This window comes from Nycticebus coucang, chromosome 4 (assembly GCF_027406575.1).
Source record: "Nycticebus coucang isolate mNycCou1 chromosome 4, mNycCou1.pri, whole genome shotgun sequence".
Lineage (NCBI taxonomy): Eukaryota > Metazoa > Chordata > Mammalia > Primates > Lorisidae > Nycticebus > Nycticebus coucang.
In genome coordinates this window covers 15,480,163-15,624,341 of record NC_069783.1, presented here as the reverse complement: position 1 = coordinate 15,624,341, position 144,179 = coordinate 15,480,163, and the positions used below count along the sequence as shown (strand labels likewise).

At 37.3% G+C, this 144,179-nt stretch overlaps 1 pseudogene; it reads right to left on the bottom strand.

Moving 5' to 3' along the window:
• Nucleotides 1–39,927: 39,927 nt before the first annotated feature.
• On the bottom strand, nt 39,928–106,778 carry LOC128584264 (torsin-1B-like; annotated as a pseudogene).
• Nucleotides 106,779–144,179: the final 37,401 nt, after the last annotated feature.

Below are 144,179 nucleotides of genomic sequence, written 5' to 3'. Positions count from 1 at the left end.
GGAGTATAGCACAGAGTGATGGCACTTGATTCTGAAAGATGAGAGTGGTAAGAGAGGGTGAGTGCATGTGGGGCATCTGTGATTACACCGATCCACCGAAGCTGAAATGTGAAATGGAAAACAAAACAAAACAAAAATCAAATCAGTGAGAACAGGTGCTATGTCACTTCTGGGCATCCTTTTCTTATATTCTTCTCCCAATTTCTGAATCACTTTCCTGCTCTTTGTCACCTCTGTGGACTGTCTACTGAAATCTTTACCATGTTTTCTTTTATTTGCTAATATATCTCAGGAGGGAGGGCTTATCGAGAAAGAGAAATATCTTATATACGCATTCTGGAGGCAGGGTGACTACCTGCTGTATAGGAAGAAGGAAGCCAAGTAATAGTTGAGATACTCAATTAAATTGAATCAACAGATCTTTTGGTTTAAATTCATTCTTTTCCCAGGGTGTTATCTAGTTAAATGTAGTTAAATGCCTGACGAGGTTATTGTAAGGTCCCAATATAAACTTTAATATACATCTTTGGTATTAGTGTGAACTTTAACTGTAGACTTAAAGAATAAATAAATCAATTGTATTGAGTAAAAAAAATGTGATTAATAATGGGCTGTAATTTTACCAAGGACATAAGTGGGTAGCTGGAAACCATTTTAGAGCAGATAACCAGAGATATGGAATCTTCCCAAAGACTGAAAGTTACAGAATGATTCACCTAGAAACTATATAATTATGTCAGCTATTAAATTTTTTTTATCTAGAGAAATTTCTATTTAGAGAGCAACGTATAGCAGAGAGACATTTGTGTGCCCAGATGAAACGGATGCATAGTTCCTCTAATTTAAATCACTTTAGATCATATGATTTAAATCTATTCAGCTCAGAATGAAAAGGGGCATTGAAAAGAAAAAGTAGAGGTTATAAGAATTAATCACTTTTAAAACCCCGATTTTGTGTTCGATGACTCATAAAGCTTTTTAAAGCAATTTTTCAGATAAATTATTAAGAAATTGAACTTTACTGTGAGGCAAACCATTGTTCCCCTCCCTGCCTTGGCCCCTGCTGGCTGTTTGGCTCTTTACAAATTACTTAACCTCCCTGAAGGTCACTTACCATATTTGTAAAATAATTACAATATAAACCTTGCAGGACTGCTTTTAGAATAAATATGTTAATATATGTGAAACATCTTACCCTCTGGTTACCTGCTACATGTGCTTAGGAAATAGCAATCACTACCAATAGAAGCATAGACATAGATTCTCTCAGAAGAGAGAATCCCAGCAAGAAGTGATACATATCTTTACCTAGCTTACGGAGAAAAAACTGAGTATAACGTGAGAGGTATGTGGGATTGTTCTAGTAACCCCGAATGGTACCAATCCAATGTATGTCATTGTACCAAGGTTTCATTTATACCATGAAGGCATCTCTATTCTTAATCCCCAGGACTTTTGTAGGAGTTATTCAGTTTGGAACGTCACACCTAGAAGGAGATGCTCTGACAATTAAACACAACTTGTAAAGGCAACAACAGTTTCCTTTGGTTACAGACTTGCTGTAAACTGACACAAGAGTGAACAAATGGTTTTGTAAAGTTTCTGAACATTACAACTGTCCTGGTTTGCCCAGAACTGAGAACACAGGAATTTTCCTGGGACACAAGAGCTAAAACTGGGAAGGTCCTGGAAATGCTAATGGGTTGATAATCCACAGAGAGTTTTGTATTAGAATGTAAAGCACCCAGACCTGTGGGGGAGTCTGCAAGGGAATTTTGTATCTTTAAACATTCTGAAAGTTAGGATCCAGAGGATGCTGGCCTAGTTCCAGTCTTTGGTAATCAGAATTTTTAAGTGTGTGTGTGTGTTTTATTTACAATAACAATACATGTTATAGATATATTGCTATCTAATGTTATGTAAGTGTATTATACTTCTTCAATTATTTTTAATTTTTTTCTTTCCAATTAGAATATAAGCTCTAGGAGGTAAACTAATTTTTTTTAATCTGTTTTCTGTGCTTGGCAAACTATAGATATATATGAAAAGAAAAAAAAATCATTTACCCAAAGCCATTTCTCAAAACTCACCAACAAGCCAGAACAATTATCTGTACCATCATTTTATATTTCTTTCTAGACATTTTTCTAAGTGTTTATTTTTAGAAGTGTGTTATGTAGCTGTCTATTTTTATGTTGTTCAAATCATTCTGTATGTGCAATTTACTGGCGTTTCTACCTAAGTTCTTGGTATAAACACTGTCTTAGGTGATTCCGTAGTCCCTTGTAAACATAATGTGCCAACACTTGGAAAATGGCACAGCCATTGAGCCATTCCTTTGGTGTTAGTCATCAAAGTCTTTTCAATGCTTCACTCTTTCAAATATGGCTAAAAATATCTTTGTAATTTTTTTCTATCTTTTAGATTTATGCAAACTTGAAAGTACTCATTCAAAGGCAGGATTTGGGTACATAGTTTTCAAATTACTTCTCAGAAATTCTATACCTATTCACACTCATAAAAAGGGTATGAGAGAACCTATTACATATTATTACTAGAATAACATTTAATATTTAATAATATCTAAGTCAGTTGTGATACTTTGGCAGGTGTCAACATTTGTTTTTCTTTATATTGTCTTCTAGTAGTTTTATAATTTTGGATCTTTCATTTAAGTCTTTAATCCATTTTGAGTTGATTTTTGTATATAGTGAGAGATGGGGGCATAGTTTCATTCTTCTTGATATGGTTGTCTAGTTTTCGCAACACTATATATATAAAAATATATATATTGCATATATATGATATATATATACACACTAAGAAAAAAATATATATATTTTTTGAGACAGAGTCTCACCTTGTTGCCTTGTCGCCCTCGGTGGAATGCCCGGCGTTACAGCTCACAGCAACCTCAAACTCTTGGATTTAAGCAATTCTCTTGCCTCAGTCTCCCAAGTAGCTGGAACTACAGGCACCTGCTACAATGCCCAGCTATTTTTTTGAGATGGGGTCTCGCTCTGGCTCAGGCTGTTCTCGAATCTGTGAGCTCAGCAATCCTCCTGTCTTGGCCTCCCCAGGGCTGGGATTATAGGCGTAAGCCACTGCTCCCAGCCCTCCCAGCACCATATATTAAAGAAGGTCCAGGGCGGCCCATGTGGCTCAAACGAGTGGGGCTCCTGACCCATATACTGGAGGTAGTGGGTTCAAACCTGGTCTTAAAAAAAAAATAAAAAAGAAAAAAAAGGAAGGTCCATTTACCCAATATATAATCTTAGTATCTTTATTTAAACTCAAGTTGTCTGCAAATAAGTAGATTTATTTCTGGGTTCACTGTTCTCTTCCATTGCCCTATGTGTCTATTTTTATAGCAATATCATGCTGTTTTGGTTACTGTAGCCTGGTAGTATATTTTAAAGTCTGGTAATATAATGCTTCCAGCTTTGTTCTTTGTGCTCAGGGTTTCTTTGGCTATTCGGGGTCTTTTATGGTATCATGTGGATTTTAGGATTTTTTTTCTATTTTTGTGAAGAATGTCATTAACATTTTGATAGGGATTGCATCAAACCTGTATATTGGTTTTAGTAGTATGAGTCATTTTAGCAATAGAAATTCTTGTAATTCATAAGCATATGGGATATCATTCCATTTCTTTATGTCTTCTTCAACTTCTTTCCTCTCTGTTTTCTAGTTTTTATTATAGAGGTCTTATACCTATTGGTTAGATGCATTCCTCAGTATATATATATTTTTGTAGCTATTGTAAATGGATAGCTTTCTTAATTTCTTTCCTAGCTGGTTTGTATTGGTGTATTGGTTTTGTATTTTGAACTTTACTAAATTTATCATTTTTATGAGTTTTTTGTGGAGTGTTTAGGGATTTTTAGGTATATGATCATGTCTTCTACAAAGAAGGACAATTGGCTTCCTCTTTTCTAATTCAGGTGTCTTTTATTTCTTTAATGCTCTGGTTAAGACTTTCAGTAGTATGTGAAATAAGAGAATGGTATCACATTTTGGTTTTCTTTTGCATTTCATTTATTAATAAAAAATTTATATATCATCATTATGTCATACCTGTTTTTATGTTTTGACCTCTTTTCAATTAAGTCGTTTGTCTTGTTTGATTTGTTGAAATACTGTTAATATATAATATAAACATATAAAAATACGTTATAATAGCTAATTCTACTATTTATTTATCCTTGCCAAATATTCTATTGATATCTTTGAACATCATTGCTTCTTATATTTCTTTCCTCCCTTTTGCATTTTTGAAATATAGCTTCTATTAGTAGAAACTTTTAGTAGAAACTTTGAATAAACATTCTTTTAATCTTTGGATGACAGAATATGCTTTTATTGTGTTCTCAGTTTTATCAATTTTGCATGAGGAAGTGTATATATATATTTATTTTTCAGATATGTCTTCCCTATTTAGTATTACTCTCCTGAACTCATTAGTTCTCCTAATCATTTTTTATTTTATAGATTTTTGTAGGTTTATACTTGGCCTTTCTTGTTTTTCTTGCCCTTTTAATACTTACACCTGTTTATTACCTTAATTTTTTCATATATACTTAGATGATCTGTTATCTGTATTTCCATAGTGTGAATACTTTCATTTGTTAATTCCAAAGGCTATCTTCATGTTTTACTTTTTCATAACTAAAATTGGAGGTACATTTAAAATAATTTTTATATAAATTTTGGTTATTGGAAACCTCCCTGCACAACAACATCTCACAAGTTCCGTGGTATTCCTCAGTATTAACCAGCATTTTAGGCTGGCTTCCTGACTATGGGTTATTTGAAATATTGAGACATTATAAAATTGAAATAAGAACTAGGGATCTTGGAGGCAGAGCAAGATGGCAGACTAGAAACAGCTGTTTTAGAAATATTTGAATTGAGGCTGGAACAAAAATAAAAACCAAGACTCCCTGACTCTATAGACTGTTATATTAAATTTTGCTTTTTCCAAGTTTCTCAGATTGTCCCCATGGCATTGGCATTCCTTCGATCATGATTAGGCTCTTGCCTACTTTCTCCTGGTGAGATCCCATCTACTTATTCATTTACAGCATCAATCTCTTACCCAAGACACTACTGGGGTCATAAATGGTCTTTACTCATTGAATTTCCAGAACTCTTTGTACTGCTCAATTTATTTATCTCTTTTCACTCTCTATTTATATAGATCATTTCTCCTCATCAAGACTGCAAACATCTTGATGGCAGTAACTGATTCTTACATATTCATTATTCATAATGCCTCGCTCCAAGTCATACCTAAGATAGGTGTTTGCTGTTTAATAAATGAATAAAGTAATAAATCCAATGAGTATATAAGATGTCTTAATATATCCCATGGACAGGCATTTAGAATTAACAGGGAGATGGAGAGAACATTTTACCAGCAACAACAGAAATTTCAGATAGTTGCTTCCCTTAAATGGAAAGAAATTTAGTGTAATTAGCTGGAAAATCAGGTGATATTTATTGCTGATACATTTGTTGTTTCCATCTATGGACAATTGTCCCCCCACCCTCAATGTGCGGTTCTGGGCCTGGGATGACTATCTTTGCGATTTGAGGACAATGTGTTCTTTATGATCTTAGAAACAGAAACACGGGCTAAGCTATAAATCCTATCAGATTTTAAATCAATGCTTTCACCTTTTCCTTAAGATAAGCCAGAAGTTTCAGTCTTTCAAGAAGAATGAGAATGTGGCTTGTTTATTGTGAGAACATAGGTCATGTGAAAAGACAAACAGCTTCCAAATTAAAGATGATATCTTGTGCACTGCAGAAGACAGGAATGAGAAGGCTGTACAGAGCCACAGGGAGAGCAAAAAACAGTCTGGCTGGGGGCAGCTGCTGACTCTTCTTGGGAACCACCACCATCTTTCAGTTTCTGTGTGAGAAAGAGAATTTTCTCATATCATGGTAAGGATTAGATATGGATAATGTATACAGATGGGCTCTGTGAACTCCAGAGCATCAGGCAATTGTGAGGGAGCATTCATATTGGTGTGGTGGTTGAGATAACTGAGCTGGGAATTAGAAGGGCTGCAGCGGAGATCTGCTAACTTAAAGACTGGCTTTCTCTAGACAAAGCAGTGGAGGATGTGTAGGGGCATGGCTTCTCTTTGTTAACCTCTCTCCATCTCAGGGCCTCCATAAAATATAGTTTGAAAGCCACCAGCGGATCTCATTTGATCCCCACTATTCACTTATGTTTATTATTACTCCTATTTCAGACATTATAGACCTAATGCTTGTGTGCCTTGCCCCAGGTCACACGATCAATATGTAGTGAGCCAAAACTCTCTTACAGGTCACCTGACTCCAAATGGTGTGTTTCTAAGGGAGAATAATAACTCTCTTCCCTATGACAGCAGTGATGAGGGACCAGTAAATCTGTGTAAGCATAAAAATTGAATCTAGGCTTCAAAGTGGAGCATTAGTGCAGTCACAAAGGTGCACATCCTCTTGTGTTTGTAAATTTGTAAACTGAACAGGATGAATTATTTAGCAGACAGAAACAACTTGTCATCTATCGTTTCAGAGTGAGAGCAACAGCATTGGCTGGCAGAATTTATGACTTTGATGTCTCAATCTAGATTGTCCCTCTGGAAAACTAGATTTTCTAAATCTGTATGGTCTTCATCCACAGTTTCATACATGCAAACACAATGTTCCGAAGGAAGAATTCCGGTTCATAGATATCAGTCCTTTAAATATCAGAGTACTCTTAGATTTCTCATTAAAATGCCAGATTGAAAGAAATTTTAACTTTTTTTAGCTCAATACCTAGCTATCCCTTTAATCTCCTCTTTAAAATCATCAGACTGTGCTCACTCTTCCTCTGTTTATACACGCTCATGGTAAGAGGGTGGTAGTTCTCTGGCACAAGCAGACTGGAGTGAGGCCATTGGAACTGGAATCTGAGATGTGAGCTGGAATTCTAGTTCTGTTCCTTATAAGATACATGATCCTTGGCATGTTTCTTAATAGCTGTGTTCATTTATTCATTTTTCACCCACAGATGTTGACTGAGTGCTCACCATTTGTTAGACACTGTGCTAAGAACTCAGATGTGATGATGCACGTATATGAGTTGCAGCACCTGCCTTCCTAGAGACTGGAGGCAAAACACAGCAGTCCGAGACATGTGGACATGAAAGAGCTTTTGCAATCAAAAGTCTAACGGTAAGTTAGATGTAATCTCCTGAGGTTGGATGTTAGTTGTGATACCATTAAAGTATGAGTTCATAGAGTTCAATGCAATTTCTGTTTAAATATATGGTAATCTCCTGAGGTTGGATGTTAGTTTAATTTCTGTTTAAATATATGGTAATCTCCTGAGGTTGGATGTTAGTTGTGATAGCATTAAAGTATGAGTTCATAGAAAATGCAATTTCTGTTTAAATATATGGTAGGGTTAGTTCTGGGCAAAAAACAGGCTGCCTTGTTAGAACTGTTCCAAGGCCACCGGGCTTGGTGCTGACCTACCTCTCAGGAGGAGCATGTGTGGTGGGTGGAGAGGATGATGGCTTGCCATAAGGTTTTAGAAAATAGTGGAATATGGGAGCTGAGACAGTGTGTTTAACAGAAGACTGGGCGCTGTGAGTACGATATAATCTTTCAGCCATTCAAGTTATCCTGAATGTTACCAAACTCATAAGCTACTATGTGCAGTTAGATTTTTTATAGAGAACTATAAAAGGGATTTACTTTGAGTGTAGGTTTTTTTTTTTTTTATGATACAGAACTAAGGTAGAACCTTTCAAGTGAGGTAGAGAGATGTATATAAGAGGAAGTGGAATATGACACTTTGGGGAGGACGCTGAATTGCCACAGTCCTGGAATTGGCACTTGGGACTTATTTAACCAGATCTCTGCATCAGTTAGCTTCCGCTAAGTAATATGCAGAAGTAATTTAGCTCATTCTTCATGTTGGGTGTGAGTTCACTGTAGCACTGACCTCACAGACTCATTCTGTTATGTAAGCTGTGGAGGCAGCTGCTGGCTGGGACATGCTGTTCTCACAGCAGAAGAAAAAAGCATGGTAGAGGAGCTCATAAAGCTTCTACAAAGAAGTGTTACATCTGCTCATATTTTATTGGCCAGATGAGTCACACAGCCAAGCTTGATATCAGGTTGCAGAAAGGTATGAATGTCTGACAAAACTCAGCAGCTAATAACTGATAACTACAATCAACCTTGCACAACATCTAAGGACACAGAGACATAAGGCAACACTGGGATTATGTGACTGTATACGTGAAGTGGTCTACAGAGAGCTAGGAGTTATTCAGCCCTTCACTCTTGAAAACACAAGGGATTGGTAGGGATGAGGGACAACGGAGCAAGAAAGGACCAGGAAATACAGGAGATTAAAGTTAATTTTTTTTTTATCAGTTTTGAGTACCATGGGAAAAAAAGGTATATAATATATATTTTTTGTAGGGAGTGAGTAGCTATTATTTATTTTTGTGTGGATCATTAATAATGTCATCATGGTTTCTGGTGCTAGTGTGAAAGAGATGGAACAGATGAGGAAAGTTAGAAAGTTGGTGATGGGCAGAAAAACCCAAGAGGGTGATGCCAGTGGTAAAATCAATGCAAGGGAAAAATAAGGGCTAGTTAAAAGTTCCAGGAATCTACTTGGCAGAATTTGGATACAGGTTTGCTGTCATTGAGTTGAGAAGAATTTTACTCTTGTGTCATCTTATTAACGTAAAGTTTACAAAGGATTCTAATATAGTAAAGTCCATGGCAGCAGGTATGACTAGCTTCTCTAGAAGCAGAAGCCCTTTCAAAGTACTCTAGAAGCCTTATCCATAGTGCTGTTGAGCAATGATGACCTTGAGGAGCAAATCAACCACAGATAGGGTAGAAATTCTGGCAGTGGCCATAGCAGTTATTTATAGCTGATGTGTGTTCAGACTGGCTTCTTCTGATTGGCTGGGGTTCATGATTTACTGGCTGTGAAATGTTTGAATATAATTTTTGCCCAAAAGGTCACTTTTTTTATGTTTAATTTATTTTTATTTTATTATATTTAATTTTTTAATCAATCAATTTATTTTTATTGTTAAATCATAGCTGTGTACATTAGTGCAATCAATTTACTTTATTTTATTTTTTTAATTAATTTATTTTTAGTGTTAAATCTTAGCTGTGTACATTAGTGCAATCAAGGGGTACAATGTGCTGGTTTCATATACAATCTGAAATATTCTCATCAAACTGTTCAATGTAGCCTTCATGGCATTTTCTTAGTTACTGTATGTAGGCATTTGTATTCTGCATTTAGTAAGTTTCCCCTGTACCCATTCTAAGATGCACAGTAGGTGTGGCCCCACCCATTACCCTTCCTCCACCATAACCTCCCCCCTCCCTTCCCCTTCCTTGGCCCTTTCCCCATAGTCTTATGCTATAGTTGGGTTATAGCCTTCATGTGAAAGCTATAATTTAGTTTCATAGTAGAGCTGAGTGCATTGGATACATTTTCTTCCATTCCTGAGATACTTTGCTAAGAAGAATATGTTCCAGCTCCATCCATGTAAACATGAAAGAGGTAAAGTCTCCATCTTTCTTTAAAGCTGCATAATATTCCATGGTATACATGTACCACAGTTTACTAGTCCATTCGTGGGTCAATGGGCACTTGGGCTTCTTCCATGACTTAGCAATTATGAATTGGGCTGCAATAAACATTCTGGTACATATGTCTTTGTTATGATGTGATTTTTGGTCTTCTGGGTATAAACCTAGTAAAGGAATTATAGGATCAAATGGCAGGTCTATTTTTAGGTCTCTAAGTATCCTCCAAACATCCTTCCAGAAGGAACGTATTAGTGTGCATTCCCACCAGCAGTGTAGAAGTGTGCCCTTTTCTCCACATCCATGCCAACATCTCTGGTTTTGGGATTTTGTTATGTGGGCTACTCTTACTGGGGTTAGGCGATATCTCAAAGTAGTTTTGATTTGCATTTCTCTGATGATTAAAGATGATGAGCTTTTTTTCAAGTGTTTGTAGATCGCGTGTCTGTCTTCTTTAGAGAAGTTTCTCTTCAATCCCTTGCCCACCCTGAGATGGGATCACTTGTTCTTTTCTTGCTGATACATTTGAGTTCTCTGTGGATTCTGGTTATTAGACCTTTATCGGAGGTATAACCTGCAAATATTTTCTCCCATTCTGAGGGCTGTCTGTTTGCTTTACTTACTGTTCTTGGCTGTGCAGAAACTTTTTAGTTTGATCAGGTCCCAGTAGTGTATTTTTAATACTGTTTCAATTGCCTGGGGAGTTCTCCTCATTAAATATTCACCCAGGCCGATTCCTTCAAAAGTTTTCCTTGCACTTTCTTCAAGTATTTTTATAGTTTCATGTCTTAAGTTTAAATCTTTATCCAGTGAGAGTCTATCTTAGTTAATGGTGAAAGGTGTGGGTCCAGTTTCAATCTTCTACAGGTTGCCAGCCAGTTTACCCAGCACCATTTGTTAAATAGGGAATATTTTCCCCACTGAATGTTTTTAGTTGGCTTGTCAAAGATCAAATAATGGTAAGTAGCTGGATTCATCTCTTGGTTCTCTATTCTGACATGGTTCTCAATTCTGACACTTCTCTCCGGTACCATGCTGTTTTGATCACTATCAATTTATAGTACAGTCTCAGGTCTGGTAGTGTGATTCCTCCAGCTTTGTTTTTATTGCTGAGCAATGTTTTGGCTATTCGAGTTTTTTTCTGATTCCATATAAAACAAAGTATTATTTTTTCAAGATCTTTAAAATATGACAATGGACCTTTAATAGGAATTGCATTAAAATTATATATTGCTTTGGGTAGTATAGAAATTTTAACAATGTTGATTCTTCCCAGCCATGAGCATGGTATGTTTTTCCATTTGTTAACATCTTCAGCTATTTCTTTTCTTAAAGTTTCATTGTTCTCTTTGTAGAGATCTTTCACGTCCTTTGTTAGGTATACTCCCAAATATTTCATCTTCTTTGGCACTACTGTGAAAGGAGTATAGTCCCAAAAGGTCACTTTTATCTTTCCCTTTATCCTTCCAGTCCACATGATATTATGGAGTGGGAACCATCTTGAGTATAAAAGCTCAGAGATTCCATCCCCTTCCCCAGAATATAGGATTATGTTGCTTAATCCTCTTATAAAAACCTTATGAGAGAACACACTGACCCATATCTGAACATTGTGCCTTGACTGGTGGCCTTTGATTCTAACCGTTAGGAGAAGAGTCAAGTTCATCTTCTTTGGCACTACTGTGAAAGGAGTATAGTCCCAAAAGGTCACTTTTATCTTTCCCTTTATCCTTCCAGTCCACATGATATTATGGAGTGGGAACCATCTTGAGTATAAAAGCTCAGAGATTCCATCCCCTTCCCCAGAATATAGGATTATGTTGCTTAATCCTCTTGTAAAAACCTTATGAGAGAACACACTGACCCATATCTGAACATTGTGCCTTGACTGGTGGCCTTTGATTCTAACCGTTAGGAGAAGAGTCAAGTTCCATCCACACTCCCAACCCAGCTCAGAACATCCTCATGAGGATTGGTTGCAGTCAAGGGTTCTCTCCCAGTTATACCACTGCACCACCAATGTCTCCTATCTTCCTCAGCATCGACTATATTACAGATTTATTGGGCTAAGATCTTAACTTTACAGTTGTCAAGTTATCCACATTATCATATCGTTCTTGAAAAATTTCTTTATATCTAAACATCTAAGTCAAAAAACTTTCCTCTGACGCCCCCAGAGACAAAGGAACTCCTGTTTCTCCTCTTTCCTATAACCCTTTTCTGTTGAGATCAGGCAAATTCACCTTGTCCTTATTTGATCCTTCTCTGCACCCAAAATTCTCATCCTTTTCTCTGTTACACACAGAATCACAATCAGTGCATTAATTATCTACAAAAATAATTTAATCACACAGAGCTCTCATCCATCAATTAAATTCAGGTCCCCTCAGCCTTCTTATTTCCCATAGTGTATAGTTCCTAATTACAGTTAAGTTCTGTTATCTCCTTCTGGAATACCTTGGCAGGCATCTTACTCTCTGTTTCTTATATGTTGAAGTTTATCAGGATGCTCAGTTTCTTTCCTACTCTTTTTTCATGGTCTAGTATATCAACTGCTTACATTTGCTGGGAAAAACTGGAATTTCTAATTCATATCAGAATACATTTAGACTTGTCCTCTTATTTTGCTATTAAGCAAGAAAATTGGTTTCAGTTTGTAGCACAAAGGGAAATTAGGAAACTTTGTGTAAAATAAAGAAGTAATTAGTTTTGGTGCAAAGTACTCTCATGGTCTCATGTATCTTCAGCCTAATGTGTAATTTTATGTCCTTGTGTTCACTAAGCTTAGCTGGAACTTTCCACATTGATTAATGACATAGCCACTAAGGAATTAAATGCGTGTGTTTTGCCTCTTTGTTTTATTTAAATTATTTTATCCTTTCTTCTTAGTCAACAATATTATAGTTACCAAAACAAGTTTCCCTGCTTTCAGCAATGCCTGTGGCTCACTCAGCAAAAATATCCCTGCCACTGACCAGTGTTTGAATGAGGGACCCTGACTCCAGAGCATGATAGCTTCTAATTCAGCATGCAGAGTGAACTGAGTCTTGAGGAATATATATATATATTTTTTTACTTTATCAGGGGGAAAAATTCAAGTTTATCTGTTACCTGGCTAACAGGAACCTACTTTTGATTCTTTGGGGAACTGTATTCTAAAATTATTACCAGAAGTAACTAAAGATGAATCTGGGGATCTAGTGACAGCTGATCTGACAGTTAGATAGAAATTGGGGATGTCTTTACTAACACAATCACATATTTGAATTATTGCTATATTTATTTCATATGTGTTAAGTACAGCATGTCTTTCCTTAAAAGCAAGGCTAGAGTTTGGTGCAGTTACAAGAGATCATAAACTTGCAAAATCTGGAAGGAAAGCAAAGAGTTAAAACTTCGAGTTCTGGGTGTGTAGCACACATATCCCTACTGAGTTCTGTTCATGTTACTAGGCTGCTGCTGGACTTTTTTATATTTTAATGTCCTTATAGGACATACATGCCAACTCAGCAAATCTAAATTAACCCATCATATTTCCTCCTCATTCTCCGTGAATGTCACCACTATTCACTAACTCTTTGAAGTCACTACAGGGATGTAGTCATTAATACCTTCTTCTTCACATCTTTTTAATTTCCAAGTTCATTCCATTCTTCCAAAAGTTTAAATTCACATTTTTCTTTTTTTTATTATTAAATCATAGCTGTGTACAGTAATGCAATCATGGGGTACAATGTGCTGGTTTTATATACCATTTGAAATATTTTTATCAAACTGGTTAACATAGTCTTCACCACATTTTCTTAGTTATTGTGTTAAGACATTTATATTCTACACTTAGTAAATTTAACATGTATCCTTGTAAAATGTACTGTTGGTGTGGTCTCACCAATTACCCTCTCTCAACTCATCCTCCCCCATCCTCTCCCCTCCTTCTCCTCTTTCTCCTTCTTCTTGGGCTATAGTTGGGTTACAGCTTTCATAAGAAAGTTATAAATTGGTTTCATAGTAGGGCTGGGTACATTGGATACTTTTTATTCCATTCTTGAGATACTTTGCTAAGAAGAATATGTTCCAGCTCCATCCATGTAAACATGAAAGAGGTAAAGTCTCCATCTTTTTTAGAGATATGAAACTATTAAAATACTAGAAGAAAGTGCAGGGAAAACTCTTGAAGAAATCAGCCTGGGTGAGTATTTTATGAGGAAAACCCCCTGGGCAATTGAAGCAACACCAAAAATACATTACTGGGATCTGATCAAACTAAAAAGCTTCTGCACAGCCAAAAACACAGTAAATAAAGCAATAAGATAGCCCTCAGAATGGGAGAAGATATTTTCAGGTTATGTCTTTGACAAAGGTTTAATAACCAGAATCAGCAGAGAACTCAAACATATAAGCAAGAAAAGAACAAGTGATCCCATCTCAGGGTGGACAAGGGACTTGAATAGAAACTTGTCTGAAGAAGACAGGTACATAGCTTACAGACACATGAAAAAATGCTCATTATTCTTAATCATCAGAGTAATGCAAATCAAAACTACTTTGAAATATCATCTAACACCAGTAAGATTAGCCCATCTCACAAAATCCCAAAACCAGAGATGTTGGCGTGGATGTGGGGAAAAGGGAACACTTCTGCACTGCTGGTGGGAATGCAAACTACTACATTCCTTTTGGAAAGATGTTTGGAGATCACTTAGGGATCTAAAAATAGACTTGCTATTTGATCCTTCAATTTCTCTAATGGGTATACATCCAGTAGACGAAAAATCACTTTATAACAAATTCACATTTTTTCTAACCAACCTCCCTGCAGGGGAGTTCTTTGAACTTGGTCAAATTAATAGTTAACAGTATGTTTTTAACTTTCTATTATGTTCAGTTTTGTAATGTTCTACACTGCATGCACTGGTCTTTTCTCTCCAAGTAAGTAAAACACTTCTCAACGCTTAAATATATTACATCCCTTTTGGTATCCCTTCCATGTTAGCCATGTTGCTAGGGCTATACAGACATAGATTAGAAATTGAAGTTCCTTTTAAAGGGAACCTTTTTTCTCCTTTATACATTACCTTATGTTCCAAGTCCCACAGAGGCTGAAGTTGGCCCTGTTGGTTAATCAAAGTTGTGTGACTCTAGAGTGGCCTATTTGTAGCATGGTCATGCTTTGAGAGCTGGGAAAATTGAGAAAAGTGGTATCAGAAACAGTCAAGCCAAACTTTAACTGAGGCTTCCACCCCCCACCCCCCACTGTGCATATACTATTTCCATTCATCAAAAGATGTATTTTCCCTCCTTAATGTACCTATTATGTAGTTTATTAGAATGAATAGCTTTTTCCTTGTAAATGGATTTGGCTGGAAATTCAATTTCTTTCAGGGCCAGTGGGAGAGGTCGAAGGGCCATAAATATTCCTCTTCTGAACTTTTTATAGGTAAAATGGCATTGCTGAAAAGGCCTGAAAAATGTTGCACTATATCCTGAATTATGTACAAATCCCTGGCAATCTTCTATTTCTTTCTTTGAGGAGAACAGATTGCATTGTTTCTCAGTAAGGAATTGTGCTCACAGGTGTCTTAATGGATAGCAATGTCTGTGAAGAATGAGTGTTGTCACCAGGGCATCAACTCTAACTCCTGGATTTTCTCTAAAAGTTGGGAAATAGAACTTCTCTTCATGCTTTCTTCATTTTTTTTATTTTTTGTAGCTTTCTTCATTTTTTAATCCAGTACTAAAGTGAAGAGACCTGGATAAAACCACTCATCCCTCTGCATCTGATTTGTGTGGCTTTGGGGAAGGGCCATAACTACTGGGGACTTATTTTTCTTGTGTTAAATGAAATTGTTATTTTCTATGTATTCTTCCGAGGATTTATGTAGATATAAATTTAATCCTATGTTCAAAGTTAGCTCTTAATGCATTCCGTTGGGTAATTAGTTTTGTAGAGTGTTTCTGGGTGGCATAGATGCACAGACATGAAGAGATTATTTAATGCTTTTGCAAAAACCACATGTATTATCTCATGTGATTTTTCTCCTCAGAATTCCTGGTCTGAGGAGAAATGAGTACCTTTTTGGTATTGTTTTATTTAGTTCAAAAGTGAAGTTTAATAGGGAAGAGATGAAAACTACAATGTATTTGTTATCTACTATACTACATATGCCAACTACATGCTAGGGGCTAAGTATATAAACCGGATGGCCATAAACTGATGGGTGTGCATCCACTCTCAGTTGACTTTCTCCTTATGTTTCCATCATGCACAGAGTTATCTAAGCCATTATTGTGGAGGCTCAATTGGGTCCAGTATCACAGGGAGGTAGATTGGCCTTACATAAGAGTTGATTGGAGTGCAGATGGCATTAACTCTGAAAAGTATTTTTTTATCCTAAGTACTCCCATGTAATGGTCTGACTCTCCAATTTGCAGTGCAAGGGTCACCTAGGTATGACATCAATGTAAATAGGATGGCCAAAAGGGACTCTTTCTATTCTTTTTTGGCTGAGAGTCCCAAAGACCGAGAGTAATGCAAAGCAAAGGTGCCAACCCAGCTGACTGACTTGAATTTGAGTCTTTGATTTTGAGATCTTATTTTAGTATCTACTTAAAAATACTTATTTAGTATCCAGATATTCAAATCCACTTCTTAAGGGTGGAGAGGCGTAGAAGAGAGACTTGTTTGGGTTTAAAGGCTTTTTTGGGGGGTAGGGTTGTACTGCACGTTATCAATACCCTCTCCCTTATCCATACAGGAGGGGAGAGTGTTAAAGAACATTAGGAGAAGCACCCAGGACAATTGACCTATGCTTCTTTGAGATTTTGAGTTATAGGTACCAAACATTTGTTTCTAGGAGAGAGTCAGGAAGAAGGATTCTGCTTCAGAAGATGAAGTTTAGTGCAAGGAACATCTTGTTTCCTCAAGAAGGGGCTAGTCTGGGCCATTTTAGATCCTTCTCAGAGAATTTCCCAATGAAGAAAATAATTCCCTAAGAGGGAAAGGAGCACAGGCTCTCCGGGAACTGAGGGAGGAAGGAGAGGTAACTTGCCAGAGCAGAGACAGTGAATGCACGAAGAGAGTCCTCGCTGGAGGTCTCCAGCAGGTGCATCTGTGAGAAACTAACAAGAGCTCCGTATACGTCCTTGAAAGAGAGAACTAGCTTTAAACCCAACACGTCACTGTCATACGAGGGAGCTGTGCTCTTCTCCCTAGTGCCATTTCCTCCACCCTGGAGGGTCCAAAACTAAAGCCAGGGAGGCTGAGCAGGTACAGGGAGAGCTAGAAAGCAGGCACATGCAGGCTCCCCTCCCTCTGATGCAGCGGCAGAAAGAACTTTTAAATTGGAGAAGAAGAGAGAGGTTTTTTTTTTTTTAACTTTTTATTGTTGGGGATTCATTGAGGGTACAATAAGCCAGGTTACACTGATTGCATTTGGTAGATAAAGTCCCTCTTGCAATCATGTCTTGCCCCCAGAAGGTGTGACACACACCAAGGCCCCACCCCTCTCCCTCCTTCCCTCTCTCTGCTTTTCCTCCCCCCCATGACCTTAATTGTCATTAATTGTCCTCATATCAAAATTTAGTACATAGGGTTCATGCTTCTCCATTCTTGTGATGCTTTACTAAGAATAATGTCTTCCAATTCCATCCAGGTTAATACGAAGGATGTAAAGTCTCCATTTTTTTAAATAGCTAAATAGTATTCCATGGTATACATATACCACAGCTTGTTAATCCATTCCTGGGTTGGTGGGCATTTAGGCTGTTTCCACATTTTGGCCATTGTAAATTGAGCTGCAGTAAACAGTCTAGTACAAGTGTCCTTATGATAAAAGGATTTTTTTCCTTCTGGGTAGATGCTCAGTAATGGGATTGCAGGATCAAATGGGAGGTCTAGCTTGAGTGCTTTGAGGTTTCTCCATACTTCCTTCCAGAAAGGTTGTACTAGTTTGGAGTCCCACCAGCAGTGTAAAAGTGTTCCCTTCTCTCCACATCCATGTCAGCATCTGCAGTTTTGAGATTTTGTGATGTGGGCCATTCTCACGGGGTTAGATAATATCTCAGGGTTGTTTTGATTTGCATTTCTCTAATATATAGGGATGATGAACATTTTTTCATATGTTTGTTAGCCATTCGAGATTTAGAGGGTCTACCCTGTGGGGTTTGAGAAGAGAGAGTTATATAACTCTGACATTGGACTTGGTGTTTCAGCTTCCAAACCAAGATTCTTGTTGTGTAGAAAATGTTTGGGGGAAAGGTTAATGTTCTAAGGGTCACTAGAAAACAAAGGGGAATTTCCCCCAAGTATCAGTGGACATAGAAAGCACTAGTGCACCCATAGAGTGAGTTTAAATAAGCAACTTGGAGGGGGAGAAATCCAGTTATTTTCTGCAGGATTCCTTTTTCTCAAAGGATCTAGATAAAACCCTGCATCCCCATAAGTTTACATGGTTCTTTTCCTCCTTCTTCTCCTTTCCCCCCAGACTAAAATAGTTCATCAAACTCTGAAAATAAATATTTGCATAGCAAATACTGCATAGGACAAAATATAAGGTGATCCTTTACCCATTTTATTCTGCATTGTCTAAAAAGTTTTTTTGTGATTTTTCTCATTTCTATTTTCAAGGAGAGATATTATGTTTTGGAAACTGTTCCTAGATGAAAGCAATAATTAGCATCGTTTACCTGCTATGGAACTTTGCTAATCCAAGATCAAGGGCAACTTATCCCACTCTCAGGACCAATGCATCATTTTTCACAAGTAAATTGAAAGATGCTCTGTGCTGGAGAGGAGCTTAGAGATCTTTATTCAGTGGTATCATTTTATTAAAGAACCTTTTCACAGCATCTTTGAAACCAGTCAATTTATATGAGCCGGTCAATGTAATGCTCTTCCCTAGAGGTGTCTCCCCATAAAGACTCACTGTTTTTGCTTAAAAACAGAAGCACCAGATGTAATATCTTGGTCTATATATAGATTATTCAGCTGTAGACTGGAGCAGATGAGGTGAGTCATTTTTGTTATAATTATTACAACTTGGCAGAGATTTTCCACTCTCCTCATCTCCCCATTCATCCATTCATTTGCTTTCCACCTTTGAGCATCTACCTTGTGCTGTGCCCTGTGTAAGGCACTTGTGTGTGTCCAGGAACAGGAAGACACTCCCAAGGACTTTATCACTCAGTAAATTAGTCTGTATTTTACTGTTTACAAACAACTACATCCGTCCTTTCACTTGATTGTCACAATAAGGTAACATAATTTTCAGCACATTAAAGGACTTTGTCAACTTTTAAAAATATAGGGATAAACTCACTATGGTGCTTTCCTTTCTTTTCCACTTGTGTCTTCAAATCACATAGCTGTTCTGAATTCTATTTATCCCATCCATAACCAGGTGTGGACAACTGCAGTTGCTGCAGTGAGTAAATCCTGAAGCTGCCTCCAAGAATTCCCGGGCAACGATCTTGTTTTAATGCTGGCTTTCCCTCCCTCTTTCCATGTGCTTCACGTACTCTGTGTCCAGCTGCTTCAGGTGCAAGCTCGGTGCTCAAAGGATAGGTTGGCTGCTGTGTCTTTCCAAGAGAAGCAGTGCCAAGGTTCTGTCCCTGTGGTGGTGATCTTTTCAACGTTTCTGCTGCTGTGTGAGGCCTCAGGGAGAACAGACACATAGATGGTTATGTCCACTTAAATAAAAAATTCAGAGTTGTGGTTGGAGAATTCTTTACTGAGGATATTTAACTTGAATAGGTAAGAGAGGTGCAAGAGTTAATCATGAAGATGAGTGGAAAGGAGAAGAGATAGCATGTGGAAATGGATTGCAAGGATAGAAAAAACTTGGGCAGAGCAGGCTGATCTTTGGGGCTGTGGCTGGGGCTGAGGCTGAGCCTGAGGTCAGAGCAAAAAGATGACCATGGAGGAACTACGGCAAGAGAAGTCACCCTACGAAGGATAGCTCCATCATGGTCAAGGAGGAGCCTTGGAAAAGAATGGAAAATACTGTAGTCAGATTGATGTGTGGTCTGATCTTACCTCTGATACTTACTTCCTAGGTTATGCTGTTGAGCTACGTAGCTATACCAGCCTCGGTTCCTTACTTGTGCAATAGGGGTAATAATGTTTACTTCATGGATTGTTATGAAAATTAGAGATTACCTTTGCAGAGTGTTTCATGTAGGTACCTAAAGCCGCTGATAAAACTATTTTGTACATTATACTGTTTTTATTATAATCGTCATTATTATTGAAAGTCATTATCTTATTGAAGATACATCTCTTACTTCTGTGATAGCCTGGCTTTTTACTCCTGTCTTTGCATTCTATTGTGTGACCTTGTATAAATTACTAAACTTATCTGTGTCTTAGTGTTTTATTAGTAAAACAGGAATAATAGCAGTACCCTTACTTCACAGGGTTCTTATGAAAACTAAATGGATAATATACATAGAACCTAAAACACTGTCCAGAACATAGTAAGCACATAGAGAGTATGGGATGTTTTATTGCTTACTTCACCTATTTAAGATGCACACAACATCACAGTACTCGCAGCACAAACAACTGTATACTCCAAGGATATTAAGTCTAAATTGCAGGAGAAGTTAATTACAAACTCATCTGAACAAATGTAATTGTGTCACAGTGAACAAAAGGTAGATATGTAAACTTGAATAACACAATCTGTTTCTTATATTATCCAAATGCTGAATGGAATACTGTAGCAGCAGAACATTTTATTGAAATATTACTCTGAATTAAAACATTTTTATGTGTTCCCTGTTGCTCCTGGGTCTAAGGGATTATTATAAAGCAGAGACAGAAATATTTGAGATCAATGATTCTACCTTTCTTTTGCAAAACATACTATAGGACTTCTCAATTATACATGGAAAAGGAGACCCCTGTGGAGGGTAAAAAGAAACAGAAGTGGGATTCTTTAGATTAGAAAGAATTCTATGGGTTCCATGAGTAACGGAGACTTGAGGGAAGACAAGAAAGAAAAACGATGCCTGTGACGTGTGGTAGGTCTTAGGTACTGGAACGCTCACCCACAGCAGTGAGGCCAGTGACCCAGTCCTGGCACAGAGCCAGAGCTGCAGGACCAAAAACAAACCTGTGGCTTGGATAGCCAAGATTCTGACGTAGGTCAGGACAAATCAGAGAGAAAAGCCTTTCCCCTGGTTTTTAGGCATCCCATGGAAGTGATATTTAAAATCAGCATGGCACATTTTGCACGTTTGCGTCTTAGTGGTTACAGCAGGCCTTTCTCAGTTTCTAGGTTATTATTATTTAGTAAGTTTATTTTCATTGTACAGACTGGAAAAGGACTAAGTTTTGGACAGAGAGGATGCCCTTGCTACGCCCAAGGCATCTGCAGGAAGGTATTTCACTGAATGTATTTTTGATAAGTTTCTTTGTGTCATCATTGACCTCTTTGCTTTTAGATTAAAAACTAGAGAACTGGAGAAATTTAAATCAAAGAATTCAAAGCTGTGCACTGCAAGGAAGAAAAAGGATAATATCTAGACTTCTCATAGTTCTGTTACTTAGGGTCCTTTTTCCAGTATCTGCATTTATATCTCTAAAGTCTAGGTCTGGGTGACTGTGAAGCTATTGTGACAAGGAAAAAGTTCTGTGTCTTTCTGAGACTTTCTGATCAAGTTGCCATTAGACTGTTAAGTCTGTTTTTCTTTTATATATATATATATAAAATCATAGCTGTGTACATTAATGTGATCATGGGGAACCATACACTAGTTTCATAGACCGTTTGACACATTTTCATCACACTGGTTAACATAGCCTTCCTGGCATTTTCTTAGTTATTGTGCTAAGACATTGTGCATCCTACAAGGGTAAATGTCTTAGCACAATAACTAAGTCTGTTTTTCATTAGTCTTCCTTTTAGGTGTTGGTATATTTGGTTAAGTTGTAGATTGCAGAAAGGGTTTATAAATTTCCAGATGGAAAGAAGATGTGCTCTGTAAGAACAAAATATTTATCCAGGAAATATTTATTAAGTCCTTTTAATGTGCCATGAATGCTGTTGAGTGCTGAGGTTGTGAAGATAATTCACACATGGTACCCTCAACACGCTTACAGTCCCGACAGGACATGAATCAGGTACAATGGAGGGCTGTACATGGCCTGGAAGACTGTGCCTACCATACGGGCGTGGATTCATCTTGGGTAGACAGTATTTTCTGTGTATTGCTAACAGTTTATGTGCAAAGAATGACTCAGTAAATTTGCTACTCCATTAATTTATTTTCTCATAAAATTGTTCCCTTATAATAAGAAAACCTTGTAAAATAGTATAACCTATAACAATTTCAGGTCATAGTTTTGTTAGTTTGACAAAAGTCTATAGAAATAGAATGGGTAATTGCTAATGTAAAATCGATGTAGAACAAAGCTAAAGAGCATTTCTAGCACCAAAATAGAATGTCACTGGTTAATTATGGGAAAGAATCACAACATCAATAGGTTCTTCTGCCGCTTTACCTAGAGGCACTAAAATAACCATGATTCTGATTTTTTCCAGCACGCAGGAGATATAGACAGCCTAAAAGTTCTCAGAATATCCAGGTTGGACAGTAAGAATTTAATTTTATACTTTTCCAAGTAAAAGCAATACTATCGACATTTCACATAATTTAGCAAACTTTTATGAAGCTTTAAATTTAGAGTTTTAGTGAAACTGAATTAAATGTAGAATAAAAGCTTCCAAAGCAGACATTTGGAAGTTTAAATTTGTGATTTTTTTATAGGTATCACTTAGGACATAAATTATATATAATCATTGAAAAATCAAGGCAGAATTTTGTTCATATTTTTTTCTGTGAATAAAAAACCAAAAACATAAAAACTAAAATATTAATAATAAAAACCAAAAACATAAAAACTAAAATATTAATAATAAAATCTAAGTAGCAATCCCTAAGACATGATCTTAGGGATTGCTACTAAATAGAATTTATTTACATACACAGATCCACACCATGATTTGGAATTAATTGTTAAGATTAAGATATTTCCATGTAGGTCATATGTAGGCAGCCATTCTAAAGTGGAATCAGAAAAATAATCTATTCTGGGTTTGGTGGCTCAAGCCTGTAATCCCTGCCCTCTGGGAGGCTGGGGTTGGAGGTCCCTAGAGCTTAGGGGTTCTACACCAGCCTGAGCAAGAGCCAGACCCATCTCTACTAAAAATAAAAGAAAACTACCAGCATTGTGATGTAAGGCTGTAGTCCTGGCAACTTGGGAGGCTGAAGCATGACGATCATTTGAACCCAGAAGTTTGAGCTTGCCATGAGCCAGGCTGATGCCCTGGCACTCTACCCTGTGACAACAGAGTGAGAGCTGCCTCAAAAAAGAAAAACAAAAGCAAAACAAAGCAAGCAAACAAAAACCTAACCTGAGCACTATAACGTGTTACCAAGATGTGCTAAAAAGAATATGATTATTTTTATTATGAAATTAAATCTTTAAAGCTGTCCAAACTGGAGGATACAATGGCAGGTGTCAGAAGACAGAGCTGAGGGCAGCCTTTCTCTGTTGCTGTTTGTCTTGGGCCACTGTATTCCCCACACCCCAAATATACTTCTTTTTAAAAATGGCCTTATACACTCTACCGAGGGCCATAAAGTGAGACTCTGTCTCTACAAAAAAAAAAAAATAATAAAAAAATAAAAATAAATGGCCTTATACAAACAAATATAGATATCACAATCATACATCTTTATGGATTACTACAAAGTAAACACACAAGAATGATGACTACCGAGTTATGAAATGAATATTACTAGCACTCCAGAATAGGTAACTATACACCTCCTTCCCAAACATAACCAAGGTCTTGACTTCCAACACATAGCTTAGTTTTACTAAATTTTAAATTCAAAGAGTACACAAGCAGTCTTCAGGTTAAGGACGTCCCAACTTATAGTGTTTGGTACTTACAGGTAGGCCCCGGGCACCCCATAAAGATGATTTATAGCTAAGTAATTAATAATTTGCAACTAGTTTGCTCCCTGCAGGTAGGTTGTTGGCCCCAGGGCTTTTTGTAAGCAGCTAGTCCCATAAACAGAGAAGCCGCTGACAGAAAGACAAGAACATGAACAATCAGAAAATCCAGAGCCCAGAGCCGAGAAAGCTGACACAAAAAGTTTCAGGTAAAGTTTATGGTTTCGCTGAAGCAAGATTTGCTAAGCTTGAGGACCACGATCCAAACGTGAAGCCGCTTACACAGGTTTGCCATGAGGTCAGTAAGAAGTCAATTGCTCCAAGGCCATTTATGATGAAAAAAGAAAAACACTGTGCAAACAACCCTAGATCCTTTTTCAAAAAAAACAACTCTAGTGGTAAGCTCCCTTCCCCCAGCCACAGAATCAAATACTGATTCTGTAGCACCCACTTCCGGTGTTCAGCACCATCATCTTCTGGTTAATGTAGCCTCCTTTATTGCCTCAAAAATGCCCTTTCCAGACATGAAGACATTGGTGCCTCACTCAGTGAGTGTTAACTTTAATTCTTTCATGGAAATTTCTCATATCTCTTATCTAAACATTTTGTATGAGTTTGCTTAATTAACAGAAAGAGCCCAATATTTTCTGTAATTTATTTTTACAGCACGAAGGGATTATTATTATTATAGTATTATACTATATTATCATTACCATATATTAGTCACTATAATATTATTATTACTATATACACACTATTCATCAGGGATCTGAGTTGCAAACACATCTGACCTAAAGATGTTCTCAGGAGCATATCTTTTCCCTAAACCAGGGAACTTCTGGGTATATAGTTAAGTCTGGGTTTTGTTATTCAACTTTATAATTTTGTATTTTATCCATGTTGTTGCATGGATAAAAAATTGCATTTATTTTCACTGCTACATAGTATGAATATAACAAAAATGTATTATCCAACTATTTGTAATAATATTTGGTGGCTATTAATAATAGTGCTCTGTGCTCATTCTCATATAAGTCTTTATTCAACATACATAGGCATTTCTATTGTTTATATATGACATATCATTGGAGTATTATTGCTTAGTTTGTTATAGATGATCTGAAACAGTTTTTCAAAATGACTATATCAGTTTGAAGCCACGTGAATCTCAGGCATTCCTGTTTATGAGACTTCCTATGATATTTTTCAGTCCTCACCGATAGTTGGTATTAAGCGTATTTTTATTTTAGTTATTGTCACAGGTGCATAATGGTATGGCAATGTGGTTTTAAGTGTAATTTCAAAATACAAATGAAGTGAAATCATTTGAATATCTTCTTATGAGAATTCATATTCTTTTATCTATTTAAAAATTAACTTAGTTTTTTGAATTGTAGCAGTTTTTTTTTTTTTATTGTTGGGGATTCATTGAGGGTACAATAAGGCAGGTTACACTGATTGCAATTGTTAGGTAAAGTCCCTCTTGCAATCATGTCTTGCACCCAAGCAGTTTTTAAAAAATGTATAAAATTCATAAAATGACTCTAAGTTCATTTTTATACATGTCACCTCTGATTCTGTGGTTTATAGTTTGACTTGCCTAACATGTCCTTTAATAAAATGAAGTCCTTGATTTTAAAGTTAATTTATCAATTCCATTGAGGTACAATTAAAATTAATCTAGTAAAGTGTTTAATTCATTCTTACTTAGTGAGTTAATAAGACTGTATTACCCTCATAACCTAGTTTTAGGGCATTTTCATCACCCCAAAAAGTTCCCTTGTATTTGTTGTCAGTCAATCCCCTTTTCTACCTCAGTGCCAAATACTTTCTATTTCTATCATTTTGTATTTTCTGGAAATTCTATGTAAGTGGGATCATGAAATATTTAGTCTTTTGTGTCTGTTTTCGCCTGTTCCCTAATGGTTTGGGGTTTTGTTACATGTATTAGAATTTCATTCCTTATAATAGATAATCAGTATTCTGTTTTACGAATTAATATATTTTATTTACCATCCACCAGTGTATGAGCCTTTGGATATTTCCTACTTATTTCTGTTATGAATAAAATTTCTATTAACATAAATGTCTGCATCTTTGTATAGGCATATGTTTTTATCTCTTTGGGGGGCAATATCTAGGGTTACAATCCCTAAGTCACATGATAAGTCTATATTTAACTTTTTCAGAAAATGCCAATATCTTTTCAGGAGAAATGCTTATCAAGTTATTGGCCTACTTTTTAATTGGCTTATTTTTTTTTAAATATTACTGCATTGTAATAATGCTTTTTTATATTTTGGAAACAAGTGCCTTACATATACATGACTTTATGATTTGCAAATATTGTTTCTTACTCTATAAGTTGTATTTTCACCTTGTTGATGGCATTGTTTTCAGTAGATAGAATTGTTTTTAAATTTGAGAAAGTACAATTTATCTCTCTTTTCCATCACTTATGCTTTTGGTATCATATTCTAAAGGCTTTGCTTTTACCAGGGTCACAATTTACTATTAATACTGTATTTTCTTTTAAAAGTTTTTGTAGTTTTACTTGTTACATTTACATCTGTGATGCAGTTTGAGTTAATTTTGGGGTATGGAGTAAGGAAGGGTCTCAAGTCAATTATTTTGTAGCTAGATACTCAGTTTGTCAAGTTGCATTTGCTGAAAACATCATTTTTTCCCCATTGAGTTGACACCCTTATTTACCATCATGACCTCAGCAAGATAAAAGAATAGGAAATATTAGCCTCCTCCCAAAATCTATAATTAGATAGCTACCTATGAATAAAAGTAGCCTAGAGAAGGCTCAAGTGTCTAATTAAGAACCTGAAGCAACACAGTGGAACCAAAAAAAAAAAAAAAAAAGTAGAATAGATGCACTGGGGAAACTGGCAATTATGAAACATCTGAAGATGTCTAGAAATGGTCAAGGAAATTATTATTAATATCGGTCACACTGTGGGTGCCACCAATCACCTGCTCTCTGGAGGACACTGGCAGCATTTACCACTGAGGTACTCGATAGTCACGTTCACTGAGTCCCCATGGAGAAGAGGATTCTGCTGTAATTTTTCTTCTGATTCTAGAAAGAGCCATGGTTTTGTCATTTTGGAGTCCTAGAATCCTACATGCATCCTGGGCCCTAGACTTGTGAGTGCTCCATGTGTACCCATACTCCAGGCCTCTGATCTGTGTGCACCCATCTTTCTGATTCTTGAGCTACCACCGTGAGAGGATAGACCTGCAAGGGCCCGCACCAGGTTTTTTTCTGTGTACATCTGTGCCCCTGACCCTAGCTCCACTGGTGCTCTATGAGTGAGTGTGCTGCAGATATTGGTGTCACCTCTGCAGCAAGCTATTCTGCACATTGCACCATAAAGCCACTGTTGCTTCAAGTGCCCATGCATTAGACACTACAAGTGCTTGTACTATAATAACCAGTGTCACTGCTATAATAAGGCACATATATAAGGTTTGCGCCCTAGTCCTTGGAACAATGATACCCCTATGCACACATGTGCTCTGGACTATAACTCTGCATCCACTCAATGAGTTCTATGCCAAGAACATCAGCGCCATTACTGCAGTGGGAGCATCAGCATTCCACACCACAGAGTCTCTGTGCATGCTTAACTCCTGACTGGCACTCCATAAGCTCCTCTGCTTTGCATACAGTTACAAGTATAAGTTGTATTTTCACCTTTGCATCAGGGGTGATTGCACTATAAGGCACTGGTGCCATTTCTGCCCCAGCTCTCCAAGCCGTGCTTGTGATCCAAATATGCTTGTGATCCAGACCTCAGCTCTATGCCTGCTGCATGGGTGTCATGCATCAGACACTACTGCCATTGCCACTGGGAGTGCATCTGTAAACCTGAAACAATGCCAAGACTCCCTTGGGTATTCCTTCTGTGGAAGAAAAAGAGATCAAAGAAACCTCAGCACACTTTGCCACTAAAAATCCCAACACTCTTAGTGACCACTACAGACACACACAGCCTTGGCAGCTGAGGACTCCTGCAATCTTTTTCAGCACCGATCTCAGGTAACAAAGCTGTATAGAAACTATGCCCCTGTGTTCACATTAGAACTGGAACTGCTGTATACCAATCTTCCATTGCCTTTAACTCCTCCCATTTTGGGGGTTATTTCCCCATTGAAATAAGTCTGTGGAATCAGGAAAAGTTGAATGTTCCATCAGATATGGAGACATCAGTGCAAGGCAACATGGAATTTAAAAAAGAAAACAAACAAAAAAGAAAAATGACACCACGAAAGGAACACTATAATTTTTCTGTAGCTAACTTTTCAAAGATAAAGATCTATGAGTTGCCTGACAAAGAATTTGAAATAATTGTTTTATAAGAGCTCAGTGAACTATAAGAGAACACAGATAGAAAACTTAACAATATCAAAAGAACAATACATGAAATAAATGAAAGTCCATCGGAGAGATAGAAATCATAATAAAGAACCAAACATAACTAGTGGAGTGGCAGAATACAATGAGTGAAATAAAAAATGTAACAATACAGTGTGTCAACTACAGAACTGATCAAGCAGAAAAAAGAATCTGTACATTCAAAGACAGTTTCTTTGAAAATATCCAGAGAATAAAAAGAAAGAATGAAAAAAGTAGGTAAGATTTATGGAATACCCTAGAAAGTTAGAAAGAGAACTAACTTTCACCTTATAGGATTTAAAGAAGGAGAATAGAGAAAGAAAAAAGAACAGAAAATATATTTAAAGAAATAATAGGTGAAAACTCCCTAAATCTGGGAAATATATAAATATCTAGGTACATAAAGTGCAAATATTTCTAATGGGGTTCAATGGTAGAAGACATCACCAAAGTATAAGATAATCAAACTGTCAAAAATAAAAAACAAAGAGAGAATCCTAAAATTAGAAAAAAGAGGTTCCTGAAAAGCTTTTGTACAGCCAAGGAGACAACAACCAAAGCAAATAGACAACCTACCCAATGGGAAAGGATATTTGCATATTTTGAATCAGACAAATGTTTAATAACCAGGATCTATACAGAACTTCAATTAATCCACAAGAAAAAAACCAACAATCCCATACATCAATGGGGAAGAGAGATGAATAGAATCTTCTCTAAAGACGACAGATGAATGGCTAGCAAACATATGAAAAAATGCTCATCATCTCTAATTATTACAGAAATGCAAATTAAAACCAACCTGAAATATCACCTAACCCCAGCAAGAATGGCCTATATCACAAAATCTCAAAACTGCAGATACTGGTGTGGATGTGGAGAAAAAGGAACAGTTTTACACTGCTGGTGGGACTGCAAACTAATATAACCTTTCTGGAAGGAAGTATGGAGAAACCTCAAAGAACTCAACCTAGACTTCCCATTTGATCCTGCAATCCCATTATTGGGTATCTACCCAGAAGGAAAAAAGACTTTTATTATAAAGACACTTGTACTAGGCTGTTTATCGCAGCCCAATTTACAATTGCCAAAATGTGGAAACAACCTAAATGTCCTTCAACCCAGGAATGGATCAGTAAGCTGTGGTATATGTATACCATGGAATATTATTTAGCCATTAAAAAATTGGAGATTTTTCAGCATTTGTAAATGCTGGATGGAGGCAGAACACATTATTCTTAGTGAAGCATCACAGGAATGGAGAAATATGAATCCTGTGTATTCAATTTTGATATGAAGACAATTAATGATAATTAATGACATGGTGGGGCATGGGGGAAGGGGAGAGCAGACAGAGAAGGAGGGAAGGGATGAGGGAAAGGAAAAGAAGAAAAAGAAAAAAAAAAGAAAAGAAAATAGTGACTAATTCTCACATAAATTGGATTTAATTTTGACCAAAGTACATTACTTAAACATTAATTTTTAATTCAACTTGTTAATATGTTGTTTAGATATTGCATCCTCATTTATAAGTGACATCTGTTTGTAATTTCCCCTTTATAATAATATATTTTATGCAATTTTAATATCAGGTGTACCCAGATCAAGTAGAATGATTTAGAAGTATTTCTTCTTTTTCTATTGTCTATAAGATTTGGCATCTTCTGCTTTTCAAAATTATCTTTTACTTTTATTTATAAATATTAGTTGTCTATTTTTTGATACTTAAACAAATAAGAAGAAGTTAACTGATGACTCCATACTGAATCTCAGAGTCAAAGCATTCTATAATAGACATACTCTTATTTGGCAATGTTACTTTCTTAGCATTATTATTGTTATAATTATTGCTTAATATTTCGATGTCTGATTCCTTTTCTGAATGTATTTATTCCTTTTCTGAATGTTCATTCATTCTTTATGAGGTTTTTATTTCTAGTCCTTATCTTAAACATTGTTATTGTTATTAAATTTTAAGCCTTTTTAATTTTGTGAAGGCAAAAAAATGGAAACCTAATAAACACATGTATATGTAAAAATAAAAAAAGAGTTTCCTCATGTACAAACAACCCCCCATAAACTATCAGCTATTTTCTTAGCACAAACTTTGTAGGGCAGGAGGAAGTGAGATGATATATTCAGAATGCTGGAAGAAAAGAAAAACTGCAGAGAAGGAATATAGGCAAAGCTGTCCTTCAGAAATGAAAGAGATGTAAAGACTTTTCCAGACAACACCTGAGGGAATTCATCACCACTAGACCTGCCTTAGGAGAAATGATAAAGAGAATTCGTTATGCTGGCATGAAATAACACTACTAGTAACAAAAAGTTGTGTGAAAGTACAAAACTGGTAAAAGTAAATGTACAGTGAAATTCAGAATACTGAATGTGTCAATGACATATCTCTCATGTACAGGTTAAAAGACAAATTATTAAAAATAACTATAGCTACATATTTGTCAATGGCTGCACAGTATAAAAAGATTCAGATGGTGACACCAGAAACATAAAACATAGACGGAGAGTAAAAGCGTAGCATTTTTGTATGTGATCAAAGTTAAGTTTTTATCAATGTAACTATGTGATGCTACATGTAAACATCATGGTGACTGCCAACAAGTGGAACAGAAGACTCTATGGCTAACTAATCTTTGACAAAGATACCAAGATTAAACAATGGGCAAAGGATAATTTCTTCAATAAATGGTGTTGGGAAAACTAGATATCCACATGTAATAACTATAAGAACTACATACAATAACTGAATTTTTATCTTATACCGTACACTAAACGCATTGTGTCAAATATTTAAACATAAGACCCGAAACTACACAATTCCTAAAAGACAACTTAATGGAAAAACTCCATGACATTGGTCTTGGCAAAAAAAAACAAAAACGAAAAATTTAGATATGACACCAAAAATCACAGGCAACAAAAGCAAAAATAAACAAGTGGGATTACATAAAGCTAAAATGATTTTGCACAGAAAATTAAACAAAACAAAACCCAATGTTCGCAAACTTTATATTCAGTAAGGGTCAATATCCAAAACATATTAGGAACTTGTACAACTCAACAGAAATAAAACCTAATACCCTGATTAAAAGTGGGCCAAAAACTGAATAGACATCTTCTCTAGGAAGACACACAAATGGCTAAAAGGTAAATGAAAAGATGCTCATATCACTAATCATCAAGGAAATCAAGACCACAATGAGATATCCCCTCACACCTGTGAGGATGGCTATTATCAAAAAAAAAAAAAAAAAAGGATAACATGTCTTGCCAAGGGTGTGAAGGAAAGGAAATTCTTATGCAATATTGCTGAAATGTTGGTGGAATTAGTGGTACAGCCATTATGGAAAGCAGTATGGAATGTTTTTCAAAAAGTTAAACAATAGAATCACCGCATATATCTAACAGAAAGAAAATCAGCATCTCCAAGAAATGCATTCCCAAGTTCAAGCAACTTGAATATCTGTCAATGGGTGAAAGAACTTGTAATATGTACACGCACACATTAAAAACACACATACAGTGGAATATCAGCCTTAAAAGAGGGAAATCCTGACATTTCACCAACATGGATGAACTTGGAAGACATAAGACTGGGTGAAATAAGTCAGACACAGAAAGACAAATACCGCATGATCTTACCCACATATGGACTCTGAAGAAGTCAAACTCCTAGAAACAAAGTAGAAGGTGCCAGGGGTGGGATGAATGGGGAGATGCTGAATAAATGCTACAGATTTGTAGTTATGATATGAGTAAGTTATGAGGACCTAATGTACAGCGTGGTGACTACATATGTGACTCTATTTAATAATGATGTATATTTAAACTTGCTAAGACAGTAGCTCTTAGGTATTCAAATAAAAAGAGCAATTCTATTAGGTGGTAGGTATGTTAATTAGCTTGATTGTGATAATCATATCACAATGTAAACACACATCAAATCATCATGTTTTGCACCTTGAATATACACAATTTTGAATCTGTCAGTTATACCTCAATAAGTAGAAAAAATAAATTGACTATAAATGCAAGAACTTATTTTTGGATTCTGAATAATATTCAACTGTTATATGTGTCTATATATAACTTCCTAAGACAATAGCTCTTAGGTTTTCGAATAAAAAGAGCAATTCTATTAGGTGGTTAATAACACTATCTTAAGGACAGTAGTTTCCTAGCAAGTTTCAAGTTGGAAAGTATTCATACTCTAAATATGTTTTCTTTTTCCATTTTTTTCTTTTGCCTGTTTTGAGTTTTTTGCATTACCATATAAATTTTAAGATCATCAATTTGGAAAAAAATCCAACTTGGATTTTTATAGAGATGGCACTGAATCAGTAAATTACTTACGGGAGTATTATACATTGAGTAGCACATTTTGCCATATTGATAAACCATGAGTATAATATGTCTTTTCAATTATTTAAATCTTTTAAATTTTTTTTCAAAAATGTGTTTTATTTGTCATAATGTAAGTTTTGCACTGGCATTGTCGATTTTATTTTGAAGTATTTTATTATTTTTGATATTACCATAGATTTAATTGTATTCTTAATTATATTTTGGTTTTGACATTGCAGGTGTATAGAAATAAAACTGATTTTGTATGTGAATTTTGTGTTCTGCCACTTTGCCAAACTTACTGATTGGCCCTAATAGACGTTTAGTAGATTCTACAGGATTTTCTGTATTTAAGATCATGTCTTCTACGTAAATATTTTCACTTCTTTTTTTTTTTCAATCTAGCTGATTTTTCTTTTTCTTTTCTTTTCTTTCTTCTTCTTCTTTTTTTTTTGCCTAATTAAGCAGAACTTCCAGTACAATGTCGAATAGAAACAGCAAAAGAGGATACCTTTGCTTTATTTCTGGACTTGATGGAAAACATCTATCTTTCATATTAAGTATAATGTAAGCTATTGAGTTTCTTTCTTTCTGTCTGTCTTTTTTTTTTTTTTGGCTTCTCTTCATTCATTTGAAGAAGTTTCCTTTTACCCTTAGCTTGTTGAATATTTCGATCAAAAAAGAATGTTGGATTTTGTCAAGTTCTCATTCTGTGTCTATAGAGATAATCATGTGTCTTTTGGCCTTTGCTCTTTATTCTACTGATTCATTCTCTCTCTCTCCTCCTTTATCCTGAAATTCAAACTTTTTATAGTCTTCTGGATTGGGTTTGCTGTTATTTTGTGGAGCATTTTTCCATCTATATTCAAGAGTTTAGTCTGTAGTTTTCTTTCCTTGTCATATCATTGTATTTTCTTTTGTATTTGAACAATATGTTATACAGTTCTCATAAAATGAGTTGTGAGCTATTTCCTCTTGTAGTGAGTTAAATGATGTTCCCTCACTTCCCCTCAAAAGCTAGGTCTATGCCCTAATCCCTGGAACTTGTGAATATTACTCTATTTAGAAAAGGGGTCTTTGTACATGTAAACATGTTAAGGATCTTAAAATTAGATCATCCTGGTAATTGTTCTCAGATTGAAGGGGCCCTAATCCAATGACAAGTGTCTTTGTAATAGATACATAGAGAATAGACAGATGAGGAGAAGACAGAGAGAGGAGGACACTGCAAAGATGAAGGCAGAGCCACAACCCAGTCACTCAGTTTTACTGGAAAAAGCACTGATAAAACTGAGCTTTGGGTTATTAGAATCCTGTATTCTTTGGTCAAGTCCATTTCTACATTGATTGACTTGGTTCTATGTCATAGGCAGCTTTTCATCGCTTGGACCTTCACTTTGGTCTCCCAAAGATGGTCATTTATTAGTACAGCTCTAATATATTTTTAAAAAACTCTGACAGTGATACTTTTCTGTCTAAAATTACTTGAAGCTCAGAAAAAAGTTACAGGTTTTCAGATCTACTTCAGTGGAGTTCTCAGACTGCATCTCTGTTACTTCTTGAACTTGTCCTTTAATTAGTACTGTTGCAAGTTGTAAAGCATACAAGAAAGAATTCAGCACAGATGTCTCTTGCTCTCAAATGTGTCCTGCTTTATGGATTTCCTTTGATTGGTGAGAGGGCAGAGCAGATGCCTAGACTGATGTTTTCCTCTATTTGTTTATTTTTTTTTAAGATGAATTTTTTAAAATTTCAGATTAATATAAGGGTACTCATGATTATTTGCATTTGTTAGGTGAAGTTTGAGTTTGTAATTGGGGGTGTGCTTTATACCCTTAAATCATGCCCATTACATGAAAGCTTACCATCCCCCTATGTGTTCCCCTCTGCCATTCCCCCACCCCTTGAATTCTAATTGTTTTCTTATTTCTCACTATATATGTTTCATCATTCATTCATCACTTAACAATCCATTAAACACCACAATACTGTTTATGAGATTGTATTATGAGCTGTAAATGAATAACATTACCCCTGATTTCAAGCGAAAAAACATAAATTCATAAATACTAAATATTGTGAAAAATGCAATGAAACTCTTGAGTCAGGGTGCTATGGAAACACCGAAATGTGGCAATCTGTCCCCAGACTTGACTTTAGTCTTCCAACTGAGCTACAGCTTTGCTATTGTTGCCTCATCAGCTGGCTAAATGCTCTGTAATCATTTCTGTTAAGTGCAGTGACATAGTTAAGTATCTCCTGTGAGTTTGAACAAAATGATGATAACAGTAATGATAATGAAAATAGTCATACTGAATCAGTATGTGTAATGAATAAATGAATTTTATAGATGAAAATATGAGGTGTGAGGAGTTCAGGAACTTGCACAAGATAATGGGTGGTAATTGGCAGAGCTAAAACATAAAACTGAGGTTATCTATTTTCAGAGTAAGAGCTCCCAACTACTATGTGCTGTGCATAATTAGTTGAGCCAGAATATCATAAAATCAGGGAGTATTTCAACCCCAAGCTATTTCATAACACTCTTTTTTTAAATTTTTATCTCAGAATATTATGGGGGGTATAAACACTTTGATTACATAAATTGCTTTAATTCCATTTGAGTTAAAGTTCTGTGTCTATTACCCAGATAATGTGCATTGTACCCATTAGGTATAAATTTATCCATCCCCTCCTCTCCTCCACTACTACTTGATTTTTGGTGACATTACTTCCCAATGTGCATGTAAGTGTTGATCAATTAGTTCCAATTTAATAAGGAGTACATATGGTGTTTGTGTTTCCATTCTTGTGATAACTCACTTAGAACAGTCTCCAGTTCCATGTAGGCTGCTAGGAAAGGTATTAGTTCACCATTTTTCCTTTGTGGCTGAGTAGTACTCCATAGTATACCTATAACACATTTTATTAATCCACTCTTGTATTGCTGGACACTTGGGTTATTCCCACATCTTTGGAGTTGTTAATTGTGCTGCTATAAATATTCAAATGTAGGTATCCTTTTTATTAAATGTCTTTTTTCCTTTGGATAAATACCTAATAGTGGGGTTGCTAGATAGAACTCTTAATAGTAATCAGGGAATATTTTTGGTTTTATAGTACAATATGTGCCCAATTACCAAAGATTAAAAAGTTATCTTTTATTGTGATATTTAATTAATTACTTAAACAATAGAAGTAGTTGTAAAATATTTTAATAAAAAAGTATTTGTACTTTTGAAGAAAGTTTGAGATGGAAATGATCTAAAAACAGAATATAGTTTCTTAAAAAAAAGAAGTATGAGAATGGTGTCAAAGAATATATCTTGCTTTGATTCTCTTTAGTGAAAGCCAAACTTTTTCATCTGGTGTGTTTTTCTAGGGAGAGAGGTGTATGGAAATGATGTATAATGAGAAAGCAGTCTTTGTCTTGTAGTTCAAAATGACACCAATGGTTTCAATTTGTGTCCTGGTTGGTTGAATGAGTGTCTGGAATGAGAACTCCAAACTAATATTGTCCTAACAGTGGGGAGCCCACAGAGAGCTGAAGGAAAGAAAGGAGGGTAGAGATGGTAGGATAACCCGGAGCTACTACTCCACAGGGTCCTGAAGGAGGCACCAAGGGCATCACAGGCCCTGAGCCAACCCAGAGTTACAGCCAGGTAAACAGATCTCATCTACAGAGTAATTAGAAGTGGGAGAATGTGAAATCCTCAAGGGGATGACTGCTTCTAAAAGCCTTCAGAATAAGTGTCAGAACACACCTTTCTTTCTGGCAGGAACATGAGCCTAGGAACAGTGAGTCCAGCAGGGGACTTGATAAGGCGTTACTAACTTTCTCTGAGAAGACAGCTAACACACTTTTCTCAGATAAAGAGGATGGCCAAAAGGCAACTCACCTTACCTCAGCACAGGTGTTTCCTGTGCTGAGAATCAAAACAAACAAACGAAACACACATATACTCTAAAAACCAAAACGCAAAACCCTAACAATTGAAGACTGAAAACTGGGGGTTACAAAGAACTGGTATAAAGAAAACAATGATAATAGCAAAAAGGATCTTTGCAAAGATTTTTATTGTTCACCATGACTCTCTGTATCCATTATTTAGTTTTTATATTGGCCCTTTATTGTTTTCTAGTGTTGTCTAGTAAGTTAAACAAATGACCACAAACTTAGTGGCTTCAAACACCAACCATAATTTATCTCATGGTTCTATAGGTCACAAGCCTGACATGATGTGCTTGCACAACCTGGTAAGGGTCTTACCATGGTAAAATCAAGGTATCGCCTGGGGCACAGGGTCCTCTTCCATACTCACTGGTTGTTGGGAAAATTCATTTCTTTGTCTCTTTCCACTTTGCCTCTGCATCTGGAAGCTGGCAATGTCAGGTCCATTCCTTCTTCTGCACCAGTGGTCTTTGATGTCCTCTTCTGCTGTCCTACTCTGCTTTTAAGGGTTCATATGATTATGTTGAGACAACCTGAGTAACATAGGATAATATTCCTATTTTAAGGCCAACTCATTAGTAACCTTAATTACATCTACAAAATCTGCCATGTAATGTAAACCTGGGAGGAATACGAGGGACAGAAATTATGAAAACCAGCATTTTGCATACCACGGGGTTGGTACAGTAGGAATTTTTATGATACATATTTTATTTGTATATGGCATTGGAGAGTAAATAATGTACTTGAGGACCTGTTTCTAGGTAACAGAACCAGGTCTGAGCACCCAGAACTCTGCTCTTCTTGAAATTTGCAATCTCTTTGTGTGTGGAATGAACTAACATGTTTGATAAGGGCTGGGCTGCTGTAGTGATAAATCTAAGCAGGCATGTAACACCTTTAAGTGACTGAGAAAATACATTCTTTGTTCAAATTATTCTTTACAAAAGAAAATATGGTGGCTTTTTAAAATGGAAACTTGGTGCTTAAAAGAAGTAAGGTGTTTTGAATAGCATTCATTGAGGTATTTGGTAGAAAGCAGGTTTCCAGGTATATGGGAGAGTAATGGCTGAAGGCTACATTGGTAAACTAAGTGGGTGGCTGCTCCTTGGATAATTGACCCCAGGCTCTCTTCTCTAGGGAGTAAATCATAGAGAGCTCTATGTTGAGAGCCAAAAATCCAGAGTTTTCCAGATGAGCAATTCTTCAGAGGGATAGGATAGGGCAAGTGGCTATGGACTAAATGTGTCCCCTAAGGCTTATGTGCTATAAAGCTAATTCCAAATGCAATAGTTTTAAGTGGTCAAACCTTTAATAGGTGCTCAGATCAGGGCGGCTCTGCCCTCCTGAATGGATTTATCCCAGTATCAAGGGAGTGGGTTAGTTGTCATGGAAGTGGGTTTCTGTCTGGCCCTCCCTCCCCTTTTTCTCTTCTCTCTCTCACATGCTTGAGTGTGGTATCCAAGGTCTCCTGCCCTTCTACCTTCTGTCATGGGGATGAGGCAGTGCAGGTACTTGCCAGAAGTAGTCCCTGAAACCCTGGACTTCCAGGCCTTCAGAATGGTACAGAAATATATTTCTTTTCTTTATAAAATACCCAGTCTGAGTATGGAGTTTTAGCAATACAAAATGGACTATGAGACTGGTCTAACACATTAAGAAGAATGCTACTTGGGATTTTACCTGGATGTAGAATTTTCTTCCCAATTCAAATTTTCTCTTCTTCAAAAGTGACTTTCTGGCCTCGCACCTCATAGACACTCAATTAAATTGAATTGGATAAATGATTTCCAAAGTAAGATATTCAATAAAATTGTTGTATGATGAATTTACTAAGACCGCAATCTGCTGGGTTTTAAATATGGAAAAGTGAGTACAATGCAGTTCATGAACACTAGCACAACTCTTTGAAATAGGAATTGGAATTTTTTTTCACATCATAAAATCTAGGCCTTATTGTTTAATATCCAGGTCAATTCAAACACTTATCCACATTTTACAATGGTGGGGAGGGTGGGCTGTGGCCAAGCTACTCTCAGTAAAAGCAGGCCACAGGTGGCCAACACGTGTTGGGTTTATTGAGTTTGTCATTGTAAACAGAGAAAGTCTTATCTCCTTTTGACCAGATATCCAAAAGGTTATAAAAGAAATGTAACTTAGGTCCAATTTGAGAATATGTAATTTTAGGCCTTCCCTTGGCATTTTTAAAAGACTAAGTATGATACCATATAAGGCAGTTCCATGTCATAAACTCAAACTTCTATGTTTTACATGTAAAAATTCTGCAATGGTCCCAATGACACATATGCAGCTGCATTGTAACTATAGGCACAGAATGAGTCACTAGGTGGCTTCTAAGTCTTACTTTCCAGAGATTAGGGTGATCCATTCTCAATAAAGGGTGCTGCCAATAAAGGGTGTCCTTATCAGATGACACCCAAGAAACAATGACAGCTTTAGACTGACCTAGTATGATCCATGATTGTGACCATACATTGTCATACATTCAACAATAAAAATCCATACCATTTAAGAGTACCTGAGAAAGGATTAAACAATTATTTCATTTTGTGTCCTTCTCATATTGTAGAGTAAGCAATGTCCTATACTTCTATTATTTGAGATTCAGAGGTAAAAACATTATTAACAAAAACATATCTTTGAAAACTCTAGCATTTCTAGGGTACAACATTCCTGCTTCTTTGGCAATGCAGAAGTTGTGAGCTGACCCCTCAGTGCAGGTGGCAGAATGAGCATGTCCCACAGACTTCAAAAGTTTTCATGAAGTCAAGTGAGAGACTGACCTGCAGACAAAGTGTAACAAACACTTCACCATGGGCAAAAGAACCCAAATTCAAAGCCAATGGTCTCATTTCAATTGGCTCTATGATACCACTGGGGAACTTCAGGACAAGACATGGTGCAAAGAAGGCTGTGCCTGCTGGGCAAGGGATTCCATGGGCTGTAATTAGCAGTCAGAGAATGGACAAAAGGAAGGGACACATCTGTCCCATCTGCAGCAGATAGTGTTTATTATTGATGACCCAGACAGACCCCTCAGATGGAATACCCACCCTACGTGAGGACAATTCAGCCAGGTCAAGAATGCTTTGCATGCAGGACATTGTCCCCCAGGAGATGCCACCTGCATCTGTAGGCACCACCAATTCTAACTGAAAATTCTTCAAGTCAGCAAAGGCTCTCTGTGTAAAGAAAACCAAACAGCTGAAGAATATTTTCAGTGGGTGAATGCTCCTCAGCTTCCCCTTTAGTCCTGACAGGAGCTTCTGAGGTGTGGGTACTGTGGGTAACAAAGGATCCCTGGGCCTCCGTGGCACAGCTGTTTTCAGGAACTTCTGTCATGGTGAGTTATGGTAAGTGTGAAGGAGGTTTTAAAAGTTCATCTTCAACTGCAAAGAACTGGACTGCTGTCACATTGCAAAATGACAGGTAGATGGGACAGATGATGATATTTTCACATTTCAACTCCTGGAAACTTCTCTACCCCAAAATTCACATGTGAAAATGTGCAAAACCCTGAAGAGGTCTTCAAAGTGCTTTGGAAAGGCAAGGCCCTTGGGTGCTGAGCCTTCCAGGTGCTTCTTAGCCCATCTGGATCAGAGCTCAGTGAAAACCTAGGCATGATTACAAAGTCTTACAGCCTTTGAGGAGATTTTCTCATCTTTGGGGAAAGAAGTTATTTCATCTGCCACTCTTGTCACAATTTCTTCCTCTATGGGAGAGCTGCAGGCCTTCATTTCAGCCCTCATGCACGTCTTCACGTGTCTGCACTCCAGAGGCAGGGAAGGGGTGAAGTAATGCATGAGGTTTCTCTTGATCAGTCCACTGCCCCATAGTCCACTGTGTTTAATATTGAAAACCCCGACAGACAGTTCAGGTTCCAGGTCCTTCAGCTGAATGAAGTTGGCTTAGTGGTGAGACACTCCATCCACCTGCTCATAGTAGTCTAGAAATGGCTTGATTGCATCAATGATCCTGGGGTGCAATTTATCCATCTCATAAAATATGGAAACAGAGTTTATATAAGCATTCACATTACCACGAATCTAGCTCTGTAACTGGTCCTAGACCCACCGTAAAAAATGAAATAGTATTCAGAGGCCCAAAGGACATGCCGAGAGGGGCACAGGTGCCACACTGCTCCTATGCACTGGGGAGAGATCAGAGCTCTCAAGGGCTTAAGGAAGCACTCTTAGAAACTGAATCCTCACCATTTATTACCTAATAGCTTTTCCAAAACCTTATCTATAAAAACTAGAAATTGGCAGACAGATTGGTGCCAAAATGCAGAGAAGTTTTGTTTCCAATGACATGCTAACTGTGACCTCTCCAAAGTATAAGAAAGATCCATGGGGAGGTGCCTTTGGCTCAAGGAGTAGGGCACCAGCCCCATATACTGGAGGTGGAGGGTTCAAACCTGACCCCAGCCAAAAAAACAAAGACTACAAAAAAAAAAAAAAAAAAAACAAGAAGAAAAGAAAAAAAAAAGATCTGTGCTCATTTAATGTTAACCAACTCATAGTTTTCATCTCACTCTGGACTTCGATCTCAGATATTACAGACATACTGAGGACAAAAGAACTAAGGAACTGAAGTAAGACCAGCACGGTGCTCCAGACCAGTGCTTTGTGCTGATGCAATGAACAAAGGAGCTGACCTACATGATATTTCATGAAAAGCACTTGTTCCCAGTGCTTCCTTGAAACACAAAAACACATAAGCAACAAGCCCTGGACCCCGAAATGTGAAAGGCCATGACTTCATCAGACCTACCCTTGTCTATCTTACTAAATATCTAGAGATTTATGAAATAATGTAGAAAACAAGAAAATTATTCCTTCCTTTTGCAATCTTCCTACTCTTAGAGCTGGTGTGGAAAACACCCACTTCTATTTCCTCATTCAGTTAAGTTTCTGTTTCTTCTTTCAGTCCCCATCTAACAGTAGGAATTAACAAGGATGACCGCGACAAGGATAACATTCACTTAAATGAGAATTAACCTTCCTGGATGACTTTATATATATTAAATGTGGAAAGAATAGCTCAAAAGGAGAGACAGTCTCAACGTTTAAGTTCTTTGAGTCTTTCTTTGAAGAAAGTAAGACTAAGGACTTGAAAGATGGGAGAAAGAAGGGAATGAAACAGTTTAGGAGAAAAAAAAATTTCAAATCTATATTGTAAAATGCTGAGGCTGTGCTCTGCACATAGGTGGGAGTCATTAAATGCAGCCCTGCCCATGAAAATCATTGACGCTGCTCCACCTCACACCAAGGAATCCTGGGTACTTTCATTCATGGAGAAGGTAGCTGCCATGCAGTTGGGAGATTTGGGTTCAAGTTCCTGCTCTGCCACAAAGTCATGAAGATTATAATGAGTAAATCACCTTGCTTCTCTTGGCTCTATGTTTTAATAGAAATAATATTCCCTACCCCACTGGATTATTTTGGAACCACATAAGAAAAAAATGTAGGAGAGGACTAAATGGACCTTAATTCCATAGAGCCTGGTGCTATTGCAATGCAAGGAACAGAAGCAGAAGCCAGAGTTAGTGAGCAGGTGGCCCAGACCAGTCCCAGTGGCTTATGGACTGGATAAGAGTGGATTGTCTTGCTTGGAGGGAAGGGCAGAGTTGACACAAACAGGTGGACAACATTTACTCTTCAGGCGTTTTGGGTGAAGATTTTCAGCCACAATTTGGCTAAGAAAATTCTTGCCTGTACCAGCCCAGCCACGTAAGTAAAGTTAAGTGGTTTCTCAGGATTTCTGTTGTTCTGTTCTCAAGTCAGTGCCTTGAGAATCAATTGAGCATGGAGTGGCTGCTCCTCGTGGCAGCACTAGGTGGAGTGGCAGTAGATGTCCCAGAGGGGGACAGCATGGTGCCCACGTGGATGGGCTCAAATGCCACCGCCAATGGAGTCACCAGCAGCAGCGGTGGTATCCAGGCACCATGAACAGCTCAGCCAGTAGTATCCCAGCATCTTGCCCCCACGGCAAAAAAATCCAGAATTGGAATTTTGATGCTGCCAATTGTAGGACCAAATGTGTAGAATGAAATAATTTATGGAAGGAAAAGATGGCTTCAGTGTGCTGTAGTGCTCTTGTAGGACCAGTCACTTGGTTAAAATATTTTAAACCTAGAGGCGGAGCAAGATGGCGGCCGAGTAACAGCTTCCTTGCATCTGGGCACTGTGAGTCTGGGGAGATAGGACTCCAGGCATCTCCGGCTGGTGGGATCTGCCTATCATCACTCCTATGAGGATACAGGGAGTCAGCGAGAGACTTCTGGACCCCAAGAGGAGGACTAAAACAGTGGAACACCGGCAAGTGGTCGCGTGTGTTCAATCCGCCTAAACCCGCCCACAACTTCCACAGGCACAAGAACTTAAAGAGCAAGAGGAAGTGAAAGGAAAATTAAGGCAAGGAAACAGATAAAAGAAATCACTCATGAGGAAGAATCAGCAGAAAACTCCAGGCAACATGAAGAACCAGTCTAGAACAACCCCACCAAGGGACCACGAGGTAGCTACTGTAGATGATTCCACCTGTAAAGAAATGTTAGGAATGACAGAAAGGGAATTTAGAATACACATGTTGAAAACAATGAAAGAAATGATGGAAACAATGAAGGAAATTGCTAATAAAGTGGAAAATAACCAAAAGGAAATCCAAAAACAGAATCAAATAAGAGATGAACGATATGAAGAATATAAAAAGGATATAGCAGACCTGAAGGAACTGAAACAGTCAATCAGGGAACTTAAAGATGCAATGGAAAGTATCAGCAACAGGTTAGACCATGCAGAAGAAAGAATTTCAGAGGTAGAAGACAAAGTTCTTGAGATAACTCAGACAGTAAAAGAGGCAGAAAAGAAGAGAGAGAAAGCAGAATGTTCACTTTCAGAATTATGGGACTTTATGAAGCGTTCCAACATACGAGTTATAGGAATTCCAGAAGGGGAAGAATAATGCCCCAGAGGAATGGAAGCCATACTAGAGAATATTATAAAAGAAAATTTCCAAAACATCACCAAAGATTCTGACACACTGCTTTCAGAGGGATATCGGACCCCAGGTCGCCTCAACTCTAACCGAGCTTCTCCAAGACACATTGTGATGAACCTGTCCAAAGTCAAGACAAAAGAAAAGATTCTGCAAGCTGCCAGGAGTAAGCGCCAGTTGACCTACAGGGGCAAATCCATCAGAGTGACGGCAGACTTCTCTAATGAAACTTTCCAAGCAAGAAGACAATGGTCATCTACCTTTAATCTACTTAAACAGAACAATTTCCAGCCCAGAATTCTGTACCCTGCTAAGCTAAGCTTCAAAATTGATGGGGAAATCAAATCATTTACGGATATACAAACATTGAGGAAATTCGCCTCAACAAGACCAGCTCTACAGGAAATACTTCAACCTGTTCTGCACACTGACCACCACAATGGATCAGCAGCAAAGTAAGAACTCAGAAATCAAAGGACAGAACCTAACCTCCACACTGATGCAAAAGATAAAACTAAGCAATGGACTCTCACCAAATAAGACGAATAGAATACTACCACACTTATCAATTTTCTCAATAAATGTTAATGGCTTGAATTCCCCACTGAAGAGACATAGATTGGCTGACTGGATTAAAAAACACAAGCCATCCATTTGCTGTCTGCAAGAAACACACCTGGCTTCAAAAGACAAATTAAAGCTCCGAGTCAAGGGTTGGAAGACAATTTTTCAGGCAAATGGAATTCAGAAGAAAAGAGGAGTTGCAATCTTATTTTCAGATACATGTGGATTTAAAGCAACTAAAGTCAAAAAAGACAAAGATTGTCACTTTATATTGGTCAAGGGAAAACTACAACAAGAAGACATTTCAATTCTAAATATTTATGCACCCAATTTAAATGCTCCCAGATTCTCGAAGCAGACCTTACTCAGTCCGAGCAATATGATATCTGATAATACCATCATAACAGGGGACTTTAACACTCCTCTTACAGAGCTGGACAGATACTCTAAACAGAAATTAAACAAAGATATAAGAGATTTTAATGAGACCCTAGAACAACTATGCTTGATAGACGCATATAGAACACTCCACCCCAAAGATAAAGAATATACATTCTTCTCATCACCCCATGGAACATTCTCCAAAATTGATCATATCCTGGGACACAAAACAAATATCAACAGAATCAAAAGAATTGAAATTTTACCTTGTATCTTTTCAGACCATAAGGCACTAAAGGTGGAACTCAACTCTAACAAAAATACTTGACCCCACACAAAGGCATGGAAATTAAACAATCTTCTGTTGAATAACAGATGGGTGCAGGAAGAAATAAAACAGGAAATCATTAACTTCCTTGAGCATAACAACAATGAAGACACAAGCTACCAAAACCTGTGGGATACTGCAAAAGCAGTTTTGAGAGGAAAATTCATCGCTTTAGATGCCTACATTCGAAAAACAGAAAGAGAGCACATCAACAATCTCGCAAGAGATCTTATGGAATTGGAAAAAGAAGAACAATCTAAGCCTAAACTCAGTAGATGAAAAGAAATATCCAAAATCAAATCAGAGATCAATGAAATTGAAAACAAAAGAATCATTCAGAAAATTAATGAAACAAGGAGTTGGTTTTTTGAAAAAATAAATAAAATAGATAAACCATTTCTAGACTAACTAGAAATAGAAAAGTAAAATCTCTAGTAACCTCAATCAGAAACGATAAAGGGGAAATAACAACTGATCCCACAGAGATACAAGAGATCATCTCTGATACTACCAGAAACTCTACGCCCAGAAATTTGACAATGTGAAGGAAATGGATCAATATTTGGAATCACACCCTCTCCCTAGACTTAGCCAGGAAGAAATAGACCTCCTGAACAGACCAATTTCAAGCACTGAGATCAAAGAAACAATAAAAAAGCTTCCAACCAAAAAATGCCCTGGTCCAGATGGCTTCACTCCAGAATTCTATCAAACCTTCAAGGAAGAGCTTATTCCTGTACTGCAGAAATTATTCCAAAAAACTGAGTAAGAAGGAATCTTCCCCAACACATTCTATGAAGCAAACATCACCCTGATACCAAAACCAAGAAAAGACCCAAACAAAAAGGAGAATTTCAGACCAATCTCACTCATGAATATAGATGCAAAAATTCTCAACAAAATCCTAGCCAATAGATTACAGCTTATCATCAAAAAAGTCATTCATCATGATCAAGTAGGCTTCATCCCAGGGATGCAAGGCTGGTTTAACTTATGTAAGTCCATAAACGTTATCTACCATATTAACGAAGGCAAAAATAAAGATCAGATGATCCTCTCAATAGATGCACAAAAAGCATTTGATAAAATCCAGCATCCTTTTCTAATTAGAACACTGAAGAGTATAGGCATAGGTGGCACATTTCTAAAACTGATTGAAGCTATCTATGACAAACCCACAGCCAATATTTTACTGAATGGAGTAAAACTGAAAGCTTTTCCTCTTAGAACTGGAACCAGACAAGGTTGTCCTCTGTCACCTTTACTATTCAACGTAGTGCTGGAAGTTCTAGCCAATACAATTAGGCAAGACAAGGAAATAAAGGGAATCCAAATGGGAGCAGAGGAGGTCAAACACTCCCTCTTTGCTGACGACATGATCTTATACTTAGAGAACCCCAAAGACTCAACCACAAGACTCCTAGAAGTCATCAAAAAATACAGTAATGTTTCAGGATATAAAATCAATGTCCACAAGTCAGTAGCCTTTGTGTACACCAATAACAGTCAAGATGAGAAGCTAATTAAGGACACAACTCCCTTCACCATAGTCTCAAAGAAAATGAAATACCTAGGAATATACCTAACGAAGGAGGTGAAGGACCTCTATAAAGAAAACTATGAAATCCTCAGAAAGGAAATAGCAGAGGATATTAACAAATGGAAGAACATACCATGCTCATGGATGGGAAGAATCAACATTGTTAAAATGTCTATACTTCCCAAAGCAATCTACCTATTCAATTGCCATTCCTATCAAAGTACCTACATCGTACTTCCAAGATTTGGAAAAAATGATTCTGCGTTTTGTATGGAACCGGAAAAAACCCCGTATAGCTAAGGCAGTTCTTAGTAATAAAAATAAAGCTGGGGGCATCAGCATACCAGATTTTAGTCTGTACTACAAAGCCATAGTGGTCAAGAAAGCATGGTACTGGCACAAAAACAGAGACATAGACACTTGGAATCGAATTGAAAACCAAGAAATGAAACTAACATCTTACAACCACCTAATCTTTGATAAACCAAACAAGAAGTTACCTTGGAGGAAAGACTCCCTATTCAATAAATGGTGTTGGGAGAACTGGATGTCTACATGTAAAAGACTGAAACTGGACCCACACCTTTCCCCACTCACAAAAATTGATTCAAGATGGATAAAGGACTTAAATTTAAGGCATGAAACAATAAAAATCCTCAAAGAAAGCATAGGAAAAACACTGGAAGATATTGCCCTGGGGGAAGACTTCATGAAGAAGACTGCCATGGCAATTGCAACAACAACAAAAATAAACCAATGGGACTTCATTAAACTGAAAAGCTTCTGTACTGCTAAGGAGACAATAACCAAAGCAAAGAGACAACCTACACAATGGGAAAGGATATTTGCATATTTTCAATCAGACAAAAGCTTGATAACTAGGATCTATAGAGAACTCAAATTAATCCACATGAAAAAAGCCAACAATCCCATATATCAATGGGCAAGAGACATGAATAGAACTTTCTCTAAAGATGACAGACGAATGGCTAACAAACACATGAAAAAATGTTCATCATCTCTATATATTAGAGAAATGCAAATCAAAACAACACTGAGATATCATCTAACCCCAGTGAGAATGGCCCACATCACAAAATCTCAAAACTGCAGATGCTGGCGTGGATGTTGAGAGAAGGGAACACTTTTACACTGCTGGTGGGACTGCAATCTAGTGCAACCTTTCTGGAAGGAAGTATGGAGAAACCTCAAAGCACTCAAGCTAGACCTCTCATTTGATCCTGCAATCCCATTACTGGGCATCTACCCAGAAGGAAAGAAATCCTTTTATCATAAGGACACTTGTACTAGACTGTTTATTGCAGCTCAATTTACAATCGCCAAAATGTGGAAACAGCCTAAATGCCCACCAACCCAGGAATGGATTAACAAGCTGTGGTATATGTATACCATGGAATACTATTCAGCCATTAAAAAAAATGGAGACTTTACATCCTTCGTATTAACCTGGATGGAAGTGGAAGACATTATTCTTAGTAAAGCATCACAAGAATGGAGAAGCATGAATCCTATGTACTCAATCTTGATATGAGGACAATTAATGACAATTATGGTTATGGGGGGGGAACAGAAAGAGGGAAGGAGCGAGGGGGGTGGGGCCTTGGTGTGTGTCACACTTTATGGGGGCAAGACATGATTGCAAGAGGGATTTTACCTAACAATTGCAATCAGTGTAACTGGCTTATTGTACCCTCAATGAATCCCCAACAATAAAAAAAAAAAAAAGAATAATGAGGAATACGATATTTATATGTTCTCTAGTATCTACCTCCAAAAGATTATCCTAATTACAAAGGAAAAAAATACTAACGATAACGTATGAACCTGCAGAAACCATTCCAACTAAATGATCAAAGTTAACATCACCAGAAATAAAAACACTGGCTATCCTCAAGATAGGATACGAAGCAAAGCAAACAGCAGCACTTCTGTGGTCTCCATGCTGAAAACATATAACCCAAATTTAATGAGGAAGCATCCCATAAACTCAAATTGAAAGATATTCTACAAAATACCTGGCCCATTCTCTTCAAAAATGTGAAGGTGGTGAATGACCAAGGATGACTCAGGAAAATGTCCCAGAATCAAAGAAACTGAAGGTAATAAATGTCAGGTGGGATCCATTCTTGGATCTGGGACCAGAAAAAAGAACATCAGCCGAAAAATAATGACATATGAATCAAATATGAGGATTAACAGTACTGAATCAGAGTCAACTTCATGGTTTTAATAACTGTATTATGGTTATATAAGATGTTTTCATTTGGGGGAGCTAGGTGTAGGGTGTCCCAGAACTCTTGGTACTCTTTGTAACTTCTTTCACAAACCTGAAATTACTCCAAATTTAAAAGTTATTAGAAGTTCATTAAGAAAGAAATATATATATATTTTAAACCTACTAATTATTTATATTTTATTTTTGCTGTTATATTAACAGACGTGATTTCTGAACTTTTGACTAGACTGCAACTGATTTTCTTCTATGTACAATCCCTCTCTATATACACGCACATACAATGCCTATCACTAAGCAAATACCTGATGGCAGAACTCTCCAGTCTATTTAATTTTCTTAGAAACATGGCATGGTTATTATGAGAAGTAAAATTCTTTTGTTTTGCATTTGAAAAAAGTATAGTAGACTCCACACTAAAATATTAAAGTTTGACAATCACTTTCTATGATATATTCAGTTTTATTTTATAAACAAAATGCATAAAATTATAGGAAATAAAAAATGGCTTCCAAATTCTGAGATTCAAAAGGAATTTACATCATTACGAAAAGCTAAGTTAGTATAAAATTTTCATGTTAGCCAATAATTTATTCTTTCATCGTCTAAAAAAGGAACTACATTTAAGTTAAATAACAATAGAATAAGTTTATAAAAATTACTGTAAATCCTCTATTATGTAAAGATTAGCTCATTATCTTTCTTGAAATACCCATTCAAATGCATTAATGACTTGATCTTTCTCCACTCTTCTAATGCTTTGTCCCATTATTATTTTCTTTTTTAGTCTAAGGTAACATGTGGCTTCTTGTCTCCCCATCTGTCTGCTTCCCAAGCACACTCTAAACTGGGCATCCTTGGGATTTCATAAAAATGGAGATATTCTGCAGAGGTGTCAGAACAGTAGGAAAATTAATTTCCCCTACAGTTTCCTGATTGGTGAAGAACAGAGCTGCTTGCTACCATGGGGAAAAACATCTCTAATTCAAAATGCCAGTAGTTGTACAATTAAATTGGGAAAGAGAGTTTATTATGATGGTATAAAATATATAAAACTGTCATATCACTAAGAAAATCTCAAAGCTCAGCTTTAGGATCTCTATCTTGCTCAGTATGGTCACCAGTTTGGAATTACCTAAACCTGTCTAGTGATAAATATTTGTCATCTACTACATATCAAAGTTTAGCCATCAGCCCAAAGGCACAACCACACCTGCTGCTATCATCTCTCTTCTTCCAGACTTTTTTAATATCTTTGCATATTTTAGACCCATCTTTGCCAAAAAGAAAGTAGTAGGGTTTGAGTGCTGCCCCATATTCATTCATTCATTCATTCTTGCCTGACATTGACATTAGTCCTGTGAGATCATCCTAGTAGGGTAGTGGGAATGCATTGTTCAGAGAAGCACAATGTTTCTGTCCATATGCTTTGATCAAGATAGTGGCAGGTGGGCTAAGGAGATATGGTTCCGGCCTGGGTAATTTGGACTGGGACTGGAAATCCAGAAAATGAACTTTACCAAACAGCCAAGGTAGCGTCTGCCTTCTACTCAGCCTTCTAACTGCTGTGGGAAAACTATAGTGGGAAGTAGAAGCAACTGCATTGATAAGTTTTCTCTTCTTACTACTGAAACTACTAAATCATTTTATGATATTTATTTGTAAACAGATTTGCTATCTACATGATGATGGGTCCTCTGATAAATTCTGTGATAAAATTTCCATGGCTGACTTTTGACTTAGTGGGAGGGTTTTGTGTCATCTGTCACATATGTATTTAAATAACTCTATTCTTCGTGATGGAAGCAACGTCAAACTTACTTCTTTAGCTTCCTGGCCCATCAATCCTGCTTTTTGTCCTACATACTCTTTAGAACCAGAAAAGTACTTTTATTTTGCTGAACATACCATATTGTCTTTCTTCCACGCCTTTGTTCCTTTGGTGACAGCTGTTTGGATTGCCCTTTTCTTTCTTCTTGCCTGACAAGCTTCTGGTTAACACCAGTGTGAACTAAGATGCAGTGGTCCCCAAAATATCCTGGTTCCAGACTATGGGAAGTGTCCTTTCTCTGTGGTAAACATACTTAACACCACCATAATATTTTCATCCTGTACTGGAATCACTGCCTGTTCCTCTCTGCGTTTAGACTGAAGGAGTGATGACCTTGAACATAAGTAACATCACTTATTTTGAGTCTGAAATGCTTAACAGATATGGAAACAGATCAGCTCAGTAAAATTTTGACCTGAACTAACCTGCATAGAGACAGTTTTCTTTCTTGCTCAGACCAAAAAACATTTTTATTTTCAAATATCTGGAACAAATCCCAGACTTCACTAGTCTCCTCTAGAGCATGAGCTGAACCTTGCCCAGGGAAAAGCTCATCATATTCTTTGAATACAAAGAGAAAAGGAACCTCAAGTTCAATGCCTTTTATTATTTGGATTTTAAAGTCATCTTGACACAGTGTATAAGATCTTGGATTTGTGAGAGATTTACTGGGTTCAAGATCTAAAACTAAATATTACTGATGTGGTGAGGAACAGAGGCACTCTGAAGCATGAAAGAAAGCATTGTGTTCCAGTCCAGAGGAACTTTCCTTTTGATGGATCCTTAGAAATTGAGTCTTCAGTCTTTCCATCATCTTCTCAAAATCAAGTTAAAGACCTCCTTCCAGGTATGGTTTATGCATAAACATCTTGGCCTTGCGTACCATGCCTATTAGTTCTCAGAAAAACTTCTTTTGCACAGTGCCACAGTAGTGTGACTTATTTCAATTTGTGAGTGCAATACACAAGATAAGGTGCTGTGTTAGATAAAAAGTGAACAACTTTCTGTAAATTAGTAATTGAGAAGCTGAAGCATATGTCCAGAAAAATATTTAATATTATATAATGAAAGTACACTCGATTAGACAAGGGAGAAAAGGGACCTAGTTTGGGTGGGTGATATGGGTAGGGAACATTTGAACAAGGTCTTAGGGGATGAGTAGAGAGAAGAAAAGGCTTGAGCAGAATTGCACGGGTTGGAGAGTCAAGAGTATATTCAGAGAAGACAAGAAGGCTGACATGACCGAATTTATGGGAAGGGGTTAGGCAGTGACAGTATTGTGGTAGGTCATTTGGGGTCACCACAGTGTGGAATTTTGAATTTCAAGACTAGGAGTAAGAACCAATGTGATTGTTTTTAAGAGAGATTGAGTTATGAGTCAGGGATAACAGCGATATTTTAGCAATGGTTAGCAGTCGCCAGGAAGTCTTTATGAGAGTTTTCCTTTCCTAGGGCTGTTGTAGATTTACAGCGTAATAATGAGCCTTGGGTAATTTTCAAGTTGCCTAATACCTTAGCACCACAGTGGGTCTGAGGTGGAAAGAGTGAGGTGAACCAAACCCCCAAGCTGGGGAAGATCGATGGCTGCCAGTGAACTGCAGCCTCAGAGCTGGAGTTTGCTCTCATGGCTGCTGCATTGATTTCAGCTCCAGCTTCTAATTGCTGCAGTGGGAAAAATGAATGTTCCACTCGTGAGTGTTTAAGGCTCTATAGATTTTTCCTGGAGCGTGAGCTAGGGCTTCTTGCTTCTAATGATTCTGTACATTGCTCATTTGAACATTCCATTAAGCCATGACCCGTGTGAAGCTTTTCCATTTCATGCCTATGTTTTCTCTTCCAGGGCACAATGTGGAGGACATTGGCTGTGGCTTAGATGTTCTTGTATGTCCCATAGGGCTAGGCACATTCTCAGGGAATGATTATTGATGAACTAAATTGAATGTCAATTTAAGTTGTGGCTACTATTGAGGCATTATTTATGTGACATTAAAATATATTTTAAAAATAAAATCACCTAGAACCCCACTTTTGTAGTACAGTAATTGTTTCCCCCCCTAAAATTTTCTGCTAGTTTTTGGTCAATTTCATATCTATTTTGATACAATTGCAACCCATTCATTAATTTATCTCATATATCTTCACTGATTACCTATTAAATATGAAGTATTAATGATCAGGTACATACCTAAGATACAATTAGCAAGAATTTATAATTTCGAAGGTTTTATCTTGTTGGTATTACATAAAAATATTTTGTGTATTATCATATTTCATAACTTTAAAAATAACTTAGAAGGGTAACAAACCTGGTACTTTGCTCATAAGCTGGATATGGTATTATGGAGACAAGCACACTCAGGTCACCCTATAAGAAGATTTGAATTCACAACCACCCCAATCAATTCAAACAGGCCAGGCAAGGCCTGACCTAGTGGCTTTGAGCATCAGTAGGCCCATGGTAGGTGATGATGATGACTGATACTCACCTCTTAAAATTAGCAGTGCATTATAGAGAAAAGATTTCTTTCTTTTTTTCTTTCCTTCTTTTTTTTTTTTTTTTTTTTTAAGAGACAGAGTTTCACTTTCTTGCCCTCGGTAGAGTGCTATGGCATGACAGCTCACAGCAACTTCTAGCTCTTGGGCTTAGGTGATTCTCTTGCCTAGGCCCAAGTAGCTGGGACTACAGGTGCCCACCACAATGCCTGGCTTTTTTTTTTTTTTTTTGCAGTTTGGTGGGGGCCGGGTTTGAACCCGCCACCCTTGGTATATGGGGCCAGCACCCTACTCACTGAGCCATAGGTGCCACCTGAGAAAAGATTTCTTAACTTTCAGAAAATGCTATCAAAGATTTACATAAAAACTAAATTCAGGCTTTCATGATGACTGCCCATAGTGTGAGTTTATTGAAACTTAAGAAAATAGGTCACAGAGGCTTTAAACTCTGTGAACATGAGAACAAACTCAACTCTACATCTTACCTAACTCTTCCCCAAACAATCGCTCTTGCTGAATAGAGATATTTCTACCTAAGTGGGTGTCCGTCTTCCCATCTGAGATTGTCTGCCTTACTCCAGCCTGGCTGAATAGGTTAAAATTAGAGAATTCTGACATGACACATTCCTACTAATTCCTGCCCTTGGATGCTGGTGATTCAGATGAGCTTCCATGAAGAAGCATCCAGCACCAGCTACCTGAAGCTCAGCTTTCTCTTCTTTGTGGAAGGGTTGACATTTCTCTTGATATGTAGACTGCATGGTCTTAGACAGGTGTGTTTAAACAATAGTGCCCCCAGTAATTTTCATGGATTGGTTTTCCTAACCAAAAGGGGAAGTAAGGCCTTTTTCCATGCTGAACAGAGTAGGTACGGATCAGAGCACAGAGAACAGAGGGAGCCACGAGACAGTGTCAGAATCAGGAAGAGGAGCGGGAAGATGCAGTGTCACTCAGCAACCCAGTGAACAACAGTGACAAGCGGTTTTGCCTATCACATTCTGGAGGAAAGGATAGCTTTGCCTAGTAAAACTTCAACAGCCCAAGACATTAAAATAAGGCATTCATTTTAAGTTTCAGGTATAAAATCAGAATATTGGATACACTTTTATAAAACTTACCTTGAGTTGCCCAGACATTGTCATATGAGCCCCTGTTTGTGTCTCTGTGTTTAAATCTTTGAGTTAAGCATGTTTATTAGATTCCTGGTAATGGAGAATTTGAGATTAAACCCAGTAAATGTCCATTTTTGTTGCATCACATAGTAAACCGTGTATATTCTAACTCCAGAGGGGGTATGCAATTTTATTCTCACTATTTTATTGACTATATACTTTTCTAGGTTAAGGAATTCCCTCCAGGCATCATTACAAGTAGATTGATAGCTGGCTAGAAATAGATACATAGATAGATAGATCCTTAGGGCAAATGAACTTCATCTGACCCTGAAACTCCAGATTCTTACACTAAAAATTAGTACTGACAAGTGAGAAAGCATGTTAACTTATTTTTTGCCCATCTTTTCAGATATTAAAAATAATTAGTATTTGCCTAAGTTTTGCTATTGCATGTTTTCTTTCATTCTCATAATACATATGGAACAAGGTCCTGTGTTTATAGATATCATAAAGTTCATGTCTTTTTGGCCAGATGAATAGTAGTTGGGTTCAGTTGTATAAATGGCTACATACTGAAGGATACTCAGCATGCTTAGATACATTAGAATATTTTCTTATGGTGAGTAGAATTTGCTTCAGATTTGCTGGGTATTATATAATGAGTTTTATCTGACTAAACTCTGTACACATTATAGAATTTCCTGAAAACACAGAAAAGATGAAAGAATTATCTTTAAATTCTTCACTACATGGCTTATTTTTTTCCAACATTGCTTTATTCATTCACACAGATACTTGCCTTACACCCAAAGGGGATGTGATTCTGCAAAGAAAACTTCAACACAAAAAAGAATAGAAAGGCAGTGCCTGCCTTGAAGAAGATTTAATGAGCAAGGAAATAGCCAACTACTCAGATTACTCCACCTTCAGGCAGTGTGGTGGGTGCCATAGGCTAGAGAAGAAAATCTATGAGGCTGACAGGTGGCAGGTTAGTAGAAATCGTCAGTAATGGAAATTTGAACCCCTGTCACTGGGTCCAGGGACCAAAACTCTTCTCACTGACAGTGCTGGGGAAGGATTCACAGAGAAGGCATGTTCATGAACTGTAAAAATAGAATAGAATTTCTGTGGGTAAAATCATGAAACATTGCAGTTGAGAGAGAATGCCATAAAAAAAAAAAGACCAAGGCAGAAGCATGTTCAGGAAGTTGTGAGACAGACTAGAGGAATGGGAGAGAAATAAACAGGAAGGGTAGGTTAAGGCCACATCATGCCATAATACAGATGTTGAACTGTTTTTAAAGATAGAAGGAGCCATCAAACTTTTGAACAAGGTGCTCATATGATTACAGATATTCTGGGACGATTAATCATAATTCGCCCTCAAGTACAGATTTATATTCTGAAAATTCAACATATTTGACTTTTCCTACAGTAGTTTTTCAGCAACTACATGGAGAAAAAGTATCAAATTTCCAACAATGGCAACTTTTCTGTATTTGCTATTAAATAATTTATAATATTTGTAATGTAAGGCATGTATCAGTATCATTTTAGTATGGCTTGGAACTAGATTTATGTAAGGATGTATTTGTGAGTAAATTTTTACTTCATTGGGATTATAAGGAAGATTTTAACAATGTGCTTTCATGATGCATTTGGACTACGGCTTGTCTTTACAGACTTTGACATTAGTAATCAAGAGCATGATCATTTTTACACCTTGCAATCAATCTCATCTTCTGAATACATTTGCCAGTGGTCACTGACAAGGGAACTGTGATTATATTATGAAGTAATACTCATTTTGAAAAAGCTAGTTCTTTCTTTTCTGATTATCATGGCTTTACTTGAAAATGAATGTACTTCTTTAATATCTCTCCTTTCCATTTTTAGTTTGGTTATTTTTATTTTTACACATATTACATCATTTTTCAAACCAGCAGTTCTAAGAATGAACATTTTTTTTATTTATTCATGTCGATGACAGCCCTATTCCAAGACTAATGCATTTACTTCTAAAAGTAAATGAATCAGTTTCAAATTAAAGGAAGTGGATATGTGATGTGGATATAATCAATGCATGTATGAATGATTGAACTTTGAGCAAACATAGTAGGGAGACATTTAACAGCTGAAATTACTCACTAGCTCCATTGTGAACAATGTTTCCTAATAGAACTGAAATCATTAGACCTAAGAATTGACTTATTTTTCTATAGACAAAGTAGCATGACTTGTGGAAGACATACAAATGAAATTGAAATTATATTATAAATCATCTTGTTTACCTAGTATCCACGGTTGGAAGTATGGTGGGCTTGCACTAAGAGGCTCTGTTGGAACCCTAGGTTCAGCACCAGCTCTCTAGTTTGAATCATGGAACTTGGGCATTATGTTACCATATGCTGACAATTTATTTCAACTTCAGGAAAAGATTCTCATGCTATCTTAGGTAAAACCTCAAAGTGTTACTCCTTGGGCACTAAGAAGCCAAAATTTAGCTAGGTATATTTTTTATAACAAATATTTAATGCCTCTCTTGCCTGCCTTGATGGGGAAAATGGAAGAAATAAAATGCACTCTTTCAAGTGATTAAAAGAGTGTGTTCCTGTATTAAAAGGGAAAATAGAGATATGGTGTCTTTGATCTTGCTTATCCTTATCTTATTTTGTTTAATGCAAACTCTTATAATGGACATCTTCTATAGTAGTTTTTTCACAATTTGGAACTGTTCTTCCTGATTCATTATGTGGGCCTCCAGAATAGCCAAGGTGTGTGGATATATGTTCATACTCTGTGTGTGTGCATGTAATGAAATTCACCTTTATATGGAGTATAATGAACCAGGAGAGACTCCCCAAATCCATCTAAGCAAATTGGCACAGATACCCAAATATTCTAGAGCATCATCCGATATAATCCCTTAAACTCTGGAACTGTCATGCATTCATCTTCTCCACGCAGATTAAGTAACCAAGAAGCTGCTGAGAGAGATAAAAATGAAGCAGCTCCTTTTTGAGCCCCAGCTACACACCTGCCCATGGTTCAGTGAGGCATGTCTGTATTCTGAGAGCTCTAACTAATACATCCTTTAATGTCAGCTTAAGAGCTAGATCCTGTTCAAAAGCAGATCCTTGTAAACAGGGAAAATGCAAAGGAAAGGCAGTGTACCAACCACTATTTGTAATGTAGACTCATTCAGTCTTAAAACTTGAGTGATCTTTGGAGAGCTTCAAGTATAGCCTCCTCCCCACTTCTTTAAGTTAGTTTTCTAAGCTCACTCCTAGGTAGGTGTGGAGTTGGAGAATGTATGAATAAAGAGTTTTTGTCCTTTTGTCCTGAATAGTCTTAATTAGGATACCAAAACTCACACCTGTGGTTTTGAACTCTCTTGTTTGTTTTACCTTTGAAGATTTAGTGCACATTACATACACAGGATACTTTTCATTCTGCTTTTCTTTCCAGCACCCACAAACTGCTCAGGCATCAGTGTAAAGGCCAAATAACTAAAATTTTCAAAGCTGTTAATCTGTTCTATTAAAAGACAGTCATGTCATTACACCCTACTATGCACTGTTGGTGTACTGTAATATTTTAAGAACTTATTTAGAAGGAGCGTGTATTTGCATCTTTCTCTGCATCTCTTTTTTTCCATGATGGATTTCTACAGATAATATCATTTCCTATTGCTTAATCTTCTTGGAGTTACAGGTGAAGGGAATCTAGTTCAAGTGGGGGATATGACTACTTGACCTTTTTTAAAATATCAGAATATTAAGGGTGTTCACGCTTTGTTTACAAACTTTGTTTTTTATACAGATTGAGTCAAAGTTATGTGACCTTCACCCAGATAGTGACCACTGTATCCAATAGGTGTAAATTTACCCATCCTCTGCTTACTCCTTCCCCAGCTGGATTTTCACTGAGATTTCCTTCCCTCTGTGCTCTTAAGTGTTGATCAATTTGTTCCAACTTGGTATTAAATACATGTGTTAGTTTCTCTATTCTTGTGATAGTTTACATAGAAGAATGGTTCTCAGTTCCATCCAGATTTTCACAAAGGATACTAGATCACCATTTTTTATGGCTGAGTAGCTCTCCATGGTGTGCATATACCACGTTTATTTATTGATGGCACTTGGGTTGTTTTTGTGATTGTGAATTTTGTTGCTATAAACATTCCAGTACAGGCATCTTTTTTTATAAAATGACCTTTTATGTTCCTTTGGGTACATAACCAGTATTGGCATTGCTGGATCGAATTGTTGGTCTACTTAAGTTCTTTGACATAGCTCCATACAGTTTTCCATAGAGGTTTTACTAATTTGTGGTACCACCAACAGTGTGTCAAAGTTACATTTTCTCTGCATCAATACCAGCATCTATTATTTTGGAACTTTTTAATATGAGCCATTCATTTTTTTTTTTTTATTGTTGGGGATTCATTGAGGGTACAATAAGCTAGGTTACACTGATTGCAATTGTTAGGTAAAGTCCCTCTTGCAATCATGTCTTGCCTCCATAAAGTGTGACACACACCAAGGCCCCACCCCCCTCCCTCCTTCCCTCTTTCTGTCCCCCCCCATAACCATAATTGTCATTAATTGTCCTCATATCAAAATTGAGTACATAGGATTCATGCTTCTCCGTTCTTGTGATGCTTTACTAAGAATAATGTCTTCCACGTCCATCCAGGTTAATACGAAGGATGTAAAGTCTCCATTTTTTTTAATGGCTGAATAATATTCCATGGTATACATATACCACAGCTTGTTAATCCATTCCTGGGTTGGTGGGCATTTAGGCTGTTTCCACATTTTGGCGATTGTAAATTGAGCTGCAATAAACAGTCTAGTACAAGTGTCCTTATGATAAAAGGATTTCTTTCCTTCTGGGTAGATGCCCAGTAATGAGATTGCAGGATCAAATGAGAGGTCTAGCTTGAGTGCTTTGAGGTTTCTCCATACTTCCTTCCAGAAAGGTTGTACTAGTTTTCAGTCCCACCAGCAGTGTAAAAGTGTTCCCTTCTCTCCACATCCACACCAGCATCTGCAGTTTTGAGATTTTGTGATGTGGGCCATTCTCACTGGGGTTAGATGATATCTCAGGGTTGTTTTGATTTGCATTTCTTTAATATACAGAGATGATGAACATTTTTTCATGTGTTTGTTAGCCATTCGTCTGTCGTCTTTAGAGAAAGTTCTATTCATGTCTCTTGCCCATTGATATAAGGGATTGTTGGCTTTTTTCATGTGGATTAATTTGAGTTCTCTATAGATCCTAGTTATCAAGCTTTTGTGTGATTGAAAATATGCAAATATCCTTTCCCATTGTGTGGGTTGTCTCTTTGCTTTGGTTAGTGTCTCCTTAGCTGTACAGAAGCTTTTCAGTTTAATGAAGTCCCATTTGTTTATTTTTGTTGTTGTTGCAATTGCCATGGCAGTCTTCTTCATGAAGTCTTTCCCCAGGCCAATATCTTCCAGTGTTTTTCCTATGCTTTCTTGGAGGATTTTTATTGTTTCATGCCTTAAGTTTAAGTCCTTTATCCATCTTGAATCAATTTTTGTGAGTGGGGAAAGGTGTGGGTCCAGTTTCAGTCTTTTACATGTAGACATCCAGTTCTCCCAACACCATTTATTGAATAGGGAGTCTTTCCTCCAAGGTAAGTTCTTGTTTGGTTTATCAAAGATTAGGTGGTTGTAAAATGTTAGTTTCATTTCTTGGTTTTCAATTCGATTCCAAGTGTCTATGTCTCTGTTTTTGTGCCAGTACCATGCTGCCTTGAGCACTATGGCTTTGTAGTACAGACTAAAATCTGGTATGCTGATGCCCCAGCTTTATTTTTGTTACAGAGAAGAGCCATTCTTACTGGAGTGAGGTGATATTGTATTGTGGTTTTGAATGCATTTCCCTAATGATTAGGGAAGCTAAGCATTTTTTTCATGAGGTTGTTTGGTTATTTGTTGATTTGCTTGAGTTCTATGTAGATTCTGGTTTTCAGTCCTTTATCAGTTACATAGCATGTGAGCATTTTTCTCCCCTTCAGTGGGTTATCTATTGTTCTTTGGATTGTGTCCTTGGCTGGGAAGAAGTTTTTTTGTTTTTTTTTTGGCCAGGGCTGGGTTTGAACCCACCACCTCCGGCATATGGGGCCAGCACCCTACTCCTTTGAGCCACAGGGGCCGCCTTGGGCAGAAGCTTTTTAATTTGATCAAGTCCCATTTATTTATTTTTTGCTATTGCTATGATACCTTTGGGGGTGTTCTTCATGAATTCTTTGCCTAGGCCAATATGAGGGTTTTTTCAACATTTTCTTCTAGGATTCTTATAGTTTTCTGCCTAAGGCATAGCCCCATTTTATTGGTGGGGAAATTGAAGCCTAAAGCGAAAATACACATTTTGACTAAAACGTCATTAGTGGCAGAGTCAGAATTTGAATCTTTGTTTTATAAGTTCCCACATACATGTCAGGCAATGTCTGAAGATGATAGATACTGTGATACCTGTATCTCTGCAAGCAGGTCTACTGCAAGTACCACACACCCAATTACATACATCCACAAATTATGCCGTGTGTCTATATTTTAACATTCTTCATGTCCTTTTTCTATGAAATGTGTATTAACTAAAAGCATCATTTCCATTTGTGTGGCTTGTTTACATCACTTTGCCTCCCTTTAACTTGTTCTGTGGATGGGAGACTCACTATGTCCTTCACGTCCTTGTACAAGCCTCCTAATCAGTTGCTTTGCTCTAAGCCAGGCATCCTCAAACTTTTTAAACAGGGGGCCAATTCACTGTCCCTCATACCTTTAGAGGGCCAGACTATAGTTTAAAAAAAACAAACTATGAACAAATTCCTATGCACACTGCACATATCTTATTTTGAAGTAAAAAACAAAACGGGAACAAATACAATTCGCACCGCTTCATGTGGCCCGCGGGCTGCAGTTTGAGGACGCCTGCTCTAAGCTCAGCAGGGCCTTGCTCAGGGATCTGTCTCTTATCCCTATGGAGGGATGAGAGAGAGAATTGTATTCTTCCTCCAGGTGCCTAATGTAACCCCCTTCTTGGTGGTTGCAAACATACGGTGTTCTTCACACAAACAAGCTGAAGCCTCTAAGGGATAAAATGTATTCACTCTCACCTTTTAAATATTAAAAATGTCTTTTGTTCTCTCTTGACTTAAAGTAACCTGAGTCTTTCTTTCTAGGGCTAAAATGTGCGCCTATGGTCCCTTCCCGACGGAATCCTAGATCCACCTCGGTTACGGGGCGCTGAGCAGACCCTCCGTGACCTTTCCCCTTTCCTCCATCACTGTTTGCTCTCTCCGCAGAGAAAAATGGGTAATATCCCCCATTCTATGAAAACTTCTCCAGTTTTTCCTTAAATTGTACTGTTAAATTGACACTCTTTCTCCACTTAACAATTCTACATTCACCGCTTTTCTATCCTTCCTGGGCATTCATTTCTTAGATGCTGCCTCTTGGTGTTTGTCCCATCTGATCTGTTCAATTATCTCTTAAATTTCCCCCAGAATTTTCTGATTGCTGAATCCAGCAGGGTTTTAAACTTACATTTCCTTTTTAAACTCTCTGTAGCTTTTGCAATCACTGACCACTCCTTTTATTTTTTTCCTATAGCTTAACCTGAGCCTTTCTAGGCAGTCTGATCATGACTTCCGATGAGCTTGTCTACTTAACTAGTAATGTGGTTTCTACCTATTGATTAAGTAAGCATTTGCAAGACACGTGAGCCTTTTTCTACCATCTACACGAATTAGGCTTGTAAAGGTTGAATAAAGGACTGGGAGCAGGCTTCTCTGGCCCTTTATTCAGTGGCGTGTCCCTTAGTATTACTTAATGACTCTAAGATTTAGCTTCCACGATCTGCACAATGGGGTAAAAATAAGTGCTCACATTTACTGAACACTTACCATGTATGAGGTCCTCTTATAAACATTTATATGTATTAAGTCACTTGTTATCACAGCTTTAAGGGGTTTCTATCAGGTCATCAAAACACAGAGTTTAAATAATTTTCCCCCAATGACTTGATAGTAAATAGCTGAGCCAGGAATGGAATACAGGTAGTTAAGATCCAGATGTTAATTGCTACATTATTCTGTTGTTCAGTAGATATATTTTTATTCTTTACTCAGAACATTCACATGTAATTTAAATAAAATAATGCATGTAGGACTTTTAGCATACCTACTGGCAGAAATTAAAATGTCTATCTGATGTTAACTCAATATTCCTCCCATTGTTAATTTTCTTTGGGAGGTTATATCCATTTTTCTGCAATTGAACATGCAAATGCACACACTCCCATACGTATGCTAATATTCATCTCCTGAGGTATGTGGCTATATCTATTTAGTTACAAGTCATGGATTTAAAACCAGCTTACATAAAATTGAACATACCCCACTACTTACCTTCGCTTCAACCTCTGATCCTTATCTCAGTGAATGACTCTATTATCTTCTTAGGTGCCTGAGCTTAAAACCTTGGAGTTGGCTCACCACCTGTAGCACAGCATGAGCCACATACACCGAGGCTGGTGGGTTCCAACCCAGCCCAGGCCAGCTAAACAACAATGACAACTGCAACAAAAAATAGCCGGGCATTGTGGCAGGCACCTGTAGTCCCAGCTACTTGAGAGGCTGAGGAAAGAGAATGGCTTAAGCCCAAGAGTTTGAGGTTGCTGTGAGCTGTGATGCCACGGCACTCTACGAAGTGTGACATTGAGAGACTCTGTCTCAAAGGAAAAAAAAAAAAACACAAAACCTTGGAGTCATCATCATATGATCTTATGTCCATCTTACCCTCAATTTTACAATCAATACATAGCCAGTCCCTGCTTGTTATAACTCTGAAATATTTTTTGAATTTTCCGCATTTTCTAATAGTGCTGATTATCTGAATGTTCATCATAACCTAGCTAGATTATTGCATTATCTTTGTAAAGTATTCTTGTCTTTCTAACGTATTTTCTGCTCGACAACAACAGTTGTATTTCCCATTCTTTGTGTAGTACATGTTTTTTTGAGCTATGGATCTCTTTGTTTAAACCAAATCCTACTGGAAGCCTAATGATATGAAGTGAAATACAAAACAGGACTACTCAAATTGACTTGGGGATATGGAATTTGGAGCTAAGGGTGCTCTTATTTTCCTCTGCCCTCATCTTCTCTGAATTAGTTTTTGAGTCGTCTCTGGAAAGCTCAAAGGACATGATTTGAAAAATTTTCTAAAACAGACTTAATAATAATATTCTTCTGCATAAACCCTTTCTTAATATAACATTCAAGGACTTTCACAGTTTTTCCCAAAGTTTATGTTCGGTTTCATCCATTGCCACTTGCCTCTCATAAAAACACATTTGCTATTTAGCATTCTTTGATCATCTTTTTCACTCTCACATCTCCATTCCTTTGCTAATAGGTTTGGCCTCCTAAAACTCTGTTTTCTGCCTCATATATTCTTATTAATTCCTGAAGACGTGGTTTAAATTTCACTCCTTTTATATAGCCTTTGCAGAATATCGTGTCAACATTCAACTTTCTCCTTCATACTCTATGTTTGGGGTTTGACTTATATTGAAGACTGAATCACCATCTTTTTTATTATAATTCCTTAAGTATATATCTATTTCATCCTCAGTATATCCTTAGGTCCTTGGCTCGGGAATGCATTGTCTATTGTTATATACTCATACATAACATCCAAGGGTGTGGCCTGTAGTTATTCAATGAACTGAAATAACTGGATCCAATTTTCACAAGCATTTGGGCTTTTAGGGGTAGATATTGCCTTCTTTCTTTGCTTTTTTGACTTTGTTATGTTTGAAGCCAGGCAACTCTTGTTTCCAATTTCTCTTCATCAGGTATCATGGGTGGTGTTACTATTCCAGATAGTCTGATACGTGAGAAGTTCCTTATCTAAGATCTTTTCATTATCATTAGTCATCTGTGCTCTTTATCCATCCATCCACCCATTTATCCATCCTACTATCTATCCATCTTTCCGTCCTCACCGTATTCATTCTTAGCAGACCTACATCACCCCTTAGATATTCTTCCATGACCATAAATATGGATATATTTTTCCTACAGATACCTATAGCCTCCTATAGTAACACCATCCATGATACCCGGTGAAAAGAAATTTGAAACAAAAGCTGTCTGGCTTCAAACATAACAAAGTCAAAAAAACAAAGAAGTCAATATTTACCCTTACAAGCCCAAATGCTTGTGATAATTGGATCCAGTTATTTCAATGCATTAAACATTCTCTGTCTTAAATCTACTTATAATGCCTGGTGTGAAACTTACTAAATGCAGAATTCAAATGTCTTCATATAATAACTAAGAAAATGCCACGAAGGCTGTTAAACAGTTTGATGAAAATATTTCAGATTGTATATGAACCCAGCACATTGTACCCCTTGACTGCACTAACGTACACAGCTATGATTTAATAATAAAAATAAATAAAAATTACATATATTTGCATTACCTTCTCCAATAGAATCTAAGTCCTTTTAGAACAAAGACCTTAAATTTGCAGTCTCTTTTGGATCTCTCATAGTTCACAGTTAGAAATTCTTCCCTTCCTTTCCTTTCATGAGTTAATATTTACAGTCAATACATTTCCAACACTGCGTGATTTCTTGTTTTTTAATTTTTTTTCAATTGAGAAGAGTTTTGTCAAGGATCAACACATTCTTAAATTCTATCTATACCCCTAGCCACTCATATTATATCTCAAAAGATTCTGATGTGTCTGTTTACGTGGGAGTTCCAAATAATAGATTCAGCCCATTGAAAAAATATAGCTCACACCAACCTTCTGATGGTGCTGTCCAACCGTAGGTACAGTGCTGTATATCTCTTGTTGAGAATTTGCTTGAAACATTCAAATATTGCCTTAGAGGAATATTCCAAAACTGCATATTACGGAAATTATGCTCAAAAGTTTTCACAGTCAAATATATTTTGCGAGCACAATTCTAAATAAGATAAAAATATTACTTTTCTGCAGTAAAGTAATCTTAGAGCCAGCATTATGCTAATGTATACTGCATATACTAATGTAGGGAAAAGCATGCAGTATTTTCTAAAATTATTTGAACATGGGAATCTTTTTTTCAGAGCTTCTCTCATCTCATGAACTGGAATTGAGAAAAATGCTTTTTGGGAAACTCTGCATCAAGAACCCAACCCTGTGCCACACTGCAAGTCTTTTTTTTTTTTTTTTTGTAGAGACAGAGTCTCACTTTATAGCCCTTGGTAGACAGCACCCAGCTATTTTTGTTGTTGTTGTTGCAGTTTGGCCGGGGCTGGGTTTGAACCCGCCACCCTCGGCATATGGGGCCGGCGCCCTACTCACTGAGCCACAGGCGCCGCCCAAGATAACGGTTGTAGTCTTTTTTTTTTTTTGTAGAGACAGAGTCTCACTTTATAGCCCTCGGTAGAGTGCCATGGCATCCCACAGCTCACAGCAACCTCCAACTCCTGGGCTGGAGTAGCTGGGACTACAGGCGCCCGCCACAACGCCCGGCTATTTTTTTTTTGTTGTTGTTGTTGTTATTGTTGCAGTTCGGCCGGGGCCAGGTTTGAACCTGCCACCTTCGGGACACGGGGCGGCGCACTACCGACTGAGCCACAAGCACCGCCCTACACTGCAAGTCTTAACAGCTGGGTAAGTCAGGGTTTTTCGTTGTTGTAATTATGATTGTATGTTTGTTTTTTGTGGATGAGGTGATGCATGCCCAGAGAAAATACAGTTCACTTCCTAAAGATCAGAAAACTAGTTGGCATCATAATTGCAGTTAGAATACTTGCTTTATTCTGTTGCTCAAATTACTATAGTGCCATCCGTCCCCTGTTCCTGATTCTACACCCAGTTCTTCTGCTTCCCTGAGGCAGACAGTTTCAAGGTTCTCTCTTGACTCATGTTAAACATGTTAACTCTAATAGTCCTCCTTCCTGGGAGTTGTAGGTTATTTCTCCCTGACAACTGGGCTCAAATACATCAAAATATGCTACTTGTTATACTGCAAAAAATATGCCCATACAAATCAAGTTCCTGGAATAGTACAATTCCCTGAAGCAGGGTAAACCTTAGTAGCAGCCCTAGGTTATGTATTTATTAATGAACGATGGCTTTTATAGTAAAAGCAATGGTTGACTATTGGCTTTCAGCAAATTTTCATAAATCAGAAGAATTTTCATATTTGTTCTAAAATTAAAGAGTCTAAGAACTTTGATTAACAGGTATACTCCACAATAAAATTAACATACACATTAGATTTTACTGGGTTTTGCTGCAAATTCAAAGAATTTGGGTCTTTTATTTAAGTCAGGCTTAAGACCCTTTCCAGTGAGAAATCTTTATTATCCTTTACTCATTTTTTTTAATGGGAGGAGGGAACATTCATGGAGAGGTCTATTTGAAGAAATAGTTCTTCTTATTTTAAAAAACTGTTTTAATTTCAAAATATTAAAGAGCATACAAATGTTTTATGATGCTTAACCTCAGGGCTTTTAATGTGCCCACAGTCTGAATAGCTTTAATTGTACCCATAGGCAGCTTTTTACCCCTCCCCTTCTCCCTGCTTCTGCCTTCCTGACTTCCCACAAGCTTTGCATCTCTTTGTACCAATCAGTGGTGTTTGTGGTTTGCTTTTCTCTTCCTGAGACACATCATTTAGAATGGTGGTCTCCATTTCCATCCAAATTGCTGCAAAAGACATTATTTCATTCCTTTTCATTGCTAAGTAGTACTCCAGGGTGTGTACGGAGTACACACACCACATTTTCTTAATCCACTCATGAACTGATGGTCATTTAGGTTGATTCAGCATGTTTGTAATAGTGAATTATGCTGAAGTAAACATTTGAGTGCAGTTTTCTTTTTTATAAAATGATTGCTTTTCTTCGGGTAGATACCCAGTAGTGTAATTACTAAGCAGAATGGTACGTCTACATGTATTTTTTTTTTTTTTTAGTAATCTCCATACTGTTTTCTCTCTCTCTTTTTTTTTTTTTAGAGACAGAGTCTCACTTTGTTGCCCTTGGTAGAGTGCCATGGTGTCACAGCTCCAGCTCTTGGGCTTAGGCAATTCTCTTGCCTCAGCCTCCCAAGTAGCTGCAACTACAGGTGCCCACCACAATGCACAGCTATTTTTTGTTGCAGTTTGTCTGGGGTCTTGTTTGAACCTGCCACCCTCAGTATATAGGGCCGGCGCCCTACTCACTGAGCCACAGCCACCACCATACTGTTTTCTCTTCATCCCTCTCTACCATAGAGTGATTTCTTGGGAAAAAAATGTGAATATTGGATTTCCTAATATTTTGTGATATCTTTGAACTCCAATCAATTGTTAAAGAAGACTCATATTTTCCACCTTCTTTGCACGTGACTGGTAGATAAATTATGTTGTGCTGCCTCCCGTGAGGGACAAAATAGGAAGCCCAGGCTGAACTCAGGCCACAGTAGCTTGCGTTGAAGCCCTATAGGTTGAGGAGTTGCCATAATAACACATTTAATACAAGCATTGTTTCATCTCCATTTATTCCTCATATCCTTCTCTATTGATTGAATGCTGGAGGTCAGAGGGGTAATTATTTGCCACCTGGACCTACCCCAAGCAATGTATACATTGACAGATCTGGATCCGACTGAATGTGGGGAGACCATTGACCCATGCAGATTTTATGAAACTTAAAGCTGATCTACTGAAGTTGCCAAAAAATATATACACATTTTAAGGGATGTTATCTGTGCATTAATTTTGAAGTTGAATTGAAAGACAGTAGCAATGTGTACTATGAAGTTTGCTTAGAAGATGGCATTAATTGAATACTAGTATCACTAGTGCACTGGAGAATGGAGGAGGCATGATTGTTGTTCAAGGAGCTCAAGGCCACTTTAAAGAGGCATTTGAAATTTGAGAATGTTGCATACCCATGACAATGGAGGCATGGGTATGCAACAGAACCTCAGACATGCCTAACAATTGCATCCATTCATGAGAAGTTTGATATGCGTGGTACTGTGTGTGATGGGTGCAAGGGAAGACCCAGGAGGCCTTGCACAGCAACAAGTCCTGCTGCTTTTGCTATGTGCTGGAGCAGTTTACGTGCTCACTAAAGAAGTCTGTCAAACAGTGTGCATGTGAGACAGGAGGTAACAGAACAAGAATGTGACACATTCTTAAAATAGCAGAATGGAAAGTTTTCATCCCAGGATTATTACATGCTCTGAGATATGAAAGCTTACTTTGATGAAAATTTGCCAGGATGATGGATAGGATGAAGAGGTGTGGTCCAGTTTCCCCCACATTCTCCTGATTAACACCCCTTGACTTCTACCTACCACAGAGCTTAAAGAATGGGATGTACCATAGACAATCAGCCACCCTGGCAGTACTTCAGGTAGGAATTGAAACAGCATGCCCACTGATAGAAGTGGACACTTTGGTCAATGCTGCTCAAGTAGTTCATTGTAATCAGACGCATCTGGATGGTGATGGTCACCACTTTGACTTCCTCTTATAATTGTTTAAGTTAAATATGACTTGTAGTCATCTTTCGTTATCAGTTAATTTTGAGTATTATAATTTTAACATAGCTTTTTTCTGTCTTAAAAGTATATATATATTTTTGCCACCTCTCTATGTTGGGGATGTTTTCAAAGAAAAAAATATGAAATGAGTTGTTAAAGAAAAAAATTAATTTGGAAAAAAAAAGAAAAAATTAATTTGGAATAAAATTATAAACTATAATTGATAAAAATTTTAAACATTGAGAACTATTGTGTTTATTACTAATTAATTGCTTGAGTTACCTCTACAATATTGTTTTTTTCTTCTTTATTGGGCTAAGTACTGCTTGATTCTTTTCCTGTGGTAGTATTTTGTAATATTTTCTTTAGAAAGAATAAAAAGTTGTTTGGGTTTTTTAAATCATAGTTAATTGAATTTTCAACATTAGTGACCAGTAATAATTTTAGTAATGGTATCTAAATTGGGGGATTATTTTTAAATTTAGAAAAGCTTCTATCATATGTCTTTTATCCATAAGGCATATGATTTGACTGTAGTCCAGTTTTCAGGTCTATACATTTCCAACCTTGCCTCTGTTCCATTACCCTATCACTTCAGTACCAGGTGATATAGGACAGATTCCTATCAGCATACAAATTCTATCCTGTACTTTCCCATCAAGCTATGGGGTCTGTTGGCACAATTGCTAGTTGTAGTATCTCTGGAAGCCATTCTTGTATAGAAAGGGCCAGTCGTAACTTATTTAGGTATGGAACTGATTGCAAACTACATCAATGCATTTCTTTAAAACCAAGCTAAATGGGTCCCAGATTTAATTTCCTGTGACATACCTAATGGGAGGTGTGACCACAATTAAGTTAAGTGGAAAGTAAATGGTCTTAACTGCTGCTAAAATACATTTATCTTGTAGACTGTATAACATCACAGAACTGATAGAATAAATTGTTTGCCTCCTTCAGAGCCTGAAGGGGTCTGTCCAAGTGACAGGCCTGGAAGATTAAACCTCACAGTAAATCCTCTTATGAGCAGAAAGTGTTGTCATTGCAGAAACCAGAAATCTCTGAGGGCAGTATTGGTAACTTAAGGAATGAGTCAGGTTTTTAACCGAAGAAAAACTATGTACCTATTTTTAAACCAAAATGTTCTCTAATGATCTCTTACTGCAGAGTCACAATTTAAAATGGGAATTATTTCCTGGAGCTTTAAACTGCTAAAATAACAACATCACTGTTTATTTACCACTTATGTGTGCCAGCATTTAACATATGTGATTTCTAATCTCACAAAAAACCCTACAAAACTTGGAGAGCAAAATTTCACAGCAATAGGCCTCCCAGGTGTCATCTTTGCTCTCTAAAGACTCCGGTTAGAAAGAAAAGAGTCATGTAATAAAGCTTATGCATTTGTACAGACTTGCTGCATTTGAATTTCAATGGAAAGTTCAGTTCTAAAAGCTAGGTAGATAAATCAATTTTTAGAGATTAAACAGTAATGCAGAGTAAGGCAGGCTCTCAGATGTGTTAAAATTTAACAGGAAGTTAAGATGCAGCTCTTTTTTTCTTTGGGGGTAAGCCAGATGCTGGCTGTGATGGATTTGTTGTGTGTGATTAATATTGCAAATGCTTGCGCTTTTCTGTATCTTTGCAGAAGCGTGTAAGGACAATCAAAACCTTCCATTAGCCTTTCTCTTGGTCCCCTGACCTTATAAGAACAGTCTTCTTTCTTTGTTCTACTTTTTTTCCCCCCAGCTTTATTGAGGTATGATGGACAAAACATCGTATATCTTTAAGGTGTACAATGTGGTGTTGTGATCAGTCTTTTCTAATGAGGCTAATCAGTTCTTTCAGCACCATTTATTGAGTAGGGATTCTCTTCCTCAGAGTATGCTTTCATTGCTTTGTCAAAGATCACATGGCAGTATGAGGCTGGTCTCATCTCTATATTCTCCATTCTGTTCCATACATCTTTGTCTCTACTTTTGTGCTGATACCAGGCTGTTTTGATCACCATAGACATGTAGTATAATCTGAAGTCTAGCCTCCAGATTTTTCTTATTGAATTGGCTATTCAGGTTTTTTTTCTAGTTTCACATGAAACATAGGATGATTTTTTCAAGATATTAAAAGTATGACATTGACATTTTAATGGGAATTGCATTGAATCTGCACATTGCTTTGGGTAATTTAGACATTTTAACAATGTTGATTCTCCCAAGCTATGAGCATGATATGTTCTTACATCTGTTAACATCTTCTCCTGTTTCTTTTCTCAGTGTTTCATAGTTCTATCTGTAGAGATACTTCACATCCTTTGCCAAATATATTTCAAGGTATTTAATTTTCTTTGATGCTACTATGAAGGGTATCGGATCTTTTATTTGATTTTTAGCTTGTCTAGGTGTATATGAAAGCTACTAATTTGTGTACATTGATTTTATATCCCAAGACATGACTATATTTCTTGATCACTTTCAAGAGTTTTGTGGTTGAGTACTTGAAGTTTTCAAAGTATAAGATCATATTATTAGCAAGGAAAAAACAGTTTAATCTCCTCTATCCCCATTTGGATACCTTTGCTATCCTTCTTTCATCTGGTTTCAAGGGCTAGGACTTCCAGCACTATATTAAATAGTGGCGGTAGTGGACATCCTTGCCTGGTTCCAGTTCTAAGTGGAAATGCTCTCAATTCTCTGTTCAAAATGACGCTAGCTATGGGTTTGTCATAGGTGGATTCTAGCAATTTAAGGAATTCCCCATCTATGTCAAGTCTGTTAAGAGTTGTTATTAAAAAAAGATGTTGAATTTTGTCACATGCTTTTTCATATGTTCTTTGTTTTTAACTTCTGTTAATGTGGTAAATTATATTTATAGATTTCTAAATGTTGATGTAGGCTTGCATGCCTGTTATGAAGATCACTTAGTTGTGAGGAATTACTTTTTTGATATGTAGCTGAATTCTGTTTGCTAAAATTTTATTGAATGTTTTTGTGTCAGTATTTATTAATGATAATAATCTGTAGTTTTCTTTTTTGTTGTTATGTCCTTTCCTGGTTTTGTTATCAGGTTCAGGACTTTTTTTTGTTAGACCATTTTATATTGTTGTTTCAATTTTGGTGCTTGAAATTGGTCTGTTTAAGAGTTCTATTTCTTCCTGGTTGAGTCTAGGAAGGTAGTGTGATATCAGTTATTATTTCCTTTGTTTTGTCTCTGATTGAGATTATTAGAGATCTTACTTTTATGTTTCTGTTTAATCTTGCCAAGAGTTTATCAAGTTTGTTTATCTGTTTAAAGAACCAACATTTTTTCCCTTCAATCTTCTGAATGTTTCTTTTGTTTCAATTTCATTTAGTTCTATTTGATTTTGGTTATTTCTTTCCATCTGCTGGGTTTGGGATTAGATTGCTCTTCCTTTTCAGTTCCTTGAGATAGTTCATTAGATTGTTGATTTTCACTCTTCCTGATTTTAGGATGTGAGCATTTAACATGATTATTTTCCCTCATAGGACTGTTTTTGAAGTATTCCACAGGTTTTGAAAGTTTGTGGCTCTACTGTCATTTTATTCCAGGAATCTAATTATTTCCTTTTTTAATCTTTCCCTTGATATAGATATTATTCAGCAGTAAGTTATTTGGTTTCCATGACTTTGTGAAAGGAATGACTGTTTATGTTAGAACCAAATTCTACTTTTATTCTTTTGTGGTCTATGAAGATACATGTTTTAATTTCTATATTATTACATTTGTTGAGGCTTGTTTTGCAACTTAGGATGTGAGCGATCTTAGATAATGATTCATAAGCTGATGAAAAAATATACGATCAGTAGTTTGGGGGTGAAAAGTTCTGAAGATGTCTGCTAAGACCATTTGTTCTAGAGTCGGTTTTAAATCTAAAGTTTCTCTGTTTAATTTCTGCTTGGAGGATCTGTCCAGTTCTGTTAGTGGGGTGTTGAAGTCCCTGATTATTATGGTGTTGTTGTTTATCATATTATTTAGATCAAGTAAAGTTTGCATTATAAATCTGGGAGCACCTGAGTTGAGTGCATACAGATTTATGAATGATCTCTCTTGTCATTGAATTGTTCCCTTGATCAGTATGAAATGTCCATCTTTGTTTTCCTTTACTCTTGTTGCTTTAAAGTGAATGGTTTCTACTATGGGTATTGTGACTCCTGCTTCTTTTGGTTGAAAATTCTACATGTTAAATAAATAAATTTGATGTCATATGAAGCATTTATCTTACTAGATATTTGATCTAAATACAGTGTCACTATTCCCTGAAGATGTCAAGTGCATGGACTTTGTCATAGTTTTTCCCCATGCTGAGGAGCTGTTTGCAGATTTACAACCATGTTCCAATAACTAAGATTGCCCAACATTGGAGATATTACTGGTTAGTACCTGAGGGATGCTAGAACTGTCTGTTTGAAAAATATTCCTTGCAGTTTCCAAACATTCTTGCTCTTTTGTGAGTCTTTCTCATATATTCTTCTCTCAGCTGGGAATGTTCTTCATCTGCAAATATATTGGAGCCAACCCCACTCATACTTCAGGATTCAACTTCAATGTCAGTCCACTCTGTGTATCCTTTTATAGCACTATTCTCTCCTCAGAGGAATGATTTCTTTTGTGATCTATAAAGTTCTCTATTGTAAAACTTACCACAATGAATACTTTTCTTCTCCACTGAAGAGTGAGATCCTTATGGTAAGAAACCATGTTTTATTCATTTTTGCATCTCTGCCTGCTGGCAAAATGCCTATCACACACAGACCCTTAATAAATAACCATTATTTATTGAAGTGTAAATAATAAAAATAATGAATATGTTAATTAGCTTGATTGTGGAAATCATTACACAAGAAATACTTGTGTCAAATTCATTCATTCATTCATTCTACATAGAATGTGACTTAAGGAATGTTATTGAAAGCAAACTACATTAGAAGTTCCTTTAAGCAATTGAAGTGTTAAATTAGGGACTATTGTTATTCCTTAGAGAAGCTGAGATCTACTTTAACCATGGGTCTCCTTTGGCTGCTGCCTACCTTAAAAGCTAGCTTCATCCCCACATAGCTGCCTGTGTCCATGGCAACTGAATGCATGAATATAGGTTCTGAAACATAATCTCTCGAGAAAGTCAGGTATTCTATTAATATTATAGTTCACATCTGTATTATATCTTCCTAGACAGGTATTATCATTGGCTTATATGTGTGGTTGTTCCACTAGGCAGTAGTAACTTCACACGTCATTATGTCTACAAAGTAGCTTCACGGTTTAGAGCATAGTAAGCTGTTGATAAATCTTGTGTGGTGGGATTCCAGGAGGTCATATATTCCTGAGAGGGGAACCAGCAATGAAGGTGCAGCCTGTAGTATTTTCTTTATGTATCAGGGAGCATCACAGTCTTTTTGGCCCAGCTTAATAGAGACAGCAACTCCATTTGTGTTTTCTGTAGACTTCTGGAGGTAGGGGTTTATGTGCCATGTCCCTAATGAAAGAATGCTATGTGGAAATGGCTTCCAGGTAGGGCTGCAGAAGCAAGAGATGGAAAATAACATTTGAAACAAGAAAGCAGTGAATGCACACAAGTTTGGAGAAACTTTTAGATCTTCAGGTCTATATTGAAGAGAGGTGGGTTTAACATACCTGTGATTAGAGGATTTCCTTTTATATGGGAATCAGGACCTGTATATGACTATATAGATTTTGGAACATTTATTACATCCTCATGGGCTAATGTGTATTCATTTGTTTTCTTGAGAAAGCTTAGTGGTAAAATCCTTATAATGTGAAGGGGCTATGATCTTGTGTTAAGATGCAGTAAGGAAGTAGTCAGTTGAGGAGAAAGGTATGTTCTTTAGTTTGTCTGGCAGGGAAAAGGTTATTTGGCCTGAGGAGATGGTTGCAGCCTTAAAGATGTAGTTTTCTGCATCCACAAGGCCTTACATCTTTAGTTTTTGTATCACAAGGGAAGTCCATTGAGCCTGAGAAAAGAGCTAGGGTGGGTGCGGAAGCCAGAGGTGTCTGGAAGACTAAGGATTGTTACACAGTTTGTATGTACTAACTGGAAGAAAATGGCTTCACTATTCATACAAACTGTTTGCTGTACCAGTGCATACTGACTGAATATCAGTCTTTTATTGATTTGCCAGATCTGCTATAACAAGGTAATACAACTAGGTGGCTTAGAACAACATAAATTTATCATCTTACGGTTCTGAAAGTCAGAAGTTCAAAACTAAGGTGTCAGCAGGACCATATTTTCTTTGAAACACCAAAGAATCTGTTATATAACAGCTTATGGCAGTTGTGTTAACCAGTCTTCAGATGACATTCTCCCTGTCTGCATGTCCATCTTATCACATGGTTTTGTTTTTATAAGAATATTTGTCACATGGTTTAGGAGTTGCTATGGACAGAATTTTCATGCCCTTCCAAAATTCATGTGTTGAGATCTTAATCCTTAATTTGATGGTACCAGGAAGTGGAGCCTTTAGGAAGTGATTAGATCACAACAATGAAACCTTCATGAATGGGATTAACGTCCCCATAAGAAAAGATAGGGGACTTGCTATCTGCCTTTCTGCTCCACTATATGAGGACACAACAAGAAGGCAGCCATGTGCAAACCAGAAAGTAGGTCCTCACCAGATACTGGATCTGCTGCTACCTTGATCTTAAACTCCCCAGCCTCCAGAACTGTAAGAAATAAATATTGCTACTCAGTCTATGGTAATTTGTTATAGCACCATGAACTGGCTAAGACAGAAATTCACCTTACTCCAGCATGGCCTCTCTCTCTTTCACAACCCTAAATCAAAATATGGTAACATTTTGAGGTTACTGGGTATCAGGACTTCAACATAAAAATTTTTGAGAGGATGTAGTTCAGCCCCAGCCACGAAATGACTTGAACATATTTTCTAGCATATAAGCCTAGGAATCTCCTAGGCTTTTAGATACCTAAACATGAGCTGCTGGGACAACCATGAAGAATATGAAAAGCACTTGGAAGCTGCCCTGAAGACCAGATGAAGTGATGTGGTCAAACCAGTGAGAGGTCTGCGTGTTCTTTTCCTGAGACTTGGCAGCTGCTCTTCCAGTGGGTGCTAAAGCAATTCCTCTTCTTTACTAAAGAAGTTCACTAGAGAAAAGTGTGAGGAAGACCATGTCATGTGAGGAATCCCATGTAGTCAACACTGAAGAACAGGGCTCTTAGGAGCACCTAAGAAGATGGGCCGGGGTAATTTACAAGGTACTACGTTACAACTGACCAGTCACCAGAGTGTGGCTGGGTCCCCAACAGGAGTTCTCTGAAGTTGCTTCTGCTTCAGAAAACAGAATCCAAGAACACATGCTGTAGTTTCACATTTCTCCTTCCTTTTTAGCCTCCTTCTAATGGCTTTATCCAATCATCTCAATGGACTTCAAAAAATTAGTATTTAGAAATGCAAAGTACACTTATTTTTGAAGGAAAGAAGAAGTAAAACAAACACATATGCAATGACTACTCTAAGTAAGGTGTATCCTATGCTGTTGTTTCCTTTCTCCTTCAATCATCCCTTAAGAGGTGCCTTAGTCAGTCTGGGCAACTGTAACAATATGCCATAGATTAGATGGCTTAAAAACATTTATTTTCTAGCGGTTGGGAGGCTGGAAGTCTGCTGGTCAGGTTCTGGTGAGGGCCCTCTTCAGGGTGCACACTGCTATCTTCCGGTGTACTATTATACAGTGGGAAGACAGCTCATGAGGTCCTCAAAGGCTCTTTTATAAGGACACTAATCACGTCATGAGGGCTGAAACCTCATTATAATCACCTCCTAAATGTTCACTTCCTAACGCTGTTATATTGGAGGTTAGTATTTCAACATACGAATTTGGGAGAGACCCAAATACTCAATCCTTAACAAGAAGAGATGATTTATTCTCATTTTTGTAAACTAGAAAATTAAAACTCACAGAGATCAGATAATTTTCCCCAAAGCAAATAGTAAGTGAAGAGATTTTAATTGGGGTGGTGCCTGTGTCTCAAAGGAGTAGGGCACCAGCCCCGTATACTGGAGGTGGTGGGTTCAAACCCAGCCCTGGCCAAAAACTGTGAAAAAGAAAAAACATATATTTTAATTGTGGTTTTTCCCACTCTAAGCCTTAACAGTTATATCCTATTGATGCTTTAATATGTTTATGTTTTGCCGCTTTGTTGGCTAAGTGGGAGGTAGCAGTTTCATGGTTAATATTAGCCATCCTATTAAAGGAAAGAAATCCACAAAAGAAAAACAAGCTTTGGTTGTATATTGATTGCTCTTCACCTGCAATTTCTTTAGGTGCTCCTAGAAATCCTGACCTTCAGTGTTAAACCAAACTTAGGAGAAAATGAAGACTTAGAAAGACATAATAACTTGGTCAATGTCACATTTCAAAATGGTAGATGTGTGGCTGTAATCACACCTCTACGATTACCCTCTAACATGAGATGTCATATTTATATGTTTTGCACATTTTCTTCCTGCTTATAATTAATTGGCACCTAAATTTAATGAAACTGAGACTGTGTTATTTTTATATACTGCACTGAGATGACATGAAATAAATATTTTTTATAAATTTCAATGAAAAACATTTGCATATTTTGTTATTAGAGCAGTTTAAGATCAGAATGCAGTATTTCGGGATTCTATAAGGCAACATCTTAGCTATGGTTTGCAGATTGAGATTATATTAAATTTATCAGTTGTAGATCCTGTTTCAGAAAAAATATCTCAAGCTCTCCAAAGTGAAAGACTTTGATTTCAAGGTGAAATCATGTCATTTTATAGCAATTCCCCCTATCTAATCATAAAGGAATGTCTCATGCACTGTAGGCATGAGGGACCACAGGATGCAAAACAACAGATTCTGTCTGGGGAAATCTGACTCACTATTATTTTAATCTAGGTACTAAGGGAATTCTGTGCTTTCTGGATTTCATTTGTCATAAGCTCTGCTCTTACGTAAGAACTTTACATGAGAGCCTTACTATGATCCACCTATGGAATTTTTTTTAAAAGCACTCTCTTTATTTGATTTTCCCTAGATTGACTTAGCTTTGCTCCATGCTTTGTTGAGAAAGAAAAAGAACACTTTGGGATGGGGTAGGTAGAGGAAGAAAGCTTCCAGGGGGGTTAGATAACATCTATTCCTTTACTCATAACTTATGGTAGTAAACTAGTGGCTTAGGCACTTAACTTTTGCTTTTTTAAATTTTTTTTCCTAAGTTCCATTTTAAAAAATATGTTATGCGTACAATGCATAAGACATTCCTTTATGATTAGATACGGAGAATTGCTATAAAATGACATGATTTCACCTTGAAATCAAAGTCTTTCACTTTGGAGAGCTTGAGATATTTTTTCTCAGGACCCACGATTGATTTTGGTTAGTGTGAATTTAATAATACCACAATATTAAGATGTTATCTTGTAGAATCCTGAAATACTGCATTCTATCTTAAACTGCTCTGATAACAAAATATGCAAATGTTTTTCATTTCACTGATAGCCTTTCTACTACTGATTTTGTTCAGATGTCCAGTCCCTTTCTCCAGAGAAAACATATTAAGCCTATTACCTGTTTCTGGTAGCCGGTTACCAGCAATACTCTGCAGGAGGTAAGGGAGAGTTTACAAATATCTTCACAGAGCTAAGCCCTAATGGATGAACATGGGCCCACAAGAGAGGGAGCAGCAGTTCAGGCTGGGAATGCCATGTGCAAAACATTGACATATGGAATAATATAGTTATTTAGCAAAGCTAATGTTTCAATATTTCTTCCACTGGGCATATTACTTCATCATCTTCCTCTGCTTCGAGGAGTATTGCTTGTTTATTGAAATTCATAGAAATGGTATGCATTCTCTTGCTTATCACCTGCTTTTTTCACTCAATATTGTGTTTTGTGTCCAGCAGTAGTTCATGTATTTCAATGTTGTACAATAATCTATTGTATGAGTCTAACAAAATTCATTCATCCATTTTCTTGGTATTGGACATTCCTTCTGTATTAGAGCTTCTGTTACACTGTTCTGTATTAAGCAGTCCACATTTGTTTCTCTCATGGACATCACGTAGTTCCTGAGAGTGCTCTTCTTGCCAGAAATAAATAAGATTTGGGTTTGATACTGAGAAACTGAAAGGTGATGCCCCAGTTTTGTTCTTATAACTTTGGCCTTGCTCCAAATTATAAAAAGGAAAAAATGTTTTTGCATTTTCAGATTGAGTCCTGCATCTTGGGTCTTCTGATGTGGTGACAGAAGCAGCTGTCCCAGGAGGATCTGTCACTAGGAAGGATGAGTCTGTAGGAACCTTTGCTCACAGTGTTTCCTAAACTGTGCCCTCCTGGAAAAACCCAGCAGCCTTCTTAGTAGACCCATCCATCTTCTGAAATTCTTTTTAGCCTCTTGGACAAATCAAATTCCCTCACACTTCCTACAGCAGCAGCTGCATGAAAAAAAGCAAACCCAGCTAGCTTTCTAGCATGATAAATTATTTGGAGACACAAACACCAAGGAGTTTATGCAAATGAAACCACAGAATATTGAAGTACAAACTGAGCTCATGTGTTATAAGAACTCAAAAGGTCGTGTCTAGATGGTCCAAGGATAGATCACAGAATTTAAATTGGTTATCCATAGAATTCAATTAAGTCCAACAAATATTGACTCAGCGTCTGGTCTCCTTGGGACAGAACTGTAAGCAGGGAGGTGGGGTATGATAGGCAGGATGGAAGGACAAGAGAATGAGACATAAACACTGCTTGCAGGAAACTCTCAGCCTAGGTTCGAGAAGGTGAACGGAGACAAGCAAAATGATTGTGATAAAGTGTGAAGGCATAACACAGTCTTGATGAAATGTCCAGGACATTTCTTAATCTGCCGGGGTTTGAAGCCTGGCTTCGTCACTTAGAGCTAAGTGACCTTGGCACATTGTGTCGTCGAATCTCAGTCTCTTCGTATATAAGACTGGGTTTAATGATAGTATACTATCTACTTTACAGTTTATTAAACCCCATATCTGTCTAGAGCATTTAAGCCAGCACTGCCACACAGTGCTTAATGAATGACAGCTATGCAATGTCAGGGGAGGCACAAAGCAAGTAGGAAATGTTGCACCTAGTTGAGAGTTTGGAAAAGACTTAAAGAAGTAAGTTACACTTGAAAAACAAAGAAAAGACATCAACTGATAGGAACTGGTGAGAAACCCACTTGGCATATGTTTATAGTTGTTGCTGTTGGGGTATGTGGTCTCTGAGGTCAGTGTCTACTACACCTGTCACAGTCATCCACATATCCCTGGTACCCACCTCTACAGAGGGGGCCTTTATGAAGAAAATCATAACCAAGGGAACACATTATGGTGGGAAGGCACAGGGTGTGTGTGGGGTACCTTATATAGGCAATTCCACCAGTAGCCTCACTCCAGGGGAGACTAGAGTGTGAGAATGGAGGTAAATTGCATAGAGCTTTCAGTGCAAAATGAAGAGTTGCATTGACAGGCACGGAAATCATTTTGCTTTCATTTCTTTTCCTTAGAATTTTGAAGGAAATAAAAAAAAGCCGCTGAGCCACACTGCAGAATCAGCTGAAATGTTACGAACTCATCTTTCATTTTCCTGCCATCAGTTATGTGAAATTAGACATTCTCTTATGCCTATAAATTGCTTAATCTAAGTTTGTGCTGCAAATGATGCCAATGGCTTTCGAAGCTGCTGCTTGAGCTAATGAAGAGGTTGATAGAATCTGTGAGGATTATTTTCTAGAGCAGGCAAGTTCTACAGTAATCTAACCTGAAATGGGTCATAGATAAAAATGTTGCATGAATTCCCTGATTGTAGGTACTCAAGTGTCAGGATTGTGTGTGTGTGTGTGTGCGCGCGCGCATGTGTAACCCCTGGTTCTCTCTATTCTAACTAATAATGGGCTTCTTGAGAGGTTGGTCAGTTCAAAGAAATATAATGGTCATTTGTCAGCCTTAAACTTTTTGTATTTATGAGCCTTTTACAAGCATTTTCCAATATCATGTATCATTTAGTTTTCAGAACAACTTTGTTCAGTGGGTTTTATCACCTTGATGGGGCTCAGACTCCTGTCATCTGACTCCCAGTCTCAGGAGTTCACTCCTCAACCACAAGACCCTGTGTGTGTCAGTGTTTTCCTCTGAACTCTCTAGAATTCTTCCTGTAGCATATGTTCATGTATGAAATGATTTATTTTTAAGCCACAAAATGATTTTCTGAATATTGAGGCTTCTTCAAAATGTTGCATACAGCTATTGTTACCTTGACCTTTTTCTAATTTTAAAGTTACAATTCCTTATCTTATCCAGAAAAACAACAGCAGCAAATAAAATAATCTAGTAATTAACTGGGTTCAATTTTATAAAGCCTCTTGATCTGAATGTAATGGTAACAGGCCCAGTCAAAACCTATGAGGAAGATTCTAATACAGAGATGGAAAGACATTAGGGCTAGGCACCTGTAGCTCAGTGGTTAAGGTGCTGCCCACGTGCACCAGGGCTGGTGGGTTTGAACTCAGCCCATGCCTGCTAAATAACAACAACAGCAGAAAATAGCCAGGCATTGTGGCAGGTGCCTATAGTCCCAGTGACTAGGGAGGCTGACACAAGAGAATCACTTGAGCTCAAGAGTTTGAAGTTGCTATGAGCTTTGATGCCATAGCATTCTACAGAGGGAAACAAAGTGAGACCCTGTCTCAATTAAAAAAAAAAAAAGACGTTTAGGTAGGTCTTTAAGTGGAAAGTTAGGACATAGAAGGCAAATAGATGTCTGATACCCCATTAGCCAGTGTGCTCCCACCTGTAGCTGGGAGCAACACAGAGTGGTAGAAAGTGTGTGTGCTCTGGAGTCAGACACACCTGTGTGAACTGGTTCAGTTGCTCCCAAGCTATCAAAAGTGGGTCTTGATCTTGAATTGAGCACAGATGCCAAAACTCAATTTTCTCATTTGTAAGGTGGGTTTACTAATAGTTATGTGATATTCACTTGTTTCAATCATTCATGAGTCAATAGACATTTTTTCAAGACCTATTATGAGACAGATATCCTATTGGCTGGGAATAGAGATAAAGGTAAAAATAAAATAGACACAATTGTTATCTCCATGTACTTGAAGTCTAGAGTAGAATATGGTATTGTACAGATACTTATACAATCAAAAAACTAAAATTCTGATAAAGGATGTGGGGAAATAATGCAAGATGTTATGGGAGTGTGTTAGTATGGTCTGGGGGGATCAAGAATCTCTAAAATCGAGACAAAAAGGAGTAATAGGATGAGTTGCAATATAGGGTGATTGTAAGGATGGTAGGTTTTGCTTATTTAAGTGTCTGGTATAGCTCCTGGGACATAATAATCATCAGCGATGACAATGATGTCTGGGTGACTTCCCATTCAGATATTTTGAGGCAATTGAAGAAGGGTTTCCCTACCATCTTTCTCTTTCACAGATCACATCCTTTCCTTAGGGCACAGATCCCTGCTTCCCACGCTCAGATGGGAAATCCTCAGAGGTTTATTCTAAGTTACTCTCCGATTCTAACTCTGAGGAAGTATGTTGTTACTGACGGATAAAAGATCAGTCCTAAGACTGACAGCAATTACTCACAGGAATGGGTTACTCCAATCAAGACTACATTTCTAATAAGATGTAATATCCCATCCTGAGAGCAAGTTTTATTTAAGAGAAAAAAAAAACATATGAATGACCCCTGAGAATGGAACAGGCACCACACAGGGCAGAAATGTCAGCTAGAGATCCCGGGAGCTTATACACTGCAGTTACTAGAAAGAGATTGAAATGTTTGAAAACATGCTGGCTTCCGAGGAATTCTATCCAGGAAGCCTGTAGGATGTCTACTTTCTAATGGCAAAAGTGGTTTCTGCTGTACTCACAGTCCATAAAATCTGTTAGCTCATTATAATAACTAATGCTTCCTTGGGGTTTCTGACCGACAGCATTATTCCATAGTCCTGATCACCTTTGATTGTCTCCCCAGACCTGGGGATTGCTGACTTTTGCTTATTGTGACTCTAAGAGGATATCATTTCTGTATTACTGAGGCCTCTGGGGCCTTCTAAAGACAGAAAAAAACAGGCTCATCCTTCCATCTACCATCTCTCTAGACTTTTTGAGCACCTGCCAATTCTTGGTCTTGAGTTAGAAGTTGCAAATAAAGAATATATCAATAATAGTTTCTGCCATCCAAAAGTTCACAATCTCATGTTCTGATGAGACAAAGTAGAGGGACCTATGAGAGCAGAGATGAAGAAATGACTAACTTGGGGTGGGCACATTGGACAGGTGGCATATAGAGATAGGCCTTGAAATGAGGTCTACCTACCAGAAATGGGGATGACCGGCATTCTAAGCAGTACATTGTCCACAAAAATGCATAGCGGAAAGAAAAAACATAATTGTCAGATTAAGTGATCCATGAACCAAACATATTCCATAATCGTTCATTTAATTAAATACAATGTGTTTTGAGGCCCTTTGGTGCAGAAAGAGGAAGAGAAAGAGAAGGTGAGGGAGAGGGAAAGACAGGGAGGGGTGGAGGAAGGAGGGAGAGAAAGGCACGAAGAGAAAGAGAGAGAAGGAAGGGAGGAAGAGAGGGGGAGAGAGAAGGAAGGTAGCTGATAAACAGACTCATAAGGGCTATCTCTGGTAGAAGGGTATTGAATTGATGAGGGTGACAGCATTTAACTCAAGCGTTTACAGGTTAAGGTAAAGATACCTGAGTTCTTGTTAACCTTATGAACATGGTCAAATTGTCAACCTTATTTTTCCTGTTGGGATGGGTGAGAAAGCTTGGTAACACATTTGCATCACTGAGGATTCTTTCCTTGTCCTCCTAATTCTAAACATCAATTATTTAGCACTTGATAACTCAAGGTTTATATCCTAGAACTTTCATTATTTGCCATATGACCTTGAACAAGTTTCTTAATCTCTCTAAGCCTCAGTCTCTCCTTATGTAACAAGGAGGCAATCCCTTTCTTGCATTGGTGTTAGAGGTATTAAGAATAATTTATATGAATATCTCAAATGGTCTGTGGTACACAGAAGGCACTCAGTGAATGGATGTTTTTATGACTCTTTCTGCCATTACTTTTGTTTCCAGTAGTAATTTTTCTAGTACTATTTCATTTTTTGTATGATTTCTTTTTCTATATTAGATTATAAAAGTCTGTGGAGAAATGCGTTGGATTTTACCTTTCCCTGGGCACCTGGCTAGTTCCAATGCTTGGTAAATACTTGGTAATTCACTGATAAAAAATGCTTAAAAATGTACAGTTGAGAGAGTAAATTCCTCTTTACTTTCCTAGCATAAACAATTTTATCTAATGCCTTAGGTGCTATAAATAATTTACAGGAACTTCACAAAATATTATAGAAAAACAGATAAAGTTCAATCATAAAAGTGATATGCAGGGCAGCGCCTGTGGCTCAAGGAGTAGGGCGCCGGTCCCATATGCCGGAGGTAGTGGGTTCAAACCCAGCCTCGGCCAAAAAAAAAAAAAAAAGTGATATGCAATCTTAAAACATTTCAGAAATAGCCCTTACTCCTGTATATTCTGCCAGAAAATGAAGCATGCCTTTCATCCATAAAGAGGGGCAGGATGCAGGGGAATTTGGGGGGAGGGGACATTAGGCTGTTTAATTGGATCTACATAATTATTTCTTTTAACCATCCTTTTCTTCTGATAGGATTAACATTGGATAGAAGGCACATTATTTTGCCAAAGATTTTTATAAGTTATTGTGCATAGGAATCACGTAGAAAAGCTTAGCCAACTACAGTGTTCTAACTTCAGGAATTCTGTTTTAGAACTTCAATCCTGTATCCTGAGGTTCTACCCAGGCCACAGCCTCAGCCAGAGTCCTGTCTGTCTCACACACCCCCACCCTAACCCCCCAGCCCTGCCCCAGGCTGAGACATGGAGGTGCTTGTGCTCACACAGGGTCCCCCTGTCTTCTGAGCAGGTAGATAATTATCCTCTTTATCGTCCCTGCAAGCAGAGTCACAGTTCAGGAATTTGCTAATTACTGTCCCCTGTTGACTGATTATCCTCATCCATCTTGTGTATTCCTGGACACATTCAGTTTTTAAATCAATTTAAATCCCAGGTTCACAGCCACTTACCTGAGTGGATGCACATGATATATTTATCTGTCACTGCCACCACCACACTGATGGCTGCTACCACAAATGATTATAGCTAAGGCAGCAGCTGGTGTCTAGTGAAGCTACCGCTTCCCAGGAGCCCTCCTGGAGGCTTTGTAGTTCCCACTAGGGGTGAATTAGTACCTGACTATGGATACAGACGGTTTGGCTCAGAGAGATTAAGTAGCATCTTCAAGGTCACAGAGCTGGAAAGCAATAGAGCTGTGATCCGATCTGTTTTCAGACCCCTATTACTTCTACTACAGTGCAGGAAAGGCAAATGATGTCTTTTCATCATTTCTACTAGTTAAGTATGATTTGTAGCATTTCCAACTCCTGCCTTGATGAGAGAAGAACCATTTTAACTTTTTCAAGGTGAGAATTCAGAATGATTTTTTCATATTTATTATTTTAAATTCATCTTATCTTTTTAGTCCAGAGATTTGCTGTGGGACAGGAGCCATTGATGCCAGGCCACATAAGGAACCATCAACATCTTCAGGTATATCTTGAGCCAAGAGCTCCAAATGCAGAGTTGAAATACTTGAGGTAAAATGCAACCTTTTTGAAATCTCTCTCTCCTGTTAATTGTTAATCCAAAGCAATATAGTTTACTGCACATATTTCAAGATACTTCAGAAAAGGAGCAGCTTCCCCATGAGCCTTTCTATAGAGGACAGCTTGGAAGCCGAGTGATAAAGTGACAGCCTGGAACTAGTCAATCTCAGGCTACAGAGAGATCTACTGCATTGCAGAGTCCAGGGACTACCTCACGGTAAACAACAGCTGTAGCATTGGCCAGAGCTCTGCCGGGGGAAATGTGGGAGCAGCTCCAAGATGCACGAGACTGCGCATGTGCAGAGAAATGCAGCCAGGACATTTGCATCTTTCCTGTAAGGTGAGCAGAAACAACCCTCCCTACAAAAAGGTTTCAGATGGAAATTTCCTGATAGTTGAGAATAAAATGCAAATAATAATTTCCCATGTTGAGGAAACCTGGATCCAAATATGAACAAAGGAATGACCCTAAAGAGCAATGACTTAAGTAGACGTCACTCCAGCAGTGGGTGCTGGGTGTAGGAAGATACAAGAGCAGTGGGCACAGGTGCAGTGAGATTTCATATGTATCTAAGGAGCAGGCTTCTGGAGATACTCACATCTCAGGTTGCAAGTTTTGTATCTCAAGTCTGCTCCTGAAATACAAATATGGTACCTGTGGTGCTTCATTGTAGGAAAGAATATTCAAATCAGAACCATGAGGTCTTATTCCCTGGGCAACTCATGCCTTCTCTTGGTCTCAGTTTGCCTTCTCTAAAAAGAGGGGTGTGGACTACCTTAGTGCTTCTCAAACTCTAGCGTGTATAAGAGTCATTCGGGGATCTCGTTAAATGTAGATTCTGAGCAGGGCACAGTGGTGCATCCTTGCAGTCCCAGATCCTCAGGAGGCAGAGGTAGGAGGATTGCTCAAGGTCATGAGTTCTAGGCTATGGTACACTATGGTTGTTTGCAAGTAGGTCCCAGGTGATGCTGATGCTGCTATTCTGGGGTCCATAATTTGACTAGCATGGGATTAGTTTCCAAAAGCTCTTCACCTTGACATTGGGTTAAAAGAGAGAAAAAAACTGGGGCCTTTATGGATTTAATTCAGTAATCTCAGGATTTTAAGTGTTTTAAAAAGTCTCCATTCAGATACTTACTGGGCCAATCTTATGTTATGGGTACTCTTTTAGAAACCAAGTACTGTACACAGAGAGGGAAGAATTGCCAAGATCCTTTCCTAGAGGGAGACAGGCAATAAACAAAAAATAAGTGGACATGGTAATTCAGACCAGGAGAGAGAATGTTTCCTGGAATGTAACTTCCATGACCACCTGGATTTTACTTTCTTGTTAGTATAGCTGTTCCCATTACCTGGAAGAGCATCTGAAACATAGTGATATTTGTTGAACAAAGGAATAAGTAAATATGTTAAGTCCTACCTAAAAACAACATAAAATAAAGTAATTCAAAGGAGAGTGAGAGTAATATGGGCATTTTAGTTCAGCAAATAAAGGTCCCTCTGAAGAGGTTGCATTTTAGCCAAGTATTGCAGGACAGGAAGGAATTAACTTTGCACATACCAGTTTTCCAGACAGTGGGAATGGTAAGTGCAAAGGCCCTGAGATGGGCTTGGTTGGAACACTCAAGATTCAGCATGGAGACCTGTGGCTAAAGGGCTGGTGAGGACTGGCCTCAGTCAGAGGATAGAGAAAAGAGATAGACTTTGGGAGAAGTAGGCAAGGATAAGACCATGAAGGGTCCTGTGGGTCATGGTCAGGGATTTTGTTTAAATGCTACAGAAGATCATGGAGACTTCATGAAAATCCTGGCCTAATGTGATTCATGTTTTAAGAAGACCAGTCTGACTGGTGTTAGAGGACCTGGAAAGGCAAGTGGGGAGGAAGCGTGACAGGAGGCAGTTCCAGTTGGAGGGAAATCCCAGTGTTCCAGGTGAGAAAAGGTAGAGGTGGTTTGATGACAATCTGAGAAAAAGCAGGTGCTTATACAAATAGATTCAAGGTAGATGTGGCAGGATTGACTGCTGGAGTTGATACTGGCTGGGGCCTGTGGAGGTGAGTGGGTGGAAAGGAGTGAAAGGAACAACCAAGGCTTCTCCTTGCTCAACCTTTTAGCCGATGTAAGGATATGTGCTCCTTTATAAATCAACTTATTTTTGGACAGCTTGATTTGTAGGTAGAATTTTCACGTATGTTTACATCTGTCCCCCTGCATCTTCATTCACTGATCTGCAGCCTAGCTTTTGAAGTTACAAAGAGTCTATGGCTTCTTCCTTCCAATAGTCTTCCAAATGCTCAAAGACAGAGATTGTACTCACGTACTCCATGAGCCTACTCTCCACCAAGCTAAATGTGTCCTGTGTGTTCATGCCATCTTCTCACACCAGGCATGACTTGACTTTGTCTCTAAAACATGCTTGTTATGTGAGTTAGAATCTCTCAGTGGTTCATCCTTCCTGGTCCCTGCATGGAACCAGGCCTAGAATGGGTACGTGCTGAAATCCTCAATTGTTGTTTCACAAATACATCACACCATGGCCTTATGTGATGAGTTTTTAAAAAGACTAATGTCTGTGTCCCATCCTGGAAAGACTCATTTAGTTGATAATAGGTGTATCCCAGACATATATTGTCAGATAATGTCTTTATGCATTAAAGTATGAGAAGTATTTGTCTAAATCAGTAGTTCTAAACCTTGGTTGCACATTGGAATTATGTTAGGAGCTTTAAAAAAATACTAATTTTTAGTTCTACTCCAAGAGATTCTGATGTTTGGAATGTATGCTTGGGCATCGGGATTTTTACAAGTTCCCTAAATGATTTGAATGTACAATCTAATGAGAATCACTACTCTGTATCTTATGTATGACAGTAATTAAGCTCATGGCCATGAATAAGGTACTTATTTTCTTCCACAATTTCCTCTTTGAAGAAAGTAAACCATGGCTCTGGCACAATGGACCAAAGTCATATTAAGTATTTAGTACATTTTCTAACAAAGGAAGCTTAGAAATTTAGGAGATTCTGAAAAAAATCAGGCTGATGAAGAAAGATGAAATCTGAATTAATTTTCCCAGAAAAGTGAAGGTTGGAGATTGGTTATAGATTTTCAATTCCTAGAAAGGTAATTTAATAGAAGATACCAACCAGCTATTCTCCTTTGCCACCAGAAGAGCAGCCAAGACAAGACAGTAGTGTGAGAGAGGTTGTCATGGTACCTGGGATTATTTCCTGGTGATTACTGGGCCAGTCATCCAGGTGCTATTATCCTCAGGGCAGCTGGTGCCAGGCACTTTAACAATGAGAGGGACTATGTTTATGACAACTAGGCTTTCCATGGAAGAAATGTTTTGGTCACCAAGATCCTGGGGGCTATGGAAGCTGAAGGAGGGGCAGAAGTTATATCGACTCTACAAATCTATTTGTATAATGCAAAATGGTCAAATTAAATTGCACAATGGTCCCAAGTGTCAAGCCCAGAACAAAAGGATACTATAGCAGCAGGATGACATCTCAATGAGTAAACAGGTCACAAAGTAGGCAAGGAAAGTGGAGTTCAACTGGGACAGACACAGCAGCCAGAGGCCAGTGGTATTTCTTGGTAACTTTCTAGGGCTGTAGGTTGGTAAGGAGACACCTTGTGTTTTCAGTGGTGTGATGGGAAGGAAAATTACTTCCAAATCAAAAAGCTATGGCTACAAATCCCAGCCCCAGCACTTTTTAGCAGATGACCTCAGATTATTTTCTAAAAGACAAATAACATTGTCTTATGCAATTGCGATAATAAAATAGGACCAAAAGTAAAGTAACCTTTATATCACTTGGTATCAAGAAGATATTTAATAGATGGTGGATGTTGGTGGTGTTTTTTGCCATCATCATGGTTATACAATAGTTCCAAGAAAATGAAACTTATGGTCAATTAAACCAGAAATTCTTTTTCACAAGCCACCCCGCAGAAGAGATGTGATTCCTGGCTGACAAGAGCCTAATGCGCAGTTGTCAGGATTATTCATCACAGAGAGATCTTTCTCACAACCCAGATATTTGCCAGTAAAAATCCTCTTGCATCATCAAGTTTGTAAACTGATTTTACATGTAAAGTAGAAACTTTAACAGCATAATGGAGTGAGCCCAGAGCATAATTCTACTCAGCCACATAATTTTTGAGTGCAGATTTCATTCCCCAGGCAATTGAAGCAGTATCAAAAATACACTACTCGGACCTGATCAAACTAAAAAGCTTCTGCACAGCCAAGAACATAGTAAGTAAAGCAAGCAGACAGCCCTCAGAATGGGAGAAAATATTTGCAGGTTATACCGCTGATAAAGGTTTAATAACCAGAATCCACAGAGAACTCAAACGTATTAGCAAGAAAAGAACAAGTGATCCCATCTCAGGGTGGGCAAAGGACTTGAAGAGAAATTTCTCTAAAGAAGACAGATGCACAATCTACAGACACATGAAAAAAAAGCACATCATTCTTAATCATCAGAGAAATGCAAATCAAAACTACTTTGAGATATCACCTAACCCCAGTAAGAGTAGCCCACATAACAAAATCCCCAAACCAGAGATGTTGGTGTGGATGAGGAGAAAAGGGCACACTTCTACACTGCTGGTGGGAATGCACAGTAATACATTCCTTCTGGAAGGATATTTGGAGAATACTTAGAGATCTAAAAATAGACCTGCCATTCGATCCTCTAATTCCTTTAGTAAGTTTATACCCAGAAGACCAAAATTCACAATATAGCAAAGATATCAGTACCAGAATGTTTATTGCAGCCCAATTCATAATTGCCAAGTGCCCATCGACCCACGAATGGACTAGCAAAGTGTGGCACATGTATACCATGGAATATTATGCAGCCTTAAAGAAAGATGGAGACTTTACCTCTTTCATGTTTACATGGATGGAGCTGGAACATATTCTTCTTAGCAAAGTATCTCAAGAATGGAAGAAAAAGTACTCAGCCCTACTATGAAGCTAATTTATAGCTTTCACATGAAGGCTATAACTCAACTATAGCTCAAGAATATGGGGAAAGGGCCAAGGGAGGGGAAGGAAGGGGGGAGGTTAGGGTGGAGGGAGAGTAATGGGTGGGGGCACATCTAAGGTGCATCTTAGAATAGGTACAGGGGTAACCTACTAAATGCAGAATACAAATGTCTACATACAATAAGAAAATGCCATAAAGGCTGCATTGAACAGTTTAATGAGAATATTTCAGATTGTATACGAAACCAGCACATTGTACCCCTTGATTGCACAAATGTACACAGCTATTATTTAACAATAAAAAAATAATAAAAAATAATAAAATAAAATTCTATACTTAAGCCAGTTTCCTTTATTCCAGGAGAATCGGTCTTTGGTATGGCGATGGACAGGTTTTGCCTTTCAGTATTATGCATCCTCCTAACTTTAGGAATATATGAAAGATGTTACACATGCCTAATCCTTTTGGAAGATAAACATGGGGTATTATATATTTATATTAATCATCACTCCTTTTTACAAATGGAGAAACATAGGCTTAAGTATCTTGTCCAAGACCATGTTACAAGAGTCAAACTCAAGTCTGTTGGATTCCAAGATCCATACTATAATACCTCTTCAACCACCTCTACTGCCTTATATCTACATCTGGAAATAGGACTTCTAGGCAAAAAGCCAGACTTCCAAGCAGGGTATATTTAGTAAAATTAGCACAATCAAAAAATCATTCATAAACAGCACTGATGGGGAGTGATCATCCCTGAGAAAAGTGGAGCTGTGTGCACAGAAGGAATACATCTCCACATTATGGCTCTCAGTTTAACCCTTTCACATCTATTCACTTATTCATTTGTGTACTCATTCATTTGATTATTGAGCATACAGCTGAACTTATTCCATGCTTCAAAGGGACCCAGCAATGAGTCAGACAGATGACTAAATGCAATTGTGCTCAGTTTATGAAGGATACCTTGATGTCTGTGATGAAAAAGGAATGTCTTCCCCTTCTGAAGCCCCTCACCACTCTTACCAACATTACCTGTGGTATCCAGGGCTCTTGGATGACAGTACATTATAAAATGCATGGAGCTTCCTGCCACACCTCCAGGCCTCTGCTTTTAGACGCTCTCCCTGTCCACACTCTCAAATACGGTTCTCATTTATTAATAGTTTACTACTTCCCAAAGTCCTGCAGCCCTAATACCCGACACTTCCTTGAAACCTGGGCACTCAGTACCTGTACTCAAAGGCTGTGTGCAGTCATTAAACACTGCAGTTTTGCATTGGGTTTGGGTTCTACTTGGCCATCTAATTCCTTGTAATCTCAATTTCCTTATTTGTGCAGTTGGGATAAGGCCAGTGGCTTACTCTAACCAACTGTTGCTGCTCTAATCAGATATTATTCTCATGAGTTTCCTAAAACTGTATAACTATATTTTCTTCCTCTTCAGGAGTTTCCACCAACTTTTTCTTGCTGTATAATCAAGACCAATCTAAATCATGTTTTCAAGAACCCCCTTACCCAATATTATCTTTTCTACTTTTCCTAACCTCTCAGTGCTCTGACTCAGTGGACTGACTACTGCTCCAGAAACATCCTGAGCTCTCCATTTCCTCTCTCTTTGTTCAGCCTTCCCTTCTCGCAGACTGCCTTTCCCTTTGCTCTGCACTGCTCACCTTTGCAATCATCTGGTTGTGCAACCTGAGCACAACCTCCACCATGGAGTTTTCCCAGATGCCATTGTTGGAATCAACCCTTATTTCTTGTGCTTACCACCATTATAATTCTGTCTGTCTTTAACTGAAGTTACTCTGATAGATGTTTGTATGGTGAGCTTGATGGTGAGCTTCTCAAGGTCAGGGAACAGGTTTATGAAGGCTTTTTGAATAAAATGAAGTGAAATTCATCCTCTGCCTACCTTAAGTGGAAAGGCACTGTCTACCTCAGCAAACATGAAACCCTACTTGGTTTAGGGTTAATTCTTTAATTCTGTTTATGCAATCTATTTTCTCTCCGATTCCTAGGATATTTGAGCTGGCATGACATAGGATTTTCTGGATGATTTAGTCTTCCATCATTTATGATCTCCCTAACCATGTAACTATTTGTTTCAGGGCAGACATTTGAAGAAAAGGTTAGTTTGAGTCTCAAACTTGAGATTTGCTTCTTGTGTCAGACAGCGACACATAGCTTGAATAATGTATTGAATGGTTTCAAGAATCAGGCCCTGTGGTAGAGTACAGGTAGACCTCTCAATTATTCATCACCACACACTGGAAGGAAAAAAGAAGTGAGAGAAGATCAGGAAAGTAGAAGAATCTGATAGCAAGGCTTGGGGCTCCCACTCAATTTGTTCTTAAAGGGTAGAGTGATGATCAGCTCTCCTGATGTAAAGTAGATTCTGAGGAAAGTGGCATTTAGGGGCATGAGATGATAGGTCTGAACATCCAAAAGAGACCTTAGGTATGTATGAATGCCTTAGCAATTCCCTCGGGAAGACGTGATGGAGTGCCAGTGCATGCCATAGGACAAGGGTGGGGAAACTTTTCGTGTTGGGAGGCCTCATTAATTTAGCCATAATCAGGAAGCTTCAATTAGATATAGTTAACAATGTAAATTATTTTGTAAAAATCTAACTACTATGTACTTAATTATTTCAAAAAATGAAAATTATTTGTTAATTTTACAGTTTTGGCCAGGGCTGGGCTTGAACCCTCCACCCCTGGTATATGGGGCCAGAGCCCTACTCCTTGAGGCACAGGTACCTCCCTATTTGTTAATTTTAATGTTAACTGACTTTTTAATGAGTTTGCTGGGTCTGCTTTTTGTTCCAAAGCATTTAAATATTTCAGTTTGAGTTGATTTTCTAGATGGGTGTATGTATCAGTCATTTGTGATCTGAAGGATGTCTTGAGATGGGCTAGGTAGGAGGATTCATAGTAATAAGTGATCGAAAAGCAAGAGGCATATTTGGGGTATGTTGCCAAAGGCCTCGGTGTCTTCAATTTTTCATATTTCAGTTGGATCTTTCTTAACATCAAACAATGACTTTATTTATTTATTTACTTATTGCAGTTTTTGACTGGGACTGGGTCTGAACCTGCCACCTCTGGTATATGGAGCCAGTGCCCTACTCCTTGAGCCACAGGTGCCGCCCTAAACAATGACTTTAAACTGTTATCTACTGAGAGATATCATTGTCTTAGTGATATCAACTAGGTGAGGCTGAAATGCTAATGTGAGTGTGATGTCATAATTCTCAAAGCCAGTGAACTTTTCATTGTAGTCTCCAAATAATAGGTCTATAGCAGCTGCATAATCTTCTGATGACTCATGTATATCATCTGTTCATCAGTGACCTTTTCTAAGGGAGGAAAATGTTCATCCAAAATTTTCTTTTGTAGAAGTGTTTTGAAAAAAAGATAGTTTGTTTCAAAATGCTTGGATTTTTGCCACATATCAAAGTATATAGACTTAATTTTACCTTGCAAAGAAATATTCAATCATTTTGATTTGATGTGCTATCACAGAGAAATGATGCATTCCTACAGAAATCTTTCAATAATACACATTGCTGATTCTGTTTTTCATAAAATTGAAATGTCTGTTCTTGCAGAGAAAATTTTGGCTAATACCTGTCCCTGTGAGAGCCAACACACTTTAGAACAATATGGAAAATTCACACTGCATACCTCATTGTTCAACATTAGCATGTTAGGAAACTGGTGATACCCTGTTGCATTTGCAAAAATATAGTTAACAATACTTACAACTTTTTGCAAAGTGTCACTTAACAGAGTAGCTTTAGCACAGAGATTTTGTTGATGCAACATACAATGAAGAGAAATGAGAACATTTAGATCTGTTAATATTTATTTTATCTGTGCAATAAACCTTTCATGTTTTCTTGTCATGGAAGGTGCATTGTCTGTACATATATTCACTAAATTCACCAAATTTAGTCCAACTTCACATATATCTTGTAAGTTTTTGAAGATATTCTATTCCCTATGTTCTGTTCATAAGAGTGTCCAAAGTGAGTAACTCATCATAGCAAAGGAAATCTGCTATAACACAGATATAGTATAAGACCTGTGGTGAGTCAGTAGTATCAGCTCATTCTTCCAGAGCAATTGAATTATATACATTTTCCTTTTGAAGTATTTCATGAAATTTTTATGCTAAATTGAAGATTAACTTGTGCTATCAATTAGTCATAGTTCTCCTTGAAAGAGGCCCTTGTTTGTACTTTGAAATGTTATTGGGATCTAAGCATCCTACAGTTTTGACAATGAGTTCTTTTGTAATTTTTGCATCACTGAATAGCCCCCCCACTTTTTCCTGAGTATATAAGCTACTTTATAAGTTGCTTCAGTGGCATTCTTTCCACGTATTATAGCTACTTAAAAAATCATCTTTGTCTTTGCTTTTCATCTTTTAAGTTCTGCAGTACAAACTTTTGCACCTCTCTCTACTTGAAAATATTTGTGATCCTTCTGAGTGTTTTGATGCTGATGAGCATTGACTTTCTTTAATGTTGATATTTCAGTATCATAAAGCAAGCAAATCATCTTATCTTAGCATAAACGGGATAATATTGCAATTCTCATTTGAATTCTCATTTAAAAATCTGTTTTTTTCCTTCAGTGTTCTCTTGGTCTTTTTTGACATGATGGGCCGTCAAGCAGACAGAATTACAAAATACAGTAGAACCTCTGTGAGTTCACCAACCAAGGGACTGTAACAAATTGGTCAACATATGGAGGCTGTCAACATAAGGAACTTCCATATAGTACACGTAAGGGATGTCTGCTTTGTGAAAATTGGATCAACATAAGGAGATGGTCAACTATGGAGGGTCTACTGTACTGTCGAGCTGTGCAACTATTCACAATTCCATTACAAACAAAAAGACAGTGCATCATTGTCAGAAGTTGATAACACACTGGTGTACTCAACCCCTATCAACTCTCCCCAACCAGGCTCGTATGGTAATGGCACCAGTCAGGTGGGACAAGTTAGAACAAAATCATGAGCATAGGAACCATCAATTTAGCCCTCATGGCTCACTAATGTTTTAATTGTGCCCGTCAATCTGGGAGGATTATTTCATAGAAACTTATTATATTCTCCAGAATTTTAAATGTACTCATTTTTAAAATAAAATAAAAATATAAACAAAAATGTATTACTAAAAATAAAAGAATTTGTTGTGTAAAATTTGGGTTCAATCAAAAGGCCAAACATAAGGACCTAGAAGATCACATGTTCCCACCCCTGCCACCACGGGGAAGGTGTGTATGTGTGAGTCAGGTGCAGTGCAGTGGGTGCCAGGGAAGCTTTGAATACAAATTGGGGATAATTAGCTTTAGGACCAGGAAAGCGAGGGCTACTCTAGAGGGATAGGAGTAGGATACAAGAAAGCTAGGATACAAGAAAGAGCTAGTTTGGACTAAAGAAAATACCAGGTCTTCTATTAAGAGTGGAGCAATGAGTAAAAGTTGCCAAGCTGTGGTTAGATGTGCTCATGCCTTCCTATTCAACCACATTTCTTCTGAGCAGCAGGGGAACAGAGCGGTAAGTGTGCAACCTATTTACAAGATGATATCACTTGACATTCTGTCCTACCTTATCAGACTCAGAGATAGGAAAGAATGATAGATTTTGTGGAATAAAATGTGCTAAATACTGCTTATTTTAAGTTCACCTAGCTATCATCTAGGCCAGCTATCTTCAGGGAGGATTTCTTGAGGGATACCAGAATTAACCCAACCATCACAGCCCCTGCAATATTACCACCTCCTGACCAACATATGGCTGAACAAGGAAAAGTAAACTGCCATTTGAAGGATACTACTCTTTATAGAAAAGTGCTCCTCTTTTCTGCAAGCCAATGAAGAGGATGAATTCAAATGATGCAGAGAGCCTGATGGATGCAGTCTTTTCATGCCCTTCCTTGTCAATCTCCTCTGCTGGTGAACTGGCCTGTCACCCCTTGTGCAGCCTGCATAGCCAAAAAGAGATTTAGCAAAGAGACCATGACTGAGAGAGGGACTGAAGGGAGCATTCTTGTTCTTTGTCTTGATAAGGATGTATAAATTTCCAGTGGAAAGAGGCTGGGAAGAGCTCACTCAGATGCCTCAAAGGAAATTTACTCAAAGCACATCAACAACCATTTGCATGAGAAACAGCAACAATCAAGAGAAAGGGTTATAATGTGTCCAATCAAGTGGGATAAAGATCGTGGCCCTTTTCCTGTGCCTCCATAGTTCTTCAGCATCCACAGCATCTGAGAAAAGATCTTCCAGGAGAGAGAGAGTAATCACAGGCTGTCTGGAAGGGGGGCAACCCCCTTTCTACCTTCCCTACCTCATTCCACACTCCAAGCCAGAGTTCTCTCCTGTACCAGCAAAGGTGAAAAAGACAGCCGTGATCAAGATTGAATTTATGATTTTTAAATGAGACCTGTGCACCAGGATAAGACTCCTGTAATCACATAAAGAAACCAAAGAGTCAAGGAATCAAACAAAGATGTGACATTAAGAGAGATGCCCTCCGTCAGAAAGGGGAGTGACACAGCACTGATGGGCACCAGTTTCTGGAATAAAAAATAAAGCCATTTAATGTTTATAGCCAATGAGCTGAGACACACCAATAAATATAAATATCACTTTGAAAAACTAGTATAAAGTCAAATGGAAACTTTGAGAAGAGTGACACTGAATGATGATTCACTTAGCTTGGTTCCTTAGCAAATTTCACAGAAGAAAAGTTTATGGAAGAACAGTTTTCTTGTTTCTAAATCCTGGTATATTAAAACAGCAAAGAAACAATGGAAGAGGGAATTTATGCTGAGGAGCTGCGGCTGTCGCTGAATGCTTCATCACATTTTCCATTAAAAATCACAGTCTGCAGTCAATTTGCTACCACAGAGAGAAACATTAGAGAAATGCTTAATGTTTCAGGCTTAACTGGAACCGAAATTCAATGATTTCCCATTAATAATAATTTTACTCTCTGCCGTTGACTTGGAGCAATTTGCTGCCACTCTTTCCCTTTCTCTTTACAGATGCTGCTGAGTCTGAATATCCTGCTTAAGCACTGGGAGTATTAATTAAAAGTACCAGGAACCATAGTATCTTCAGTGAAATATTAGTATTACATGGAGGCCTGTGAATATAGAAGTTATTTATGGATAAGGCAAAGCTTGCCTTCTAGGGAACCTATAAATTAGCTTTTAAAACCCATAAGGAGGACCAACAAGCAATCTCTGTGTTGTGGCCAGCAAATCCAGATATTCAATAAATCTAAGTATTCTTGTCTGCTACCCTCAACTCTCTCCAGATTCTGGATATAATGTTTTCCTTTCTTGTAAGAATCCTCACAACTTCTGCAAGTGGCACAAGGACCCGTTGGGGAAGAAGAAGGGAGAAGGAAATGGGAACAACCGATGTCCCTGTTCTGGATCCCTAGGGGAGGTGAAGGGAATCATAAAACCAGGCTTTAGAGCCAGAGATCTCAAGTTTGAAGACGAAGCAGATAGGTGTGTCTGAGGTGCTCCCCGCCATCACTGAAGTTGTTACAGTGGCAATGCACAGAACTTGCTCTGAGTGTGTCCACACGTGTACAATCATGCATTTGCACACATGCACGCAAAGAGACAGATGAGCAATCCATACGTATCTAGCACGCAGCACGTGATGTAGGCGCAGTGCTGCTATTACGCAGCATGGGGCCCATTCTGCTTCCTCCTTGTTTTCATAAGAGACGGTCTTTGAATCAGGAACATGGTTGAAATAGTCCAAAGAACCAATTGAGACAAAAGAAGTTGAAGTTTCCTATCCCCCTGTGATCTTTGGTGTTATTTGGTGATGCTAAACAATGTTGTCATGCGAGCAATCAATATCCACCTTTGTTTGTAGCTGACTTTCCCACCTCTTCCGTGTTCTTAGTGACTGGATAAGTGATTGCTATCCAGGCCCGAACTGACTGATGAGTAAGGCAGCCTTCTCTGTCCACGGAAACTATAAAAACAACATGCGCAGTCCAGGAATCACAGATTTCTCTTATCATCAAACATCGTAGCTCCAACTTCTGAGTTTCCTTTTCTGGCTGTGCTGCAGAGACCACATACGGGATGTTTGATGATTATTATCAAGTGAGGCAGAAACAGAGTAGAAGTAGCCAAGACCTTGACCTCTTGCAAGGTTACTTCAAGCTTTATATTCCCCAATGTGAATAGTAGTTCTTTTGCAAAAAGTGCCCTTTGGATAAATTTCATATTTTCTCCTTGCTTAAAAGAGAGGCATTTGGATTTATGTTATACTTTTCAAAAATCTATAAAGAGAGTAAAAGGAATTATGAAGAAAAAAATAATTTTACTGAAATGTGAAGAAAAGCAACACTCCAAAAGGAAGTCCATGCTAGGGAGACACATCTTACATGTCAATAGTGGTGCAGGTATTTGGCCACATCAGTCTGGGTTAAACGGTTGGGGAAGAAGAGGTGACGAGGCTAACACACTGAGTTGGAAGATGCAGTAGCAGTCAGCACAGGGCCTGTGGTTCAACACACCTTAAAAACTACTGGCTGTCCTCGTTACACAGCAGTGGGATTTTGTTTCCTGGGGCTGGTCCTTCTTTCCTGTAGCCTCCTTGAAGTCTACTCTTCTGGCAGGGGCTTTGTTCCTGTTAACCTTGGCTTCTGCTCATCCCTTCTTCCCAGCTGTACACTCCTTCCCAATTGCTGATCCAGTATCCCTCTTTCCCTCCCAACTCACTATCCATCACCCTAACATCTTCCTTCTCCCTCTCAGGAGGAGATAGAGTTTAAGGAAGAGAAAATTCCCAGCCCGAGAATTTCTGGGAAACCAGGAGGAAGTCCCCACGTTTGGTCTTCGTTCCTGTGCTGACTTTCAGGAATGAAGCTAGAGCTGCCAGATTTTAAGGTCCACTGACTTTACTGAGTCCTCTGCAAAAGAATTCCTCTTCTTTTAAACTTTAGATGAATTTAGGAATAATTTTTCCTATTACCCCCCCCCCAGAGAGATATATAACATTTTACATTTCAAATTCTGGGGCTCTAATGAGATAATTGACCTGAAAACTTTTTGAAAAGCTAAGATATGTATACACAGCTGGATCATTATTTGAGTACCTCAAAGTTTAAGGTACTCGCTATTCCTCAAAGATTCCTTAAACGTTCTTCTTTATCTTCCCTGAAGATCTCATTTTACATTCAGATTTATTCTACCTAACAAAAGTCATCGGAGATAACCTCATATACATTTTAATAAGGCTGATCTTGTTCTGGAAGATGATGAGGTTTCGTTTGTGGTTGTTAAGGTGCAGAGTTTTCCAAATAAAAATTGAGAAATAAACTCCTGAAACTAATCACATGAATATGGTTTTTCTCAAAGATTATTATTTTTTGCTTGTATTTCTATTAAACTCTGAATTCCTAAGTTGATTTTAATTAACCAGAATAGCTTACATGGGTGGTCACATTTTTACTCTACAGTGTCCAAATCCCCAGGGGACAGGTTGTGTGGTTTCGATTTCATTGTGGTCCTTGTCCTGAAACAGAAAACTCTATAAGGTCAGGGACAGCTTCTGATCTATCATCATTATAAATCTCTTGTGTCTCATACTGTGCCTTGATATAGTAGACCATAAATATATGCTGAATGAAATAAATGTTGATTGAAAAAATCCTGTTTTAATATACTTTTGAAGAATTCATCTCAGTAAGTTTGTGTATTATTTTCAGTCTTTTTGAGACAGAGTCGCATTACATCGCTCTTGGTAGAGTGACATGTATCACAGCTCACAGCAACCTCAAATTCTTGGGCTTAAACGATTCTCTTGCCTCAGCCTCCCAAGTAGCTGGAACTACAGGTGCCCGTCATAACGCCCGGCTATTTTTTGGTTGTACACTATACTGGATTACATTATGTTTTAAAAATTATTCTGTGTAGTAAAAGGGAATGGTGGAAAGAACATTAAACATAAACCCAGCTGAGCTGAACCCTTGTTCATTGAACTCTACTAACAATTAACCATTTATTTGCTATAAAAGATGACCTTCGGATTTCATATTGACAATGAACAATGACGGAAAGTTTGGAAAAAATTCTTTCTGGGCTATAGATAGAATGTCTTTACTTGACCTTTCCCCTCCGTTTAAGTTAATGCAATTTGGATTACATAATTTTTTTAATATGAAGGGAAAGTGTTTATCTTGAATGATGAAGTCTATAATTGCAGTTTAAGTCATATTTTAAAGTATTCTGCTTGATATAGAAAAGCAACAAGAAAAGTAATGAGTTTCATTCATTTGGTCCTTCACTACTTACAAGCTATGTGATCTTGAGCAAGTCATTTTGTTATTTTGGGCTTCAATTTCTTCATGTGCAAATTGGAAGACACCACTAAGTGGATTCTCGATCTTTTCCCATCTGTATTCTCCTGTGATTCTTGATTTATTCAACGCTCCAAAGATTTGGCACTGGCATTCTTGTTCTCATCCATTATTCTTTTATTCAGCAAATATGACCGAGTAGCTATTAGGTATAGGCACTGTGCTAGGTTCTAAGAAATCATTGCTGGTCCCTGACCCATGAAGGTTATCATTTCTTTATTTTTCCTTTTCTGAAGTTTCCCTAAGAATACCTAATGCCCATTAGGAGATGTACAGAGGAATATTAACTAGAAGCACAAAGTACACATATTCCATTACAGGAGAAGTATTGTAAATGAACACAATACAACCATGCGAGGTTGAGGGGAAGCAGAGTCAATATAAAGTTCAAGTTAGGACAGGTTTGTAATTTTATTACTTTTTCTTTTATAATTTTAAAATTTATACTATTTTTTTGTTATAGTTTCTCACATTTTCATGATTCTTTTTAAATTTTCACTCTTTAATTCAGTAAGAATTTATGTTAATGTACTAGAATGTTTATTGCAGCTCAATTCACAATTGCCAAGATGTGGAAGCAACCCAAGTTGCTTGAATGAATGATCCGTGAATGAATAAGAAAAGATGAAGACTTTACATCTTTTGTGTTTACCTGGATGGAGTTGAAACACATCTTTCTTAGTAAAGTAGCTCAAGAATGGAAAACAGTATCCAGTGTACTAAATACTAATATGCAATCAATACATAAATAACTATATACCCACATGAGATCTCATCTAATGGGCGTAATATGAGGGTGTTCAGCATGGCCCCTGGGTGAAGGGCTCAACTACAACTTGAACTTTACCTTAGAAATGAAAACAATGTGTCCTAAACATTTATACCCTAATATTAATCTGAAATTTAAAAAAAAATGTATTAATCAAGGGTATCCAATGAATCCAAATGTATAGAATTTCCAGTAGTTACTCAGTGACAATAATTTGATAAATCTGTCTTTCTCATCGATTTGTGATGCTGCCTTCATTTTCATACAAAGTTTTAGTTGGAGATTTAATTTGGTGCTAGAATATTTATCCTCCTCCATCAGTATCTACAGAGTAGTCTTATAATGTAATCATATCTATTTTTTTATTACCTGTCAATGTCTTTCGATATAATTTCTTTAAAAATATTTATTGTAGATGAATTTTACAACCTTCAGGAACTAGTACAAAAATAGTATTGGCATTTTGGTTGCATTTGATTTTGGGGACTTGATACCTGCATGATATTTAACCTTCTTTTAAGAAATGGTATAGCTGTTCATTTATTCAAGTCTTCTTTTATAATTTCCAACTGTACAATGTACTTTTCTTTGTTTAGATCATGTTTTATCCTCATTGGGTTTACTTGTGGATATTTTCTTTTTTATTACAAAAAGATAATAGAAGCAAAGCTAAATCATATTGGACACTTTGGTAGGAAATAGAGCTTTACAAATATTTCAATCAGAGAAACTTAAAATATTTATTTTTTCGAGGAATATATTGAATATTTTGAAAATATCTGCCCAATTTACTTAGTCTTAAATTATCTGTTTAATATTTTGGTACTTCTACCTATTGAAAATTTATTATATTTATATAATTTATATATAAATATAATATATATAAATATATAATATAATATATTATAATATAATATATGAATTATTTATATTCTGGGCAAGAAAAGAAATCACCTGAAATTTGAAGATGTATTACTAAATACCATTGTAGAAATGGTGCTATTTCTTTTTTATTTTTTTATTTTTTTATTTTTTTTGTAGAGACAGAGTCTCACTTTATGGCCCTTGGTAGAATGCTGTGGCATCACACAGCATTGTTGCTCACAGCAACCTCCAGCTCCTGGCCTTAAGCAATTCTCTTGCCTCAGCCTCCCGAGTAGCTGGGACTACAGGTGCCCGCCACAACACCCGACTATTTTTTTGTTGAAGTTTGGCCGGGGCTGGGTTTGAACCCACCACCCTCGGCATTTGGGGCCGGCGCCCTACTCACTGAGCCACAGGCGCCGCCCCAGAAATGGTGCTATTTCAATGGTCTCTGCCTTTTATACTGGAAGGCAATTTCTTTTATTATGCCTTAGCTTATGTTAATTAAACAATCTCAATTAATGTGAGAATAATAACTAAAGAACAAGGTGTTTTAAAGTGACTACATAATAGTGATAGCTTCTAATCACAGAGCACTTACTACATGCTGGGATGGGAACTTCGCATATATTATGCCTTTTAATTCTCACAATACTCTAGGTGAGATAGCTGTTAAAGTCTCATTTATAGATGAGCACCTGCACAAATCTTCTAGCCAGTCTTGCTTCCCACCTCCAAAGCCAGTGCTTCTATCCACTGTAGACACTGCCTCCTTTTAAATATAAAACTAATGACAAAGCCAGAAAAGTCTGACATGTCTGCTAGGACATTAGAAAATACTTCTAGAATTTTGCCTTCACATAAAGAAGGGGCTCTCAGTTTTTTTCTAGACAAGAGATGCAAAGAAAATCAATGGCTTTTATATTTTATTTATGCCACGTATTAAAAATAATTTAAAATAATATTGGAAAATGAAATCTGCCTTCTTCCCACAGCCCTCATCACAGATAAGCACACATACAAAATTTCACATTCACATATACAGCATGTATATTTCCAAACCCACTCATATACACACTCACACATACATACATATTGAATATTAATTTTGTAAAGAATCTGGTTCTCTTTCAAAGTCAAAAAAAGAAAAATATTTTACTTGTATTATTTTGGTTAAAATTAAAATGACTTTTAGCTATCAGTTCATTTATTAAGAACATTTCTTCAAAAATGCCTTTTAAAATTTTATTTTATTTTAAGTGAGAAATACGTACCAATGTGTCAGCATAGCAGAGTGATCCAGGAACTAAAGCAACATTATTTTATTTTATTTTTTTAGTTGACAAATAATTGTCAATGTGTCAGCATAGCAAAGTGGTCTAAATGCTAAGGCAACATTAAAACATTTTGTGTGTGTGTGTGAAGAACTAAGAAGAATTTCAGGCTTTTTTAAAAGAGTATTGAGTGGAACTTACATAAGTATTCCACTAAGGCACAACAAAACATTCTTTGGGGAAAATAATAATTGTCATTCACTTGAATGGATGCTGCACTTGAATATCCCACCCTTACAAAACAATGAAAGTCAACACATCCAGAAAAAGCCTCAACAAATTAGCACCCTTTCATGGTGAAAACCCTCAGCAAACTAGGCGTAGAAAGAACATATCTCAAAATGATAAAAGCCATATATGACAAACCCACAACCAACATCATACTGAATAGGGAAATGCTGAAAACATTCCCACCAAGAACTGGAACAAGACAAGGATGCCCATTGTCATCACTTTTGTATAAGATAGCGTGGAAGTCCTAGCCAGAGCTATCAGACAAGAGAAAGAAATTAAGGGTATGCAAGTCAGAAAAGAGGAGGTCAAACTATTGCTTTTTGCTGATGATATGATCTTATACCTAGAAAACCCCAAAGATTTCACTAAGATAATTCTGAAACTGATACACAAATTCAGCAAAGCATACATTGTACAAACAAGTAGCATTCCTATACATCAATAACAGTTAAGTTGAGAGTCAAATCAAAAACTTAATATCAAATTGGTACAAAAATAGAAACATAGACCAATGGAACAGAATAGAAAACTCAAATATAAATGCTCATTGACAAAGCAGACAAAAAATACAGCCGACTGGTCTTTGACAAAGGGGACAAAAAATATAGACAGACGAAAATTATCCCTATTCAGGAAATCATGCTGAGAAAACTGGAGAGCCAAATGCACAGCATTGAAACAGAATCAGTATCTGTCACCACTTGCAAAAGTTAATTCAAGGTGGACAAATGACTTAAATGTAAGGAATGAAGACATAAGAATTCTGGAAGAAAATGTGAGAAAGACTCTTTTAGATATCAGTCCAGGCATCCATGAATGGATTAATAAATTGTGGTATATGTACACCATGGAATATTATGCAGCCTTAAAGAAAGATGGAGGCTTTACCTCTTTCATGTTTACATGGATGGAGCTGGAACATATTCTTCTTAGTAAAGTATCTCAAGAATGGAAGAAAAAGTACCCAATGTACTCAGCCCTACTATGAAACTAATTTAGGGTTTTCACATGAAAGCTATAACCCAGTTACAACCTAAGAATAGGGGGAAGGGGTAAAGGGAGGGGAGGGAGGGGGGAGGCGGGTAGAGGGAAGGGGATTGGTGGGATTACACCAGCGGTGCATCTTACAAGGGTATATGTGAAACTTGGTAAACGGTCTGTGAAGCTAGTGAATGATGCCCCATGATTATATCAATGTACACAGCTATGATTTAATAAAAAAAATAAATAAATAAAAAAGAAAAAAGAAAACCCCAATGTCAATCATAGCAACAACATAAATAAATGAATGAGACTTTACTACATTAAAAATATTCTACCCAAGGGGGGTAATCAGCAGAGCAAATAGATAACTTGAAGAATGGGAGAAATGGTTCACCAGCTATGTATCCAACAAAGGGCTAATAACAAAAATCTACAAAAAACTCAAGAAACCTCCCCCACCAAAAAGTCAAACAACCATATTAAAAACTGGGCAAAAGAAATGAACAGACGTTTTTCAGAAGAAGGTAGATTGATGGCCAATAAACCTATGAAGAAATGTTCAACATCACTAATCATCTGGAAAATGCAAATTAATACTACAGTGAAATAATCACCTTACCCCTGTTAAAATAGCTTTTATTAAAATGTCCCCAAATAATAGATGCTGGCATGGATGCAGAAAGAAAAAAAAAAATACTTCTACACTGTTGTGGGCCTCCTGATTAGTACAACCTCTATGGAAAACAATATGGTGATTCCTCAATGAACTAAAAGAAGAGCTACCATTTGATCCAGCAATTCCCTACTGAGTATTTACCCCCCCCCAAAAAAAGACAGTTATTTTTCCAAAAAGTACGTACACTCAAATGTTTATTGCAGCATAATTCACAATTGCAAAGATGTGGAATCAACCCAAGTTCCCATCAATTCATGAATGGATTAACAAAATATCATGGAATATTATTCAACTATAAGAAGGATGACTTAATGTCTTTTGCAACGATTTGGATGGAACTGGAATCCCTTATCCTATGTGAAATATATAAAGGATGGACCTGTACTCACTCTTAAATTAGAACTAACTGAAGAGCACAGAGGTGAATAGAGGGAAGTAAAACTCAATGGAAATCAAGTAGGAGTGTAGGGAGGAGAAGGAAACAGATGAAAATCTACCTAAGTGAACAAGTGAACGCCATCTGGGTGACCGGCACACTTGCAACCAGGAACCAAGCTGTATAAAAGTGATCCATGTAAACAAAACTATGTGTACCCCTGTAATCACAACTCTGAAATAGTAATAAAAATTGTTAAACATCTCTGAAGGATTTTTCAATATAGCTAAAGCATGTCAGGAACGGTGAGATTATACATACTCTAAAACTAGATACTGCTTAATTTTTTTTTTCCATTGAGCATGTTTTCTTTTTTAAATAAGTTAAACTTGTTATTTTGAGATTATTGTAGTTGAAAGAAATGATCAAAAATTCCTTTGTGTCCTTCATCTATTTTCCCCTGATGGCACCATCTTGCAAAACTATAGTTCAGTTGTATTTATTTTCATAATAAATAGAAAATTGTTTTATTGCTAAGGGGAAGAAAGAAATGAGACATCAGGGAATGAATGCCAAACCATGGAATGGGTCTGTTGATTAACTTGAAGGGTTGAGTAAGTTCAGATGATGACAGGGGGTACAGAGGGGTAGAGTGAGAACTGAGTCCCCTGGGTCAGCTGCTGGGCTCTGCCAAACACTTTTCTGCCACCGTGTATTCTATGTATGCTTTGCTCAAATAGCAGAGAAGAATAGGGTATTTTATTTAATTCTTTCTTTTGGAAGAAACTTTCTTCCTGGGTGGGGCCCTGTAAATACATTTCCCGTTGGAAAGAAACAGGGGTGGGTTGCCCCCACCAGTGTGCAGTCATCCACATCTCTCTTTTCTGTCCTTCTTTGACAGTTCAGCTCCTGGGTGAGGTCACTCAGCTGCATCGTGCCCAAATGGGAGACATGTGGTGAGATGATGTTATGCCACTGAGTTGGTCACTGCCCTCAGTTGTCTTCTAAATCATATCTCAAAATAATAAATGAATAAATAAATAAATGAACAAATAAATAGAACAGGCAAAATAATAAAACAAAACAGTGAAAGTGCATTTGTGTATTTGTTCACCAGCGCAAAACAAAGATACTGGGTTTGACGGTGGCTACCTCTAGTCTTCTCTATTCACGTTATATTTCAGGAAAGTCAGTTTTGAGACCCAGGGTTCTTTTGTGGAACTGACTGCAAGGTGTTGTGGTCCTCTGTCCACCATAGTTAACATGCAGAACATAAATGGATGTGTTTCCATCTGAGGCTCTGGAGCTCCCAGCATAGGTCTCATAAAACATGTAAATAAATGTTTTATCATTTATTCATAGCTAGTTAAGATATATATAAATAAATGAAAATAGCCATTCAGCTGAAAAAATTCATTTACTTAATAAATTTTAATATGGCCAGTATTATTTTTCCAGAATATTGTAGAGCTTTTTTAAATTGCTAAATTACTAAATTGCTAAAGTCAAGCTGAGAACTGCTGAGATCTCAGAAGGCTAGTGGGTACTGAATAAGTTAGTCAGATATTTTCATATGAAATAAGTGAGTCAACTAATTTATCTCTCGCAATGGCATCGTCCCTTTAGATGAAACATTGAGGGGTCTCCTGATGGAAGTGAGAATTTGTTCCAAGGAGTGATTTTGTTTTTTGGTAATAGTAAACAAAGTAATAAACATCCTGAAATATATACCCACCTATTTCAGAAGGGAAAATGTGTTCGAGATAGTAAATGTGATGTTAAATGTGCATATGCATAACATATCCATATATTAAAAATATATATACACACACATCCATATTCACACACATATACATAAATACATACACACAAACACACACCAGCTTCCTCTTTTGAAGAGTACTATTTTGAATCAGTCAGCAAATTGCTTTGCTAGCTGGAATTGCTAGGCCAAGAATACCAACTTAAAATCAAACTGCAGTTTTGTTTCATACTATTTTTTCTTTCTCCCTCAAACTCAACATATTAAAGCAAAACCAAAAAATAAGCCTCTTCCTTTTGATACTTTGCATTTCCTAAAAGAAAGACATATGGTTTATAAACTAGTACTTAAAACGTATCACCATGAATTTATTAAGCTATGACTAGGATAAAATAATGAATGCAGACTCCTACATTGAATCATTTGGTACAAATAAATCAGTAATATCTTAACTTCTTGTCTGCAGGTCTTTGTTTTTTAGAGCGATAAATATTTCTGTCACTGGTAGCGAAGCTGTACACATTGATTTGTTTTTCTTCCTACTGCATTGCAATTTATTCATATAGTGATTTCTGAAAGTTTTTCTAAAGCAGCAAAGCAACACTGTTTTCTAAAAATAAATGTTGTTAATGATTGTGGCTGAACCTCACCCCTCACCTTATTCTTACTGACATAACCCCTGGGGGAGTGTCCCTCGTAGATGGGCCAAGAGGCAGTAGTTGTCTTTGAGACAGAAGCAGAAATTGTTGCGCTGGTCTTCCAGAGAAGCTTCTCCAAAGAAAGGCTGACTCAGCAGGTGCGCGCCTCCTTCCCCTCATCCCTTCTGCTCATCCCCTCTTTCCTGCCAAGGATATGCATGCCACATCTGGAGCAACTGCAGCTCTTTTAACTCACACTGTAAGGAAACTGCCAGGAGAGTCACGGGGATTTGTGGAGGCTCCAAACCAATACGAACCACAGCTTGCTCCCAGACTTTGTACTTTCAAAGAGAAAAAGAGAAAAAATGTCTCACCTCCATTTGGCAGGATATCTGTTGCTCACAGTGAGTGCAATTCCAAATTGTTAAAATTTATCTTCAGATAAAAGTGCTGTATTTTCAGAAGTCTGGAAAGAGAAGACTGAATCCTGGAACCCAACAATAAACAAATCAGTATATCTTGGTCATATCCCAGTAAAATTTTTAGTATAAATACTTTTATTATACAATTATTAGATTTTTTTTTTGAAAATGAATCCTCAGTTTTGATTTATTTTTTCCTTTGCTACCAGACTTACCAATGGCTGAAAAACAAACAGCTGAGGTTGTAACACTTCTGCCCAAACAAACTGTCTGGGAAGGTAGTGGATGGGTGTGGCGTGAGGCACTCAGCAAGGGCTCTGAGACCAACTCGGCTACCTTTGTACCTTTCCCCTTCCCCGCTACCTTGGGGTTTTCAGAGTGCTATCTTTGCCCTTGCCACACTGCCTGTAATAATTTGATCTGTGAGCTCTCTAAAGACAGGAGTGCTGTTTTGTTGATTTGCATATTCTGAATACCCATCGCAGGTTATAGCTCATAGATGGCACTCACTAATGCATAGAGGGTGAAGGGATGAATACATTACAGTCATCACCAGGACTGATTGGCCCTCTGTGAGCAACTGAGCCCTTTGCAGTTGTGGGGAAGGGCTGAGATATCCACCGTGCTATGGACTGCTTCCTGGCAGAGATTTGCTTCTTCATGTGGCAGGGAAGGGCAGCCCAGCCCCACTGGTCTAGCCTGGGGTTGGAGGTCTGATTCCTGACCACCACGGAGCCAGTGAGCTGGAAAGAGCATTGCTCTGAGTTGCAGCAGGGTGTAATTCGTCAAGCCTTGTCCAGACCTTTTCTAAGCAAGTGCCATGGAGACTTGTTCAGAGTGCAGTGTGATAAGGTGGAAAGGTCGCAGGGTGGGTAGCCACGGTGACAGAAGCTTACCTCTAAGATATATGATCTAACCCTTCACCTTCCTGACTCTCCATTTTCTCTCTCCAAAGTGGGGACTGAGTCACCATATAGAGCTGCTATAAGGACTGAAGGGAGTGACATGATAAAGCCTGTGCCTGCCACAGGGCAGCCTTCACTAAGAGGCAATTCCAGGGCTGTTCTATGCCATATGTCATACTGATCTTGCGTGAAACATGTTATTGGCATTTGTCAGGGATGTTTCTGAGTAGCATGATGAGGAAATATGGAACTTTTGGTTAGAGTATCTTTGGAATGTGACTTCATTTGTAATATAAATTGACAAAAAAAAAACTTCCTGTCCTCTGGGTGCAGTCTCTACTGCTCAATCAGTGCCTGCTGTCCCAAAGGCTTTCCCAGAGCAGACTGACGCAGCGTCTCACATTCACACACCTCCCTTGTCTAGAAGTTCGTGCGCCAAAAGAAACAAGGGAAGAAGCCAGACACCTCTGTTTCCACAAACCTTTTCCTTGCCAATGTCCCTTTCTCTCCCTCATGTGCTATTTTAAGAGACAGTGAATCAAATTATTTCAGCAAGATTAGGCTTTCATCCTGACATTCAAAAAGATTGATGTTCATATTAATTATGGACCAACTCTGCTTCTCTCCACCAGCAGGGCTTTCATTATATGTTTTCCTGCTGAAAGCACTTTTATTCATTTTATAGTCACCTTCTCATCAAGTTTCTAGTTCTAGCAGGTTTCTGGAGATAGAGAGCCAATTTTGGAAGATGTAATAACTACTGTTTACATTTCTGATGACTTTTTCAATTCAGATACAGTGACAGTGCCATTTCGTATCTCTGCTGTCATATATCCTGCTACTTAAAAACCCAAAGGTTAGACAAATGTCTTTGTAAACATCTAGCTGTTTGTCTGTTTATCTGTTAAGAAATAAACATGCCTTCACAAGTCCCTTTGTAAAATGATGAGAAAGCAAAGTCTCTGCAGCCTGCTTCTCCCTGCTCCTTTTCCCTTCCTCTGCCCTGGGCTCCAGGCAGCAGCACCTGCTTTTGTAAAACTTGTTGCCTTCTGCTGGGTGGACGCAGCTTTGCACAGGTGGTGCACCTGCCTGTAATAACCTTGATGCATCCTTTCTCTTAATGTCTTCACTTCTCCTCCTCCTACCAGACAAGTATGCCTCTTTCTCTTCATTCCCACTCGAGCCATGATTTTGAGTACTTCCTGTGTCTGCTCTGATGGCTCTTCCAAGGTTTGACCTCTTAGGTCCCAGTTGTACTTTTTGTCCAGCACTTTTCAGTTATGCAGTCTTGAATTTGCCACACCTGGGAACTATTCAACATCTAAGATTTTATATTTAAACCTGCTACTCTTTAGCTAGAACCTTCTGGTTTTTTTCTTGTCAATGACTTACTGAGTGACTGAATTCTATACCCTTCTAAGATCTGCAGTCTGCAGACTCCCACTCGCGTTCCTTGCCTCGTGGCCTCTTCCTTGCTTCTCTCCTGGGTCCAGCTTATCCACACAGTCTTGCACTTCAGTCACCCTTGCCACCGGCCTCAGCTTTCCTCCTTATTCTCTGTCACTTTCACTTGAAAAATTACTAATGTGAAGCAATCCAGTGGCCTAATTTCTTTGTCCCTTTGCTTAGGTTTCTGTACTTTGCTGAACCAAAGGGCAAAGCTGCAGCATTTAATGACATATGATCAACATAGTCAGCATGAACTAGGAGCTCAGTAAACACATCTGCTTCTACTTCGCCTTACCATTTTTTTACACAGTCTATTTCAAAATTTTCAATTCCTAAGGCATTATTTGTCTTCTAAGATTACCAGAGGTAGCTCCATTTTTATAGACATACGCAGACACACACGTGGAAAAATGGGACTCAGCAGAAACTCCTTCAACCGGTGTCCACAATACCAACAAGCATAGTTTCTGAATGCAGTGAAAAGATGTCCTCCTCTCCGGCCCACCTGTGCTGTGGGTGTCTTCTGCCTCCCGCTCCCTGCACTGCCACCCACACACAGACATACACGGGCCTTCATAATCACTATGTGGGTTATCCCCTTCCTTTGTTGTGACTTCGTCGCCCTGTTTTCTGGTTTTCTTGCGATATATTTCACCATACTCCAATCCCTGTCATCAAAACAAATTTATCCTCTACTCTTGTTCCCTTCAGCTATGTGCGGCCCTCTTTCCTCTAGTCACAGTTAAATTTATAGAAAAAAAAATTCCAAACTAACATGCCATGTTTTTCTCTTATTCACTCCTTAAACTACTAAAATTCATCTTCTGCCCCATCATGACCCTGAAGAAATTTTCGTTGCTATAGTAAACACCTCCCTCTTGCTCAAACTCACAGACAGCCACACCACTTGTCCTTGTGGGCTTTTTGCAGCTTAGCATAAGGGGGGGGGGTGTTTCCTCCAACTTGTAGGACCCAGGCCATAGAGGGCATCTAACTCTTTCTCCACACCCTCTCTCCATGACCAGAAATCAAGTTCTGTCAGGACTTTCTGAAACCCATTCTACTCACTTCTCTCCAGACCTCCTGCTGCTGCCTCACTCAGGCCAGGATGGCCTGTGATTTACGTTTTATAGTTTCTTTGCAGATTTCCTTGACTCCAGTTTCAGTCCACCCACCCTGGCCAACACACACAATCTATCCTGCAGGTTATATAGCTAGAGAATTTGTAATTTATCTAGACATTCCCTGCTAAGAGCAAACAAACCAAACATTTCATGATCTTCCCATCGACCTCAAGATAAAATCTAATGGGACAAATATAAATTACAAAAACCGAATCTCTGCTTTTGTATTCAGCTTATTCCTCATCTCTCTTTTCACCCTCCCCCATACCATATCTACTCGGCTGTGCTGTGGGCTCCACCACCCTGAGTCACATGCTGCATCTTTCTTCCTCCCCAGAACCTTTGCATGTGCTTTGGCTCTTTCTGCCTGGAGTCTCTCTTCTCCTCTTCAGTTTCCACTCTGCAGCCTCCCAAACACCATACCTTGTTTCTTTACCTGGTTGATTTCTCTTCAGCTTTTAGGTCTCCAGTTAGATGTTACTCTCTAAACAGTCCTAGAACAGGATTATTGCACTCAATGACCACAGTATCCTATGCTCATCTCCAGGATGGTTCTTCTCACGTTCAATTATAAGTGTGAATTACTAGATAATCAATTCTTTGAGCTGATCAGCGACCATTATTTGCTTTGTTCTTTCTTCCTGAAGGCTTGCTTGATGCTTTGACATAGTGGGTCTAACAAATGTTGATTAACGATCAGAGCCAGTGTTTAAAGACTGTCCATTGGAGGCAAATGCATTTGTTCAGTGTTCATTACCTTGAAACTCTTTCTCTACCCTTCATAGCCTTTGATTACCACAGTAACATGTGACCTACGGAGAAGTTTTAAATTTTAATAATGGCCAATTTACCATAATTTAATTTTCTGTTTTTTCCAGTGGTTTGTATCATATCTAATGAGTCCTTATCTCAAAATTGGAAAGCTATTTTTCTATATCTTCTTCTAGAAGTATTATAGTAGAAGCTTTTACCTTTAGATCTATAGTCACCTCCTTTAGTTCTTGTGCGTGTGTGCATAGTGTTAGAAAGAGCTAGGGATTTTTCCACATATGTTTATCAAGTTGTTCCAGTAGATGTTTCTGAAAATACATTCATTTTCCAATTGAATTGTACTGTCATGTTTACACAAAATCATTTAATCATATATTTGTGGGTTTCTTTGTGGAATCAATTTTGTTCCACTGAGATCAATGTAATTCTTTTTTTCTTCAGGTTTAATTTGCTCTTTTTCTAGCTTCTAGGATGGAAAGTTAAAGAATTATTTATAAAACTTTATCTTTTGCAGTATAAGCATTTAATCTAGAAATTTCCTATTTCATCCTTCATTACATGAGTTTCGATATTTTTATTTTTCTGTCATTCGGTCCCAGATATTTTCTATTTCCATTGTGGCTTCTGTAATTCATAGGTTATTAAGAAGTGCATTGCATAATGTCAAAATATTAGGAATTTTGGTGTATTTTATTTTTATTAATTTCTCATTTAATGATGTATTCGGATAATATATTTAGTAATATTTTAATTTTCTAAGTTATTGAAATTAGTTGAAATTTAATTTTTGAAATGTACTGATACATTATTAATTACTCAGTCCATTAAGATGTCCAACTCTTAACTCTATGATTACTTTCACATGCAATTATGTCTGTTCCTTCTTTTTCATTATAAAATATTATTCTTTTATGTCTGGTGATATTCCCTGATATGAAGTCTACTTTGTCTAATATTAATAGAGCCACACAAGGCTTCATATGCTTACTTTACACATGGGGCTATTTCTTCATATTTTTAGTTTCAATATCTTGCTGAAACCACAGAAAAACTATGCCATAGGAGTAAAAACCACATCCTCAAAGACTAAGAGAGGCAGAGGACTGACGACCCAATATACCAACCCACATTGCAACATTAAGTCATCTTGGTATTTTTGTTTGTTTGTTTGTTTTATTCTTTGTTTTTTAGGGTGGTTTCAAGTATACAGAAAAATTGATCAGAAAATACAGAAAGTCCCCATATACCTTCTTGGCCCCCTGGCCCTGCAGTTTCCTTTATTGACATCTTGCATTTGTGTGGTGTGTCTGCTGTAATCAATGAACCAATGCATGATTATTAACCAAAGTTTACAGTTTCCATTACAGTGTGGTTTTCCACAAATGCATAAGGCCTTGTATCCACGTCACAGTATCAGGCAGAAGGATTTCACAGCCCTGGGGACACCCTTTGTTCTGCCTGTTCCTTTCCCCTTTGCTCCTTCTGACCCCCTCACGACCACGGATCTTCTTACTGTGCCCACAGTTTTGACCTCTCAGAATGTCTTACAGCTAGAATTCAGGTTATAGCCTTTTGGACTGGCTTCTTTCACTTACTAATATGCTTGTAAGACTCCTCCATGCTTTCTCATAACCCTGGGCTGCGACTTTTGCAAATGCTTCTCAGCTCTTTGTCCCCCTTAAGTGAGGTAGAAAGGCGTGGCGTAGGAGCAGGGGACAGGCTTGTCACCTGAAGTAAGGGCTTTCCCTTCCTAACCCCTATGTGGGTTAGATTTTGGTAAAACCCTTGTTGTGTAGGTTTTGATAAAAATAGTTTTCCTTGAGGGTACATCTTTGTTAAGGAAAATAAAATACTCTGGATGTAATTAAAATTCTGGTGACAGGTATACTAAAAGCCCTCACTTCACCATTATACAATTCATCCATGTAACAAAAAAATACTTGTGCCCCCTAAATCTTTTGAAATTTTTAAAACTAAATCACAATAAGTAAATAAATAAAATGGTTATTTTTTCCTCCTCCCCCTGCCAGAAGCACTATGATATTTCTCTCTGATCTTTACCCTAAGAAAGCAGTTGGTAAAACTCATGGAGGGCAGGGCCCACTTAGGACTGGCTCTTTGGAATTTTGTTCTCTTCAAACAGTCCCTGCTGGGCTATAAGCAGCTGAACAATTACCATGGCCATTTGGATCGACTTCTCTTCCTGGTAACAAAAGCAGCATCCTCTTTTCTGATAAACTGTGATTCTCTCTATTGAAGGAGTTCTGGAAATGCCACCTCCAAATAAGCTACTTTGGACATCAACTGAGGGCTCTTAGGGAGCCGTAAATGCTGGAAGGGGCTTTTTCTAAACTCTCCTTAACTGTTAAAGACATGTCCTGAGAAAAAGAACCATTCGTCCTGAACCCCTGGCCCAGGAATCTCGAAAACCAGGGAGCATTAAGACTAAGGGTAGACACCACACCCAGGCATCGTAGGCTGTCAGCTTTGAGGGCTCACTCATCTTTCCTCCAAATCATTTACTCTCCGCTAAGTTGCTTACCATCTCTCTCCTTTCTCCCATAAGAAGGGGACATATCAGCTTCTCAATCTAACTACGTTTGGAGGTATTCACTTTTCCTTCATAGCATGCTTCTGTGTACATAATAAACTTATATATCTTTTCTCCTCTTACTCTTCCCATTGTTAATTTATGTCATAGCCTCAGTTATCTAAGCCTCAAAGCGTAGCTGGAAACTTTCTCTCTCCCACAGCACCCAGCTGTCTCTCCAGTTTTCAGGGCAGCATTGCCCTGTGACTTCATTTCTCTGATAGAGCTAAGAAGAGTTGTTGATTTTCAGATTGTTTAGATTCTTTTTCTTGTTGTAACAATGGGAGTGATGACTTCCAAGTTCTTTACAAGTCCCAGTTAAACTGAAAATCTAGGTTTGTTTTTACCAACTGCTTTTTGGCATGGGTAGTAATTTTTGATCACATGCCAGATATGTTGAATGATACATGCCAAAGAGTATATAGATGACACTGGTCATGTTTTTGATGCCATTGGACTTTGTATCAATGGACAGTTCTATGTGTTCTACAAAATGATTGATTTAGTAAGTGAAATAACCTTAGAAAATTTACTACCTTATGCAACTGTTAAACAAAACAAAACAAAACCAGAAACGTGGTTGAATCCCTCATCCCCAAGGTGATGTGTGGGTGCAGCGGCATGTGGTGGAGAGGAAGTGAGCCTGTCGCAGCTCTAGGAGACATCCAGTGCATTCCTGATGGACTCCACTGGGAAGTCTTCCACTGTTTGGTCCTCGGGAGATAGCCTGTGTTAGTGCTGATGCAACTTATAAAACCTGGTCTGTGTATGTTCCAGAACAACTGCTGCTGTGTCTTCCCTCTGTGGTCTCTGGTTATGTTGTCTACACTTTGGACCCTGCTAATCCAGGTTCCTTTGACATTCCTGGGTCTCTCACTGTGTCCAGCAAGAAGTTCTGCATCTTCTTGAGGCCCAGTTTAGGCAATAGGCTTTATTTCGGAGCTGCCATTTCGATCCTATTTACTAATCAGTTTTTCTACTCTCAACAAAACAAGGATTTTGTATGTGAACATTCTCACAATGAACTTTTTTCTTAAACTTAAGAGCTTATCTTTGAATTTAAAAATAAGTAACACTAACTTGATTATTCTTAGCTGACATTTTTCCGTCTCTCTGGTATCATGCTGATCTCATGTTTGATAAACAGAGATCAATAGACAATTTGAATAATCATAGGTAAAAATGACAGGATTCAGATAATCATGTAATTATTCAAATAATGAAAGAAACAGAATTATCTTATGGATTTAATCAATTCATGTAATGAAGAAAAAAGCCACTTGACCTTGAGGTCTGAAATACTCTTCTTTGGGTGGCAGAAGTTTAGAGACAGGCTTACATTTTCTACTCTTAAAATCAAACACATTCCTGAATGTGTAGTGTGTAATGCTGGAAAAGATAACAATGTTTTAAATCATTTTACTTTGTTTTCAATTTCATTATCCTCCTGTAGATCATGCTTAGAGGCTCTCAATCATAGTTATGAAACAGAATTTAAATGTTATAAATCTAAGAATGTAAAAATAATATTGGTGCTGACAGCAGTCAGTAAGTGAGATTAGTGTCGGAGAAGGAGTCCAGAGCATTCATTCCTTTCCTTATTTGATGCAGGGGCGAGGTATCAAATGCAATCTAATAGTTATTGAGGTAATAGTTTAATCAACATAGTTTTTTTTTTTTTTTTTTTTTGAGACAGAGCCTCAAGCTGTCGCCCTGGGTAGAGTGCTGTGGCATCACAGCTCACAGCAACCTCCAACTCCTGGTCTCACATGATTCTCCTGCCTCTGCCTCCCAAGTAGCTGGGACTACAGGCGCTCACCAAAATGCCCAGCTATTTTTTTGGTTGCAGCCATCATTGTTGTTTGGCGGGCCCGGACTGGATTCGAACCCGCCAGCTCAGGTGTATGTGGCTAGTGCTTTAGCCGCTTGAGCCACAGGCGCCAAGCCAGAATCAATATAGTTTTAAGTAGACAGAAACTGAAATAACAACTGGAGGATTTACATTAATAGCTTAAATAAAAAAATTATAGAGAAGAAACAAGATTTAAAAAATAATATTTTCATATTTTAAAGAGGAAAACAATTTTTAAACGATTTTCTTCATAGCTTAAGAAATTAAACTGTGAGTATATACTTTGGAAAGGTGAAGAAAACTATCAAAATTATTCAAAGACACGGTGTAGAGAAATGAAGTGGGGAATGTGACTGGCAGTACAAAAAAATTGGCAAAATACATCAAAATTTCCTTTAGTCTTTCATATGATTGATTTTTTTAAAACTATATGGTATATTGCTTTTATGACATTTCAATATTTAAAAATTTCATTTTCCAAAATACTTTCATATCATGCCTTGTCACACATTTGCCATTTTCTTCATTTTTGTTCTCATAACATTTTATAGTTAAATTTTCTTAAAAATAATTTTGAACATCTGCACGTTTATCTCTGCAAAAACATAATCCCTACCAGATGTTTCTTGCTGGCTCTGGGCCCAGAGATATTAATGGAATTATAATTGAGAAGGTCTTGAGCAAATGTATTTGTCAGTCTGATTGTGCTTTGGATCCTAAATTGCACTAAAGGCAGTGGTGGGGTGGCAGGAAGTGAAACTGCTGTGGGGCTTCAGCAAGTTATCTGAACATCTGGCTGATTCTATTCTCTTCTGTTCTCTGTTTCAAAAGCCAAGTTTGTCTTTCTTTTTTATATCATATTATAGAACATAAGATTCAGATTTGTTTTGCAGAGAATTTTAAAATTCTTTATCTTTGTATATATGTGAATGTTAACTATCCCTTGGGCAACTGTATGATCAACATTTTCTTTTTTCCTGTCTACCTACACCTTTCTTTTTTATCCTTTCCCCTCCTCTATATGATCAAAGATAAGCAGAGATTAATTGCTGAAGATATATTTCAATAGTTATCAATAGTATTAGTTTCAACATTATTTTTGAGTCAGATTTAATTTTAAATTCTCTCTCTATATCTTTTTTTTAAGTCACTTTGTTACCCAAGCTAGAGAATAGAGATATGATGATAGCTCTCTGTAGCCCAAACCCCTAGCCTTAAAAGAATCCTCTCACCACAGCTTCCTTAGTAGCTAGAACTACAGGTGCTTACCACCACACCCACTTAATTTTTAAACCTTTGTAGAGATGGGGTTGCATTAATTTGCCCAGGCTGGTCTCAAACGCCTGGCCTCAAGCATTCCTCCCACCTTGGCCTTCCTTAGTGCTGGGATTACAGATGTGAGCCACCTTGCCTGGCCTAATTCTAAATTCTCTTAATCTGCTAAATTCTTGTATAATCTATTGTTTTTATAGTATTTTATTAAGCTAATACATCTATGATGGAGTGACAATCTATGTTTCCTGTAAGCTCTTACATGCCTTTGAGAATTGATTGATGGAGTTTCCATGAAGTCAGGCCCCAAACTATAGTCTTTCACAACAGAAAATTATAATATTGTATTATTCGTATTATTCAATTCTGACATGGGGAGAAATAACGGGAATAATTTGACACTGGATCTTTGTACTTTTTCCTTATGGTCCTATTTTATCCTAATAGATTGTAAACTCTATGAAAGATGGATTCTGTCTTTTCCTTATAATTCTTTAATTGCCATGGACACAATACAATTTCTGGAAATGCTGAAGCTGAATTTGTTAACAACTGAAGTTCTTATTGATTTCTAAATTGATTTGATTAGTGTGCTTGTTTTTGTGTTCAAGAAATTATGGATTTATGGCTTCCAATTAGGTCATAGAAGGTTGGAAAGAATACTTTCCCCACCATAATTCCAAGAAATATTAAATTAATGTAAGAAATATTAATTTTTATTGACTTTGAAGAGATGAGGTTGCAAAGCAAGCAACTAGCCTGAATCTGAAGGTAGGCAGTCACACCAAGGAGAAAATTCTTTGGGTAGAAGAATATGATAATACATAGGAACTTGAACCTACAAAAAGAAACCAAGGTCTTCAGAAATGGTTAACATGAGAATAAGTATAAAATACTTTTCTTTGTTATTGATTTAAAAGATAACTGACTGTCTTTGAAGTAAAAGTAGTAGGGTATATTTTGGGTCTAGAGCATGTTTGAAAGCAAAATTATGACACATAATTACTAAAATTATGATTTAAGTAAAATTATGTTCGAAAGTAAAACAACACATAAGGAAAAGAGGAAATAATTCGGGGCATATGGTTGTAAGTTACATAATACTGTGAAGTGGTAATATTTGAAGTGACTGTAATATATTGTAAACTTAATAGCAACAACAATCTTTTCAAAAGGAGCCTGAAAAATAAACCAATAGTGAAGATTAAATAGAAAAATAAAAAAAATACACATTTATTCAAAAGGGGAATATAAAGGAGGAAAAAAAGAACAGAGAACATATGGAAAATGATAGAAAATGCTATAATTTTTATTCAGTCATGTCAATTGTAACATTAAATGCCAATGACCTAAACATGCAACTAAAATACAAAAATTGGCAAGTAGGATAAAAAAATAAAACAGGACCCAACTATATGTTGCTAATAAGAAACTCATTTCAAATATAAAAACTTAGGGAGCTTAACTGAAAAACGATGAAGAAAGCTATACCGTGCTAACACAAATCAAATGGAAGCTGAATGGAATGGCTAGACTAGTATCAGGCAAATAGACCTCAGAGCAAAGAATGATCCCTGCTGGGAAGAGACATACTATGTAATAATAAAGGATTAAATTAACCAAGAAGATGTAATTCTAAATGTACATCTCCCAAAAGCCAGAGCTCAAGGTACACGAATCAAAAGCTAAAAGAAAGAAGGGAGAAATAGAAAATAGAAATCGAAAAATCCACAAGTTAAATTGGCGATGTGAACAGTTCTCTCTTCATAAACCAAATAAAAAGAAAATTTATAATGATACAGGACACCCAAATGACATTAGTAGTAACATGATCTAATTGGCAATTATAGAACACTACATTCAACATCAGCAGATATATATTCATTTCAATTCACATTGAACGTTTACCAAAATGCATAATAAAGCAAACTTCAAAATATGAATGAGTTGAAACCAAAGGATCTTTTACCATACAGATTAAAATGATATGATTAAAACCATATGATAATTTACACAGGATATCTAGAGAATCCCTAAATACTTTACATTAAAAAAATTCAATTTAAATGTATAAGTCAAAAAATAAAAACAATGAAGTTATAAAATACTTAGTGTTGAATAAAAACATAAACATCTGAAAATTTACCAAAATGCATAATAAAGCAAACTTTAACAAATATGAGAGAGTTGAAACCAAACTATTTCTTTAACCATATAGATTAAATGATAAATCACTCACATAAGAGGATCCCTAAATACTTTACACTAAAAAAAATACAATTCTAAACATCATATAAGTCAAAAAATAAAAACAAAGAAGTTATAAAATACTCAGTGTTAAATAAAAACATAAACATCAAAATTTCTGGGTTAAACTAAAGCAGTACTTGGGGAAAATCATGAAGATTAAATCTTTCTATTAAAAAAGAAGCAATATCTAAAGTCCCACAATAAGAAGTGGAAAAATACAAAAATACTAAATTCAAAACAAGGAGAAAAAAACGGCATTGAGAACAAAATCCATTGCATATTGAAAACAGGAAAATAATATAATCAGTGAAATTGAAAGTTGGTTCTTTGACTAGGTCAGTAAAATTGGTAAATAGCTAGATTGACTAAGGGAAAAAAGAGAGAGAGAGAGAGAGAAATAATACCGAATGGGCACAATGTAAGGGTACAAGGCCACCCCCTGGATGGAGGGCTCAACTGCAACTTGAACTTTACCTTAGAAACAAAAACAATGTTACCTAATCACTTGTGCTCTCCTATTAATCTGACATTAAAAAATGAGGTGAAGGATATATTAATTAGTTCTATATAAACATTCCAAATTGTATATAAAATCAGCGCATTGTACCCCATAAATGCATTAAAGTATACATGATCTATGTGTTTATGACTTAATAAAAATTTAAAAAAGAAAAATTCAAATCTCCCAAAAAAAAAAAGAAAGAAAGAAAGAAAACGGAGAAGTACATTATCAGCAACATAAATAAAAAGCAGGACATGAGCATAGAAGCTAGAACAGACGTTAAAAGGGTGATAAGGGAGTGCTACAAGTAATTTCACACCCATACATTGGACAACTTGGATGGGATACAACACACTTTTATTTTTTTCCCAGAGAAAAGTAGAGGGAAAGATACTTCGAGACTCATTTTTTAAGATTAAGATGACTCTGAATCCAAAATCATCAAAAGAAAAGAAAACTAGATAGAAACAATCCTCTGTTGAAGCTCAGAACACAGTACGCCAACATGAAAGGCTCAGAAGCCAAAGATTTTCCTCTGGACTTTTCCTGTTCTGTCTCTCAGTCCTATTCTCCTCTGAGGCTAACCATAAATACTAGGATCACTCTTTCCCCAAATAGGTCAAAAATGTCAGAACACTTTTTTGCAAAAGCTAGCCATAAAACTTAAAATTATTCTGTGTAAACCGGCCATAAAGAAATTATAAGGTCTGTCTTATTTGACTGTAGGTCATGAAACCCCCATTCAGAGGGGCCCTGCCTCACCCCCAGAGGAGGAATGCTGCTTGCAGGCCAAGAAAAATCTAGACAGACAGGCCTTGCTGGGTCTCTCCACTCAGTCTATTAGCGTTGGATCATACATTTTTTTTTTCCCAATTATATTTCTACATGACCGTTTATACTTTTGAGAAACTAAGTGTTAAAATGAACAATTTTCCCTATATCTTTGGGTCTTCATTTTAAAGGCTCCCAGGTATATACATTAAATAAATTTGTATGCCTTTTCTTCTGTTAATCAGTCTGCCTCATGTCAGTGACTTTCAACAAATTTCCATGTCCTTGGCCCCTATACCTCATAAAATTAGATACAAAATTCTTAATATTTTAGGAGATTAAAGTCAGCAATATATAAAATGGATAATATATCATGATCAAATAGAGGTCATCTCAAGAACGTTAGATTGGTTTGTTATTCAAAAATCAATCAATGTAATTTCGCATATCAACAGAATAATAATTTAATAATTTAATCTTATTAACAGATGTACAAAATGCATTTGACATGAGTCAAAATCCTTTAATAATGCAAACTTTATCAATCTAGCAATAGAAGGAACATTTCTCGGTCCAATAAACAAATCTTTAAAATATCTACCGCTAACATAATACTCATGGTGAAAGAATTAATGCTTTCTTTCTAAAACTGGAGTAAGGCAATTATGGCTTTCTTTTTCAATTTGCCAACTTACTGGAAATGCTAGCCAGTGCAACAGGGAAGAAAAAGTAGAATAATAATGATGATGATGATAAATACACAGATTGCAAAGTAAGTAATAAAATTGTATCTATGTGCAAATGACAGAATTGCCTACATAAAAACCCCAAATTTGAAAACTCTCCTTAGAAGTAGTAAATGGAGTATTGTAGGACACAATGTCAATATATAAATATCAACAGTACTCGACATACTAACAATGAACAACAAGCTGGAAACTGAATTTTAAAAATACCATTTAAAATAGCACCAATAAACAAGAAATACTTGGGTATAAATGTAGCAAAATGTGTACAAGAATGGTATTCTGGTAACTACAAAGTCCTGAAGAGAGAAACTAAACAATACACGAATAAGTGATGGACTATATCATGTTCATAGATTACAAGGCTCAATATTGTTAATATATAAATTTTTCCCAAAATTATCTATGGACTCAATACAATTTCCATCAATTCCCAGAAAGAATTTTACTGAAATTGGCAAGCTCATTCTAAAATGTATCTGATAAGGCAAATATATTTTCTCTTATAAACATTAATAAAATATAAGTAAAAACATAGTCAAAGATATTTTGAAAGGGAACAAATTTGGAATCAAATCACTGAATATAAAGCTACAGTCATCTAGATACTGACAAATGATGGACATATAGCTCAACAGAAGAGAATTTAGAATCAGAAAAAAGATCCATATATATGAAAAATTGATATTTGACAAAGGTAGAAGGGCAATTCAATTGAGAAAGGATAATGTTTTCTACAAATGGTGCTTGAACAATTATATATCCATATGCTAACAAAAGACCTTCACTCATACTCATGCCTTAGATGCAAAAATTAATTCAAAATAGATCATTGTTCAAATATAAAACCTAAACTTACAAAGCTTTAGAAGAAAAAAACTGTGAGAAAATTGTTGTGCCCTTGGATAAAGCAAAGATTTCTTTTATACAAAATCAAAAACAATGTATAAAAGAGTAAAAGGAGAAAAACTGGACTTTTTCTAAATTAAACCATTTTATTCTTCAAAAGATTATTTTTTTAAGAGAATGGAAAATAAGAGACTCCAAGAAAACCTTTGTGATACATATATTTGACAATAGACCATCCAGATGCTGTAGGCAGAATTCTGAGATGGTGTCCATTGTTTTCACACTCTGAGTTATAAATGTTATATAATCCTTCTCCCTTGAGCGTTGGCAGACTCTTCTAGTATGATGAGATAGTTACTCCCTTGATTAGATTACAGTTTATGGGTGGGGGTGTGATTGATATTCACTTTAGTTCCAAGTATCCATAAGAGAAGCGAAAGGGAAATTCTGGCTTTGAAGAAGTCGGCGACCACGTTGTGGGAGGGATACTTGACTAAAACAGAGGGTGGCGTCTACTGGTTGAGAACAGCTCCTGGAAAGCAGCCAGAAAGAAATTAATGACCTCAGTCCTGCCCATCACAACAATAAATTGAATTCTGTCAACAACCTGAATGAGCTCAGGAGAGGACCCTGAGCTCCAGAAGAGACCAGATGAAAATACAGCCTGCTGACACCTTGCATTAGTAAAACTTGTAAAACTCTGAGCAGAGAACCCAGTTATGCCATGGCCAGACTTTTGACATATAATCTATGTGATTATAAATGGGTTTTATAAGCCACCAAGTTAGTGGTGATATACACAGCCCTAGGAAATAAATACAAGAGAAGATATGAACCTGTGAAAACCAATAATGAGAAAATAAATAACCCAATTAAAATTTGGCAAAAAAATTTTGAACAGACATTTCGCCAAGTCAAAATCATTAATCATTATGGAAATGCAAATAAAACTACAAAGAAATCCTACCATATACTTATCACAATAGGGCAAATGGACAAACAAATAAGATTCCTGCCAATCCCAAATTCAGAACAATTATGACTCTCATACACTAATCGTGAAAATGAAAAATGCCAGTCATTCACTTTGTAGAACAGTTTTTCAATTTCTAATAAATAAAATGTATGCTTATTCAACCTAGCAATTCCACTCAAGGGAAATGAAAATTAAAGTTCACACAAAAACCTGTACTCTACATTTTATAGTGCATTTTTCATAAGCACCAAAAACTAAAAACAAACTGGATGTCCTTCAACTAGTATATTAGTTTTTCATTACTGCTATAAGAAATGTCTACAATCTTGGGCAGCGCCTGTGGCTCAGTTGGTAAGGCGCCGGCCCCATGTACCGAGGGTGGTGGGTTCAAACCCAGCCCTGGCCAAACTGCAACCAAAAAATAGCCGGGCGTTGTGGTGGTCGCCTGTGGTCCCAGCTGCTCGGGAGGCTGAGGCAGGAGAATCGCTTAAGCCCAGGAGTTGGAGGTTGCTGTGAGCTGTGTGAGGCCATGGCACTCTATAGAGGGCCATAAAGTGAGACTCTGTCTCTACAAAAAAAAAAAAAAAAAAAAAGAAATGTCTACAATCTTAACGGCTTAAAACAGCACAAATTTATTATCTTATTATTTTCTATCTGGTGGAAAGAATTCTAGAGAGGACTCATTACACTAAAATCAAGGTGTCAGTAGGCTTTCATTCTTTTCTGGAAGCTCTAAGGGAAAATATTTCCCCTCTTGTTCAGGTGTTAGCAGAATGCAGTTCTATGTAGATGCAAACCGAGGTCACATTTCCTTTGTTACCTTTAGATTCTTTATGCCTCTTTCTGATTCTTACATACAGTCCCTTACATCAGAGCCAGTAACAGGGCATCAGATCCTACTGATGCTACCATCTCTCTGATGTATGTGAGTGTATTTGGCCCACCTGGATAATCCAGGATTACCTTGCCTTCTCAGGGTCTGTAATTTTAATCACATTAGCAAAGTCCCTTTTGGCATGTCAGGTAACATATTCATAGGTTCCAGGATTAAAACATGAACTTTTGGGGGTTGGGGAGTGGGGGGTTAATTAGTCTACCTTCCACAACTGGTGAATAAAGAAAAAATAATAAATCCATGTCATGGAATACTCAGGAATAGAAAGAAATGAACTACTAATACATACATCAACATGAATAAATCTTAAACCTTCTCCTAAGACAAGCCAGAAGCAAGATGGTCAGTAGGTTATCTTATTTCATTTATTTGACATTCTGGAAAAAGCAAAATTCTAGATATATAAAACAGATCAGTGATTTCTCAGAGTTTGGGTCCTGGGGCAAACTTGACTACACCGAGCAGAGAGGAATCCTTTGGGGATAATGGAACTACACCATGTTTTCATTGTGGTGGTAGTGAACTGTGTGCAATTGTTAAAACTTGTAGAACTTAAAAAAAGGTGCATTTTAATGTTTTCACTTTATGCCTTAACGAAAATTAATAAATTTTAAACTGAGAATTTACTGTATGTAAATTTACTTCAATAGAGCTAAAAGAGTAGAAGCATAAAACCAGACTTCACTGATATAAATAGGAAGAATGAAATTTTAAGAATGAACTGAGGACAGTGTAGTAGATATGGATGAATTTATGGATGATCACAAATTTCAATTATAAATAAATACATACAATACATACATATATGAAGGCGATGTTTATATCAGGGACATTGTATAAAAAACAGAGAAGCACAGATCATTTTGAGGCCATTATAAAATTTATTTAAAAAATTAAAAAAAATAAATGTCAAAAATAGCACAAGAGTAATAGCTACTATTTTATGTTATATATATGAATATATTCATAAACAAATTGCTAGTAAATTGGAAAAAAAGAACATAAAACCGCACAATTTATTTGGAATATAATATATTCCACTCTACCTCAGTGTCATATCATTCTCCAAACACAAAACAAACTAAAAACAAAACTGGAAGACCAGTTTCTTTAAAAACAAGCAAGCAAGGGAAATAAATAAACCCACTTCCTGAGCATGGTGCTGATAGTGGTGTTAGAAGCTGAGGATATGCATGTGCTCGAGATAGAGACTGTATCCAAGTAAGCTCAGAATCTTGATTTGGGGGTTAAACTGGGATAGTGTGGTGGAAACTTAGAGAGGAGGAGTTTCAGGAGAGCGGAATGGCCAAATCATGCCACATTCTAGGTGGAAGACTGAATGAGATGAAATTGTTTAAAATGCTTACATTGAGTTCAATTTCTGTTGACTTCTAAGGGTAGGAAAGAATTAGATTGAAATGGGTTAAAGTCTTAATAGGTGGTAAGGAAGAAGAGAAAAGGCATGTGAGCAACTCTCCTGATAAAGACACGTGGAGAGAAAGAGAGAGACAGACAGTAACTGGGGATGGCGTTAGGGGTCGAGGAAATGGAAGATACATCATACTTCAGCATGTCTGTACTGGGTGAGGATGAACTGGGAGAATGTCAGTGTTCAAGGATCTCCTCTCCTATTCCCTTCCCTTCCCTTCCCTTCTCTTCCCTCCCCCTCCCCTCCCCTCCCCTCCTCTTCTCCTTCGAGAGAAGGGAGATAGGAAAGGAACAAAATCATTGAACGAATAGAAGGGAACTAGTTGGGGCAAGATTCAAATAGATGCCTTGGACAGTGGTAAGAGGAGCCTTCATGTATCGTGGTAGCAGGAAGAAAGGAGGAGATAGGATAGATGTAGGCACAATTGCAGATTTTTTAGTGGAAAGATGCTGGCATTTGTACCACCTAAAACTTTGTGATACACATTGCTTCTGTAAATGCAAAAATACCCTTTTAACCCCACTATAACTGCCTGGGGAAGGAAAGAAGCTACTCTTACATATAAATCATAAAATGAAGACACTGAGGTCAGATACACTGACTTTCTCAAGGTCACAAACTAGTAAGTGATCAGACAGAGTTTGAATCTCAATTTAAGTTTCTTTTTTCCATACCAGGAAAGATAGTCAAAATCAATATTATGAAACATGTCAAGCATTAATACTTAGTCCTAGAATCAAGCAAAAAATATTGCCAGCTTTATTCCCACGTTACTACTTTTTCTCTACTACTACTTACTGGGGTGAGAAAATGGTCGAGGAAGTGAGGTTGCTTTCAGCATGCATGGAGGCAGCAGAGAGACAGCACAGGGAGGGATGGGAGATGAACTTTTTATGTTTAAATGGCATAAGGCCTCTGGTGGCACCTAACTTTGGCTCTATTGACCAGGTAGGTTTTGGCTTGTGCAAATATAACCAGCTTCAGTCACAAGAAGAAAAGGGGATGGTCATTGTTGGTGTGGAGGCTGATGTGTTTAGTCATGGATATGTTGAACGTAGGATGCCCAACTACTTGTTGAGTGACCGGGGCTTAATCTCAACAGAGTTTCCTGGGATAGAGATATAATTTGAGGGGTCATCGCAACATAGACAACATTTGTTGTGAATCAGAAGGTGGTGATAACTTGCATTTGAAAAAAATGTTTAAAAATTACAGTAAGACTTATAAACTCTCTTCCAATTCACCTGTTGTGATAAAAGCCTTTTGCATACCTGGGAGACCCTTTCATGTGGTAAGTTTCTATGGGAATTTTCCCTTTGCTGAGCACGGTTTGTCATAGAAAATTTCAGGATTTATGTTTGTCATATCTAAATGGCATTTATTTCAAGCACATAAATGGTCTTTACTGACAGGAAGCCATGCAAATTTTCCCCTTCTACAATTTACGAAAATTGCTTGTTATTTTTAGAGGGGGTCAAGCATTAGTGAACCCCAGGCTGAAAACAAGTCTTTGATAAGTTGTTGGTTTAAAATTCAACATAAATTGCACCATTTCCAATATTAATAATTCCAGCAGACTTATATTGTGCATTGTAATTTTCAAAAGCGTCTGAAAAAAATGTGTCATCATAATACTGAATGATACAGGGATAGCTGTCATCCCATTTTTCCAAATATGTAAGTGACGTTGGAGGGCAGAGTGACTTATACAACAAGGTCCCAGAGTTGAACACAGAGACCGGGTCACCCGACTCTTATCAGCTGTCTGCATTATACCACATGAGGTCCCCTTAATAATGCTGAGAGCACTCTATTATGAATTCAGTGAGGAAATTGAGACATGACTGTAGTTTAATTTTCATAATTTATGGTTGTTCATAAAGCTAGAAGCCTATGTTCTATAAGATATTAGATATACCGAAAGTTTATGAGATAAAAACTTTTTTCAATAATTCTGAGCTAATAAGCTTTTGGGAAATCAGAATGCAGTGGAGATGGGAAACTAGTCACATTTTATTGTAGTAAAGTTTAGAGCTCAGGAAATACCAACAGTGAATTTTGTTTTTCCAATGGCTTTTAAGTGATGCTGCAGATTCCCCGTACAGCTGATTAAAACAACTTAATACATATACTTACTGAACTTTCCTTTAAGAAAGGAAAAGTCCTAGGGTGGCGCCTGTGGCTCAAGGAGTAGGGCCCCGGTCCCATATGCCAGAGGTGGCGGGTTCAAACCTAGCCACGGCCAAAAACCAAGAAAAAGAAAAGAAAGGAAAAGTCCAAGGCTGTCAAGCATACCTAAATGATAAGGAGCTTAGGTAGCTATCAATTGCCAATATTGTTTAAATAAGACAGCCAGATACTTGTTTTGAAAGTTATACTCTACTGTTGGTTCTTTAAATCCCTATTTACATGAGCCCCAAGAAATTTATAGCTTCTTAGAAAAGAATTATCGGCACTAAAAGCAGCCACAAACTTCACTTTGAAGAATATGGGAAATAATGATAGAAAGAAAGCCACTCACCAGGCAACTGAGAGGTAGGGCACGATTTGGCGGCCATCTTTATGTAGAGGGCTACATGCTTCAATCTCTTTTTTCACACTTTGAACTTCCAGAAAGCAGGATAAAGTCATCAAGTTGGCTGTGCCTGGTAACCCCAGGCTTCTAGATCCGGTTAGGGGTGAAGATGAGGAAGAGGAATTAACAGGTATCAACGTGTTTGGTTTATACATGTTACCCTGCTTCATCTTCACAGCAGGCTTACAGTGCAGGTATCATAATTCCCACATCACAGATGAGGAGACCAGCTAAGAACATTGCAGTAATATATCCAAGATCGTACGGTTATGAGATGGATTTGGAGTTCAATCTCAGTTTCTATGTCTGCAAAGTCAGGAAACCCAGTGTTTGTTTTCCTGCCTTGTCCCAGACACATTATTCATCAAACTTGGACCTTGATATGTGTGGTCGTCCTCTTCCCCATTGACCTTCCCCAGACTTTTTCAGGAAAAAACATTTTTCCGTTGGGAATGAAGGCAGGACTTCTCATAGGCTCTGGTTTGCCTCCTCAGAGTCACTTCTCACAATCCCCTTATAACCCTTCAGGGAGCTTCAGAGGTGCCTTCTCTCTCCCCTCTTAGCTCATAGCAGCTCTGGCTTCGTGAGCCCTTGAGAAAAACTCCATACAAACTCTTCTTGAACAATGAATCAAGGAATCAGTAATCCATCACAATGGGAGGCTTCTTATGTGGACAGCCTATTGGCTGTCCATCTGACATAATAAACTCCTGGATCTATAGATGGACCCTTGCTCTCTCCTCAAGCATAGCTCAAAGTGTGCCCTTTGAACTTTTAGCTATCTCTTTTAGTTTTCTTCCTTTGGGGATTTTCTTGAGCAGGATAAGTTCCCATTTCAGATATGCTGCTGCAGGTTTCTTGCCATCCTGTTCCACACTTCTGAGCAGAAGGCTTGTTTTTCCTCACCTTAATATCCTACAGTTCACATTGTTTCAGGGTAGTATGTCCATTTCCAGCAGGCATCCCATTGTTTGCCCAACTGGACTCATGTTTTCCTCAGCTGAATCACCGCCCTGTCCTCCTCTCCTCCACTCCTTGCTTTATCTCTGTCTAAATCAAATCCATCAGATGTCCTCGTTTGTGGGCCTGTTGGCCTCACAAACATCGTTTCCAGTCTTTAGGATGATCTTGTACCTTTCTTCACTTGCAAAATTCCCTCTCATCTTTAAAGCACCAACTTGAATGTTATTTCCTCTGTGAAGATTCTTCTAACTCCTCAGTACAGATTAAGTGATTTTTCCCTTTAGAGTATCATAGCACTTAATGCGTATTTCTGTTGTTGGAATCAGATCCTTCCCTTATACTTTTTATTTTTCCCTCTCTCTCTCTAGAGTGTGAGCTCTAGAGGGCAGTTTTTCTGACTTAACTTCTCTTATATTCTCTGCCTATGACATGGGCTTATTATTATTCCTTCCTACTAGCAAAATTTACAGATTAGACTTGACCTATACCTTGACCTTTTCTTGATCATACATTCATATTATTTTTGGAATAATACCTTAACTATTGTTAAGATGCATCAATTGCTCAATAGGGAATAGATACATTGTCAGGCTTTTAACATGCATTTTCTCATCTGATTCTCAAACAACCTGGTAAAGTAGAAATGATCATTATCCTCATGACACCCATAGGTATTTGCAGCTCAAAGGACTTGAATACCTTCCCCAAGGTCACACAAATAGTTTTCTGGATCCAGACTAATGACCTTGAGCAGTGGAAATATGTCCAACACAGCTTCCTTCTTGTTCACCCACAAACTACCCAATTTTCGAAGTATAAAGTATTTGGAGAACATAAAACTAAACATGATTTTGATGGATTTTGATAGAGTTAGCTTGGCTTTTACCTTCCTGATTGTAGCTTTCAAATTTCCTGATCTGCTGCATAAATTGCAGATTCACTAGTATCAGTTTCTGGGTCTTCTTTACTTCCATTATCTCTTTTTGAAGTGTGTATAAAACAAACAGAAAGACTTTCTTGTAAGAGGATGTTGTTTTTCCTCCCGTAAAATGAATCTTGTGGCAGTAAACACCACTGCCACCCATTTCAGATTTTCCACTTTGGGCCATTTCTCCCTAGTTTATTTATAATGCCATCCAATTTAGAACAGCAAATTTAATTAATACGATTTATCTTCTGTAAGATTAATGAAAATGAGAAGACCAAAGGCAGGCATTGAGCTCTGTGGTAGCTCATTCTAACATAAAATATTGATCAAATCAATCTTTATGCTATTTTATTGTTCATAAGCAATTCTGTTGGAGGAAAAAATCTCATTCTGATGAACTGCTTTTTATTTTTTTGGATCATTTTAGAGATAATACTTGCCTTGAAGGATAAGGAGATTAGTTTACCATAGAGTGCAGGGTGAGGTCCAGACAAAGATGTATCCTACTAGCAGCAAAGAAAATCATCTAGAATGGAGGTAAAGTTATCAGGTCAAAGTCTGGAGTTACAGATAAGGATACAGAAAGTTAGAAGATGAAGTAGAAATGTAAGGGTCCAGTAACTCAAGGTCATTTGGCTATGCACGAAGACTGGACTCTTACATAATTCCAGCTAACTCCAAGGCAAGAGTCTTCCTCCTCCTGTTTTAATACATGTGGGGTACAGGACTAGCCTATTTCTGCCTCTTCCTTGAGCATGTTTATAATCATGTAGATCCAGAGCACTTGTATTTTTCATCGGTAGAGTGTCAGTTACATACACAAACATGTTGATTGACAGTGCTGCCTCATAAGAGAGAAACACTTCCAGATAGCACAGCAGAGATGTCAGTGTGAATTATGATGCTTCATAACTTTAGGGAATATGAGAGATGCAATCTGCTCTGTGAAACTTGGATACCAACTAAACAACTCCTCACACATGCACATAAACACACACTCAGATACCGGTAACTAGTGAACTGAGAAATAAGACTTTGATGATGATAGCAGGACAGGGGGTGGAATATGAAGGCATTCACTAAAAAATTTGCATCCAACCTCCAGAAAGTGCCAGGTTGCCAATATCAGGCTGTGTGTGTAATAGACATCCAAACGAGTACAGCATTCATTTATAGTCACATAAGTTTAACTTGGTTTGCAGGATCGTGCATGTAACACTTTGAGGCTTAGGGGCATACATGTGCGTATACCTTACAAAGTTGTGAGAGTGCAAGGTACACCCGTGAAACCAGTGGTAGGTGATATTGGATCGAGGGCCATCCTTTTTTGCAGATTACAAAATATCATGTAGAAGACAAAGAATATGTTTAAATAATGCAACCTCATTGAGGTTTTCTACATTGAATGTTCTTCATCCAACATTGGCCCTCTCAGTCAGTCTTAGCTCCTCCCTTAGTGTCTCTGCCATAATCTTCTGTAATTTATTTTAATTGCCTTTACCTCATATTCCATATCTGGAAAACTTCATGCAACATATTTACCTTAAAACAAAGACGTAGTTATTCTGACCAATGAAAGAGAATTCAGTCTGCCGGTGAGAGCCGGGTGTTAGTGAGGTGTAGGCACAGGCTTGAGCACTTCCTTCAGGTTGCTGCAGTGTCCTGACCTTTTCAGACAATGTGCTGCTGCTCTGAAGGGAGCAGGAGGGACGGTCTTAGGGGGAGATGACCTTGAAATGTGATTGGCTCATTACTGCTAGTTTCTGCCACTAAGGGACACAACCTCCAAGTATTTATTGCATGAGTGAAATTAAGGAAAAATTAAACTTGTAAGCAAACCTATTATGCTACAGTGATTCCATTTTTGGCGTATGTAGTCAAGACCTATAAAATACAAAATTCATAAGCAGGAAATGGAGAACAGGGAATTCAAGCACTGTTCATTTAAATTCTCATTTCTGGAGGCATATTTGGTGAATTAGAGAGCAGAAAAAACTTCCTATAAATTTACCTAGTATTTCGCAATTCTGAATGCAGAAAATAGGCTTTGGGAAGCAAGTATTTCTCAATTTTATGGGGTATTGAACTTTGGAAAATAATAGCAAACCTATTGGTGGAAATCTATAAAATTATTCATTCATTGATTCTTCAGATATGTATCTGAAAAGGTGATCCAGTGTATGCTAAGTTTTTTCTATGTGATCTATATTGATGTGTTAATCTGCATATGAAATTACAAACCAATAGGTATTATGAAAATTATAGAGACTATTAAAAATTATATTTGAGGTAACAATTCTCTGGAAATTATCAAAGTTTATAAGGAACTAAAAATAAATTCCAGGTGTTTGATAAAAGTAAAATTGTAAGTTACAAAATTAAACATGTATAGTTAATTGATCATGCAAAGAAAATGAACTTGATAAGGATATAAGCAATAAGAATAATCATGAAGGCAAATACTAAAATGTTTCCTTAGATCAAAATTTAAAACCTCAATACATTCATAATATTGATTTCACATATAAAATATAGACCGATATACTTTCTTTGTAAAGTATTTCTATAAACCAATAAGGGAAGCACTAAAACAAAAAAAATTGCAAAGAATAATTTATGTAAGAATAAATACAAGAGTATAATAAGAATAAATACTGAAGAATTATTAAAGATGCAAATTTAAATGAAAAGATATTATTTTTACTTGTTTAAGAGAAGAAAAAGGCAAAAAAGAGGCCAACCATTCATAAAAGTATAAGAGGGATGTAATACACATAACAATTGTTGCTATAAATTGGTGTAACTTGAGAAAAGTATTCAGCAATAAAGATTGAGCTTTAAAATACCAGTATCAGGTGGCACCTGTGGCTCAGTTGGTAAGGCGCCAGCCCCATATACCGAGGGTGACGGGTTCAAACCCATCCCCTGCCAAACTGCAACCAAGAAATAGCTGGGCCTTGTGGCGGGCACCTGTAGTCCCAGCTACTCGGGAGGCTGAGGCAAGAGAATCACTTGGGCCCAGGAGTTGGAGGTTGCTGTGAGCTGTGTGAGGCCACGGCACTCTACCGAGGGCCATACAGTGAGACTCTGTCTGTACAAAAAAAATAAATAAATAAAACATAAAATAAAATAAAATACCAGTATCAATTTGCCTAGAATTTTTACCATATTGCGAAGTAATATGCCTCAGAGTATTAAGAAGAAATGCATAAAAAATATACCTACTTGAAAATTAAAAAGAAAATGATAGATAATATAAAAATTGCCATTTTTTTCATTTTTTTAATTAATTAATTAATTAATTTTACTTTTTTCTTAGACAAGATCTTGTGCTGTAGCCCTGGATAGAGTGCAGTGAAGTCATCAGAGTTCACTGCAACCTCAGTCTTCTGGGCTCAAGCCATTCTCCTGCCTCAGCTTCCCAGGTAGCTGGGATGATAGCACACTCAGCTAATTTTTATATTTTTAGTAGAGACAGGATCTTGCTCTCACTCACATTGATCTTAATCTCCGAGCCTCAGGAGAACTATCTGTCTTGGCCTCCCAAAGTGCTATGATTACAGGTGTGACTCACCACACCCAGCCCTAAAACTTGTTCAGTAAGTGCAAGTGCACAATGGAATATTATGTAGCCATTAAAATATGTTTTTAAATAACATTTACTTTTAAGGGAATATCTTAACAATTTCTATAAATAATACATTAATTTTTATAAAAAAGAGGAAGAAGTAAATGGAAATAAGGATGGTAATTTAGGTTGTGAAGTAGGAATAGTATTTTTTTTAGTTTAAACCTGGGAGAGATTAGAGAGACTGAATCAAAATATCTTAGAGCTTTGAGACTGTATTCCTATTTGTGACACAGGAAGGAATTTTGATTGAGGGCCTTAATGAAATAAATTGAGCTATGTAAGCCATGGCACTCTGGGCATGGGAAATGTGAAAAGAACTAACTTCAGGTAGTCTTTGAGGACAATCACTTAGCAAAGTTTAGTTAAATGTGGTGAAAACTTTGAAATCAGTGAGTTGGTTTTGTGTGTGTGTGTGTGTATCTTAAATACACAGATTATATACCCAACATTCTATCACCATGTGTCAATGTAATGAAGTCAAGAGTAGTATAGAAAATTTTAGAAACAAGCCAAGGTCATCTAGTTAGATGCCAGAGAAAGAAGCCAGCATAGCCTTAGTGATTCACCCCAGGCCATAGTTTGCTCAAATAGAGGTTCCAAATTGGAACAGAAAACATGAAGGTTAGTGTGATGTCACATCTGACATCAAGGCCTGCCAGAGCAAAGTGGGAATCAAACATGAGGTCTTCAGTAACTAGCTGTGTAAGGGAGCCCTCTGAAAGGTGGTTTATTATGACATCCTGATAATAATTACATTTTTTAATGCCAGTGTCTATACCTGGCACATGGTAGTTCAGATGACTGGAAAGGAATACTGAACTGAACAGTCAGAAAATAAATAGATGTATGTATGTATAAAGCAGCTGCTTTATTATTTATTAAAGCTTCTTAACAGATAGCATTAATTTAAAGAATTCATTCCATGGCCAAGGCAGCACATAGAGGAATTTATATACTTAATTGTATTTATCCAATTAAAAGAAAAATTCAAAGCATTCAAATGCAGAAGGGAAAGGAAGTTGGCAGCAAAACTGTAATTGTAAGAAAGAAATTAATACAAGTAAAAGAAATGATAATGAAAACAGATTTTCTAAATAAAGTCAAACTATTTTATGTGCATGAGACCAATATGATAATTAAACATTGACAAGTAGGAAAATAAAAAATATATATATAAATAACAATCTTAGGAATCATAAGGGTGTTGTGCCTTCCCTAAGCAAGTAAAAATCATTAGAATATTCTGTGTGTTATCAAACCAATATATTGGAAAATATGACTAAAACAGATGGACTTTTAGGAAAATATAAATTACAAATTGATCCAAGAAGTTATAGAAAGCCAGTATTAAACATAAATTGTATTTAAAAAGTTGAAATATTTGTCAAAGCCCTCAGAAATTAATCATTCTTAGATATTTTTAAGCTTGAGTGCCACAAAATATTGAACAGAGAAATGTTTTTAAAATATTCTCTGCATCAAAATGAAGTGAATAACTTCCCATTTTATTATATGGAGCTAGGATAATCTTTGACACATGAAGTATATAACAAAAAGAAAAAAATAATCCAATCATAATTTGAATACAGATAGAAACATATAAATTAAAAATGTAAATTAAAATATTATTTAACAGTTCATTTGCCTATCATTTAACAGGGTCTTCAAGCAGTGAGGTATATCAAACAACTACAATTCATTTTAGCAATGCTAAGCTATTTCAACAATAGGATACTTATTAATATAAGTTACATGAAGAAGAGAAATACGATTTTTTTTAATTAAGAGCAAAACAAACCAACAAAAAGATTTTCACTTTTTCCTCTGGTAGAGTAACAAGAACTGGATGATCTTCCCACTTTTAAGAGCTAAATTACCAGATGAAATATATGAAAAATTATTCCCAGACATTGGCTAACAGGAAGCTCAAGAAAGTGATCACTTAGAAAAGAAAAACATTGTGAGGCCTAGAATTGGCCCACTCCTCTCAACTACCTAAGAGAGAGTTTCCATGTTGTATCACAAAGAGAGAGAGACCAATTAATTAAATAGAAAATAGAAAACACAAAGCAAAAATATGATGAATAATGCAAAAGCTGCTTCTTCAAAAAGATCAATTAAATGGATAAATTCTTAGATAGATTAATCATGGAAAAAAGGGAGACAAAGAAAAAGGGTAGAGATTACCAGTAGGAGGAGATAATTTTGTAAATCTTACAGACATTAGAAAGATAAAAAGAAATATTGTGACCCACTTTTTGCTAATTAATTCAAAACTAAGTTGAAAAGAACACATTCCAATCCTCTTGCAAGACTAATTAAATAGAAAAAGAAAATATGTGCATGACTGAGTGTGTGTGTGTAAATCTATAGCTTAAAAACTTCTCTAAAAGAAAATTTTCTAGCCTGAATGTCATTACTAATAAATTCTACAGGTGCTTTAAGGGACATATAATACCAATTCCACACATCCACACAAACTCTCCCAGAAAATAGAAGAGGAGTTCGTGTCTTCCAACTCATTTTAGGAGAATAATATTATCCTGATACCAATACAAGAGTCATTACAAACAAACAAACAAAAAAAAAAACTGCAGGCCAGTATCTGTTAAGAATCTAGCTATTATTCTTTAAAAAATTAGCATTTAAAGCAAAATGTGTTGTGTGTGTATGGTGGGGGGGAGATAATGTGCTGTGACTGTGAGGGGTTTATCCTGGGAATGCAAGGTTGGTTGAATGTGTTAAAATTAATCAATGTAATTTCCCCTATCCACAGACTAAATCATAAAACTTACATAATCATTTCAATATGTGTAGAAAAAGCAGTGGTCAAAATAAAAACTCAATATCCTTCCTTTCTAAAAACTCTCAGTAAAGTACCAATGCGAAGAACTTCCTCAGTGAAATAAAGAGCATTTATAAAAAACTACAACTAACGTCACATGTAGTTAATGTTGAAAGTCTGGGAAAAGAAAAAGGCCATTCACTCTTCGAGAGTTCTATTCAGCTTTGTTTAGAAGGTTCCAGTTTGTACAATATGCAAAATAATTATCTCCTAGATTGAAACAGAAGAAATAAAACTCTTTCTTTATTATGAAATAACATGATAACCTGTGAAGAAAATCTTAAAGAATCTACAAAACCGTCTACTAGAATTAATAATTTAACAATTCATGGTTAATTTTTATGAATATTGATGATTAGTAGTGTGGAATTGTCTGCATTTGTCTCTTAGGCCAGTTTTTTTTTCTTTGTTTATTAAATCATGACTATCTACGTTAATGAATTTATGGGGTACAATGTGCTGAACTGATGAATAATGTGGAACGCTTCCATCACAATGATTAATGTAACTGTCAGCTCACTTGCTTATTTCTTGTGGTAAGACAGTTTTGTTGATGATACTGAAATCGACGATAGTATTTTTTTGCTTATTGTTGTAGAACAAGAGAGATTTGTTATGTACTCTTCAAATAACTTCTCCTTATAGACCTGTTCATTTTTGCTTTACACATTTTGAGCTTACAAAATTTTATTTATAAAAATTAATGAATTCATTGCTAGTTTGATATTCTCTTAATTTTGATATATAATTACTTCTATTGTTTTCGGTTTTATGGTTTTCTTAGATTTGTGTCAATTTTATTTTCTGAATATGTAAAACATTTACAGAGTTCAAAAGGCAAAATTGTTCTCCCTTCCCTGCAGCACAGCAAAGCTCCAGTCCACAGAGTTCCCTCCACCCCCTGAGGGGAGCTGCTCCTGTGTGGCCCCTACCCCAGGCTCCGTGTCCTGACTTCCTGACTTGAACAGAGCATGTTTTTTCTTACAGCCTCATTTAATCTTTTATAAGGGTATTAATAGTACCTTGAGCATTTTGTAATGTTGTATCACAGGAGGCTTTCAGCATCTCTAGGCCATCAAATTTCCAGAAGAGGATCTCTCAGAATTGTGTCCTATTTACCTCTAATTTTGGAATCTAGGACAAACTTCGTGCTGTTTGGTTTCTTAGTAAATTGTTATTGAATGAAAAAGTGAATTGTTCTTCTCTTATCCTATATTATTTAATCAATAATGAACCGTGTTTCTCAATAGTTATGGATATTTTAGGTTGAGCAGTCTTTTCTCATAGGGGCCTGTCTCTTGCATTATGGGCATTGAGCAGCATTTCCCACCTCTGAATACCAGGTGCCGGCAGCATGCACTCCCACTCAGTCCTGGCATTCCAAATGGTCTCCAAACATTGCTAAATGTTCCCTGGGGAGGGAGTCACTCCCAATGGAGAACCATTAATATTAGAAAAAGCATTTTGTTATGTTAACGAAAATGATATACTTTGAATATCAGATTTTTAGCCAACATGGTTGATGTTTATGGAGAAAATGAAATTACCTGCAATTACTTCTTTCCTTGATTGAGTCCCTTCTTGACACTTTCTTGAGGAGTAGGTAGGTCAGAGAAAGGATCTTTCTAAACCCCTTAACAGTGATAAGAACAACAGTTCTTCAACAGTGATAGCAGTGGGCATTAATGGAAAGTGTGTGTGTGTGTGTGTGTGTGTGTGTGTGAGAGAGAGAGGGCGGGAGGGAGAGAGAGAGAGAGAGAATGAATGAAACTTCCCTGACTTTCCTTTGTGGCTGCAACAAAGTCAGTTAATGCAGGAACTTTCCCACCCTGAGTCTGCAGAATGTGGCCGGGCTCAGCCCTCTCTTCTGAGACAGTCAGCATCACCCACCTTTCCTCTCCCAGCACAAATGAACCATGGCACCAACACCCATAAGAAGCTTAGCATCAGTCTCGAATAAAGCAGTTGGGCCAGTCATGTGGCAGGGATTTATGAGTCCTGGTGACAAAGGAAATGAAAACTCTAGCTGGGAAAAGGCTGATAAGCTCCATTAATGAGGTTTGTATGGTTAGTAATGCAGCTTTTATTTGTTCTGCCAAAATAGTCACTGTTTTCTCCCACTCCGTGTATCACTCTGTTTCTATTGACTGATATTTTTAAACGCGTTAATTATTTAAGGACAAGGGAGGCGTTATTAAGGATATGTCAAAATGAAGGCTTTTTGGAGAAGATATTTCATTCAGAGAGGAGCTGATGGAAAATGTACACAGGCAGGAACATCTGCCTCTTATTAGACTGGTTAGCAAAGCACTGTCCTTGTTTCAACCAACAGACGTCTGTGCAGAGTAACAATTTGTGTTTGGAGATACCAGTAAGGCACAGGGCCTGTCTCCCAACAGCTAAGCATTAAGACGACCAAGTTAGAGCCTTTTTGAAAGTGAAAGGGGCACCATTAATAAATGTACTAGATTATAAACATGATGAGGAATGAATTAGGTCTGAGCCAGATGAATTGGCTCCAAATTTTATTGTGCTGTTGGGGAGATAAGATATCTAATCAACAAGATTTATATGACCTTGTACTTAGAGGTATGGCAGATGAAACACTGGATTATTGAAGAGGGGTAGAAAAGTGCTGAATTCTTGTATTCTGGAAATAGGAGGTAGGAAGAGGAAATAAAATTTGTGAAACTCTCTGGAATAAATGATGGACATTGTATAAGCATGCAGAACAGACCGTGTTTCCACAAAAGGTCTTCTTGAATCTCACAGTCTTCCAAGGGAAGCAGTTTTATACAAATCAAATGCTGTAGCTTAGTAATGCATTCATGATATTGTCATTAAGGCTAGATCAGTTCAGTTCAAAGATATTTGCTGAGGATGTGTGTCAGGGAGCACCAGTTCAGGATATAAAGAGCATGCCTCTCTTTGAGTAGTTCACCATGTGTAGGAGACACTTGCAGTACAGTGAGGGATTTTGCTTAAGGGAGGTTTTAGAATCTGTTTTAGTAAAGAGAGTGATTATTATATTCATTGGATTTTTCAGAATCTAAGGAAGATGAAGATTTTACCTTATTTCTGAAACTTGTACTTTATTAAAGCTAGAAATACAGAAGTATTCAACAGAAGCTCTTGGTCAATACATATGTTTTTAATAAGCATTAATGCATAAGGTGTTGTACCTGTGTTATTTAATCTTCAAGGCATGTGTTATTTATTATCTAATTTTACGAGTGAAGATGCTGGGATTTTAAGTGGCGATGATAATTTTGAATTCTAGGCCTCAGGAGAGCTGGAAGTGTGAACTAGGTTTATGTAACACATTTCCCTCAAACTCACTTTGACACCTTTTCTGGAAAATGGACAACAAAGTGTAGGTGGATTCATGGTAGTGGCAGAGGAAGCATTCTTGAAAGTCAACAATGCCCACCCAAATGTCAGGACAACTGCTCAGTCACAGGCAGTGCAGGTGGCAATCCCATTTTTATGTATTCTATTCTGTCAAATATAGTAAAATATGTTTCCCTTAAAGATAAAGAGATTGCAGTTTCTTTGTTTTAGTCAAATGCCATAGAAAGACCAGACGGAGTCCACTGTTTTCCTGCTCATTGTTTGCACCATGTGGTGGACAAAGAGGCTACATAATTTTCAGTTTATTTGGGGAGTCAAAGGACTACATTCTTTCATAGTCTCTCACTTCTAGTAATATTTATGATGTTATTATGCCTTCAAATCGAAGGGATAAGAAAAGCATGCTGTTGTCTTTATTGCTAACATAAACACATAAGCAAGTCTGGATTCAACAGCAAAGGGGAGGGATTGGAGAGGTGATTTAACGGAGACACTTTGGGTGGCCTAATGAGGACAGAAGGTGACATTGTGGCCTAGGCAGGAAGATGAAACAGCAAAGGAAAGAAACAAGACAGCTACCACAGGACAAGTCATTAAGTTCTCCTTAGGAAGGATTTTGGTGGCTTCAGCACCTTAGGTAAAGGAACAGAAAGAGTGAGGGGTCTATCTTGTTGTTCCCATTTAAACCATACCACTGAGTAGCCAATAGCAGGTGAAGGGAAGTTTCTCTTTGCACTTTCTCCAGCTAATGCACGAAGATCTAATGCCATAGGTGACAGAACTAGGAATTGCATATCAATGGCCGCTAATATTGAACAAGATACAACAATTATATTCTTCCAGAAGAAGAAATACTCATGACTATCTACTTCTGTGCTGAGTTTTGAAAGTAAGATCTGGTAAGAGCTGCGCACCAGCTGAGACAGTAGAGGTCATCCAGGTCACCTGCCTGGATGTTGCAAGGCTGTAACCAGGATCTTGCTTTCCTGATTTTCAACACAGTCCTCTTTGCCTGCTCGTGTTTTCCACACCTTGGTTATCCCCATACCTCCTGCCCCGCAGCCCACTTAGCTCAGGAATGCCAGTGATGATGGTTAATGTCTCATAAAATCTATGGTCCAGGATAATATTAATGTGTTCATTTATAGGAGAAAAATGGGGCTGTCCCTTTCCCCAACCAGATCCCTTTTCCTTAGCCTATGTAACTTGCTTAAGTTGAGGTGAGCCCTCCATATCTTCTGACCTTGACACTCTCTTTTATTAATTAGCTCAGGTTTTTATGTTTCTAGGAAAAGTTGAAATATCGATTGTTAATTCTCATGGAGCAGTGGTGATTTGTTTGGAGAAAATCTCAACCCTAAAGAGAAATCAAAGATGTAAGAGTCCCTATGGAGGAGGAATAGGCCACTTTCTTGAAAGTCTCTGACTAAAGAAATGACATAGCATTTGGAACAAAATCTATTTCACAGAACAGATTAATGTCATGGCCAAGAGCTTTTTCTTTTCTTTTTTCTTTTTCTTTCTTCTTCTTCTTCTTTTTTTTTTTTTTTTTTGAGACAGAGTCTTACTATGTCACCCTCAGTAGAGTGCTGTGGTGTCACAGCCTACAGAAACCTCAAATTCTTGGGCTTAAGTGATTCTCTTGCCTCAACCTCCCAAGTAGCTGGGACTACAAGTAGCTGGCACAATGCCCAGCTATTTTTTGTGGCCTGGGCTGGGTTTGAACCCATCACCCTCTGTGTATGTGGCTGGTGCCATAACTACTGTGCAATGGGCTCAGAGCCTGAGAGCTTTTTCTTGGTGGAAGCTTCTGGGCTGATGGAGCAAAGACAAGGAGAGTACTATTACTTGGCATTCTTTGATCAAACTCTTAGGACTTTTGTTGGTGGTGTTCAGGGCATATCCTCTATTGTTGTTCAGGGAATATCCTTTTAGGTTCACACTTGGGTATGAATAGTGGGAGCTGACTAATATATAAGTTAACAAGCTCTTCTGGTACAATAGACAAGTCAATGTAAACTGATTGTTAGTGGATACTTACTGCAGGAAGTCCTATGTCATGGTCAAGAGCATGTGCTCTGGTACAAGCTGCCCTTAAATCCTAGATCCTCAGTTTTCTAGTTACATAACCTTAAAATAAAGTACTTATGCTGTCTATGCCTTAATTTTCTCACCCATATAATGGAGATGATAAACCATTTATTTCATAAAAGTTCATCAGGGTATTATGATAATTAAATGAGTGAATACACATAAAGCAGGCCTGGTACATAATAAGCCATGTCAGCCCTTATTAGTCTGGTTTAACTGGCTACAAACCATCCTTTGCCAAGAAGCCTCTCTTGATTACTTCCTTTCACATCCAGTATTCTTCTCTGGTGCCATGGAATGGTGAGGACTTTAGCAGCTGACAATCTTGGTTTTAAATTCTGACAATGACATTTATAAACCAAGTTACTGGGGCAGAATATGACACTTCTTTAAACCTTTTGTCCATACCCATAACACATAGAGAAAGTAAAACATACCTGTCAAAGTCATTGGGAAAATTAAATGAGATAATGGAGGTAGGGTTTAGTAGACTAGAGGGTAGGTTTCCATAAAGGTGAATAGCTCTCCCCTAGTGGAGGGCTCACAACTTTTTGCTTCTGGAGTATCATGAACTTCACTTCTGGTGCTCCACATGGCTGCCAACATGATCATTCCACATTCAAATGCTTGGCTTCTGATACACGGACTAAGTCCTAATTTGGAGGCTATCTTATAGGGACCAGAAGAGGGCATGAAACTGGTATTTTAATGCAGTCACCCCATTCAACAAACATTTATTGGATGGCA